The sequence below is a fragment of the Rhizophagus irregularis genome, chromosome 31 (genome assembly GCF_026210795.1).
Source record: "Rhizophagus irregularis chromosome 31, complete sequence".
NCBI lineage: Eukaryota > Fungi > Glomeromycota > Glomeromycetes > Glomerales > Glomeraceae > Rhizophagus > Rhizophagus irregularis.
This window is the reverse complement of record NC_089459.1, coordinates 1028405-1141439: the sequence shown is the minus strand read 5'-3', so window position 1 is coordinate 1141439 and position 113035 is coordinate 1028405. Positions and strand designations below refer to the sequence as shown.

The following is a 113035-nucleotide window of genomic DNA, read 5'->3' as shown; positions in this document are numbered from 1 at the left end:
TACTAATAAAAAACCTGCATTATGAATCAGATCACTGCATTATTTTTTTTATATATTCTACATAATATAAAGAATATTTGTGCAAATTCTTAAGTTTCGCACTCACATATTCATCTTCGCACTTCAATTTTTGTCTGATGATCGGCAATAATTAGTGAATTACCATATACAAATAATATTTTTATGATATTATTAAAAATTGTCTAATAATTACATAATTAAAGTCATATGATAATTTAGTGTTTTTACTTAGATTTCCATTATTTTTTTGCCACATAATTTGAAAAATATTTGTGATTTTGCAATAAGTTTTTAAAATCTGGAATTAGTGATCAGCAAATGATCGGTAATGTGATATGAGCATGTCCGCTATGCTCACGAGTACATCATCGAAACTCAGCATACAAAAAAACATACAGTTGAATGTTCAATTAAATATGTAGAAGCAAAACCTTTATTTAGAATTCGCTTTGGAACAAATTTTTCAAGAGAAGTATATTCTTTAGAAACCTCAACAGATGCTGCTTGCAAATACTACCAAGTATATTTGTTTTTAGTATGGCTAATTTTCTCTTACCATAATACTAAATGCTTAAATAATTAATTAAATAATCAGGAATTAATGAAAGATTAAAATACTACAAATAAAGGGAAAATATCAGGTCCTTTACTTTTTGGCCTTAAGTTACTTAGTATTGAAAAAGAGCGTAAAACAAGACCTTTAAAAATCAATTCTAGGATTCGTCCATTTAGTGAACTTAGCTATTCTACAAAACGCCGTAAAATGTTAAGTTTATCACAGCATATTTTGGATATTGTTGAAGCGGAAAAGGAAAACAAATTTCATCCAACTGATCAAATAGAACTTAATCAGATAAAATTTAAAACTTGCAATGGTTTATATGAGATTAACTTTGGACAGCTGGATAAAATGAAAGAAATAAAAAAAATTGAAGCAGTAGTTAAATCTTTGGATAAAGGTTATATTTCGAGAGAAGCATATCGATCTTTAGCACGAATTAAACCAAACATTCCACGTGAAGGTGCAGTATCCGATGCCCGGCAAAGAATAAATTCAGAAATGAAGAAAGTGATTCCTTTAACTCTTGTTAATTTATCACAACCAACTGTTTTTGATCCAATTACAGAAGAGCCAGATATCACTGATAATATAATCATTACAAATATACTAGAATCAATTGGAAAAGGAGGGCAGAGACGTGTAACAGATATTTTGAATTATATTGTTCCATCATATGTAAAGCAAGAAATTTTGATTCCTGAAGTTTCAACTTTACACATTCGAATTTCAGGAGATGGAAGGAACGTTGGTCGAAAAGTAAAGCATGTAATGATAGTAATGACATTGTTAAATAATTTGAGTGGATTACAAAAACTGGAAAATTATTACACATTAGTCCTATACCCAGGTGCTGAAACATATGAATCTCTTAAAAATGTTTTAGTTCCTTTAATCTCTGATCTCTGTAATTTAAAAAAAAATGGTTTTAATCAAATAGGTGGTAATCACTGGCCAGTAGAACTGTACTTTAGTTCTGATTGGAAGTTTTTGGCAATCTGTTTAGGGATAAAGGCTGCTAATGCACAGTATTTCTGTCCATGGTGCGATTGTAGAAAAGATGAAATAAATATCAAATCCAAAACAATAAATAAATCAATGGATAATATCAAAAAGAACTATAATCAAACTAACGGTCATGTAAAAGAACCATTATTCCATATGATACCATTAAAAAATTGGGTATGTGATGAGTTGCACGTTTTTTTGCGAATCACAGACAGATTATGGGAGTTGATGCTTTCAGATCTTCAACGTGAAACTAGAGATGAAGAAATCTGGAAAATAAAAATTTTATCAGAAATGCAAAGGCTTAAAATATCATTTTACTTTTGGCGTGAAAAAACCAATAATAACTTATCATATACTTCGTTAATGGGCCCTGATAAATTAAAGATTTTAAAAGAATTTGATCTTTCAGCTGTTTTTCAATCAAAAACACGAGCTGAACAAATTCGTGCATTATGGAACCAGTTTTATAAATTGTATTTATTAATGCAGAATAAAACAACAACAAAAAAAATATTTTGCCATGAATCTCAAGCGTGGTTGGATGCATTCTTAGCCCCTTCCACAGGCCACCCTAACAAGAATAACTTTGTTAGAGGAATGTATCGTACTCAAGATGTTACACCATATATTCACGTATTGGTAAATCATGTAGGAGAATTTCTTGAAATTCATCAGGAATTTGGGTTGGCTGCCTTTTCATGTTCAGCTGTTGAAAAAAAAAACCATATGCAAGTATGTCTTTATTTTCAAAACACATTAAAAGATGGGGGACATGAGAATTCACAAAAATCTGCAATCTTGGAAATGTTAGAACATGAGAATCAGCAGTTATATTTTGCATTAAATGAAACTCCAAACTTTTTTGAAGCTCCCAAAAAATTCAGGCTAGAGTAAAGTTAAACCAATACAATTTTTTTTTAATTTGAAAGAAAAATTATAATAAAGATAATGACGCTATACAAAAAATATACAAAGAAATCTATAACAAAGAAAATCTTAACTAATACATGAAAATTGATCATTGTTGTTGAGACAATATCCCACTATCCCTACCAGTTACCTCTCTAAACTAAATTGCGCGTAGGGATGCCAGTTTCATAGACCCATTTAGAATACCCCAAGTCTGGTTTCCTAATGCCAGTATTCCTACAAGAAAAAAGAAGAAAGAAGCGTTAATACACTTCTTAAACAAAAATAAATCATACTCACTCGCTCTCTCATTAAGTCCAGTTATTAAAGCGGGCATTCTTACAAAAGAAGTAATTACATTTTTAAGAAAAAAAAAGATCCCGCCTATTATAAAACATACTCGCCCATTTCTCAATTAAGTTAATTTCAAGTCCAGTTCGTTAAAGCTGGCATCCCTACAAAAAAGAAAGAAGAAAAAGAAACATTACTATGTTTCTCAAACAAATAAATAATTATACGTACTCTGTTCTCACCTGTTCTTCAATTAGACTAAATTCACAAACCGGTTAAAAGCTGGCGTTCTTACCAAATAAATTTTTTTTTATTAAAAAAAATTTTTTTTTGTTCGGATTGAATTGATTATCCGATCATATCTGGATTTAATATTAATACTACTGTATCACGTCAAAAAAAAAAAATTTTTATCAAATTTTACGTTAATCGTGTGATATGTAAAGTCTGGCTGAAATTACGTTAATTCTGACCGGAATGAAAATTTCGATAAATTGAAATTTTTTTTTAAATTCATATGCACATTGTACCAAGCATTTAATTTTGAATTGTTATTTTTTATTTTATATAATAAAATCAATAGCTATTTATTATGAAATAAATCCGCCAATATGATATAAAGAGTTGCCACATTGAATCAGCATTCTCATGGATGAACGAACAAATAAACAAACAAACAAATAAATTTAAATAACAACAATCTTGGTTCACATAAAATAAATCACGTTAGTAATACAAAACATCAAACAATATAAAATAAATTTAACTTCTCTAAATTTTTCCCAAATTTTATTCACTTTAACTTTAATTTCAAACTTTGATAGCTTTCGCTACGAAGTATTTATTAATATTATACTTTATTAACAAATAATTATTCTGAACTGTGGAATTTGCTTTTAAATTCCCTTCCTATTTATACAAACTTTCTTATACTTTCTATTCTAATATATTTTTTTATTTCTTTCATCTTTTATTTCTTTCTAATATTTTATGTTATGTGCTATCTTTTATATACTATCTTTTATATGCTATCTTTTGTATGCTATCTTATTTTCATCTTTCTTATTTCCTATTTCTGTTACTTTATGTTTTTTCGTCTTTCTAATATTATTTTATGTATTTTATTTTACGTGTTCTTATCTTTCCATTTTATGTGTTATTCTTATAATCCATCTTTTATGTTATCTACTTTATGCTATTTATGCTTTTTTCTATTTGTTATTTTTATATTCTTTCACTCTGTTATCTTTCTAATCTATTATTATATGTTATTTTTCTTCTGTATCTTACTATATATTAATTATAAAGGGCAAAGAAAAGTATCGGTACATATTATATCGTGAAACTATATATAATATCAGTACAATGAGATTTTTTTATTAATTGTAAAATGGAATATAGAAAATTTATCAGTACAGGCAATTATCGGTATATAGGATATCGGTATATAAAGGTCTGACTGTATTCTGTAAAACCAAATCTAATAAGTTCAGAAAAAGAAACTGTTCTGAGGTTAAAAATAAGTTGTTGAGCCTTTATAAAATCCATTTCAAGCTTTTTAATGCCTTAAAAAGCTATTTTATCTTAAAAATATTATAAATATTGCTGTTAGTTTTCTTGAGAAAAAATGGTCCATGTGATCATCAGAAAGAGTTCTCTTTGAAACAAAACCATAAAATTGCAAATTAAATATTTTAATAATAAAAAACATATAAACTGATTTTTTTACTCTGCATTAAAAAGAGTTATTGATTGATTTTCACAATTTTTGTTACTCAAAATTGTTTTGTAATACCAAAAAATCATCTGATTGATGATCACTTAACTAAATAATAAGTTGAACAAAAATTTACATTTGCGAAACTTAAATTATTAAATGTAAAAAAGCTGTAAAAAACCCCATTTCACTAATAAAAAATCCATTTCTCATATATATGGAATTTTTAACATATATTATTAAAAAGTAAGTATATTTTAATAAAATATAAAGTAAAATAAAAATTTATATAGCCTTAGTAGCTATAAATGTTTATAAAAGTATAATAAAAATATCATATAAAAGATGGTATCATAATAGATATTTTCAAACAATAAAAATAATTATTTTATGTCAGAATTTGTATTACCATCTCTAAACGCAAATATATCAAGATTCACTGATTCGTTTTCTATAATTTTAGGCTCGTTGGAAAGCCCTTGTTCTGGACTTTATAGGCGAAAAAAGAGCTCATCGATTGAATTATTAGATCCAGAGATATTTACGTTTAAAGTTGAAGTACGAACTTTTAATATGCTTAAATGCAAATATCTTGGGATCCACTGATCCATCGTTTATAAATTTAGGCTCTTTGGAAAGCCTTTGATCTGGTCTATATGAACGAAAAAAGAGCTTGCCGATTGGATCACTGGATCTGGAGATATTTACGTTTTAAGTTGAGATACAAAATTTTAACATATATAGTAACTTTACTAAAAATGGCCAATTTTTTGAAATATTTTTATAGACCTAGATACAATGGCTTTCAAAACAATTGTGCAATTATTTTGTAAATTTTTAAAATATATCAAGATATATTTAAGGTATTTTTGAGATTAAAATATTAAAATAATATCAAAGTTGATTATATTATAATAATAAAATAATAACAAAAATATTAAAAAATTATTGTGATATTATTTTGAGTTATTTTTATAGACCTAAATACAATATAATTACAAAATAATAACAAAAATATAATAAAAATATTTTGATGTATTAAATGTATTTTTGTAGTATTTTAAAATTATTATAAAATCATTTCAAAAAATTGGCCATTTTTAATAAAGAAGTGCTAAGAATTATATCAATTTAAAAGAAATATTTGCCAAATTATAGTATAATAACATTAAATAAAAATTTTTTAATAGGAATTTCCAATTTACTGTATATTATATAGTATTTTGTATAATAAAAATGTAATAAAATTAATATTTTAATTAAAAGTAGACAAATCAGCCCATATGAATAATATTCTATTTAGTTTTATTTTTAAGCAAATTGTTTAAATTTATTTTAATTGAAAAACTAGTTACTATTAATAATTCCACTTATTGATATCTTTATTACTTTATTTATTTTTGTATATATAATTAAACTTTTTATAGAAATTTTCAGTTTTTTTTTATGAAATATTCTATATACCAATAATTGCTTATATTAATAAATTTTTTATATTCTGTTTTACAATTAATAAAAAATTTTATTGTATTGATATTATATATAATTTCACAATATAATATGTACTTATACTTTTTTTTACCCTTTTATACTGTTATTAATACATAGTAAGATAGGACTCTGGACATTTACAACTGACTTTTTGCCAAAAAGATCCAATTTGCTCTTTTTTTATTTTCCATTTTTTGTGATTATCTTGGTATCTAGTGATCTGATTTATGTGAATTGTTTTTTATTTTGTAAAGCTCGATGAGAGCTACAAAACAAAAAAAAGTTCATACAAATTGGACACTGGATGCCAAGATAATTGCAAAAAACTGATTTTTTTTGTGAAATTTAGGTTAATCTGCAAAAAAGTTGCCACTGAGTTGTATATGTAATGTCCGAGATCCTAGTAAAATGTACTGATACTTTAGGTTATACTAGTATTAATTCAGGTTAATATTATAAATTTGTAATATTATCTATAATCATTTTTGCATATGATCCTATCTTATAATATATTTTTTTTACATATATTTAAATTTAAAAATTATATACTAAATATCTTTTTTTTTTATTTTTTTTTTATTTTAATTTGATGGTTTATATACGCTTACATTAAAATTAGTTAACAACAATGAAAACTATTTTCTAAACTAGCTATACCCACCGACCCATAAGGATGCAACCATCAAATTTTTCTAAGAATCCATATTACCATTATATTAACATTAAAAACAAACAAAAACAAAAGCCAAACCCCTTCATAATCCCTACGAAGTCCTCATATAGAGGAGGCGCAAAATGGAATGAAAGTTCACAGCGGTAGGAGATGTACTTCCTAATGCTACGGTATTTCACTAAATCCAAGCGGATACACCAGATCCAGCCAATAACATTGTAAGCAATCTAATATTAGTACTTTTGATGGATCAGCTACTGATCAACTTGATTAGTAAAAATTAAAAACTAAAATCCACCAATCCCATCAGCCCTCCTAAATAGACCGATCTACATAAATCCAAAAAAGTTAAGTAACACCAAACCTTCAGCCCAGATGATCAACACTGGTTAAATGAAGAAATTTCGGTATAGTAAGTGCCAGTCAAATATTAGGAAAAATCGGTAATTGATATTCATCTGGCGGACCTTAATAAGAATTAATAAGTATCGGTATATGTGATACTACATTGGATATCATCTGTAATATCCTGATATGCATAGCAAAGATTCGGGCAAATTTCAATAACCATATCGATCATCTGATATACTAGATAATCGTAGAACAATCAGCAATTCTAATTTAAGTAGTTTTATCTGTTCATTTTTAAATAATTTCTCACTAAATAAATTTTTAAAGTTTTTACTTATTATTTGATAATTTTCGCTAAAAATTTTTTAGTCTCGCATACTATTAAAAAAATTTCATATGAATGTAAATTTCACATAAATATAATAAATAAACTGATAATTTGTAATATAATTTTGAAATATTAGCGAGAAACAAAGAAAATTAAATGTGGTATTTTCTATTTATTGGAATAATAGCTGTATAATTTTTTGGATTTCTTTGTCCAACTTTAAAATTTCCTGAAACAAACTGACATAATATATTATGTATGGGAATGATGCAATCTCGTCCCATTTCAAAAAATTCGTCTTTCCATAACTTAATATTACAGGAATCGACATTATCATCTATTGTAAAATAAAATCTTGTCTTCCGATTTTCGGATGGCTTGTACCATCTTATAAAAGCTAAATAATGCATTTTTAGGCTCTCCTTTAGGTCAATATTATGCTTAAAAAAAAATTGAATTTGGCCAATATATGTATCAGTAGTATCATCACTTAAAATAAAGCGTGCCAAAATCTTTGCTGATTTAGCATGTCTGGAAGATAATGTTGATCCAAATATTTCCGTTCCAATTCTCAATCGGCTAAATCGGCTGACTTGCGGTAAAACAGGAATAGAACCTTCCAGAGCATTATGAATATTTGATAATGCCGTAAAGTTTTGACCATAGGTGTTACAATAAAATTCTGTTAATAAAAGTAACACATTTTTTGGTAAAGACACATTCTCATTCAATAGTCCTAAAAAGGAGCCTGGAAAAGCTTCAAATCCAAAAGCTGCACCTTCTTCTATTGTTGTTGATAATAAGCGGAATGCTTTATAATCTTCGTCAGTATATTTATCATAAATAGAAAGACTTCTGACAAAATCTCTAAGTTTTAATATTTCAAGACTTTCTTGAAGACGTAGATCTTGATCAGCATGGGATGTTAATTTATCTAAAAGAGCATTATATTGAACAATTTTCATAAGTTCTTGTTCAATGTTTCTATGGCTATTATGGAACAATCCTAAACAATTAAATTTGTTAGAGTCAGGAGTGGAAAATTCGAACAATGATCATCTCACAAAATTACCTAATAAACCGTTCATACGCTCCGTTGAGAAACACCAAAAGACGTACAAGAGTCTATAGTCCAATGAACATTCACATAGATGTAAACACAAGTGTAAATTAGGAAAAATCTTTTTAGGCCCATATTCTCTTTCTATTTCCTTTACCAATGCTAATAAGTGCGTATGAGCTTCTTTAAGGCCATTTATCGATACTATTCTACATACCAATATATTACATACGCGCACAAAGTTGGCCAGAATTCTTTGGTCAGTCTCTTTTAGAAGATCCCAAGTAATAGGCGTGGCATATATTAGCATGAACGTTTTCCATTAATTGGCGAAAACCCCAGAAAAACCATCGTCTATTGATATTTTACCTGGAATTCTACTAATGTCTGCTGGTACTTAGATTTTGTTAGCTCTCATCAGGAAATTTTATAGCGCGAAAAATTGCGTAAGTTTACGATTTTGTAAGTTTACAAAAGTTTATGGCATAATATTTCGAAAAATTTCAAAATATTACGTAAGTTTACAATTTCGTAAGATTTATGTGATATTACGGTTAAAATATTACATAAGTTTTCAATATCGTAAGATTTACGCAATATTACGGTCAAAATATTCTGCAAATTTACGAAACTGTAAACCTGTGTAATATTACGGTTGAAATATTTTGAAAATTTACGAAACTGTAAACCTGCGTAATATTACGGTTGAAATATTTCAAAAATTTACAAAACTGTAAACCTGCGTAATATTACGGTTAAAATATTTCGAAAATTTACGAAACTGTAAACCTGCGTAATATTACGGTTGAAATATTTCGAAAATTTACAAAACTGTAAACCTGCGTAATATTACGGTTAAAATATTTCGAAAATTTACGAAACTGTAAACCTGCGTAATATTACGGTTGAAATATTTCGAAAATTTACGAGATTGTAAACTGCATATGCAGTAGAACGTATACAAGGGGCATGTGATACTATTGAATAATCAAAAATAATATAAACACCTTTTCTTTTATATAAACACCTTTTTTTTTAAGTTTGGGAAAGCAAATTTATTTTTATTTACGAATTTTTTATTATTTACAATTTTTATGTTAAAAATTAAAGTAAATTCTAATTTTTATTATAACTTAATAAAAAAAATACACATTTGATACTTGTTCGCTACTATTTTATAAAATAGTACCCAGGCTGTACGGCGTGGACGTCAGTATCAGTCACAGCCCAAAAAAATGTGAGTCTCCAGCCGATATTTGGTACGGACTGGGCCTAGCTACTCACTTAATAAATAATAAAAAAATAAAAATAATTATCTTCTTCTACGATACGTAGGTAAGTTTCTCCTTGCCTACGATCATCACGCGTGTAAAATTGATCAAATTTATCAAATTTAAAATATGAACGTAAATATTAATTATAAATTTTATTATAGTATAATTACCCGGCCTCTCCCAAAATCTCATTCTAAATTCACGATAATATCTTACGCCGGTACGCGTCCACAGCCGCCGCCCAGGGTTACCATTACGATAAAGGACATAGTTCTAAATATCAAAATCAGTTTGAATATTCAGTAAATACATTTAATTTATATGAATGTAATTTTATTTATTTACTTACATGGTAATCCCTGACGAGGTTCCTCCACTTTTGGCTGCACTGTTGCCCAGAAACCCTCGTTCGAAATATTCTATTTATTCTGATTCAATTAAATGGATTGGTTAATTTGAATTTAAATTCTTTCTTAAAGAAATTATAGATATTAGTCATATGAACCTATTGGCAACAGAGTCCCAAAAATCTTGGCGGCTTCTACCATTAATATTGTGGTAGGCGCGGTTTCTGTCTCGGCGTATGTCAACAAGTTCGTCCATCATAGCCCAGTTCCAATGAACGTTATAGTGGAAACGACGACGTGTGTGGCGAGGCATTATTAGATTAGATTTGATTTTTATAATTTGATTTTGGGATGAGTAAAAATTTGAAAGAAAGTCGTAAAATGTCACTTTAAATAAAATTTGAACAATACCTCTTTGGTTTGATTTTATTTCTCGTTTCAATTAAAATTTAATTTATTAGACTTTTCATCATTAAACATATTAATTAAATCTCATGCGGATATGGATTATCTAAATATAAATATCATGATTCTAAATATAAATATAAATCACTTAATTTATTTTAATTTTTTTTTAAAAAAAAATCTTAGTTTGATTTCAATTAAAAATAATTAAAAATCATGTACATGTTTTGGTTATTTAAATATAAATATCAATATATTATATTTAAAAATAAACCAATTTATTATTAGCACATTCTATTGAATTTTAAAAAAATCAATTTTTTTTTTTAAAAAAAAAATCATCAATATATCATATTTAAAAATAAAACAATTATATTCTGATTAAATATTTTGCGAAAATCATAAAAAAAAATCTTGTACGTCGTACATGCAATTACTAAATATCATCCCCTTGTGATAAATAAAAAATTACGCAACACAAATTCAACACAAACTCAACACAAATTTAACAAATTTAACGAAATTTGGCCAAAATTAATAATTTTTTACCAGAATTATCAACACAAATTGAACACAAATTGAACACAAATTTCAGTCACGATTTATTTATGTCTACACCCGTGTTGTTAATAATTAAATAAATAAATCTGCATTTTATTTATGATATGGGAAACGTGACCATAAATTCTTTAAGGATATAATTTTATTAAAATAAATCAAAACTCCTATATCAAGTGACTAAAAAATATATTTATTTACAAAATATTCATTTTGTTTATCAAATCAGGGTACTATGTGAACGACACCATGTATAGACTCTATAGCTACAAAGTTATATAATTCTATCAATTTTAAGTGAGGACATCTATATAAATATGGGTTCCTTTTAGATTTAAAATCGTACCATTGAATTAATGCGAGATTTAGCGGTGGGTCTGTTAATACTTCTGCTAACAATAAGGCCTATAAATAATAAATATTTATTAATACTTTATAATAAATTATTACATAAATTGGAAAAATACCTGTCCATAACAAAGTCCTTTGTCTGATATATAATCATTTGATTCTTCAGAATCCATTGAAATAGCTATGTCGCTAAACCATACTTTATTATGATACCTGTTTGTGGCACGCATTATGGCACCATTTTCCAGCGTTACCGATCCGTATATGTTTATTCGGGTTTCACCAATAATTGTGAACCCATCAAGTAAATCTAGATATGAATCCAGACAACTTATAAATCTAGCAAAACCGGTCTGCATTTTATTGTCTACGGAATTTTTTTTTTCATTAAAAAATGTATTTACATCTTGTAAAGAGAAATCAAAGAATCTTGCAGAAAATTTACAAGTGCGAGGTGTTTTTGCCGGATTCACTGAATGTTGAGACATTCTAATAGATATTGCTTGACGTTTTATCTATTAATTTAATTTCCATCTTAAGTTATATAATAAATATATACAATAAATAAATTTCCAAATACTTACAGTTCGTAAAAGCTGAGGTTCGACATCTTTTTTATTGCTAATTCGGTAGGGTATTTTAACGAAATATTTGTGGAGACTTACGTAAGTTTCTGTGGTATAGCCATTTATTGCGCCATAAGATCGTATTGAGTCAATAATGTGATAAACCCATGAATGCAATTTAGGCAACTTCAAATTGGAAGGAGAAACAAATTTAAAAGCCTTCGACAAACATCCGCGCCCATCTATGTATTGCATCCTAAAATTTAAATGTTAATTTAATTTATTTAATTTAAATTTTCGATTTTACTAAAATTTTAATACATACATTAAATTTCTCCAAGTCACTTTCACTAAATTCTTCATATCTACTTAAAATATACATTTCATTCCAATATTCGTACAATTTCACAAGATCATCATTATTTACAAAATTATCTACTTCATTATTATTTTCATCATATAAATTATCAATAACAAATATCATGACTTTCATCAAACTTCGATATTCATTAGCAGTTAATCTTGCAATTGACTGCAGTCCATTGGAAAAAATTTTAATGGCGGGAAAACGTGGAATTGCTGCTAGACGGCGATCAACTAATTTATTACCATTAACATGTTGCAATTTTAAGATATCGCACGTGAAGATAATTTGATAACGAAATAAACCCAAATCTAAATGATGCATTCTGTCAGGAACAGTAGCCAAGTAGATATTTATATTCCTTGATAATATAAATATTTATAATTAATATATATATATGTTATTATAATTATTTCTACTTTTGCATACTTACGGCAAATCCCAAAAAAAATTAGGTACAGATTCTATGCAAACAGATTTTTGTGTATCATTTTCAAAATATTTACGCATTTCATCATGAGTTCTTAGTATTACATCATTAACCGATAAGTTTATATTTGCAAGATTGTCCCTTTTAATTAAACAGGAGTGACATGGAAGGCTTGAATTGGAGGATTTATAAACTAAACAAAAACTTGCGGCTTCTGGCCAATCTGCAATAATAGTTGAAACTCTAGGATAAAACCAGGTATTTTCATTATTTATAAAAAGGTCTATACCATCTTTTAATAAAATAATTGGTTCTAGTAAATGACGTAAAGATTTATGAAAGGTATCACGAACCAGATCTTTATTTGCAGCTTCTAAAATTGGTAAATATCCCAAAAGTTGCTTTGCATCCTGTTTATTACGACGCCATATTGGGATATTGCCTAATGAAATATATATTGGATGCAATTGACTTTTTCCTAATGTATCTGTAGTTGTTGCATCAGAATATAAAATAATTGATAATAATTTGGAACCAGTAGGTAAGGATTCTTGCGTAGTTTTCCACCATTTTCCAGTGTTTTGTTCACTGTAAATACTTTCTACATTATACTATAAAATAATATAAATAAATTAAAATAAATATTATTTAAATTATTGAATTAACTAATATTTTCATAGTTTTCGTAAGATAGCGCAAAATTTTGTGTTATGTCAGGAACAGTTAAGATATTTTTGATGCACTGTATTAAGTTTTGATAATAAAGAAAATAATCTTTATCCTTATGTTTTGTTATAAGAACTTTACTAAATTCTAAATTAGAAAACTGCATATTATTCATAAATGTCGTCCCTGTTCAATATTTTTTGGTAACGGTGATTCTGTAAAATTTGAATGTTTATTAAAAAAACGTATTATTTCATTACCACCTTTATTGTTTATTTTATATTTCGTTACTAATAACATTAGATCTTTATAAGCATCATTAGGAAATTCTGTGCAAGTTTTGGTATTGAGATTTTTGGGTTCTTCAAAAATTTCAGGCTCTTCAGATGAATCTAATATATTTTCAAAGTTACTATCTTCAAGGCTCATCTCTGATATTGCACTTCCAATACTGTCAAATGACATATTTTGTACATTATTATCATCATCCACCTAAAATTATAAACCAAAATGAGTTAGTATAATTTGAGCTTTTTCTTTAAAAAGAATAATCTGGAATAACATAATTATTGAGCTTTTTCTTTAAAAAAGAATAATCTGGAATAACATAATTACCTTAACTTTATCATTTTCATATTCACTACTTAGATTACTTCTTGTATCCATTTCACTGCTATATTTTTCACTATCATTATTATCATCATCATCTTCTACTTCTACTTCTACATTTTTTAAGCATTTTTGGGCGTGTTGAGTATATGCAAAGCGTTAACTGAATATTCGCATACAAAGGGGGCATTTGAAACTCATGTTACTAAATTAACACGTCAAATTTGATGAAAAGTATCAATTCACTATTTAATTTATATGAGATTATGTGTGCTAATAAAATTATATTGCAAATTCATTGTAAAAATTTAATGAATTAATTGAATGGATTACAATTGATTGAGTTATTTGAATAGACACGACTACGCAAATTTACGCATTAATGAATGGAACTGGCTGTAAGAATCTGGTGGCTAATATCGCAGAATCATTCGCAATTTTACGCATTATAGCAAAATTTAAAATATGCGAAACACTCAGCATTTTGCTGTCGGGAATTTGCCAAGTTCGTGGGTTGGCAAATCTAAAAATAAATGTAACAAGTCTATGATGTACCATATAAATATTGTTTATTATTTTATTTACTATTTCAATTTGCCGGCAACCTGCCAAGTGAATCTGACAGCAAAAGTGCTGAGTGTTTCGCATATTTTGAATTTGCTGTAACGGGCTGTAAGAATTCGGATGGCTTATTCAATCGGCTAATCATCTGATAATCAGCCGCAAATTTATTGGCTTAACACGGCAAATCACTTTTACAATAATGGACGGATGATCGGCCACAAATTTATGCGATAATCAGGTTATAAGCGCTCAAGATCACTATCAATCTGATCAGCCAAATGAGTTGACTGGCTGCAACTTTTTTCTGCATAAAAGCCCCAAGCATGTGTAACATGTTTTTTTTTTATAAATTGGATTTGATTAATATTTCGATTGTCTTATGTCTTTTACGAGAGTTTTTTTTTAAAGTTCTCTTATGAAAGTGTTACAATATTTTTTCGTAATATCACGATGCAAAATTTTTGCATTAGTACATTCATTTTTCGTAATATTTCGCATTAGTTCATCCATTTTTTGCAATATTTCGCAAGTTTTTTTTTTTTTTAGTATAGAATGGCGGAAATTACCTTATGACAGCTTGCCTCCTTTTTCTGAATTTCTGATTCATGTATTTCCCCCTTTTTCCTCATCCTTTTCGAATTTTCTAGTTCACCTTTTTCTCATATATTTCCTCTTTTTTCTCATATATTTCCTCCTTTTTCTCATATTTTCGTTTCAAATTTATTATCATAATGGCTACAAAGCGTGGCGAGAAATGAAGAATTGATGATAATGAAAGATTTTCAAAACGTAGTACTGAGGGTAGCGAAGCTGAGAAGCGAGTGAGAATATCCGATGATAGCGTTGATGGTATATATGACATGATATGTATCATATTCTTTATAAAAAAAATTATATAATATATAGTTAAATTATATTTTATTGTTAAAGTTAATAAAAAAACAATAGAAAAACTATTAAGAACCAATTCGCAGATAATTTCTAAGCTTGAAATTCTTATCACCGGACAAAAAAATCTCGAAACCCGTCTCTCGAGTAGAAAAAAGCTCAACGATAATAACAAAAATAATAATAATACAATAGATCCGGAGTATGTAAAGGTAATAAAGATGAATATTATTTAATGTAAACCTGAAATGCTAACCTCGTTTGATTAGGAGCTCGTTAAGAAGGTGTCGAAAATTTTATTTGAAAATTTTATTTATCCTTCGCAAGACGAGTACAAACTCGCTATCGAAAAATATTTAAAAGACGAAAATCCGGAATTTATGCGCCAGTTCAAAAAAAATCAATGGATTATTTTTTTCGAAAAAAAAATTGCCCCGACTGTAAGTTAAAGCAATTATGAATTTTATTAAATTTCATACTAACATTTTTTTTTAATAGTTAGTACAACAACATAGAAGCATACGAGGGACGTTCACGTCTAGAGTTAAAGACGTTATGTATTCTGTTTTCAAAGTGACTGGGCATAAATTACCGTCTATTAACACTCAGGCTAGTCCGTCAAAGATTCAGAAATGGAAGAGTAAGGCGGAGGTGAAAAGATATTACAACAACCTATTTAAAAAGGTTAAAGATGGGCAACCTACGACATATATGTCGCTGATAATTGATAAGTTGCGAAAAGAAAATAAAAATCCCTCAAAAACACAAATAGCGTATGCGATTAGCATATGTGAAACGTACTTAAATCCTAATAATCAAAACATTCAAATGAGCGAAAGTATAATGAAGTCGAAGATAATCAACAACTTAGTAAGTTTTTAATTTACAATTTGCAAAATGTGAATTATTTGAATTACAGTTTATTTATTTATTTATTGATTTTTAGCAAAAGTTGGAAAATAGGGATAAATTTACACATTCGGACGATGATTCTCATGATGGTAATGATGTAGATGATGGTGGTGATAGAGCAGCTGACGATAGAGCAGGTGCGGCTGATGATGGGGTGCTGATGATCTACGAGGGGGCGGTAGCAACGAGGTGCGCTAACGAGATGCGCTCGAACGATGGGGACGGCTAACGATGGTGCGGCCAATGATGGCATAGCTGACGATGATATACTTTCTATTGACTCTTATAACACGGAGGAGGAAGGTCGGTATGTAAATAGTTTATTAGAGAATTATGGGTTGCATAGGAAATAAATATTATTTTTTATATATATCACACGTAATAGCATTTTTTTTACCATAATTAATATAGTTTTAATAAATAAAATGGTTATTAATTCTTAACAACACGGGTGTGACATAAATAAATCGTGGCTGAAATTTGTGTTCAATTTGTGTTCAATTTGTGTTGATAATTCTGGTAAAAATTTGTTAATTTTGGCCAAATTTCGTTAAATTTGTTAAATTTGTGTTGAATTTGTGTTGATAATTTTTAATTTATCACGAGGGGATAATATTTAGTAATTGTGCATATACAATTTCTGTGATTTTTTAAAATGCGGATTTCCGTAATTTTACGATATCATATTTTCTGGCCAATCAAATTAGGCTGATCCTTGCATGTGATTTAATCATTTAATCATTTAATCATGCACGCGTTTTTGTCTTATTTATTTTTGTTTCTTATTTCTTTATTCTTTTGTTCAATATTTTTAATTTTTTTGTCTTTTCTTTCTATTATTTCTTTAATTATATACAATATATTTACATATATTTCATAATTTATTGCTTTGCAGGTATAGAAATATTTGTTTATTAATACTAATTATTTTAATATTAACGCGTTTTTTTTTTACCTCTTTGTTACTTTATGTCGTAATACTAACAATACTATCTACGTTTCCTTTATTTCTTTTTACTTGTACTTTAATACTAACGATAATATCCATGTTTCTTTTACTCCTTTTACTGTTTCTTTAACTCTTTTTACCTTAATACTAACAATAATAACAATATTTCTTTTATCTTTATATCTAATACTATCGTTACTATAGCTGTTTCTCTTCTTTTTACGTCTAATAATATTGTTACTCTACTCTTTCTTTTTTTTACTTTTATGTATTCTGTATATATTAATAAATACTTGTAATTTTTTATGATTATATCTAATAAAACATACATTATATAAACTTATAGTACAGAAAATGAAGTATTATTTATCGAAATATTTTGAAATATTACGAAATATTAAGTTGTGTAAAATCACAGAATATTACGAATCGTCAAATTATGGAACATTACGCATCATAGAATTTCGAAATATTTTAAAAAGTTGCGAAGTATTACGCAGTAAAATTACGGAATATTACAAATCGTAAAATTACGAAGCCTTGCATACAGTAATATTTCGAAATATTTTAAAAAGTTACAAAATATTACGCTTACGCAAACTTGCGGCGGGTCTGAAAACTTACGAAATATTATGTAAAATTACGAAATATTGCGAACCGCAAAATTACTGAATATTACAAATCGTAAAATTACGAAGCTTTGCATATCATAATATTTCGAAATATTTTAAAAAGTTACAAAATATTACGCTTACACAAACTTGCGTGGTCTAAGCTTACGAAATATTATGATGTGTAAACTTGCGCAACTTTTCGCACTATATAATTTCCTGATGCTGTTTTGCATCAATAAGAGGTCTTATGACAACAACTTTCCTTCTTTAATCCATAATCTTGTCACGATCCATCTAGCAATGCCGAGGAAAAGGTAATGCATTAGATCTATGACAAGGAAACGTACAGGATTAAAGTAAAGTAAACGATGCATTTCAGACCACCGTACCAAGGTTTCTGATACATGGGCCCAACGTTGCTCTTCTGTTTTGCAATTTTTCCAGGCAATAGCATTTTTTTAAATTTCTTTAACATCTCTTTCTATAAACCAGCTATCCATATCAGAAAATCCTCCAAAATTCGGCTGGTTTCCATCATAATTTGCCTGTTTAAGACACCGGTGACATGCAACCCTTGCAGAAATATATCCACAAAGTTTTCTTGCTGCAGGTATATTACATGAACAACATATGACAGCTCCTTTAACAATTTTTCCGTTAGGATATTCAAATGTTTCCAATTCTATACCCTGCCATAATTCAATTAATTGATCAACTAAAGGAGCTAGATAATGGTTTAGTTGATGCAGTTTTGGTTTGGTTGGACCTGGTATCATTGCTAAAGTCAATATATTTGCCAGTTTGAATCTTTCGTCTTGAGATAGATTGCAAATAATGGCATAGATTGCTCCCGTACTGAACTGCGAATTTTCAAAGGGTTGGAACTAATCCATACTAAGCATTATTCCAAGGTGAGTGTCTGATGAATTTGGCCGAAAAAATTGTGACCCATTTTCATCGTTAAAAGATTTCCACACTTTACCATCGTATACATCAGCAAGTATTTCTGGATCTGATGGACGATTAACTCATTTCCTGCAAGATTCTTCAAACCCTTTTCGTTTGAATAGAATGCTTAATTGATGCTTCAAGCTAATTGTAGGAAATATCAGAGCCGGTTTTTTGATTACACCATCTTTTGTATAGACGTTCTTATATAAAGTTGCGCCACAAGGATTTCTTTTATTGCTTATTGGGTGGTCAGAAAAATCTTGGTATGTACATTCTGTAAATTTAGGCGCAACAGCAGGTTTACTGCTTGAAATGTCATCGATGTTGTATAATTTACAACATTTATTACAGGCTGCATATTTTATTATATGAACACAAAATCCAAGTTTTTTTCGCACCATATAAAGAGAAGTGGGAAATCTAGAATACAAATTTTCATTTATATTCACAAGAATATAATGAAAAAATTTGAAGAGGAAATCTGTAGCTACGTTGGATAATTGGAATCTCTCTTGATATTTTAAAATCCAAATTACAATCCATGAATATTGATCATCTGATTCTTTTTCATAACGTATAGATTTACCTCAGTCTATTTCTATCTCTAGTGTGCTAAAATCAACTTGACAATCTTCATCTGACTCGCTTGTTATATCTTCATCTACGACACTACTATCTTCAAGTTCTCTTCTTTCATCTTCTGACACATTGTCATCATCAGAAAGTAATTCGTTTATTACTTCCAGAGTTGTAAATGTAGACATCCTATTATTTTTTTGAACTCCTAGTATGGATGCTCTTTTTACTAAAAACTGATAACTCTCTTTTTGCAGATTTTCTTCGTGATCTTCTTCGTTATTAATATTCATAACGATTTTTGGAAAAGATATCAAGTTAATAGGTGAATGATTATCATTAGGTGTTTCTGTCAGATTAGTATATCCTCTTTGAGGTATAATTCTATTTGTAAAGTGAGAATCATGCTTTTTTTTCATTCTAGGATCTATTAATTTTCCTTTACATTCCTGACAGTGATATGGTATATGTTTGCGGGTTCGAGGAGGATGAACATAGGGAGCTTTTTGAACGCTTTGATTATTTCTAGTTTTATCATATGGCATTTTGAATTCTTTACCAAAGATAATTTTATTGTCCAGAGCAAAGCGAAAGACTATATATGTCTACGCACTATAATGATCTATGGAAATAACGTGTAAATTTTCAATCACGTGAGTTTCTCTGTCTAGGAATTCCAAGGCGTTATGCTGCTAATTAGTAGAATATCACTACATCTTTATTTATTATACCTCGCTCTGGACTTACAATGGTTCCCGTTTCCTAGTTTTATTTTAATTGTTTAATATTTACTATGCTTATTGTAATAATCAACATTTAATTATTAAAGTTTATTGTAGTTTATTTTATTATCTTAGTTAGTTTTACACGTTTAATTATTAACTATAGTTATTGTAGTTTAAGTTAGTTTGAAAGTTTATTTAGCTGATCATGATTTTTAGTTAGAAAGTTTATTTATACAATATATATAAATAAGCCTATTTAGGATCATCTTATCAAATTTTTAAAACAAATACAAGTAAAAGATTTTTTTTTTGGTTTGGTGCGGTTTGTTTTATATTTATTCAGTTATTCTTGAAAAGTCCTATTTATAGATAAAGAGTAACTTCGTTGCAAGAAGAAAAAGGTAGAAGTCGAACTCCATACCATCGCCAGGAAGAAGGCACTTCATTGTCTCAGAATAATACTTCGTTAAAAAGAAGCGAAATTCAACCTCAAAACTTTCGTCAGGAAGATACTCACTTTCGGAGGATAGATACTTCAAACCCTCATCAGCAAGATACTTCATACTATACTTCACTAAGAAGAAGTGGAGCGTCAAATAGAGATAGAAGTCTATCTCCATATTCTCTTCAAGAAGTTTCTTTATCTAATAGGAATAAAAGCTGTTCTCCATTTTCTCATCATGAAGATTCTTTGTTGAATATAAGGGAAATGAAAGAAAAGAAAGGAATGTTGATGAAGAAAGTTATGGAAAAAATCATAGAAGAAATGAGAGTAGAGAAAGAAATTGTGAAGGTAAAAAAAAAATTAATAGAAAAACTACATCTCAACTACTAACAATTTTATATCAGAGATTGCAGAATTACGTATGGAAATGTCAGAATTAACAAGAGAAGTAGAAGAACTTCGTTCTGAAAAAGAAGCTTCTCATCAGTTTGATGGTTGGAGAAACCAAACAAGGACACAATATTCCTTGTCTCCCGATCCATCGTCAGCCAGATATCCAAACGTCAGAAAACATTTGGAGCTAATGAATCATGAATATAAAAAGGCTTTCTGGGTATGTTTAAATTGTATCTTTTTGTCTTTTATTCTATTTGGCGACGTTCATATAGTGTTTTTGCGTATTGGTGATTTGAATCTTTATGTCGCTTTTTCATAAGCAAATTTTGAGTTCAAATTATTTGTTATATTAATTTTATTAATTTATTTATTTAAATTTTATCCTCTTAGAATGGATAACAGTTTAAATATACTGATATAGAGTTAAAAAAGGTTCTGCAAAATCTTTATCGGCATCAAAGAGATGCATATATTACCTCGTTAGATCCATTAAAATCAAAGATGAATAAACAAAGAACGGGAATAAACAGTAGGAGAAAAGATGTAAATTGTATTTTATTATAGATTTATAACATTTATTTATTAATTTAAACACGCTAAAATACTAATACACAATATTTTTATAATAATTTATTACAAAAAGAAAAAAGAGAAATGGCAAAGCGGATTTCAGCACATGGTAAATATTAAGGACCAGAAACTCGTAGATTTGCAACCTTTAGTACCATGGGACGACTGGGTTGAAGGCTTAGAGGCAATTATTGATAACTCGGGATATCATTTGGACGAAATTTCTGAATCGAATACTGAGAAAGTACAAGAGGAAAAAAATAGAAATATTCACCCGCCCGTTACGTAACGAAAATACAAATCACATACTTCATGTATATGATAAGCGGTGGAGATCTAGTATAGTAAGTTAAATATTAAGAAATAATTTTACATTCTATTTATTAAATTTTATCTATAGATTCAAAACGTTTTACGATATGCTGATATGATAAAGGAAAGTATTCAGAATATAAAAATTGGAAGGAAGAGGTGGTATGACGATCAATTATATATAGAGAATGATTTCAAGTCACCTCGTAATGCACCAGCGTGGGCAATTTCATCTTCCTATCATTCTGGATAAATTTTATTTTCAATATTATTCTCGGTAAAGTACACAGAAAATGAGTTGATTTTATTGATTGAAAATCGTGCAATATTTCCAATTAATTTAATAACCATTAGATAATGCGATATTTAATATTAAAAATCAATGAATTATTTTATCAAAGATAACAAAAAATAAATATTATTATTAAATGAATTTTATTTATTAAATTATTTATAATTGTATAAAAAATTATCGAGAAATTATATATTATTAATTATATAAAACGTACTCATATCGGAAGAATAATATAGATTTATCAGGTAATATTCAGGTGTGCTGATATTTTACTATATTTGTTATAAGTTCATCTGATATGCACCTGATATGACTTAACCGAATTTCACATTAAAGATATTCGATCTAAGCCACAAATTGGTTAAGATTCGTATAGACCTATCAGATTTAATTCAATTCAAAATCGATGTTAAACAATAGAATCATCGGGTGTAGAATTACCTGATTTTCCTTTTTCGACGCGCAATATTCCAATACCCCTACCACCTAAAAAAGAAAACTAAGAGCGAAAACGCCGGGAATTCCAAAAAAATGAAAAAACTAAAAAACAAAAAGGAAAGTCATAATCTTAAAACCCCTAAGGAAAACTGAAGAAAAGGGTAATAAATACCAAGCCTCCGTCTACCACTTCAAACCCTCAAACAACAACCACAAAATAAAAGCCGAAAAATCATAAGATCAATCGTCACCTAATCAGGCAGTTTGCTAACTTTTAATCCAGTGATCAGAAAAGAATGAAACATAGCTCATTGGAATCGTCTCAACAAGACGAATCTAATGGTAGTAAAATCGCATTTCTAGAATTAATAGTTAATAAAAAATTAAATAAAATATAAATGATACATTTTTGTTTTTATATTTTACTTAATTTCTCATCAAGTATTAATCCTAGAAATGCGATTTTACTACCATTAGATTCGTCTTATTGAGACGATTCCAATGAGCTATATTTTATTCTTTTCTGATCATTGGATCAAAAGTTAGCAAACTGCCTGATTGGTGACCGATTGGTGCCTGATTTTTCACTTTTCGACTTGTGAACTATTAACAAGAAAAAGCCCACTTTCCAAGTGGCCACCTCTACATCAACTAATACTCCAAATGAAAAACTTTCTCAACACTTCCAAAAGTAAAAAAACCAACAGAAAAACTTCACACTAGTGCAGAGTTCAAAGTCCAGCCGCCCAATGCGTAACTGTTACAACTTTCAGGAACTCGGTAGAAGAAAAGCTTCACAGAAGTAAGATTACTTTTGGTGAAAACTGCTTCATAGTTTTGTAACTTTACCAAAACTTTGAGTTAAAGGCACGTTCGAGTTCTGAAAAGAATGACTATAAGTCTAAATCAAATAATAAAAGCACTTCTACAACCACTCGAGTGCGAAAAACTAAAGTTTTTCCTTCAGCAACTTCTGCTGGAAAAATGGCCAAGTGATCGGCAGGTGAGAAATGTAGTTGATCCCTCATTATATACTAAATATCAGTATGGAAAAAAATGAAAAAATAGTATAAAAATTCCATATTATACTATTATTACAGTCAGCTCATATTATAATGAATTTCGATATGACGAATTATTTAGTATAACAAATTTTCACTGTGATACAGATTTTAACATATAAAAAAAAATCTTATATACTGAATTTTACTAATTAAATGCTGTACAGTCAAAGTTCTCTATAACGAATCCTAATGCCAGACCGTAGATTAAAATTTGTTATAGTAAGAAATTTGCTATACTAAAAGCCATTTATTATAAATATAAAGATCTGTACCTGAACTTTTCTTCATTATAGCAAATTATTCGCTATATAAAAATTCGCTATAGAGAACTTTGACTGTATACCATTTAACGAAGTAAAGTGTATAAACAGTATATACAAAATGACTCACATTATAACGAATTTTATATTATAATGATACACTATTTTATAAAAATTTCAAATTTTAAATGATTACTACTTGTGGCAATAGAATATATGTAAAATTTACAAAAGAAAATATATAGAAAAGGGAACTATTTTAAGTTATATTTCAGTATATGTAATTTTCACTGTGTGATATGAAATCATTTACGTTATATTGTAATATGATATACCGCAATTTACAAAATTTTCTCTTATTATACTAGGTTTTCCTATAATAATAATGAATTTTCTTATAACAAAAGTCAGATCAGCCTGAACAACAAATTCGTTATAACATGAACTGACTGTATTGAGTAATTACTCTATATACCAATACTGTTATTTTAAAAAAATATATTAGTATATCAAATTATTATTATATATACTATCATCAATAAATTATAATGTAAAATAAAATTAAATTTTTGCTAGCATTATTATACAAACTTTAGATAGCTAATATATTAAAATGTTATATAATTTGAATGGAACTTTTATATTAATTTTAGCAAAAAATTTTTTGCAGATTTTGCATTTATATATATAAAAAATATTTTTAATAACTATATACTATGCAGATTTACACACACTTTAAAAGGATAGTGTATACAGAAAATTACCAATTAGCACATTTTCATACTATTAAAATCACATACTGTATAATATTACATACAAAAGTATAATTGCCTTTTTAAAATGGGTATAATATAATATAATTACATAATACATTGTAATGTAGTAAATAGTTTAAAGGTAATGGTTACATGACAAATTTTTTTAATTATATAAATATGATTAATAAAGTAAAATCCAATATATAAATATAATTATGTAAAATAGGATTTTAAACATTTTTTATTTATATTAAATAAAAAAATTACTTTATATTATCCCTTAAACTGTTTTGCAGCCAAATTTGCTTGCAATTTTGTTTTTTAATTAAAGATACTTTTAAATACCTTAAAATATTTTATTATATAAATTAATATTTTTGTAATAAATTCCATAGTATTTTCTAAGTAAAAATCAAAAAAAAGGTCAATTTGATTAATGATTTTTTAAAAGTAAATGATCATCAAATTATAACAATTAGTATCTAAATTTTTTAAATTGAAATATCTTTTTATCCATTAACCCTAGAAATATAAAATTACCACCATTTGATGCGTCTTAATAAGAAGAATCTGATAGAAATAAAATTGTCCTTCTAGGCTTCTACAAATATTATGTGATAGGATAACTTATAAAATCTAAAAATTTATAAATTAATATAACTTTTTATTTATTAATTTTATAGTTATGATTTTATTACCATTAAATGCGCCTTGATAAGAGGAATTTAACAAATATAATTTCATCTTTCTATGATCACTAGATCTTAAGATATTTTAAAAATTCAAATTAATTTTAGTCCCTACAGTTTAAGGGATATTTATATATAGTAATATTAAATTAGAAAATTATTATTATTAAATTCCTTTTATTAACTAAAAACAAATTTAATAGTATAAATTTTAATTACTAACTGAGTGATAAATTAATATAATAAATTTTATTTTTATAATACAATCAAAATTTACTATAAATTTATTTGATGATTGATTAACAGTATATAATATTTTCGGTTAATTAAATTTACTAAAATATATTACAATCAATTACTTGGTAAGGAATTTTATGATAAATAATATTTTAGTAATATACCGCAAATTTCAATCAGTAAAAATTTGAACTAGTTTTTTTATGTTATGGTTATTATTGGAAAGAACTAAACTGATTAAGTTTTGCTCATTACGTGAAAAATATTTACGTCAAAGCTATTACGCCACAATAGTATGGATATAGCAATGTTTCTTAAAAAAAATCAATCGCTTTAAAAACTTCTTGTATTGAATCATAATTTAATTAGATTTATTGTAAAAAAAAAAAAATTTACACAATTCGGTTTAGCAATCTAGTCTATGTCCATTTGATCCTCATCATCACCATTATGACCATCCAAATCTAAATCCATTGTTTCTTTAGAAGTTTCAAATATCTTATCATTTGAATCAACAAAATAATCCTTAAATCCATCGTTTCTTGGATTATATAAAATTAATTCTTTCCCTTCATTTCCATATTCCATGTTATTATTCAAATGCTGTAATTGTGCACGCATATATTTAGTAATTGCTTTTTGGTAAGGAACAGTAAATTTTATATTTGGATATTTTCCATGACCATGTAATAACAAGGATTGAGAGAGTTGAGGTTTTTTCGGAATATCCGCAGTATTTGCTTTATATCCAGTTTTAAGTTCTCTTATTATATCGAAGGGTTTATGAACTCTATGATCAAGTTCTTCTTCCTCTTCTTCCTCTTCTTCAATAAAATTACACATATGTTCTTTAGAAGTTCGAATTCTTTTAGGTGAATGAAGTAAACTATCATTTATCAAGTCTTCTTTATTTTCTTCCATAATTCCAAGGGAATTTGATAATTCGTCTTGATTCTCAACTGAATCTATAGGACGTTTTGGTTTTCTATTTTTTTGTAATTGATCCACGGATGGAATTAATTCTAAATATTCTCCCGTGGATAAATCGATAATTCGAGGAGTATCTGAAAGTAAATTTTGTTCGTCATGATTTAGTTTAGATAAGTCAGGTGAAGATGAATGATTAGTTCCCAAGCGAAAAGAACGGGAAGGAGTCGTACAAGAAGTTGGTTGTTGAAACGATAAAGAATTTAGAGATTCTAATGGTGTAGGTTTAAATTTTTTGTATATATTATCTGCGGACTGTTCTATATCAAAGTCATTTTGATCAAATGGACGTTTCTTAAAATGTTGAAAGCAGGAAGTATTGTAAAACTCATGATAATTTGGTGTTGTAGAAGAAAGCATATTGAAATAATATTTTTTCGATCCTTTTTTCTTTTAAGGAGTAAGTTTATATAAAAGGAAAAAAGCAGAGTATGTGAAAAATAAATGTACACGAGACTTTTACTATTTTTATTAACTTTTTGTAAGAAAATTATTTTTGTTGTTTATTAACTGTATACTTTTAACAGTTAAAGGGAGATAAGTTTGAAGAAAATTTAAAAGGGTTGAAAAATATTAATGGATATGATCAAGAATGTTTTAGAAAAGTGTAGAAATTCTTAGAAATTCTGTAACTCTGTCATACTGTTCAGAGTTGATCAAAAATGATGCAATAATAAAAATATACTTCCATTTTTATTCATATTCAAATAATTCATCCATTTCATTCCAAATTACGTACTTTATAAAATTAGGAAAGTCTATGCTAGGAGAAAGTTCATGAAATTTTTCAATAGCTTTAATAAGAGGAAGATCGAAATTAATTTTAAACCGGGAGTCACTACAAAGTATAATTTATCCGAATAACTGTTAACAAAAAGGAAAAAAAGAGGAAAATCATCGTATTATTACAAACCTAGTAACACAAATTTGTATGATATGACCAGAATGACGCGAACTGAATTTTAACATTGGTTTGTTAGGTTTGTTGCAATTATAAGTTATATCATACGCGACGACATCGACAAGTAAAAGTTCTTTTTTTTTTAAAAAAAAAAAATTTTTTTTTAAAATTATGCAAAGAATATAAATACATACGTTTAGTTAATTACCTAAAGAAGTTAAATTTTTTTCGGAGGGAACATGACGTAGATACGCCTTCAACTGCCAATACCATTTAGTTAGAATTTTATCGGGTTCGTCGGTTTCGTCATTTTCATATACGGTTAACATCTTTTGAATCGTATCTATCATGAATAAAAAGTTTTAGGGGTAGTAAAATATTACTATATAAAAAGTTTAATATATTTACTTACAGGGAGTATTTAGAAATTCTTTATCCAAATTTTGCATATCATTGATCCATACTTCCTCTTCATACTTTTCAATAAAAGGTTTAAATTCATCACTTTTGGTATTTAATAAATTAGTATTATATAATTAATCAAATATTATTATTTCAATATTTCAATATACCTTTTTTGTGTATCATTAAATTCGAATAACAAACGATAAATTTGTTTTGTAAACATCAATTTTTCTGATAGGTTAACTTCGCTCAAATATATCTATTAATATTAAGTATAAAAAATTGATTGAATCTCAAGCTTTATTTAAACGTGATTAAACTATATTCAAATATTCAAATACTTTATGATAATCATTTTCCAGAACTTTTAACGATTTATTATCATCAATTTGAACACTTGATCCAACATCTTCGGATGTCTATTCAAAATACAACAATTTTAATAATTAATAAAAATGTTCATTTAATAAATGGTTTTGTGTTACCTGTAAAAGTTTTTTATGAATACTTTTTTTGATTTTTCTTCTCTCTTTTTGTATCGCTTCGAGAGAATTTTCATAATCCTGTAAAATAGATTCACTTGGTGGGAATTCCATTTGAAAAAGTGAGTGAGAAATAATAATTATACTTTTTTTGTGGTATAAAACTGGATTAATTTGTTATGTGCTACACACACGTGGGTTAATGACAATGATGACATAAGTAGTTTAAATAATAGTAGCTCAAAAAAAAATCAAATTTTTTTTAATTTTTTTTTTCCTCGAACAAATCTTTGTTCTAGGTCATCAATATTGATTATAATTATAATGTCACAAAGCATAGGCTCACAGTGTAACGAACTCAAAAAAGAATACGATGCATGTTTTAATAAGTGGTACTCTGAAAAATTTCTCAAAGGAGATATACGACCAGAATGCGAAGAATTGTTCAAAAAATATAAGGATTGTGTTATGGTAAAAATTTAAAATAATTATCAAGATATTTAATTTTAAAATTTTGTTTAACTTTCAAAATAATATTTTTTAGGTTGCTGTAAAACAAAAGCAAATTGACAAATTATTGGTCGAAGCACGTAAGGATGATCCATTCACATCTTCCTCCTCAGAAAATAAAGGAAAAAGTTAAATTTTATTATTAAAATTTATTATATATCTTTTTTTTTTAAAAGAAAAACATTTAAGAAAAAATATTATTGTAAATTTAATAATAAATTATTAATTATAATAATTAGGAGCAGGAAATGAGAAGCTTTGATTTGGTTCGATTTTTCCGCTCATTAAATATCCAACGTAAGGCATCAAATCCCAATATATTGAATAATTTGCTTTTACTTCACTTTTAAATTATAAAAAAAAAAAAGAGTAGTAGATAAATAAATGTAATTTAGTAAAGAAACTTTTTCTCAATTAATTAATTATATTTACCCAAATTTAGGTGTGATGTCTACAAATTCATTTTCATTTCTCACTTTATCTTCTTTAATATGGGCGTCTTCTTTTGACTGAATAATTGAATCCCATAAAACTACTTGATTCAATTCCTATAATATAATATTTTTATTAGAATAAAAAATACAATAATTTAAAAAATATTAATAAAACAAACTTACATGTGATTTAGTCTCATATTCGGCGACGACAGCAACAAATAATTGTTTGGTGTTCCAATTGAAGAGTGAAGTTAAGTCTTAAAGTAAATAAATATATAAAATTTACATCGATGCTAAAAAAAATTTAATAATTACTACACATATATATAATAGAAATAATTTTATTTGTAAATTTTACCGGCATCAATATTCATTTCTATGAATGCGAACTCGGTTTCTTTATTATCATAGTTATATAACCATATGTTAAGTTCCTTAACATCAACTTTTCCTATAGGATTAGAAGCTATATAAAGTGAACTTATCGCTATCGCCAACAAAAGGCCAAAATGTACTGTCATTGCAAATGCGAATATCGCATTTGCGCGTTGAGCGAGATTATACATAACTGAATAACTTTTTTGAATTTTTAAAAATAAAATAAAAATATAAAAAAAAAACCAAAAAAAAAATATATATATATATATATGTTAATGATGTTAAAGTAGCACAACAAAGATCAATGTGTTACAAGATGATTGGTCAATAACATAATTTATTAAATTTTGGTAAGATAACCTAAAATCTGAATTTCTGACCAACATTATCAAACATTATTATTAAATTACTAAAAATACTTATCTAAATAATTCTTCGTGATTTTTTATATAAATAAAATTTATATAATTTTGAGCTTTTAAAAATCCTTCTTTAGTCACACAATCAGCCCACTCTATATCCAATTTTTTAAGACTATTCCCAAGATAACGCGTAATAACATCTAAATGTTGATCTGATATACATTGACAATAAGGAATTCTTAGTATTTCTAAAGGAGATTTTAATAACGCGAGAAACATCTCAAATGATTCAGCAGTAAAAGAACATGGCATATTAATTTCAAAACATTGTAAAGTTGTTGGTAATGAACGTCCAAATTCAAATGAACGATAATTGATCGGAGTCTCATCAAACCATCGACTACCAATTGATAAACTTCTAAGCTTTGTGAAAGCTTTAATAAATGTTGAAATGTAAGTCAATTCATTAGAATAAAATGGCATATTAAGAGAGATCATATTTGAACAATACTTTGCCAAAGCAGAATTAATCTTTTGTAAACTCCCAAAATTACGATGATATACATGACGAGTAATATAAAATTCTTGTAAGTTAGAATTCGCATTTCGAATTAATGAAATCAGAACATCATCATTAAATTTAAAATCTGTTTCAATTATATGTAATTTTCTTAATTGAGGAAGTAAAGCACTACTTAAAGGTTGTTTTTTTGATTCCTTTGGAAAATAACATCCATCAAAAATTAAGACTTGTAAATTTTTACAACATTCTAATAAATTTGAAGTATCACCTTCAAAATTCAAATTATAAAATTCGACCTCTATTAAAGTATCACCCAAAGATGAAATAATAATTTTTGGACAAACTTGATAATTTCCTATAAGTTTAATATGTTGAAGAATATCTTGAGATTTTATTAACTTTGCAATATTATGAATTTCATTATCTTCATTAAAATTATAAGATTTATAAATTATCCAATCAGTAAAATCTATTGAAAGATTTTTAATACTTGTAAACTTATTAGGCCAATCATCAAATTTAGATTGAATAAGTATAGAATCTCCAATTTTATCAGTAGAAAATAATCTTATTGGTCGAGAATTTAACACAAGATATACAGATTCAAGAGTTGGACAACATCTTGTGATGAATCTAAGAAGTACATAAAGAAGCATATCTTGAGTTCCTTCTTCAATTGTTTGTTGATTCACTTTAATCCACCTTGGTATAGATTTTTGAAGTCTTTCTAGATTAAAATGACGTAAAAATTTTACATAATTAAAAGTAGGAGGTAATAATAATTTTGGTAATTTAATCCCATTTGATATTAATAGATTTCTATCCTTTTCATTAAGACATGAAATATATGTCCGTATTAATTTTTCTGATGGAGTTGTACCAATGAAAAAAAAAGGTTGTCGCCATAAAAAAGGGGCAGTATTTTCACACCAAAGACGATTGACGAGAATGCAAGAATGCAAAGACGTTTTATCTTCCTGCAAAAAGCGAAATATTTCCTCAAAACAATCAACAGGTAATATTGGTGCCATATTTTTTCTTTTAAAAAAAAGAATTAGAAGTAAAATATTTTTTAACAAAGGTGGAATAATCAATAGATCTTATAAGCGCTTTTATATTCTATTTAATGACGTTACACGAACCGATTCTACACGTGACTTTTTTTAACGCGTGATCACGTGAAATTAATCATTGTACGTTTCATATGATTATATTACAAAAGGTGGGATCGTATTGGAGGTTATTTCAAATATGGAGGTCATTTCAAATATGAAGGTTATTTCAAATATGGAGGTTATTTTTAATATGGAGGTTATAATGATCCAGTATTTTATATATTTAGAGTTATATGCAATATTGTATATTGAATATAAATTATATCGGTATATCGAATATGAAATTACAGTGAAATTCGATATACCCAAACCTTGATATAACGGAACATTTTGATATATCGGAATTGGAGTCTGGAACGGATTATCAATAATCTATAATTAATTTACCCTCGATATGACGGGATTTCTCGATATAACGGATTTTTGACAAATTTTACTAATGGAACGGATGGTTCCACTATATCGAATTTTACTGTGTATATCGTTAATAATCTTTAGTAAATTATGCGTATCTTTAACATTTATATAAAAAAAAATTGTCAAACAATTGAAAAAAAAAAGAAAATTGTGAGTGATAAAAGAAATCTGAAATGGGTTAAGTGAAAAAAGATTTTTTTTTTTTTAAAAAAAAAAATTAGTAATTAATAATATATGTGGCAGAAACCAGTTTTTTAATATACGAATAAAACCACATTTCTGGAATAAAATGATAGATGATTTGAACGCGTAAAATCTCCGAACGCCCGGTTTGAGTCACCATGAAGGCGTTGATCACTTTATTATTGAACAATATTTAATCTCTTATCATTTTGTTGTTAAGGTTTGTTTATTATTTTTTTGTTACAAATTCATGATTTTGAAAAAAAAACTACGTATTATTTTATTTATTTATTTTTTTAGTGGAAAAATTTTTGAATAAACAAATAAAAAAATTGCAAACTAATGGTGCGTTAATCAAGCCATTGGGCATAGATCATTTATAAGATTAGTACAAGTTGTATTACACCCCTAATAATTCAGATCCAAAGATCAAATAAGAAAAAAAGTTTAAACAGATTAATTTTAAAATAAACCAAAAAGGCTTATAAAAATGAATGATCGATTCTATGAAAAACTTTTAGAAAAAAATAATTTTCTTTCGAATTTTTTTTTTTAAAAAAAAATAAAATGAAAGGTGAAAGCACAATTCCAAGTCATTATGTTGTTTTAGAAAATGTATTTGGTCTCATAGGAACGGCTTTTTGGTCATTTCAATTGGTTCCACAAGGTAAAATGAATAATAATCAATTTCTTCTTATCGATACTTTGGTTCAAATTTTAAACCTTCTTTTTGGATTCATTTAATCATGTGATTCAGCATATAAAAATTGGCGGGGAAAATCCACCAAGGGTAAGTTTAATAATAATTATCACCAAAAATTAAGTCATAAATCATACTTACCAAAATTTTATAGGCCTTTCTCAAGCAATGTTCCTCTTATGGGTAATTATTTTATTTATACAAAAAATTGTGCATACATTTGAATTCTCACGGTAATTATTAAATATCTCCTAATTTAGACGACTTCTAGTATTTTTTTTGGAATTTACGCAATAGTTCTGGATTTATCAATTCCTTTATTGATTCAACCACAAATCTTTGGTATAATTGCTTTATTCATTTATGTACAATGTTTTTATTATTGTCCGTCTATGTTCGAAGGTAGTAAAATAAAAAGTGGTGTTTTATTCGTAATATTGACTATATTACTTACTGGAATTGAGGTTGGAAGTGTTTATGGAATTAGAGTAAGTAAAAAAATCATTATAATATCCTTTAATTTTTTAAATCTAATTTATCTAATATTTTATTATTACGTATAGTACGCGAATATGAGAAACGTTAATTGGCCTGAAATGGTCAGCGGGATTATACCAGCAGTCTTATTAGTTATTGGTCTCGTACCGCAGTTTATAAAAATATATCGTAAGAATATTCTTTTTTTTTAATATTACTTTTTTTATTAATTTACTTTTATTAATCATAATAATAAATATATAGAGTTAAAACGTGTAATTGGTATTTCAATGATATTTATGGCATTTGATATGTTAGGAGCCTTTTTTTCTGTTCTAAGTTTGGGTAAGTTTTATTCTTCTATAAAAACTCTATATTATCTTTCACTTTACTGTAAATAGTGTAAACTCATTAAATCTATTAAATCTCCGTTAGTTTTCAGACCACCACCTTTTGATACATTAGCATCATTTACTTACATATCAGTATTTACATTAGATGGTTTAATAGTATTCTTGTATTACTTTTTAAATTGGTATCATTCAAGAAAACAATCTACCATAAATAATAATAATAATGAAGAAAATGATTTATCGATAATTGTTGTGGACGATGTGAAACGAAATGATGCCATTCAACAAGTATCCGAAATTAACAATCATTGAATTCTTTTATTCTGAATGTAAAATTCTAAAGAGAAAAACAAAAAAGATTCCGAAATTCTTTTATTCCTTAAAAAAAAAAATCCAGTCTAATAACTCGATTGGCGTTTATTTGTGTAAAAAAAATTAATAAAATTTAAAAAATGTGTTGGTAATAAATTACGTAATATTTTGTAATATTTGAAACATAGGATTGTTATTCATTATCCAATCAAATCCGATTTTCTAAAAATTTAATAAAAATCTAAAAAAAAATTTCTAAAAAAAAAAATAATAAAATGTCAAGTAAAAAATCAACTCCAACTCAAGCGTTTTTGTACGAAAATAAAAAATCTTTAAATCCAATTACAGAAGAACAACAATATGTACATGACGTATATGAAAAAATAGCTCAACATTTTAGTAGTACCAGATATAAACCATGGCCTGTTGTTGAAGAATTTTTTAAAGAATTAGAAATTGGAAGTATTGGAATTGATGTTGGATGTGGTAATGGAAAATATTTAGATGTTAATCGAAATATTTATATAATCGGTGCTGATAGAAGTTCAAATCTAATTGAGATAAGTGCTTCAAGGGGATTTGAAAGTCTAATATGTGACGCATTAAAATTACCTTATCGGAATGAATGCTTTGTATCCTTTAAACAAAAAAGTTATTGTTATAATCGAATTAGGACTAATGCTATTATTATATAAATAAATATTTTTTAATATTTAACGTTTTTAATTGCATTAGTCCTAATGTTCGAACCGAAAGACTATATTATATTCTCATTTATTTCATTAACTTGATAAAATCTTTTTTTAAGGATTTCGTTACTTCAATAGCTGTAATTCATCATTTTACAACTCCAGAAAGAAGAATTACAGCAATAAAGGTTTGATTCCTATAATTCGTGTAATTCTTTTGTAATTCTTTTTTGTAATTCTTGTAGTTTATACATTTTACTCTCAATATAGGAATTATTTCGAATTGCAAAACCAGGATCAAAAGTGTTAATATACGTTTGGGCCATGGAACAAACTGAATCACGTAGAAAATTTGATGAAAATTATCAAGATGTATTTGTTCCTTGGGTTATTCCTGCTGATAAAAATGAAAAACGAGAAGAAATTGTATATAAAAGATATTATCATTTATTTAAAAAAGGTGAATTAGATGAACTTGTCTTAAATACGGGTTTAGCAAAAATAATTAGATCAGATTATAATAAGGATAATTGGTATGTTATAGCAATAAAAAAATAAAAAAAAGGATTTTTATTAAATAATGTTGGGTTCATTTTTTAATACAATATTTGGGTCCATCATAACTTTTCTCATAAATCCGTCGTACCAATCTTGAAAAATTTTCGTTGATATATATGAATTTCCTATACCAATCTTTTGTGAATCAAAAGGGATTATTGAAGTAGCAAAAGATGTAACATAATTATAAAGATTTTTAAGAATATTAGCAGAAATCTGAGCAGTTTGATCTGGAATTGACGCATTAGTATGTTGTGGTAAGGATGAAATTTGTTGCTCAACTACATTAATTGGTTCAATTGAAATTCCCAACGTGGCAGTTATTGTAGAAATATTTGCTCCAAATTGAACGGAATTACTTGTTAATAATCTTGTACTAAATGCATTCGATCCACTTATTGATGGAATAGTTGATCCACGAAGACGAAAAATTGCGCTCGGTTTTTCATTTGAAACCCTAAAAAAAATATATATATATTTTTTTCTTTTAACTAACAACATCTTTTCATTGATTATTGAAAAATAACTTACATGCCCAATAATTTCCAACCATTTTCATTTCCTGGCCATAAAAAATGAACAGTTGCTGCATAACCTGGATCAAAAGGAATAGTTCCAAGTAAAAAAACCACAATATGATTTATTGTTGCTGCATCGGGAAGTTCAAAAGTATATTTATTTACGTCAACTTGTTGAAGATTAGTTTGAATCTATAAAAAAAAAACCTCGTTGAAATTTTTTATCTGTTTAAAGAAGAATAATTTTAAATTTACCAGTCTTCCGGCTACGATACAACCAAACATTTCAAAAGAAAATAATAAAATTTCTTTTCTATAAATTTTATTTATTAAGAAGATGGTCGAAAAAAAAAAATACTAGCTACATTTAGTTTCATCTATGTTTGACATTGACATCACTTTCATCACAACCATTACACATCTAGTGATAATTAATCATATATTAATAGGCGTGCGAAATAGTTTCAAGTTAGATTAACTATAAAGTTCGAAATTAAAGTCGCGCTATGCGCGTTTTAGCAAGTTATTACGTATTGTTAGATATAATCAATTTAAAAATTTCTCATGTTATTTAATAAACTCTCTTCTTTCTCTCTTTTAAAAAAAAAAATTTATCCCAAGTTTTTTTATAAAAGATGATTTTGCCTCGTCATTTATTAACGAATCCTATCATTAAAAGAAGGTGGTATACACCACTTGGAAGGTAAACACTATCTTTTCAATAATATTAATTCTACAGTCAGAACTCGATATAATGACGAATTTCATGATAAAGCGAATTTTAATATTTATGAACATATAAAAATTGATGTATCAAACTTATAAATTTTGATCGTTATATCAAGTTCTGACTTCTGACTGTAAATAAAATTAATAACTAAACATTGAAAAATTTATTTTTTTTATTTCAGTCATGTTGCTGATAATGATCCTTTCGTTATTGCCCGTGAAAAGGAAAGACTTCTCCAAGGTAAATAAAGAAAGAAACCCAAAATTTTGAATAATGGTATTATACATCAACACTGATTTTGTCCTCTTTTTTCCATGTTAGGAAAAGTCAAACATTTTCTAAAATCTGCACCGGGTTGGAGCGAATTGTTGGCATCGGATAGTGAAGCTGTGGTAAATATTTTAACTTGACTTTTAAAAAGTTTCCATATTTTAAAAAATTTTCCATATTCAATTTATTAAAAAAAATGATCACAATATCTTACTTTTCAAAGGTTAAAGCCGAACGAGAGCCAGATCCATTATCTATAAAAGATCTTCAAAATGAATCAATTAAAACTTTATCTATGTCTTATGATGATATCGAAATTATTGACCATATTAAACAAGAAGTTAAGATTAAAACCGAAGAGGAAATTATTGCTAAACCTCGAGATAAATCTTAAGAAAGAAAGAATTGTATCATAATTTATAAATAGTAACAACATTTTTTATTTTATTCAAATGTTTCTATAACTATAAATTATTATTATATAATTCTTATTCTCCGTCTATTTTTTTTTTTTTAATAATGTTAAAGAGATCTGCCTAATTGTGATACGTATTCCAGGATTTTTTTTTTCATTTTCTTTCACTATTGTAAAATGTAAATCTCTGATTTACAAAATATTTATATGTATGTATGTATGTATTATATTAAGAAATAAAGGCTAAAAAAAAAATCTATTGATATTTTGAATTTTTAATTCAATGTCACGTGAATTCTTTTTTGGATTTTGTCAAATTGCAAATATTTATAGGAAAAACAAATCACAAAAATCACAAAAAGAGATGATTTATGCAAGATAGTGTTATAATCTTTTTTGTTTACACGAGTATTATCAGATATGATGTAAATGCTGGTCAACAAGTCAGAAAAAATCGGAAAAAAAAATGCATTTAAATATTTTAAATATGCATACATCAACCCAAATAGGCTTTTAAATAAAAAAAATATTATTGTGTGATAATTGAGAGAAGGGATTACAAAAAACTTGCATTGGAGCATGAAATGGAAGTTAAATTTTGTTTTGAATAATAATGCACATCAATAAATGTACTGTAAATTATGAAAAATTTCAAATTAGACAAATAAAATGAATGAAAGGTCAGTGAATGAGGTGAGACGAAATATATTCTTGGAATACAAGGAAAATGAAAAATTTATATGTAGTATGTATATATATGATAAACATATATGTATTATATATTTATATAAATATATTATTTTTTTTATTATTATTATTATTATTAATTTGAATTTTATTATTATTATTATTATTATTTTGTTCACCAAAATAAAAAAAAAAAAAAAACGTATTGAATTTGACTGGATTTTTTTTATGAGCTATATAAAGGAAGAACCCAGCCTAATTTCCTTATTATCACAGGTACCAGACTTTTATGGGTATTAATTTTAATTTTTTTTTTTTTAAAAAAAAAATATTTTTACATTTGTTTTTTTTTAAAAAAAAAACAACCCAAATTTAAATTTTTATCGCCCAATTTTTAATCGTAACAAAAAAGCAGATAATCTTGAAACAATTAAATTTACATGAATGAGTTCAAAAAAGAAAAGAATATAAATTATTTAATATAAATTTATGTTTAAGATTGGTTCTTTTAAAGGAAATGGCGCAGTGCATGATGTCATTTTATCGGCATTTTGAAAAAAAAACTTCTTTTATTCCATTTCATCCGATTAATTTTTTTTTGAGATTAGTCTGCAAGTAATTCCTTCCAATCATTAAATGGAAAGGAACAAATGATTGGTTAAGGAAGGTCATCTGATCATAAATATTTTGACGCAAACTGGAACGGGAACAGATATAATTGTTTTGTCGATCAAACATCAAAAATTTTTTTTGTTTATATTAAGTAGTTTGTTTGTTCAAAGCCATAGTAACTTATATAAATTCGTAATGATTTCTGTTTTGATAAAGAAATTAAAGAAATAAATTTTGGCCTACCAGAAAATCCAACTATAATATGCAGAAAAAAGAAAAAAAAAAATATCAGTCTGACGTTATTTAATTCACGATCTGCATAAATTTTCAATAATTTGAAATCTCAAAGTTTAATTTAGGGACATTTTTGTTTATCAGAATATCTTTTTTCTGCAAGATGAAGTCATGCAAGGTTTTATTCTAAATGACATCACACTTTACACAGGACCTCTAGGATCGAATTATGTAATAACCATTTTAAGCCTCTTGTGACTATTAAAAAAAAAAAAAATTAATTAATGTAAATATTTTTCAAAAAACCGTGCGCAATAAAAAATCAAATTTTTTATTTGTTAAAAAGGAAGGTCAAATTTTTTAAATTATGAGATAAATAAAGTTAAAAGTCAATATGACATAGTACAAAAATAATACAAAATAGCATAAAACAGTATAAATTTGATATAAATTTAGTGAATTTAAATTTTAATCCCCGTTTCAGGAATTTATCAGTATTCCAGGTATGCACAAATTATGGTAAACAAGTAAATTTTCCATTAACCATTTATAATTTGTGAAATTATTGATCTTTTAAAGTTAATCTTTCGCTTTTGGGTTACGTGTATGTGATAATTAGAAGAATGATCCACGTGCATAGTTAATAATAGAAACAATAACGTAATGTTGATTTACTACATAAGTGTGACATTACAAAATGAACTAAGGACTTGTGTTATATATATTATGTATATATATATATATATATATTTGGAGTTATCCAAAAAAAAAACTTTTAAATATCCTTAAATTTTTAACTTCAAGACTTTTTTGAGGTTGCAATCATTTTACTTTAAGCTTATAATAACCTTCCCTCTCTACGATTGTGAGTTGTAAACTTATCATGATCCATATTCCTTACTTTTTTGATAGTAATAATAATATTACTGCTGTAAATCGTTCTATGAATGTATGTGATTTTTTTTAAAAAAAGTTTTGTATTTATTTATTTATTTATTTATTAATTAAAATTTTATTTTCTTTAAAAATTCTTTGCTTTTTTTTAAAAAAAAAAAATAACAGCACAATACGAATATGCAGGTGAATTATTTTGAACTTAACTTTTTTATCTATCAGTTGATTAGGATATATTCTGATTTAAAAAACATCATTCAATTAGTTATTAATTAGTATTTATTAATTAATTAATTAATTAATTATAAACTTATTTCTTATTTCTTTTTATTTTTTCCTTTTATTTTTTTATATATATTAAAAGACAACAACATTTTCGAACGATATGGTAAGAAACTTTTTTTTTTCTTTGTAATTCCTAATCTAAACCTCTTAAGGATTTTTATTATATAAGAATGCATGATAACATCATCTTATCATTCTTATCAATTAGTTATATCAATCCAATTCTGGTCCTTTAATTGGCTCTCATTATAACATGCAAGTGAACCAACAAAATCAGCAGAATAATGTAGGACCGAATACTTACACTATGGTATTTTTTTAAGAAAAAATAAATAATTTTTTTTTTTTAGAAATAATATTTTTAACTAATTTTTCTTATAATAGCTTAACCAAGCAACTACTCATGATGTCAGTCAAAACAATTTGCAGGTATCCACGTTTTACACTTCAAAACTTTGCTTACATTCATGTATGACAAAAATAAAATACCTCCTTCTTGGTGGTCCTTTTTTTTTACTTTTTCATTCATTTTTGTTACATTTTTGCTACATTTTTGCTTTATATGTTTACCTGTATTAATTCAAGTTTAAAATAAATAAATATTTATATGTATATGTCCTAACATTTTTTTTTTTTCTCACGCCAACTTTTCAGCCCCATAACGATGAGAGAAATGCATCATATCATCGTCAATTAGCTCAGAACCAGGCTATGGCACTCGCTCAGTTATCTGTTCCAAAGGAACCGGAACAAAAATATTCTATTCAACACATGCCTTATGACGATCTTTCTAATAATATTAATTACGCGATTGAACATGTATTTATTTAGTTATTTTATTTTATTTTTTTCTTAATATACTGATTACGTGTATATAACTACGTAATCTTGCATATCCATTATAAATCACTAAAAATAATATTTTTCCTAATTTAGGATTTCGTATCATCATCCGATTTACATCAACAACCCCAAAACATTTCCTCTTCATCAACCCAATCAGCCGTTTCCAATTTGGTAAATCAAAAACCACCAGTTTATACCAAATGGACAGAACAAGAAGATGAGTTGCTGCGGTCTGCTGTACGTATGTATGGCCCTCATAAGTGGTCTTTGATCGCAACTCATGTACCAAATAGAACTCCTATGCAATGTTCTGCTAGATGGGTTGGTGCATTAAATCCCTCTATTCTTAAAGGTCGATGGACTTCTCAGGAAGATAACGCTCTTAAAGAAGCTGTTAGTCATTATATCAATTCAGTTGATTCTCAAGGAAATCCACAACCGATTCCATGGAATAAAGTTTCAAAAAGGATTCCTCAAAGAACCGGTGCTCAATGTCAAGCCCGTTGGACTGAGGCTTTGGATCCTCGTATAAGAAAAGGAAAATGGTCACCTAGTGAAGATGAAATTTTGAAAGAAGGTGTTAGAATGTTTGGACGTTGTTGGATTCGTATCGCAGAAATGATTGATGGAAGAACTCAGGTAATTAATTATTTTTTAATTAATTAATTTTAAAAATAAAATCGATTTTTTTTTTTAAAAAAAATATATATATATATATATTTCTATTTTTATAGAGACAATGCCGTACTCGCTGGCTACAAATAAAAAATAAACAGTCGAGAATTAAAAATGATGAGTCAGGAATTACTACGATTAACTCAGTAAATAATTCAAATGATGATAATAATGGAACAATGCTTATATTGACACCACCTCATACAACTCCATCGACTCCTTCACAAAGAATTAAAAATGTATCATCTAACTCACCAGAAGTTATGCAAGGGATGCAAGGAGTGATCCTACGTTCTTCACAGCAAATGATTAACACCGATAACTCTGCTTTTGCCACATTAACATCACCGGTATCGAATAGTGGAAAAAGTCCAACAATTTCCGATTCTGAAACTCCTATTTCAAGTCCTGAATTCCATTCAAATTACGCCATACCCCTGGTTGATACGAATTCTTATAATTTTAACAATTGCAATTTATATGGTGCATATCAATCTCCATATATCGAAGATTACCACAACCAAGTCGCATATATTTTTTAAATTCGATTCGTTTTTTTTTAAAAAAAAAGTGAAAGGAATAAATTATTTATTTATTTATTTATTATATACATATAGAACAAATTAATATAAAAGGGAATTATGAAAAAAGGGAAACGAGTTACGAATAATTATTTATGAACTATTTTTTTTTTTTTTAGAAATATGATGATATGACTTATAAGATAGTATGTCACATAGTTCGTGACATTTATGTTAAACATAATTGTTTGAAACATAAGAGGGGATCGATAATTTGAAGTGAATTGAATTCACTTAATTTTATTTTATACATATATATGTACATTATGTACATTATACATATTTTTTTTTTTAAGCTTAATTATTAATCTTAGGTTTCTTAGTAGTGGTTTTTTTTTTAACAAAAATTATGTAATTTACAAAACTTAAGCTCATTTATATTAAAATTTTTTATGAGATCTATTTCGTTCTTTCTTAATAAAGGTATCGAAAAAAATAAACAATAAATATTATCTTTTAATATCGTGTGATTTTCAAAAGTAAGCCTTAATTCTCATTGGGGAAGAATGTTAACAAGATAAAATAAATTTTCTTTTGTTTTCACCGGTCGAGACCCTTGATACCATCGTGACCGGGTGGCATTGTCATACCTAGAGGAATTTCTGTGGCGGTAAAAGTAATTAGTAATTAATTATATATAACATATATAGTAATTGTTTGTCCTACTTGAAATGTAAAAAATCATACGATAATTTATTTACCAGACAATGAATAAGAAAAAAGATAAAGTTCCGATATTTTTTACTTATTTACTTATTTAGGATTGACTTTTCTCATTCATTTAAAACTGATGAATTAATTTTGAATTAACATAAATAAAAAAAATTTTTTTTTTAAAGTTAAAGTTAGAACAATGAATGTGATATAATAAAAATCAGGTTTATTAAAAAACATATCATATTGTTTATATGTTTACTTCCTAATAAGAATAAATTATCTTTAGAATTTATGCGAAATATTGAAATATTAGCGCGTTTTAAAGTTTGTATCACATCTTTTAAAAATCTTTTTTTTTATTTTTTTTTTTAAAGGAATTCATCTTAAATTTATAGATTTTTTTTATAATTATTTATATTATCATATGAAAACAATTGATATTGATTTAAGTTTAAACTGTAATGTCTTTAAATCCTTTCTTCCTTCTTCCTTTTAATTGATGCATGCAATTTATTGAACACCAATTTTTTCTTTAACTTTTTAAAGATCGTATTACAAATTCAGGTATTAGACTGGTTTGTTTATTGTTTAAATGATGAAGTACATATTTTTTTTTTTCAGTTTAACTATATTTAATTTTTATTTATGACGTATCGCGTGGGAATTTTGAACCTCATTTCTCATGCGTTGATTGGATGTCATAGAAAAATAAATTTCGTATTAACTTTATAAGCTAAGAAATCTACCCATTATACACAAAACGCGAAATTGGACAAATTAGCGCGTTCTAAATAACGGAGACGTTTGTTACACGAATTGATTACGTAACACGCCTTAACTATAGACGCGAGGCTAAAACACTGTGTAACTCCCGAAAAATGAAATTATTTAATTATTTGTATCCTAGACTTAATAATTCTAGATCGCAAAAAAATGTTTTTAGAACCGCATCTTATTCATGTTTCATGTGTTAATACACATGTAGATAAAAATTTCCCGATCTATATAGGAAATTAAAATCAAGAATTTCATCAATAAATGCTCCTTTTAGGTATTGACTTTTTTTTCTTTTTTTTTTTTTACCATACATAATTATACATATTTTATATATAATATATATACATATATAATAAATAAAAATACTTATAAAAATAAAGTACATATATATATATTTTTTTTTCGGAAAAAACCGGAAATTTTGTGCACAGCTTATTTAATATTTATTTATTTGTAATTTAAATTAAATAATTTCTGTACATCCTGTCAGTTACCAAGGGTCCTAAGGGTCCTTTTCATCTTATGTTTATTTATTTATTTTATCGAGATGAAAAAAAATTCGATAAAATTTCATTATGTATGTTTGTAAAACTTAGATTTTTGAAAAAAAAAATACACGATATCGGATCTTAAGTTTTTTAACTAAAAAAAAAAAAAACAAAATACAATCAATTAATGGTAAAAGTTTGAACTATAGTTAAAGAAAAAAAAAACCAGAATGAAATATGCCGACTTCACTAATTAAGCCGTCATTGAGGTATCATCACAAATAAATACATGTGTGAAATCATAAAAATGGAATTTTAAAATTTTAAATATATCTTTTTATATCAAATATTCAATATTTTAAACCAATGGGAATTTAACCTATATGATATTGCGGAGTTATGGAGTTACTCCGACAATGTTTTTTTTAAAAAGAGATCATGGTTATTAAATGTTTTGTAAATTAAATTTCTTTCAGTCTCACAAACTTATCCCCTGCGTGAATAATTTTATCGCGCGAGTTTCTTTTAAAAAAAAAAAAGTTAATTAAAATAATTAAGGGGAAATATAAACAAATTTGGTTAAAGTTAAAAGATAAGATTTCGTACAAATAATAAATATTTTTTTTTTCTTGCTACACAACCGATTTAAATGATTTGATTGGTTGATTTTTTTTGATATTTGATTATTTAAAATTATTTTAAATTATTTAAAGAAATTTTCTAAAAAGTTTCTATGAATTTCTTTTTCATATATTTGAAGTTTGAAAATTATTCGCATTTTGTTGATTATCCAATTGAGATGATATGTTTCGTACTTGATGATGAATTGACGTTAAGGCAGAAGATTAAATGTCTTGAAATTAATCATTCTATGTGTAAAATCTAAGTGTAAAATCTAGGAGCACTAAATAAAATAACCGGTCAGTTAGATACAGTAAATCACCTTCAATTATACTTGTGACCGAAACCTTTTCATGTGAGTTTCGGCCAATTTTTCAAATTTAATTTAAGCAAACTCTGGATTTGCCAAAGCTATAAAATAGTTTCTCCAGAATTTCGGCCAAATTTTAGTATATTATTACATTAGATATTGTAGTCCTCAGGAGTTTCGGCCACATGTATACGGCTCCGATTATTCTTATACCTTCAATTATTCTTTTATGAAAAAAAAATAAAAAAAAAATATTATAATCCATTTTTTAAAACTTTCATCTTTTAAATAACAGTATTTTTATGGTAATCTCATTCAAAGAACTATAAGTATTGGATGTAACATGCTCTTTTCTTAAAATGATTCAAAGAGATAAGAGATTCAGCCCGGACTTGAGTTTTATATGTTCTGCAGCCTCTAATTCAAAGTGATTCTCAGCTTGTCTACCTGTTTTATATATAAATAAACTCTCGGTTAGATATGTGATGATTATGTACTAAAATGCAGCTAAGTTGGCGGGATCTGCTTTATTTCAACATATAATTTTTATTTCTTTTTTCCGATATTAAATATTGAATAACAATTTTAGTTACTGTATTTATTTTTCTAAGTAGTATTTTCTCTTTTCTTTCCTAAAAGTAGCAGTTTCTTGATAACATTAAGTTTAAAATACTAATTTTAAATTTAAATATTTTACGTTGAATAAACTATTTTCAAATTGTATTTTTTTTATTATATTTAGAATTCCATTTCAAAAATTTTTAATTAATATTAAAATATTACACTGGAAATTATCATAGTTCATTACATATAAATTTATAAAAGGAAATTTTTTTAGATTATGAAACCCCATTTTTTTTATAAATTAATGTACTTATGATGCTAGTTATTAGAAAAACCTATTGTTTGAATAGGATTTAAAAAAAGAATATGAATTTTTGACTAAACAAATTTAATTATTTATTTTATATAGTATAATATTTTAAAAAATAAATGTATTATATAACATGTAAGCAAATTTGATTATTTTATCATAATTATATAAGATTACCAGAAATAGAACTATTATTAAACTTGTTATTTAATATTATGGTGTATATTGAATAATTGTTATAATGTACCACTACTTAGCATAATAACAGCCAATTATCCCATCGGTATTATGTATACACCGATGGATTTTTTTGTAAATTATTCTACTGGTATAAAAAAAGTATAAAAAAGTATAAAATCCATCGGTGTATATGCCATACACAATGAGACAACTAATGAATACTCCATATACACCGATACTCCCCTCCCTTTGGGAACCCCTAAGGCATTGGTGAATATTTCAGTTATTCATTGATACCTATGGAATAACAAGTACTTATTCAATACTTATCTTTATATTGAATACTCTGTACCTAATAATTTTATAATATTTTTTAATTAATATTTTAATATTACTTTAATTTAAATTAATATAAATATACTTATAAAAAATGTAACTGCTATTTCTGAATAACTATAAAAGGAATTAACTATAAACTTTATATATAAATATAAAAATTTTATAAAATTTCTTATATAATACATTAGCTAATATTCTATATTAATTTGAATTATTTCAAAATAAGAATTATAATTTTAAGGTATTGCTAAACATTACCTGAATGATCATTACCTTTAACAGTATTAAAATGGCATTTTAGGTAGATTTACATTTATATTCTTAATTTTATTTAAGTTCCATTCTAATGACAATAAAGGCAATAATTGTCTAAATAATATTTAGTAATTTTCATAATTTTATATTAAAATCAATAAAATAAATCTTTTAATATATAAATTAGTAAAATTATAATCTTTTAAAATTATTAAATATTTTTATTTATTAAATTTCAAAATAAAAGTTTATATTTTAATTTTATAATAAAATAAAAAAAATAATGAATGAAATTATTTACAAAACATTTTTAATATAATTTTTTTAATTTTATTTAAGCAATTTATTAATAAATGAAAAATATTCTTTTATATAATACAACTTTTTTTCTTTTATTTTAACCTTATTTTTGTATATTTAAATAAAATTCTGGACTTATAAGCAGTTTAGTGAAAATGCTGACTGAAAGTATATTGATTACTAAATGAAAAATATAATGAAAATAGCAAAATAATAACATAATATACAAAAATATATTAATCTAGTTTAAGTAATTTAAAAACAATATAATATAAAAAAAGCAACAAATAAACTTTTTATCAATAAACAGTTCATTAATTTTTTATACAATAATAACATATTCCAATAAATCTATGCTTTTTTTGATATTAGATAACATTATTAAGAAATATAAAATAAAGAACAACTTAAATCAACCTTCAGATAAAGCAAAAGATATAAAAACAAGAAAAGCAGATTGAGTACAAAAGTCAATTCCTTTGGTAAAGAAATCAATGGATACCTTTATAAAGAAATACATATGTGAGGATTGGATCCCAATAAAGAAGAAGTTTGATAAGGTTACATTATACATAAGCAAAAAATTATTGGAGTAAGATTCTTTTTTTTAAAAAAAAAAAAAAATAATGATAATAATTTTACTTTTTATTTATAATTTTATTTTATTTTACTTTTATTTCTCTTTTTAGTTTAATTTTGGTTTATAGTATGGTATTTTAGTTTAATTATTTTGGTTTACTTTTATTTACTATTTAATTTTGTTCTTAATTTATTAGTGATATAATAGTTAATGTTTGATCAGACTGGCCAGGAGCTGGAAGTATCATTTACAGAATAGTTGTGATTATTATGTAGTCCAAATATATTCTAATAAAATGATACATGATTCAACATTTAAAAAAAAAAAAAAATTAAAAAATATAAAAAGGTTTCACTATATGAATATTTATATAAGTAATACTTAAAAATGACCTTTAATAAAAGGAATCAAGAAGCAAGACTTAAGGAAGAAAATACCAGCACATCAACATATTACATATGAACGAACTCTAACTCAACAAATAGAAGGTGATACTTATGACTTAAAGGAAAGGAAAATTCTTAAACATAGTGAACAATGGTCAATTGCTCTTGGAAAAACTAGACAATATATAGACCAACTTATCAGAGAAGGAAATAGGGTGATTTGAAAGGTATATAATAATACTAAGATGTACAAATACAAATATAATTTTTCTTTTTGTTTAGAGGGTAGTGAAAGCACATACTGAAGCCATATAATAATAATGATCCTATATAATCTGATAGCTACTATGGGAGGATATAGGTGAATTTTATATTGGTGATGGTAGGGCACAGGAGCAATCTATAGGATGGGGAACTGGTTCAGCGAATGGATTAGTTATATATTTAGCGGACACTTCTGTACTTTCATATAACTAATAAACCTCATGAATTGCACTACCTTACAAAAAAAAAAAAAGACCTTTAATAACTTAGGAAACTTACACATATTACGTAATTATTATAGAGGAGAAGGGGTAGTTAAAATTTTACATTACACTTATTTAAATCATATGATTTATAAATATTATAATTTGATTGGTTATGAAATCTAACAAGGGGGGGGGGTAAGGTTTATAATAAAATGAATATTACGTGATATGTGTAACTCCCCTTATTAGATTACAAATTTTTCTCATTTTCACTCTTAATGATTATTATTATAAGTATTTACTTTTTTTTGCCAACTTTTCTGATTTAAATATGAGTATACAGAACCCCACTTACTATTAAAATAAATTACTAATGAAATAATTTTAATTTTATATAAACTTTACCTTAAAATTTTCTTAAATTCTATTGGTTAATTAACTAAAAAGAAAAAAAATTATACAATGTAATTTTTTTTATAGTAGAATCTTTAAAGAGTTTTATATATAAATTTTACTTTAAACTATAAGATGATTTATCTTAATAATCGGTAAAATCCTGAATATACTTTATACTAAAAAAGAATTTACAAACCATTTTTAAATTCAAATATATATTTTTTTATTATTAAATATATTTCTAGATATTTTTCATAACTTTTTGGCAATATAATAATAACTAATAAATTTAAAAAATCTTTTATTTTAAGTATAACTATAAAATAGTAAATTAATTTTAGAATTTTTATAGCTTTTTAAATATAATATATAATCAAATATTTACTTAATATTGTAAAACTAATTAATAGTAATTTATTTTTAAACAACTTGATTTCACCTTCTATACATTAAAAAAGAAGAAAAATTATAACAAATAATACATTATATAAATTGATTTTTTTTAACATTTATAATTTTTTTTTATTATAAAATTTCTTTTTACTTTATTTTATTTTTTTGTATTATTTTATTTTTCATTATTAAATTTTTAAAAATAAAGCATTAGTATTTATAATATTAAATAGTATAAATTGTATTTATTATATTACAATAAATATCTAATAAAAAATATATTATTTAAGATTTATTCACCTATATTTTATTATAATAGAATCAAATCTAACTAAACAATTTAAACTTTAGAAACAATAGATAAAATTCATGAACTAATTAATTTACTTTTTTGTATTTTATTATATATATTATATAGATAGATTTATAATTTGAATATGAATTTCAAATCTAGAAATTGAAATATAAAATTAGATTGTGAACAATTAAAAAATATATTAATAATTTAATATTTTTTAATTTACAAGATAAAATTTTAAAAACATTATAATGTAATAGTTTTATAATAACTTTATATATAAATAGGGTATTATATATTAAGATAAACCATTTTAAATAAATTTTACTTATTAAATATAATTTATCATTTATCACCAAGGTAAAGTTTTATATAAAAGTTAAAATTTTCTACAATGACATTTATTAGTAGTAGTCTAATAGTAAACAGAATTCTGATCTAAAAAATATATAGAATTATTAATTAAAGTCTAACTTATATTCTAGCAAATTATCAATTAATATTATAAGCAAGTTAAAAATCAAATCTAAATACTTTAAATCTAAATATTATTAGTCATTATTTATTAATAATAATCTAACTATATTTTTGTAAAAACAATAACTATCAAAATCTTAAAAACTACTATTTATAAATACAATTTTTTAATGTAATGCAATTTTTAAGAGAATATCTACTTTATCTTAAATGATTTTTTACAACTATAATATATATTAGATCTCATTAGATATATTGATCTAAGAGTGATTACAGTTACAGGTTTATATGTTTTTATATAGCTTAAACTTACATATCTTTCAGATTCCTTCAAATATAGCTACTAACAGCACTTATACCATTCAGTAAAGTAATTAACCAATCTGAATAAATTATGCTAATCTAGATTAAATCTTTAATTCAATATTATAAGTGATAGTATATACAATAAAATTTATATTAAAATTATAACTATTAAAATTAAACTCATAATCATATTATATAAAAAGTATTACATCTAATTACTATATTAAAATGTTTAACTTTTTACTAGTAATTTAAAATAAATTAATTTTTTTTAAAAAATGTAAAAATTAGTTTTTGCAATTTTTTAGTATTTAATAATTTGATTAAATAAACTTTTTTTTTTAATTTGTAATTAATATTAAACTTTATAAATAAAAAAAGTTTATCTAAATCAGATCATTAAATGTTGAGATAATTGCAAAAAATGAAAAATAAAAAAAGAGCAAATTGAATTAATTTAGCAAAAAAGTCAATTATATTTAAAATCCTATTAAATTAGTTTTATTTTATTTTTTAATTTTACAATATATTTGGTAATTTATTAAAGTAAAAAAAAAGTAAAATACATAAATAAAACTACCAATATATACTATTCTAATATTATTAATTACCAAATTACTTGTTATATTCAATTGTACTCTATATATACAATAAGTTTTGTTTAGAAGATAGAATTTTTTGTAACAGTCCATTTTAGCATAAATGCTATTTTTTCTACTCAAAATTATTATAGTATTAATATATTATGCTATAGCAATATAGTTAACTTCTTTTATAGTTATTTTTATTATAGTTACATTTGTTATACCAATTAGATATTCAAAATATTTTATTATTAGATATATTTTATATAATCACAATATATTTATAGTTACTATCATACTTATTTTAAAAATTTATAATTGCTTAATAATCATAAAAGGATATAACACAGCTTATTAGAATTGTCTCATTAAGACAAATTAAATGGTAGTAGTTTCATTTTTTTATAATTATAAGCTGATAAGCTATTTAATAAATATTAAAAATTGGTATTTTAATATTTCTTGATTTATATTTACTATACTGCCAAATATTTTATTTAACTATTCAATATTTAGTAATTATAAAATGATAGTTAATAACTTTTTAGAATTGTCTAATCAAGACGAATCAAATGTTGCTAAAATCATCTTATAGATCATGAGTTATCTAATAATTTATAATAAAATTTTAGTAAATCTTATGATTTCTTATGATCTATTAGGCATAAATATCATGATGATAGGGCAGCATGCTAAAATGTTTCAAACATTACTTACCTGATTAATTAACATAACTACTTAACAGTATACATATAAGATTTTATAGTAAATAATATTAGAATAGTTACATAATTTTTTACTTATTATATAATTACTAGCATTATCCCAATAAATTTGTAAATGTACTGCAACTAGCAAAAAAAAAATTTTAATTTATAAAGTAATTTTATTAACATTAATACATATAAATCAAATAGGTTAAGCATTTCATGGAATAAATGGAAGAAAGAAACTATTTAAGATATTTTAAGTACAATAAAAAATACTTGATTTAAAAATTATATAATATTTATAGATATTTTATAAGATATATAGTCAAAATTGGCCTAATTCTACTAGAATTAAAATTTTTAAACTATAATTGTATTCAGATTTTTTGATGTAATATATTGAGCAATATAGTATAAATATATAGTAAGATGAATTATCATAATTAGAAAAATAAAATATATATATTTTGTATTTTGTAAGAACTACTATTTTCATGGTTTTGTTTTTTTATTGATATATTTAATATTAAAAATATTAACTAGAACTGCTTTTTTGAGTTAAATTATATACATTTACTCTATAGTACAACCAATAATTAAACCAAAATGTATTTATTATAAGTAAATATTTTAAAAAATATCAATATGTGTAATAAATATTAAAAGAAAAAAATCTACTTTCATTTATGAATTGTAAATAAGCAGTTATATTGAGAGAAAAAAAAAATGTTTATTAATATTTGCTATTTCAATAATTGGTTAAATTTATTTAGGATAATTACATCACACTAATACTTGCAGTCGAGCAGTACAACTTAAACAGGCAGATCATCTTTTTAATTTTATGTGGAATCTGCTATTTATATTACAATGTGAGTATTAATGCCAGACATATTTTGCATGCAGGGTTTAATACTAATGCTTGGTTTTTATACTACATATGATTATTGTAAATAAATATCTGATATACATTAATTAGCTATTCGATGTTATCTACCTCTGGCTGCTGTTGTTGATTTATAATTAAATTATCATACCATTGGGTAATCTCATTTTGATGATTATTTTTTTCAATTTCAAATATTGTCTGGTTTTTTTTTGTAAAAAAAAAATCAATATAAATTATTTAAAAAAATTTCATTAAAAACATAATATAACGTACCTCAGCATAATCTTCAATATTAAATTTAAATGGTTCTAGTCCAAAATTAAATTTAACTTTTTCACCTCTAGTTCTTAATCCGACTGTGGGATAATAATCATTACCTGGTAGATTTTGAAAAGCAACACCTAACAAAAAAAGATATTTCAAATGAGAATTTAAAGATTTTAATATTTTTTTTAAAAAAAAATGTTTATCTCATGAATAGAATGGCTACCCAAATTTTTTCCATTTTTAGTATAAAAAGCTTTTTTACTAAAAAAATTAATCGCACAACCAATTGTATCACCAGTAGTAAACAGAGGACCATATGGAGCTCCTGTACCGGTAGATTCAAATTTATTTCCATCATCTCCATGATATCCAAAAGATTTTGATTCCCATCCTATATAAGGAGAAAAGAGATTTAATAAAAAATTAACCACAAAAGAATAGCCCTAAAAAATATAAACCTGGTAATCGGTCTAATGGAACTTCTTTTTCGCAAAATCCGACCCCGATCAATCTTATTAAAACAAAATTGATTTATTAAATTAAATCAGAATCAAAATTACAATAAAAAAAGATCTTACCCATCTCTTCCTTTACTAATAATTTCAACTTCGAAATAAAATATTCCAACTTTATCAGGAATAGGATAATTCGATCTTACAATACCTGAGTCAGCATCTCTCGCCCCCAATCCTTCTCAGAATAATGTGTTTTTTTTAAAAAAGCTGTAATAATTAAGAAATAGAAAATTAAATATATTTACCATTATAATGTACAATTAATCCATCATCATCAACAACAGTAACATTAGTAGAACAATCCTTTTTGTTCATTCTATTTGGCAAAATAAAAGGTAAAGTATCATGTTTATTACATAATGTTAAAGGACTATTTTTTAGATAAGAAGGTAAATTTTGTTCTCCTCCCATTATTACTTAAAACAGAATCGTTATTTTTTCGGAGAGAAAAATTTGTAAAAAAGTTGTTAGGAGATAAAATTACCCATATTTATTCAATCAAAAAATGGAAATGATCCGTTGTTACATTAACCGCAGTAAATAGACTTTGCGACACACGACTTAACTTTTATTCAGAGCGAACAAATTGCAAAAAGTATTCGTTTGTTCAAATTATAATAATCGCTGCGGCAAATAATTATATAAACAATATTTTTCCGATGGATAAAACAAGTATATATTATTATATTTTAAAACTTTTTAATTGAGCATATATTTAATGATACTATACCGTGAAGTATATAATGCAATAATCACTCGTAAATAAGTATTTCAACCCGTAACAGTTAGTCGATAGAATTTTTAAATGATCGGATGATGAAGGCTGGGTCGGATCATTCCTTGATTTTAAATACGGTATGTAGCGAGAATAGCATGTTAACAGATGACAAATTATCCGCACTACGGCAAAAATAATTCCAGGGGCATCGGTGATATAATTCCGGACATGTTTTATTAATTACATGACGTAATTTTCATGCAATAATATATTAGTTGAAACAAACAGCAATAATAAGGGTTTTAGGTAAGAATTATCTTAATCAAATTTTTTGAATACATTTTCTTTCACAATTTCATTAATGCAATACACGAGTTAATATTTAAATAATAGTATACATTTCGATCCAGTTAATTATAAGTGTTGTACTTATTTGGGTTAAAGGAATATGATACAAACTAAATAAAACTTTTACGCGTAGATTTTTTAAGCATTAAAGTTAGATACGCAATTCAGTTAGAAATTAAATTGGATTAATTACTAATTAATGCTAAACTAAAAAAAAATAAAAAAAAGTTGTTTTTATAGACAAAAAGCGTATTACGCCAAGTCAATAATAAATCACGTGAGTATGCATCATTTGATAGTCATTTAGTAAGCATTTCTGATCGTCATAATATATATAAAAGTTGGCCGTTTTGTTCAAAATTTTTTTTTTTGAAATTTTTTTTTCCTCGTAAAAAATAAAAAAAAAAACCATGAAAAAATATTTACCAATAGAAATACTACAAAAAATATTTTGTTCGCAATTAGATATATTAACATTATATAATTGTTTATTAGTAAATAGATTATGGTGTAAAACTGTAGTACCCTTATTATGGCAAAACCCATTCTCACATTTTGATAAAAATAAAATACAAAGGTGGAAATACAAAAGTTCTTTAATAAATACTTACGTTACGTGTTTAGATTCAAATGTGAAAAATTACTTAAAAAATTCGGACATAATTTTACCAGAAGAAATTAACAAAAGATCTACATTTAATTATGAAACTTTCTTACAAAGTTTGGATTATACATTATTATTTCAATCGACAGGAAATTGGATTGGTGAAGTAGAAAATTGTACTTTACGTAAATTGACATTAAGACATTATCTTTTGGTTGAAGAATTATGTAAATTATTCTTTTCTTCTTCACGGAATTTAAAAGAACTTATTTATGATAAACCACATTCTTTGCCTCACGTACAAGAGTTAAGATATATTCCTTTAAAATATTTAGGAGCGGAACAATTCATGTCAAAATTAGTTTCATTTAAAGTATATGATTTAATTCCAAATGAAATAATAATCAGTTTATCACAAATATCCCATCACTTATCGGAGATACAAATTGAAACGACAGGAGATAATGATGATGTATTAGCATCTTTAATCAGCGTACAAAAAAGTTTAAAAAAGTTAGTAATTTGTAGTGAAGATAATTTACCAAAGTTATCCGATGTTTTAAGAAAAAATTTATCATTATCTTTAACACATGTAGAAATTAATTGGGAATTTTGCGTACCTTTTGATATATTTTGTAATTGTTCTGATACTTTGGAATATTTTTCTGTTCAACAATATTATTCAGGGTCAATATCTCGAAGTACTTTTCATCAATTTTCTAATACTCAATTCAAAAAATTACATACTTTAAAAATTATTACCCCAAAATTATATTTAGATCAAATTTCCACTCTCATAAAGAATACAAAAGATACTTTAAAATATATTCATTTAGATTATGAAAAAATTTCTATTGAATCATCAGTAGAATTAATTAATTCCATATCAACATGTTCTCAATTAAATACTTTGGAGATTTTTGTACCGGATGATTCGATATCTTGTATAGTGAATTTATTATCTTCTTGTACGAAATTACAAAGAATTTCTTTTTTAACTGGTGATTCGCTTAATGATTTGGATACTTATACTGTAGATATTAGTGATATATTACCTAAAATTGGTAAAATATTACCAAATAATTTAAGTACATTTTATTTGAGTCATAATTGGATCACAACCGCAAATTCTTTAAGAGATTTCTTGAAAGAATGTGAGAAAAACTTTAAAAAAAGAGGTGAAAAGAAATTGGATTTTAGAATAATAAAAGAATTATCAGCTGAACATATTGACGTTATTGAAGAATTTGGTAAACGTGGTATACTGGATTTAGAGGATACAGCTCTTGGTAAAAATTTACAATTTTATCGTCAACAATTTGAATGGAAACTAGCACGTAACATTATTGTCAACAAGTAAGTGTGGAATAGTCTTTCCGTAAGTTTAACTTATTTAATAATATTCTTTCTTTTATTTTAGACGGAAAGCACATCTCAATAATTTTTCGGAATTAATTTAAAAAAAAAAAGAAAAGAAAAAAAAGAAAAAAAGAACAAAAAGAACAACAAACATTTGTCTGCAGGGGTATGCAATCCCTGGTCATGAGATGATTTTGCTCAAAACAAAAAACATTTTTAAAAATAATTTATTTATTTATTTATTTATCTATTTATTATTATACGAAATATATTGTATAAATATACATATATTTTAATAAAAGGTTAGGTGACTTGAGCCGTTGAACGTATATATGGATATATATTGTTTAATGAATTATTGTCTTTTTCGGCATCATTAAAAAAGAAACCACTAACTAACATTCGATCAGGGATGATTACCCGATATAGAACGGTATTATGATCCAGAACTTCAAAAGGGTTATCTTAACAGAAGATTTGATTGGATGTTACGGGATGTCTAAAGATCAGCACATGTGCAAATCACTGATTCGTAATTTATGCATATTATTTCACCTGACACTGCTAATATTTCATGCCATTCGTTTAAAATTATAATTTCGATTTCGTACCACACGAGTTTTTGCCTTTTTCTTAAAACTTATTTACTCAAAAAATGAATGAACAAGGTTATCACTGCAAAGTGTTATTACAAATGTAACAATTACTTATAATGGAACAATAATATAAAGATCAAACGTTGTTCGATACAATCATATTGGTACGATTTTCGATGATAGGACGTATATTATGGGTTAAACTATTAAGTTTTGCAATTTTGATCTTACGTTATTTTTTGCTAAATTTGGGATATAATATTTTGTCGAATGTCATTTTAGAATCGTGAATTAGTATGCATAAAATAAGATGATTTTGAAATTGTGGGATAAAGAATCGTGCAAGCAAAATTCGGTAATTACAAAATAATTTAAGAATTTTGATTCTAAAAAAAATTCATGTAAATTAACGGTTATTTAATTTAATTTTTTTTTTTTGTACCAGGAAATAGGAATAATAAAAAATGTTTATCATCATTTTTAACATGAAGATATAAAACAAACAGTATAAAGTAATATTAAGTGTCGAACTACATAAAGGATAGTGGCACGGAATTTGAGCAAACTCACTTTACAAGTACATTGCAGCATACATGGATAAAGTTATTTTGAATTTATATATATAATATCTATAATAAAAACAGCTATATTTCGAAATCACGAGTAAGCCTACAATAGTGAATTCATAAGTATTAAACTGATCAGTTATTAGTTTATTTAAATTAAATTACCAAATTTTAAATCACTAAAATACTGACGAATTATAAAAATAATGATTCTTTTTAATTATTATATATTATATAAGAAAAAAAAAATGGTGCAACCCATTTTTGTAATAAAAATAATATTTTTTATTTTAAAGAAAATAAATATATGCAATATCAGTTAGTGAAATGTTACAAAATAGATAGGGAGATTTTTGTAGTAATATAAATTATTGTCTTAAACAATACAGTATATATCTAAAATTCCAAAGTTAAGTACAAATGATAATCTTTAAATTGTAATTCTGGCCAAAATTTTCTTAACTCTGGACAAATTCATAATGTCGGTCCAAATTTTGTTAAAATCTGATTCTTAAAATTAAAAACCTTGCTTTATTTATTTCAATTTGATTAAAAAAGGTTGTTATATATATTTATTTTAATATAGATTTATAAATAATTTTTTTATTATATTTTTATATTAAGTGACGATTCATTACTTAACAAGAGAAAATGATCAGTAAAAATAGAATGCCATGTTCTTCCAAAGTAAAGTCCATGAATAAAAAACTAATACTTTGGCAACTTTGGAAATATAAAAATGAAGATTTTGCCTATCATTTCGAGTTATTTTCAAATAAAATAAAAAATAAAATTTGTGTAATAGAAATCGTCAAAATTACTGCATTACGGTAAATCACATAACTTTTATATATAGTTTGCATCATGGTAAAAAATGAGATAGATAACTAAGCGAAGAATCACATTTAAAACTTTGTTTATAGATGCAATTTGACAAAATAAACAACTTTTGTTAATGTTAAAAAGTTGATTATTAAACTAGATTTTTTGCTATTTTTAAATTTTTATTTAGCAAAATCAGTAAGTTTTTGGTTTATTAAAAAATTAGAATTATTCATTGTGTTTTATAATTATAAATTTAATTTAATTTAAAAATATAGTTATATGTCTGTTAATTAAATGGAAAATATGTATAATCTGTTATAATAAAAAGTTCACAAATTTGATGTGCAGTTTTTATATAAAATTTCAAAATGCAGCAAATTTGACGATCTCTGTCGCACAAATTTTATTTTTATTTTATCCTGAAAATTGCATAAAATGATATGCAAAAACCTACATTTTTATATTCCTAAAGTTGTAAAGTATTAGTTTTTTACTCATGGACTTTACTTTAGAAACACGGCTAAGATTACTTGCTGAAACCTAGGGGTTTAGGCAAGATGGCGTTTTTGCCAAAAAGCGAAATTCTGCCAAAACTATATTAAAGTTATATTAAAAAACTGGTGAAACTTTGGAGAAAGGCAAAACTGCTGAAACTTATTATAAATGCCAAAACTGCTAAAACTCTGCCGAAACTATAATAAATCTATAGTAAAATTTTGATGAAACTAATCGTAGGATTTTGAAGAGGTTTAGACAAGCAACCTTAAACACGGCATTCCATTTTTGCTGATTGTGTATACCCGTTGACTAATGGACCATCTTTTAAAGTAATTAAAGTAATTATGTAAATATTTGCAATTTATTAAAAAAATATATTTTTTAAAATTTATCAAAGATTTAGCATAAAAGGTTTAAGTTAAATAATGAAAAAACTATTATATTTATAAATAATATTATATATTAAAAGATTTAGTATTTTAATTAAACAATTTATAAATAATAAAAATCTGGTTAAATAATTCCCTTTTTTTAAATTTAATAAAATTACATTTAAAATTAAATATTTAATAGTTAAAAAAGACATTTTTTTTTATTATAAAAATTAATTTTTTGCAAATTATATAAAAATTATTTAATTAACTACTTTTTTTAATTTAAGAATATTCATTAAATTTCTTTTATCTTTATATATAGTTTCTGAAAATAATAATAACAGGTAAGAAATTGCAAATAATAAAATAAATAAAAAACTAAATAGTAATTGAAATTACTTTAAATTTTATGAATTTGTTAAATTTTACTAATTTGCTTCTTAAATTAAATAATTTAGGTTAAATCTTCCTTCTAAAATTTATATTTTATATCATTTCAAAAAAAAAAATTGATTGTATTATTATTTATTTCACTTTATATAAATTTTATTTATTTAGATATTATAAAGTATAATGACTAAGTTTTTTTATATTTTTGATAATATTTCTTGTTTTTAATTGTGACTTTTTTTTTTTTGAAAATTTGGGTAAAATTATATAATCATATAAAATTTATTAGTAGATTAAATTACTTAGATTTAGAGCTTTTGTTTGAAATTAGAATATTTAAAGATTTGTTTATTTATATAAATTATGTAAAATTAGATATTTAAATATGATTATGTAATATTTAAATATATTATATAATTCGAATATACTATGTAGATTTGAATATGTTATGTAGATTTGAATGTAAATTGATTAAGAAATTTATTATAAATAATTGTGATACAATTTTTATATCTAACATCTTTTTTATTTTAATTTTTAATTAATTTATTTAAATATTTCTGTTAAATTATTAATTTATTTTTTTAAAGAATGATAAATATATTATATAAAAGATTCAAGATTTACAGTGGTCGAAAAAAGTTTTTAGAAAAATTTATATAACAAAAAAATTCAAATTTTTCCTGAAATATACAACCAATTAATAAAATATTTTACGTGATAATATTACCACCATTTGTTTACATAATCTTTATATATAGACGTCACTATCAATTTTTATCTCCAAACAATAGCGCCTAATGTTATTTTTGAGCAAAACTGCACCACTATAACTTTATTATGGAATGCTGGCGTTTATAATGCCAAGACTTTACATGAAATGACTTCTATTCCACTCTCTACAATATATGACTATTTAAAAAAACTCAAAAATGGCATTTCTTTGGACCCTTTACTCTGATCTGGAAGACTAAAAAAGTTAACTCCTAATAAACGATGTTATTTAGTTAATTTGTTTCAAGAAACAAATACTTTAATAATATATACTGAACTCACAGATACTTTAAATACCTATAATCTTAACCTAAATGTTAATGCAAGAACAGTTTTTAATAAGCTCAATAACCTCAAATATCGCTGTACAATTCCAAAAACTGTACCACTCCTTACTAACATTTATAAGCAACGCCATATGAAATAAAAAATAAAACATAAAAAGCAAAATTGGAAGCAGATTGTTTTTTCTGATGAAACTACTTTCCAAATGTTTCAAAATACCCAAAAAGTGTTTTACAAAGTTAGTACACAACTTCCACAAAAACCTATGGTCAAACATCCATACAAAGTCCATACTTAATGTGCTTTTTCAGTAAAAGGATCAATTGGACTTTATCTTTTTACAGGTATTATGGATGGTGCCTTTTACTGTGAAATTTTAACTGAAAATCTTTTTGATAATGCTAATACTATTATGGGAAGACGCTGGATTTTTATGCAAGATAATGATCCTAAGCATAAAGCTACAAAAATGATAAATCTTCTTAAGTAAAAATGTTCAAAACTATTGGATTGGTCCTCTAATAGTCCAAATTTAAATTCAATCGAAAATTTGTGGTCTATTTTAAAAAATAAGGTGGAGAAAAAGGTTAATAAATTAATTATTAAAAAAAATGGGGTCACCATAAATCAATTTTTTGATATAATTTAAAGGGAATGAAAGGGAATTGAAGAGAAGACCTACCTTAATTTAATAAAAAATGTGCTGGCAAGATTGGAGCAAGTAATTAAGTGTAATGGTAATAAGATATCATATTAAATAAGCATAGACAAATTTTTCGTCATATCTCAAACTGTATTCCAGTTAAATTTCATGTAATTTGAGTCATTCATTATTTTTTAATTAATAAAAATGTAATTTCAGGAACTTTTTTTGACCACTGTAAATATCATGTGAAATCTAAATCATATTCAAATTTATATTTAAAATTTTTGAATATTTAAATCTTATTATAACTTTCAAATAAAAGTTCTACTTAGATTAAATCACTTTAAGTTAAAATTAATCTTATATTATAAATATTATGTATATAAAATTTCAGTTATTTATTTCATCTTCTTATCTTATAATTACTTTTTTAATATTTAAAATACTTATAATTTGCATTTTATATATTATTTATAGTTAACTTTAATTTTCAATTTATTGAAAGAAAATTTATGAGATATATTTACTGATAAGGGCAGTGACATTTATTACGTAATATCTATTTACTATAAGCCCATACTTCCCCACCCCCATGTAATATGAAAAATCTTACGTTACACTTATATGTTATATGACCTTTAAATACCCCCCACCCCTAAAATATTACGTAATAAATGTCACTGCCCTAAGTATAAGGTAAGATGCAAATTATTAAATAAATTTAATTCATGTAATTTTTCTTCTAAATAAGAAGTATTACTTCTTTTGCTATAATACTATCTTTATCATTTACTGCAATTTTTACAATTATGTTGAAGAGATTTAGTTACATCTTTTAAGATTCTACCACCAATTACTTTATAATTAGAAAGAACAAATCCAGATATAACAAATTCAAATAATACTTTAGTTTTTTTATTCTTTACAAAAGAAAAAGAAAGACCATTAGATATTGTTATTCTAATAAATAGTTGTTTAAATCTAGATATATTATTTATTGATATTTAACAATAATAATATGATGTTAATGATAGTTATTAATTAAATTAAACTTGATACTGTTGATGTAAAAAGTCACCTTAGTTTTGCTAAATTTTGAATAGATTTATCTATACATGCCACCCAAATTATTTTGGACTGCCATAATTATAAGTAAAATCCCAAATTCAATTATGGCATCCCAAATTATTTTGGCACTTTACATAGTAAATTATATATAAACTGAATGAATTATGACATCCCAAATTATAATTATGGCATCCCAAAATAATTTGGGCAGCATGTATAGATTTATCATCATCATTAACTTCTATAATATCATTAACTTTGTTTTTAAATATTGGCAATTTAAGAATTTCCTTTACTTTTTTTTTAGAAAAGGGTTTTCTTAAAATTTTTACATTTAGCAAAGTATGCACAATATAAATTTACTTTATTTGATATATAATTTAGTTTTTTTTAACCTTTTATCACAATTATTAATACAACCATTGTATACTACTATTGTATTTTTACTAAGTGTAAAGTATAGACTAGTGTTGCGATTTGTTAATCCATCAATTCATCAATCTGTGGATTTATCTGATTTGAAATTCATCTGGATCATCTATGAATTCGTTTTTTGCTCATCCAGATCAATCTGTCATCCGTTATCTTTATGTTTTAACGGATTGGATCTGAATCATCCAGATTGTACATATAACTTTCTCATCCAGATTAAATCCAGATTTTCATCTGGATCATCTGTTTATTTTTGGACTGGATTGAATAGATGACGGATTCATCTGGATCGTAATACTAGTATAGACTAAAAATTATGTGATTTTGAAAGTATTATTATTTGGGTTGATGTTAAGCAAAAATGTTTTTGATTAGTTAATTTACAAAAAAAGATTATTAATTAGAATTTTATTGGTTAATCAAATAAAAGATTACATTAATTGTGACATTACTAAAATAATTTATAGTTATGATAGTTTAGAAATTGAAACCATTCAAAAAAACTTTAACCAGTTAAAAACTGATTAATCAGAATGTTTAACCAGATAATAATCAGTTAAAGATAAATTTTACATTTAACATGTTTATAAGTTTTATTTTGCCTATTTGAATATTTGATAAATTTATCACAATTTTACTTTTAAAATTATGCATTATTTATGATAAAAACACATTTCTAATTTTATTCATAAATATTTAATAAATTGTAAATACATAATTTATATAAATAATGTAAATATAAATACTAGCAAAAATGATAAAATTGAAATAATAAAAACGATTAGTTGTTCTTAACCTATTTTCTTTAAAAAGGCTATAGATAGTAATATTTCAAATATTAAGTATGATATTTATTGTCCGGAGCGTAGCGAAGGACTATTTATTGTACGGAACTAGATAAATTTGTAGTACCGGTTTAACCCATGTAATTTTTCCTTCCTTCCACCTACGTCATCACCACAATTTCCTTTTTGAAACATAATGCCCCTGCTTATTTCCCTTTATACTTTTTATTTTTAGTAACATTGTATGCAATGTCCTTGATTACTTGATAAAGCAAAATGTATCATGTTCATTATATATAAAAAAAAAGACCCTGTATTTGAAAAAATTTTGTCGCGTCACATTACTCCGCGTATCACATCTGATAAGATCAATAATCAAACAAATAAGTCACATGAAAAAAAAGTACTTTCCTATTTCCTTCGTCTTACCCTTCCCCTTACTTCTCTCACTTTTTCTGGTATTTAGTTTCTTTGAGCGTGATATTTCAGGTTTTCATTTTTTTTTTCTTTAATTTTTTTATCTTGATGACCGGTTTTAACATTTTTTTCTTTTTTAGGCATTGTTTCTTAGCCCTTTGGATACATAGAAACTTGGTGAGAACATCTGCAAATGTATTTTTTCGAATTTATTTATTCTAACAAAGCATTGTTAACATTCAAATTTTCTCTTTTTTTAGATGGTTGATGTTTAAAACAAAATACTGAAAGTTACCAGCAGCGCCAAGGAAAAATGGTTTTTTATGAATAAATTTTGGTGTAAACTTGGCCCTTTCAGACTTTTTTTTTTTATTTTTTTTTAATGAAATGTTACTAATAGTTCTTTTCTTTTTTTCTTTTGTAGGTGATTCTTTGAGTCTCTTGGACGTATATTTTAGTAAGTGAAGTATTCTTTTTACTTAAATCAATTCTTTTAGCGAAATATTTGCTAATATTTCATCTTCACTTTTTTTAGAGTCATCTGGACGCGTTAGATTTAGGTAAGATATTTTTTTTACTTTGTTATTTGTTTTAACAAAATAACAAAACTTTTACTAGTAACATTTCGTTTTATTACTTTTTTTTAGACAGTTTCTTCAAATATCTATGAACATGAATTTTGGTAAGGTTGGAAATCTGGTTCTCCCTAGATGCATTACGGTATGTGTTTAAATATTTTTTCTTTATCTTTTTTTTTTATTTTTAACAAAATGTAACGTCTGCTAATATTTTGTTTGTTTCTTTAGTTGCAGATTTTAGGCAGCTTTTGGGTGACGAAATGACTTATTGCTCCGGACTTACAACGGTATTAGTGCTAGCAACTTAAATACTTTGAATTTCTTTTAATAAAAAAAAGATTGTTGTCTTGATAACTCAGATTGAGATTCTTATATGTCTCTATAGTCAATAACATCTATGTTATATAAAAAATAAAAAAAAAAAATTTTGTAAAAATTAAGCAATAAAAAAGTTTCAATCAGTTTATTTTTTAGCTAGCTATTAGGGCACTATTAGATATTATCTAATATCACTTTAATATAATAGCTTACCTTCCTCTCCTAGGTAAGATATGTTATATATAATTTCTTATATAGTATTGTATATTTGTATGTAACCTAAGATCTTTATTTACCCTAAAATATTAGATAATATCTGATAACACCCTTAGCCAATATAGGAATATTGGAGATTCTGAATTAAAAAATCATCTGATATAATAATCTTTATATTTAACCAGTTAAATTAACCAATTAACCATTTTTTAGATTATTCTAACTGGTTAACTACTTTAACTGGTTAATTAACTGGTTAACCTTAACTGGTTCTAATCCTTATAATAGTTAGGGGAGTTACACATATCACGTAATATTCATTTTCTTATAAACCTTACCCCCCCCCCCCCCCTCGTTAGATTTCATAACCAATCAAATTATAATATTTATAAATCATATGATTTAAATAAGTGTAACGTAAAATTTTAACTACCCCCCTCCCCCCCTATAATAATTACATAATATGTGTAAGCTCCCTTACGTTATTTGATTATTTTTAATATAACTGTAATGATCAATGACTATAGGCTATATATATAGTAACTTATATTATTTAAAAAAAATAAAATGACCTGATCATTTTCCATCACTGAAATATTAAGATAGTTATTAAATAAGTTCATATTTCTTTTATGATCAACAGCAATATATATATTAGGCCATTTTTCTTTAAAAATATAGTTTAGAAAATAAAAAAATAAAAACTAATTCTAGAAATAAAACAAAAGTTTTTAACTAAATAACTTAAAGTATGAAATTAAAAAACAAAAGTTTTTTATAAAAAAAAAATCAAAAAATAAAATTTTAATATTATGAAATTTATGGATATAAACTGTAATAGAAAGAATTTTTTTTAATAATAATTTATTAGTATTACAACTAGTAAAATTTTATATAAATTAATTATATTTTTTTCATATAAATATTAAAAAAGTAATAGATACCATATTTTATATTAATTTCTAATAACAGATTAGAATTAAAATTAAAATTACTGTATTTTGCAATATATAAGTATTTTTTTTTTACATTTAATGCTGGTCAAGTTTCTTATAATTTTAGCTAAAATTATCATAATTCTGGTTAGGAATACTTATTTCAAAGAGTATTTACTAATTATAAAATATGGTATATTTTTTATTTATTAGTTTAATAAATACCTACTATAAAATTGTTATATAATTGTTTTGACAACTTTTTTACTATATGCAAATTAATTGCAATAATTTAGCTTTTCAGCAAAATATTTTATATTAATTTATGTATAGGCTAATATAACAAATATCCTCATTTTATCATAATTTTAACAATTATATATTTATTTATAAATTTTGTGTAATAATATATGCTTAAATTATACAAATAAACTTAACCTTTTTTAAATTTAAATTTATATTTAATAAATATAAATTAATATAAATTTGAGATAAATTTAAATTTAAGCAAAAAAATAATTAGTAGTGTATATTTATTAAATTTTATGCATTTATTAAAGTGCCCTGCCTAAATTAGTTTTGAATTTAGCTAAATGTCTAAACTTCAGTTTTACCAATTTTTTTATATTATTTTGATATTTAATATGATTTACTATAGGTATTATCTTTCATTAAGTTTCGCTAATTTTTTATTAATATTTTAATATAGTTTCATTAAGTTTAACTCTTTCAACATTTTAACAGTTTGCTAAATTACCTAGTTTTGCCTAGCAACCTTTACAGGTTGAAAAGTGAAAAGTCAGGCATCAATCATTCAATCAGTCACCAATCGGTCACCAATCAGGTAGCTGATTGGTGACTGATTGATAACTGATTAGCATTTTCGCTAAATATCATCACCAATCAGGCAGTTTGCCAGTAATCAGAAAAGGATGAAATAGTTTATTGGAATCGTCTTAATAAGACGAATCTAATGGTAGTAAAATCACATTTTTAGGATTAATATTTGATGAGAAATTAAGTAAAATATAAAAATAAAAATGTATTATTTATATTTTATTTAATTTTTTATTAACTATTAATCCTAAAAATATGATTTTATTCCTATTAGATTTGTCTTGTTGAAATGATTCCAATAAGCTATATTTCATCCTTTTCTGATGATCACTAGATCAAAAGTTAGTAAACTGCTTGATTGGTAACGATATTTGGTGAAAATGCTAATTAGTTACCAATCGGTCACCAATCAGCTACTGTATCTAATTGGTGACCAATTGGTGACTGATTGATGCCTGATTTTTCACTTTTCAACCTGTGCTTAGCATTTATAACATTAATTTAATTTTGTAACTTAAGCTTTGTGATATTTATTTAATTTTATGGTATTAAATAATTAAATTTTGTAGTATTGAATCATTTAAAGTTTATGATAGAGTTTAGATTTATGTATCCATACAGATTATGGATTATAGATATTTATTTTGTTATTTTAAATAGTATCTATAGATAAATAATTTTATATGGATAGTATATAGATAATCCTTATATTTACAGATAATCTTATAAAACAATTTTTAAAATTATATATAAATTTTATTAATAAACTTAAAAGCCAATGCTTTATTTATTTAAAAAAAGTTGTACATATAAAAAATACCTTTCTTTAAAAATCAGAATTATTGTAATATCCTGATTTAGTTTAAAAGTTTAGATTTTAGAAACAAAATTTTAGATATTAAAATATTAATAAGATGAGAAAATGCAAAAAATATTGGTAATTATTTAATTTATTAATATATAAAATTTGATGTTTTTTTTTTAAATAATTTATATTATCTAAAATTATTATTTGTATTATTCATATTATCTGTATAATCTGAGTTATTTATAAATAATATGGATAACTTAGATATATAGATTATCCATTCAATTTTTTTAAAATTATCTGTATCTAAAATTTTGAACTTGATTTTTATATAAATTACAGATATTGAATTTTTATCATAGATACATATCCATAAATAAATAGATACATAGATTCAAATTCTAGTTCATGATATTTATTTATTAAATTTATAATATTATTTACTAAATTCTTTATTGATAAAACTTCTGTATTATAAGTTATATTATTGCATTATTTTTATTATAAATTATATATAATATAAGAAGTAATTTTGCAAAGTTTTAAGTTTTTGCTATAAATATTCAGCTTTTGCCATTAATTTTAAGTTGATGATTCCAAATAATCATATATAAATAATCTATAATATAAAAATTAAAAAATCATGCAAATCATCATATAATTTAAAGCTATATAATCCTAACTTGGATTCCATTTTGTTTAGTTATTTATTTTGTCATATTTTTTTCAAAAATTAGTTTTTTAATAAAATATAAATATATGATCAATAAATAATTGGTAAGGTGATATAAGGAATTAAAGATATCTGCTATGCTGTATAAGTCATAGTCTATAGATATCTGATTTATAAATGCTAATAAAGTGTTAAAATATTTTTTTTAGTTTAAATTTATGAATTTTTCTAACCATCACTGGAGGTGATGATCACTGGTGACTGAAATTACAACGATCGACCAGCATTAAAAAAATATAGTGCCGGTAAAAATTGATAATTCCGGCCAATGGTGATAATCACCCCGGTGATTTGAAGTAAAAATCTAAATTTATATTGTTTTTAATTTAAATATTTTAGTTTTCTTCTTTACCCCTCTTTTTTTTATTCATCTTTTTTTTTATTTATTTTTACAACTTTAATGACTTATAAACTAATATATTATATTTGTAAAAGAAATCAATTTTTATAAAAAAAAATTTTTCTCAATTTTGTAAATTATATAATTATTATATAATACAATATGTCAATATAAGCCAATCAGAATTCATAATATGTCATTAATATTTCATTATAAATTATATTAGGTAATATAGCAATAAGATTTATACCATTTTTTATATATATTACTATAATTTAATGATATCTGCCTAAATTTTTTTTACCAAAAATTTCAGTTTCATCACTAACTAGTTTCAGTTTTATTATTGATTAAACTATATAATAATAATTTTTAATTTTGATTTTAATTATATAAAATTATAATTTTATTATAAAAATATGTAAAATTATATTATATATAATATATAAATTTGCAACCTATTACATACAACACTGTTTCTTAAATCTTAATATTACAGTTGTAGTTTATACGAACAAAATTGAGGATATCAATTACAAGTATATTCCATTTTTACGATAGCAAGGTTCCTATTATAGAGGTTTCGCACTGTGGTAAATTACATGATGTTGAATAGAAATTGTGTATGCAATAGGATTTTATGGAATATATGGAGATCAGAATCATTATGTAATTTTGAAATAGCTATTGCAGAAAAAGATTTATTTATGAAAAGGTACGATATGTGTGAAAACTTTTTTATATAAGAATAGAAAGAGAAGACCTAATATAATTCATTTATCAATTAATTTCCGAAACTGTGGTGTTCCGAGTGTGGATCGGCACCAACTAACAAGTTTTGCACTATCTTCTTTTTCTTGATTGATATAACTGTAAATCTTTCGTATTTCATGTTTATATTTTTCCTTTAATTTTTAATAAATATTGTTTGTTAGTTTTAAAAATAAATTAAACCAGGAAAAAAAAATTATGCATACCGCGAACATAAACAAACTATCAATACAATCAATAAACTGCCCACAAGTTCGAAAGGACCTAGGAAGCTCAGCTTGTCCAACCTCAAACATGATATAAATCCCCGGAGCAGTCAGAACCATCATGTAGCCTGTCCATGCTGTTACTAACATATTATATAAATATTATACATACTGAATAAACACAATTTAGCATATAGTAATTTGGCAGACACTTACCAATTGTTTGCCATCCAAAGATTACACAACATCTTCCCGTTTTCTTAATAATATCGTCTAGTGCATCTTTCATAAAGACACCTATTCTTATGAGATCGAGGGTATTTTTTCTAATATTGTTGTTCTTTCCTTCACCAGTAATTTCGCCATACATCACCTCAAACACAGATTTATTGTTATTTGTAATATTGCCAACCATATCCGGTTGTTTTGCACGTGACGGATCTAAATTAGCAAGCTTACGGGCTTTAGCGCTCATGCTTGCAGTATTCGGCCATATAGTTGGATGAAACGTGGAATCATGAAAGAACGAACGTAAAACAGGGCTGATAATGTTGACCGTCAAAGTTCCTTCACTAAGAAGGTCATCTAACGGCTTGATAGGAATGTTTTTTGTTCTAAAACAAAATAAGAAGCATTACAAAAGTACAGTAAACGGTTAAGAAAAAATATCATGATTTAAACTTACAGTTGTAGAAAAATAAATTGTATTATATCAAACATATTCTGATCCGTGGTACTAGGAAAAGTTTTTGTAAACGATTCTCTTACAGCCTTTTCTGCTTTTTCTAACCCAAGATCCTCATCAATCGCGATCTAACATAGTAAATCCAGTAAAAAATTTATGATGAACGGTAAAGCATTGCATTAATACAAATATACAATACCTCTACATACTCCCGAAATATAGACTTTACAGTTGACGTAACCTTGGCTTTCATCATGTGTATATCACACATGTTTTTCCGCAAACTTGTCAGAGTATTCCTGGAGAATTTTTTGACTTGTAACTCTGAAAATTTATCGGATTGTAGTAATAGAATATTGGACAAACTCCTAATGTTTTCAATAAATATTTGTTAGTGGCTGATAATCTACATAAAGAGACGAGTTTCCAAGTTCAAGCTTACAAAATTTCGTGATAATTTGTCACAATTGACAAACCCGATGTTTGTCCTATTCGTGATGCTTCAGACTGATACGAAGTTAATAATGTGGAAATATTTTTCCCTTGAAACATATACTGTTAAGGTGAATACAATTTATTAGTGAAGATCAATTGATAGAAAAGAAAAAGAAAACTTACAGGAGTATCATCAACGTTAGCCTCAGGTATATACGAATCATTCAACAAAAGTTTCTCTTGAATAAAATTTTCGTCATCTATATACTGATCAAATTCAATATTTTTCGTTCCTGGTTCGTCATTACCGTCAGCCTTTAGATTTCGTTAAAAACCCGCAGAGAATTAGATGCGATGTGATTTCATAGTTCTCATATCCCGAACCCGAATACCTGCAAAGTGCACAGTACAGACTAAATGTATATGTACATACCGGAATTAAAACTTCATTGGGTGATTTGGGTCTATTTACAACAGAAGTAACTGTTGGGGCCACGTTTGATGGGGTCGTAGGTGCGTCTAGTTTTTGTTTTGTATGTTTTCTGTGGTGTTCAAAGGTATCTTTCAGAAGTTCAGCAGATGTCGTGACCTAAAAGGGCAAACAAAAACGATCAGTAAAGCAATGTTTCCTTTCGGATATTGAAAGCATATGCAAGAGAAACCTACAGAACTAGTATGCACTTCGTCCTCAGCATGCTTGCGCTTCTTTTCGTTAATAGTAAACGCGTCACCCATTTTTCTTTTGGTGATCACATCAAATAGCTTTTTGCTAACCAAAGAATCAGGAAGACGTCTTATGGTAGTGAGGTTTTCATACCAGAGTCGCGTTGCTTGCTCAAAGTCTAAGATGTCTGTGTTCTGAATGAAGTGCTTGTGAGACCAAACACTAAGGGGAAAGGTCTTGAAGTAAAGGGATACGTTAGAATCTAAAGGAGCGCGATAGTCGTAAGCGTTCATAACATCATACTGATCAAAGTATCAAAGCACTTATCAAACCCCAGACGTGTTGTTTATTATGAAATTAATAACCTAGATATAGTAAATGATAAATGGCTCACGGCTGACCGCATCAGCAGCCAATTATCTAAGGGTGCAAATTTATGATAAATCCGATCTGGTCTTGAATAGTGATTATAATAGAGGTTTCTCCAAACCGTGCAGATATTGGGTTTGGCCAACCCTCCTGCGCAATGCAGGCTGCATCATGCTGTGGTTCAAAGTGTCAATCACCGGCCTAAACACCCGTTCTTGCTTGCACACTCTGATTCACGGCAGTGACACTTAGGTATGTATATAAACTCTCAGCTGTGATTCAAAGTGTCAATCTCCGGTCTAAACACCCGTTCTTGCTTGCACACTCTGGCTTACGGCTTACACGGTAAGTGCCCATGCTGAATACAGAACTGGTCACCCTTTCATCTTAAGATGAGCAGCATTTTGCGTGATAAGGAATGTCAATCACCGGCCTAAACCCTCGTTCTTGCTTGCACATTCTGACGCAGTTATGGCCTACGTGAGGTTTTGACTTCACTAAAGGATTTTTTCCGGTCTAACTGTCCATGCAGTGGCAATCTTTACTTTTTCTACAACATTGCTTTAATGATTTCATGATTTTTATTGTTACAAGAAATTTTTGTTTTTCCGATTCAAATGCGTTACATATACGAGAATTATATGACATGCTTTCAAGGGAGGGAGTACGCGGATCCTAGGCCATATTATTCTTTACTCTCATTTCTGAAAAATTTCTATAGCTAATTTGTTTCTATCACTAATATTTCTAACTACAAGATTCTCCCATCTCCTTCTATAAACATCAGAATTTCGAAATAAATTATCAGTTTCAAACTAAAGTAATTGTATAAATTGAAAAATCTTGTTTATTTTTAATAAGATAGTTAGTTATAGGGTATTATAAGTAAATAAATATAATCTAGATGTAAAATATTTTAATTTAAGAAATATATGCATCTAACAAAGATTTTATGATTCATGATGCTGGTTGTTTGGTACTTTTCTTACTATTAAAAGGGTAGCTCAGAATAAAATTATTTTAAACGTATTGGTTAAAGAATTTCTACAAAATATTTTTAACAATCATTCATATTATGAGAAATTTTTGTAATTTGCGAACTAAATTATATATTAGAAATGATTATAAAATAAATTCTTAAAAATCTAATAATTAATTTTTCTAAAAAAATAAATTTCATAATAAATTAAAATTATTTATATTTTCTTGGCACCGAGTAAATTATTCTTTTTCTTTTGTTCCCTTAATTCGGCCATTCTCTGTGTTTTTAAAATAAAGTTTTAAAAAAAGGTTCATTGGGATTATTATTTATAAAGAGATAGTAAAATATAAATTTAATTTACCTGTTTTCTTTCTTCTCTTTTTCTATTAAGTTCAGCCATCTTTTCTTCTTTTGATAATACATTAGAAGTAATTGTAGTCTGCTGTATGGAATTCGATGATTTACTTGACGAGGTGGATGATGGTTTTGAACCATTCCAATTATCATCCCATCCATTACCACTATCCCAGCCTGAATCGTCTAAATCCCATCCATCTGTTGGATGGGCTATTAAGATAAATTTATATGATATAGTTCTCTATATATGAAACAATTAATAATACAAAGTATATTAAACTCACATTTTGTTCCACCTAACTTCATTGAAGTTGATGCAGCATTAATACTAAATTTATTTCCAATGCTGGTAGAAGTTCGTAAAGATGAAGATTGTAATCCTATAAATAAAAGAATATAAATAAATAAATCATATATGGTTGAGTAATTACAATAAATTATTTATTACCCTCATCGTTATTGATTTTTTTGGTCGAATTTTCCACAGTAATCAAATCATCTTCATTCTCCCACCCGTCTGAAATTTCGAATCCATTTTGATCTAAAGCATTTTTAGTACTTAAATTTGATGATAAGTAACCACTTCCCATCTTTTCTTTTGTTGGTGTAGATGGTGTATTCACGGGTGTAGGTGGATTAATTGATGATTGTGCAGTTATTTCACCTTCGACTCCAGATCCAGCAATCTTTTCAAAACAAAAATAGATGACATTTTTTGCAAAAAAAAGAATGATTCTTCAAAATGATTAAATTACCTTCTTTGTTATAGATGTAACCGCCCATCCTGCCCAACTTTCTGCAACACTAGCTGCAGCTCCGGCGACATTACTTGCAACACCTAACGATGATGAATTTTCAGTAGAATTTGGATCTGGTATTGCGGTATCGGGCTATAAATATCAAATATTTATTTATAAATATATGAAATCTTTTAATGTAATTGCAAAAATATCCCAATCATTCACCATTGATTCGACCAACTTTTCTAATCGTTTAATAAATGTATCAGCGGTTTTGAAAGCTTGTATTCGAACAGATCTGATTAATATATTAAATATTCAAGTAAGTAAATCAAAAATAACATAATGACCGAAGATTATAATAATAATTTACTTTTCTTTATCTATCATTACTAATGATACACAAGGTAATATCTTGGTTGCACATTCAGTAGCATCGTAATAATCTGAAGTCGCTGTAAATTAAAATTAGAGTTAAATTAAATTTAAAATAAGTGCAATCAAACAAAGAAGATTGAAAATTTACCGGAAAAAGCCATTAACCCTGCAACTCTAGCATGTGGAAATGGGTCTCTCAATGATCTAGAAAAAGCAGACGCAAGCACTCTTTTCTTCGTCTAAATTGTATTAAATCAAAACATCTTAACATTTATTAATCTTTTGTTTTATAAAGTAATATAATTAATTACACTATCATTTAAATGTTTGCTTATTTTTCCAAGACAAATTGTAGTATTTGTCCTTATTCCGGGTTCATCATCCATCTGCAACTTGGCAATATATTTCAATAATTCATTATTTAGAGTACGATCAGATAGCTATATATTTGAATATATAACATTAGCAAAGGAACATACAAATTCTCGTTAACATGATTAAATTTTTACATACTTTCGGAGCAAGTAAAAGTATGGATTTGACAGTATTTTCTCTTATAATAGGAGCGGTGTCTGTAAATCCGGTTACCTATAAAAGTAAAAAAATTTATTTTATTTATTTATTTATTTATTTTTCAGAAAGAATACTTATATAGACTATATCGTACTTACCACATGTTGAAATATTTGATCATTAACAATCTTATCACTCAATTTATCAATAAAAGATCCCAAATTTTCTAACAAGCTCAACCTAATAGTTCTATCAGGTACAGCAAATGTTTTTACAATTGCCGCCACTATTATTTGTTCATATTCTGTACTACTAAGGGAATTGCCTATTTTTATTATAGGTGGTAATACCTTTGCGCCTCCTATACATATATGTGTATATTTATTTGTTTCTGATCAATTAAGAATTTATATGATGATAAACTAATTTCTAATTTTTTTTCAATAATTACCTGACCCATACTCTAAAGCATTAATAAGTTCCGGTAATATTTTGTATTTACAGATCTCCTCTGGAAAATTGCCAATGCAGTTATTAAGTTTTCTATTAAAATAATAATAGTAATTAATTAGATTATTATTTTTAAGATGAAACCATATTTCAATAAAATCACAGGCATACTTAAAAAAAATTTCTTTCTCTTTAGCTTCTTTTATATTCATATTCTCTAAAAACAAATTAACTTGAACTAAATCATTTTGGAAAAATCCACCAGGTTTCAGCCCATCTTCAATGAAAGAAGATGCACTAAGTCTTAATTTAGGATTAGTAGAAACTAACTGTCTATATTGGTCGCATATAGCCTAAAATAAAATAAAATAATTAATTAAATTTTATTGAAAAAAAGGCAAATAAACTATAACTATAACCAAAAATCATCTTTAAACCTGCGGAATCGACTCAACATTATCTAGTTGTTTAGCTGATGTAAATTCACCATTATAAACTTCATATATCAAAGTTCCATAATTCCATGAATCTGTTACCCAAACTTCTTGACTGAATTATTATTAAAAAAATGTTAATTGATATAATCATTTAAAGAAGAACGTAAGAACTTGAAATATAAGTCTTACTCTTTCAATACATTCCATGAATTCTTTGAAACTTCTGGTGATGCATATTTAGCTGATTCGACAACTAAACCACCATATGTCTAATAAAGAAAAATAAAATAAAATAAATCAATGAGTAACATATATAACCATAATTATAAATAAATCACTCACGTAAATCACTGGATTTTCTTCCTTAATAGAACTCAAAAGTTCAAATCCGGCTAATTTCCATTCACCAGCTTTATTTGTAAATATTGATGAAATGCGAACATTACCGTGAATTATTGAACAATCATTATTCAAAAATTTCAACGCACTCTACGAAATAATGGATTCAGAATAAAAAAAAAAAATTTTAATTCGCTAATTCCAAATAGTATCAATTGCTTACCCCAACTTTATATAATCCCCATAATTTTAAATTATTATCTTCGTGTAATTTTAATTGATCCTTTAAAGGTGAAACGTACTCTGTTACGATATAAATATAAGTTTCTGTCTTTAAAAAGATTAAAGATAAATGATTTAATATAATTCAAATTGTCTGTTTAATAACTTTAAATATTAAATTCTTACCTCTACACCATCGAGATATTTCAATAAATCTGGATGTCGTATTGTGCGAAATTTTTTGAATGCATTTTTTGCTAAGGGTAATCTATCTCTCTGTTTATTACAGTCAAAGGTGAAAACGGATACAGAAGTTCCATCTTCCTAAATTCGATAAAATGAAATTTTTAATTATTTTAATTACGCGCTTATATAATTATATTCACACATATAAAGACATATTCGGGATTTACCTTTTTAGTTCCATTATGTAAAGACCATATTGAAGCACCTTCAAACGAATCAACTTTTTCTCCAATATTATAAGGGAAAGAAGGTATATCTTTGCCTAGTACAACTCTTGAAATAGATTTTAAATAATCCATATCGATTGTAGAAAAAAAAAGTATTAAGAAGTTTATAACAAAATCAAAGTGATACAAGTCTTAAATATGCATATAATCGGTAATTACGCCATACATTATATGAATTTATGAATTAGATATGTAGTATATATTTTCTAAGTAAGTCTTTTTTAACTTAAATAAAAAAGCCTTTAAGTAGAGGGCAAAAAAACCGAAGACGCATAAAAATTTAGTAGAAAGAATAAGGAAGGAACGATAAATTTTAATCGAAGTAATTTTCACATGATCTAAAATTTAACGAGCAGTCGCCCGCAACTGTTATTTCACGTGATGATTAATAATCTACCTAAACCGGTTCATAATTGCACATTTTTGGATGTAATTATAAAAAATGTAGTTACCCAAAAACGTGCAAACCGATCACCAAAAAATTAATATAAAGGAGCATTTAAAACAAAAAATTCTTTTTTTATCGATTTTTTTTTTAAACAGATAATGCACTTTTTATAGCGCATTATAATTGATGTATAATAAATAATAAGTAAAAAAAAGTTCTCTATTATCCCAAATTATCAATTAAAATTTTTGTTGCGTTAAAATTTTCACAATTTACCTAATTTAACCTACAACTTTTATAAACATGTTTTTATCAAGAATAGTTGGTCATGCAATTGAAATTATAGCACCACATATTAAATCTAAAGAAGAAGAATTACAAGAAGAATGGAAATCTATAAAAAAATATTTTAATAGTATTTCCACAACAAAGTCCAAAGGTAACTAATTATATGCTATATCGTATGTACATATACGTATAGATTTTTAATATAAAAATGCATGCTAATTCATTTAATTGATTTTTATTATAGAGCAAAGTAAATTTGTTGATATAAACTCAACAAAAATACCAGGAAATTTAGAAAATATTATTAGATTTATTAAAGAAGAAGAAATACGAATTAGAATTAACCATAGTTCAATTTCAAGTTATTATATACCATTTGACGAAAATAAAGTTCAAAGAAAATGTATCGAATTTATATTAGATAACAATGTATTAAAAGATTTAATTGGATACGCTAATAATGATGTAAGTGGGATGTATCTTTTTTTTGTTTTTTTTTTTTATTAAATAACTTTATTTTTAAAAATAAATAGATACCAAAAGGAATGCTGGTTCAAGTATTGAAATTTTTTATGCATTTCACGCAAAATATTCCACCGAAATTATTATTTGCACCAGAAGTATATTTATATATACAAAGATTAATACTATTATCATATGAGTTAGATGTGGAAGACAATTATTACCTTAAACAAGGATTAGTTAAATTAATTCACGTTGTTTGTAGACAAATGACGAATCAACCAAAATTGATTGATTTTTATTTTGAAAGGTCTAAAGGCGTAAGTAATAGTATCCTCTTATGTATAGAAAACTAAGGAAAATTATTTACTAATATTATTTTAATTTCGATATAAATATTTTAGACTGATTTTCCAATATTTTCAATGTTATTAGATTATATAAATATAATGGGACAAACAGGTAAAGTATCAAGAGAAGCGTTATATTTAATAATGAATATGTTGAAAGATGATATAGATTTTCTCAATTATTTAATCAAAGAATCTAAATTTTTCGAAACATTGGTTCGTATTAAAATAATTAATTCCTTAAACTCTTTTAAAACAAATTTCCAAACTAATTTACTTTTACATAGGAGAAGAGACTACAGATAGCATTTGCAACATTACCAAATAACAACACATTAATGATAAGTGAATCAAATGGAAATTATAATAATGGTGACGATGATTGTGATACGAATTCATCTTCAACGATAAGATTTAATAAAAAACGTACGCCATCTGAAGTGTTACAATATATAAATAAACCTGAAATTGCAGTCGAAGAATTTTTTGAATTTTGGCAATTTATCAATAAGGTTGCGGAAATTAATAACCCAGTAAGTTTATTATTTTCTTATCGTTTAAGTTACTATTTATTTTATTTAAATTTTTTTTTTTTATTAATAGATATTGATGTTACAATTTTTAGATAGGTTAATAAATGGATTTATAAAATGTTCAGTTATACCAGCATTATTAAGTCCATTAGATGAACAAGCAACCGCAGCAACAACTTATGTAAATGAATTAATCAAGTACATTAAAGTTCATCAAATACTTGATTCTGTATTCAACATTTTATTAGGAGATTCATTGGAACCTGAGTGTGTTCCTCAGAATATCCCTCAGAATATCCCTCAGAATGTTTCTCAAGAAAAATCGGGAGAAGGAACGATAACAAAAGTTGCTTCTATAAGAGAAATTCTTATAGGGAGATGTAGTAATGCAGAAGATAGATTAAGCTTATCTACGTTAAGATTATTTGATAGTATCTTGGAAACATTTAATCAATTTGCATTGTACAATTTAGTATTGAGAAATCTCACTCACATGAATCATACCTTTTTTAGTAATACTACTTCTTCTAGTAGCAGTATTTCTGCAACGACAAATAATACGATAATGGGTAATAAAAACCCTAGAGTATTACTGAGAAAATTATTATCATTAATGCCGCTGGATGATAATAAAGTAGGATCGGATATTTCAGTGGTAGTAGAATCGACTGATAAAGCAAATGACAATGGATTTGGTTATGAAGATTATTTTTTAGATGCACAAAGACGAGTACAAATAGTTGCTTTAGCATGTAGTCATTGGACTAACCCTTATCCTTTACCTAATATTAGCACTACCACTACTAATTCGTTTAGCAATTTTACTGGTAAAGAAAACAATGACATTTATAATACCGAAAATAACATTAATAATGATATTCATGTATTTTATGAAGGAACATTTATTAGTATGATATTTGAACAATTAGAAAACTTTCTTCAAGTTTCATTAGAAAGAAATTTAGTGTTGACTAGTATAATAAGTAAATTAGCATGTATACTAGACGAAAAAATTGATTTGTTATTATATGCTAACTTCGATTTTGATAACAAGAATTCCTCATCAACTGATAATGTTAACACTCGTAAAAGTTTAATTAGTGTATTAGAGAAGATAGCAAGTGAAGCAAAAATTGGTGCTTCAAAAGTACCAAATTTTCCAACTCGTATACAATTGGTTAAACGTAGGGGCATGAGTAGATCGTCTTACGGTTCAAGGAATTCTTCTGATATTAATAATCATAGTCCCTTATCACCTCGTTTAATCGATCCAAGTTCACCTGATTTACCCGTTTCTCCTTCAATGTATAAGGATACGCATATTAACCCTTTTGCAAAATTTACTAATTTCGTTAATGCGTTTATTATATTACAAGAATTTTGTAAAGAATTGGCAGCTATTATATTTGTTAAATATATGGATTTAGATCAAGGTGTTATGATTGTTGAAGAGGAGGAGGAATCACAAGGAGGTCATAACAATAATGTTTGTAGTAATGGCAATATTTCTACCGACAATATGACCGAAAAGGATATTATAATAATGAGAAATATGGAAAAATTCGCTAGATTAATTGCTTTAATTGAAAGACAGCAAGAAAGAAATTCTTCAAAAGATGGTAATGAGCATCGTGGCAGAAAAAGAAGTAATACGATTGGTGATGTGAATGAAGGTACCAATATTGATAACAATGCTCCCATTATTAGACAATGGAGCCTAAGAGAAAGGAGAGAGAGAAGAATGACTTATAGTACCACTTCTCCAAGTACATTAACTACTCCATTAAAAATTATTACTGATGTCAATAGTAGTAATACTACTTCTCCAACTTCTCCAACCGTTGGCTTGATTAGAAAAGGCTCTTTATCTAGAATGAAAGGTTTGACTAAAAAAAGTTCTTTAGAAAAATAAGATTAACTGTATTATTTATAAATAAGTAAGGTTTTTTTTTATTAAACAATTCACTGTGTAAATTCAATAATAAATCACAACTTTGCAATGCTGCTGAGCTTTTTGATATTTTAATTTTATTACGTTTTTCGTTTAAATGCATTTGATATATATTATTATTATAAATTTAAGGTATCGTTAAATATTAGTTATTTGATAGGGGGTTAGAATATCACCGAACTGCGAAGCAGTTCGGAAGATATTTTAACACCCCTATCAAATAACTGTGTTATTCTGCAGCCGCCAATGATCATCTTATAAATACAATAAACTATTGATTAAACAACGTCAAAAATATCAATAATAATTATGCAATGGTAGTTTATTTATAGCTTAATAAAAAAATATCAGCATGATAAAAAAAGCATGATCCTATTTGGCTGTAGAATAACTAATAATAATAATTGTAAGTCGTAAATATAATCGAAGAATTTAAAATGAAATCGCAAATAAATACTCGTCTAATAAATCCAACATCACTCAAAAAAAGGATTAAAATTTCAAATTTAGCAAGAAAATCAAGAGAATCGGGATTACATTCTCTTGTCAATTCCATATGAATTCAAATTTGAATTGGAGGAATTAATTAAACGGAGTCAAATTTTTATAAGAACGTATTTTCAAAGTAAATCTGCATTTTATTTCTTCAATCAAATCAAGCATTCCATTCTTTGCTTAAAATAAAGAATTTTAAAATTACAATTACACTTAAAGACTTTATTTTGAAAATTTATAAAATTACTTTTTTTTTTTTCTGGTTTTCTAAATTACTATCAATAATAATATTTTTGGTGTAAAATTAAAGTTCTCGGCTGATTGTGAATCAGCCAATCAATATCAAAACTGTTATACGAATTAAAATGGCATCAGATATCTTGCATTAATAAATTCATTTTCCAAGTACATGAAATAGATTTAAATAGATTTTTTTTTTCTATAGATTTCTTTTTCTTATAATACCCGAGTAGTTGCATTGGAAGATCGGCATTTTCCAATACTTTCATTGGAAACATCATTGTTCATATGGAAATTTAAAATCGACGGTTTATCCAAAAGTAGAAAGTATACAAAGTTAATACATAATGCTTGCACGAAAACCAAGTACACCAGGTAAACAATGCAACGACACATTAAAGTTTGATTGTGTTCATTGGTGTGCGTGCAACATTCTTTACATTGCGAAAAAAGATATAACATGCGATACCACCACACATCCTTTTTTTTCTCTATTCATCTTCCTTGTCATTCATATGATTCCTATTCATTTACCTTACACTCTTTAGAATTAAATGAAAATGATTTCACTGCGTTCCCTAATCCTTCTCTCATTTCTAAACTTATTATTATCATCCATTACATTCGCTCTAGTATGTCCCTTTACAATACAATCTTTGGATTCGGGTTCACAAGAAGAACATCTGGTTTTTCTTAAAACTTCAATATTGTCCATTCAATCCGTCGTATCGGACCATAAGGAAATGCTTATAAAATGTTTAGGACGTCGTGTGGAAAAGTCTAGCCCCGGACAAGGAATATTTAGTAGTAGCAGTAATAATAATAAACCTGATAAAAATCTTATCACAGACCATTCCACTGATGGAAAATTTTCAATTTACAGTGGATTTTTTGATAAGAAGTTTGTCGATACATTATCAAAAAGAAGTGATGTTAATTTTGTTGAAAAAGTTATTAAAATAAAGGCCAATTATGCTGTTAATAATACTGTTATCATTGAAGAGGATCAATTAAAAAAAAGAGCAGCTACTAGCACACCTACTCAAAATGGTTTGCCTTACGTAAGTAATTGTAATATACAAGGAGAGTTAAAGTTTAATTTCTATTCTAATAAAATTAAATTGAATACTAGAACCTTGATCGAATCGACCAAAAAGATTTTCCATTGGATGGAAAATACAATTACCCAACTAGTGCTGGTTCCGGAGTAAACGTTTACGTAGTTGACACGTGAGTACGTTAAATAATTTGTTCAACGTGCAACAACTTTCTTTAATTTTTTATTTATTTTTTAGAGGAATTGATATTAAAAATGCTGAATTTGAGGGAAGAGCAAGTTTTGGAGGTAGCTTTTGCGCTGGTTGTTCATCAACCGATGATAATGGGTAAGTGAGAAAAAAAATTAAATAAATCAAATCAATCGATTCTAAAAAATTTTATTTCTTTTATACATATCAATATTCGATATAGCCACGGAACCAACGTTGCTGGTATTGTAAGTAACATTTATAAAAAATTTCTAAATTTTTTTTCATATTCACATTCATTGAACTCTTTTCTATTGGTAGATTGGGGGTAAGAAATATGGAGTTGCCAATAAAGCAACTCTCATTGCAATTAAGGTATTAGATCAAAGTGGGCAAGGTTCTTCAACAACAGTGGTGGCAGGATTGTCTTACGTAATCCTCCAACACTCAAAAAGTTCAAATAAAAAAACGGTGGTCAAGTAAATATTTTAATTTCATTTAAAATGGTTAATCTTAACAAAATATTAATAAAATTTTTAAATTAATTTCATAGTTTGTCACTTGGAGGAGCATATTCTCAGGCAATTAATCAAATGATAAGCCTTTGTAGTAATGCTGGTATTCACGTAGTGGTATCAGCAGGTGACGATTCAAGTAATGCATGCAATGTATCGCCAGCATCAGCACCACAAGCAATTACTGTTGGTGCCACGGAAAAATCTACAAATAAAATTACAAACTTAACTAATACCGGATCCTGCGTAAAAATTTTTGCTCCAGGAGTGGATATTGTTGCAGCGGGTGCTTTACTAACTAATTCATTATCCAAGGCTTCAGGAACCAGCCAAGCTTGCCCACACGTTGCTGGTACTGTCGCTTTAATCATTAGCAAAAAGGGCAACATGAACCCATCATTAATGATAAATGAATTAATAACATTATCTACCAAAAATATTTTAACAAACCTACAAAATGCTACGCCTAATAGATTTTTACGTATACCCAGTCCATAAATTATATAATTAGACTTATAAATAGAAACATTTGCATTTGTTAAATATTATTTTCTTGACAAAATAGTCAAATTTCGCTCCTTTATAGTATTATTATTATTAATATTTGTAAATTAGAACATACATTTATTGTTCGGTCGATTAGGAATATGCGGGATTTTAATGACTATGAAATATCCATCAGAACATTAATTCCTATTGGTCACCGCAAGTATTCCTAATGACCGTACTGTAACTCAGTTATAATGGAGGATATCGGTCGAAGACCGATATCTCTATTCAATAACTATTTAATATCAATTGTAAATTTATTTAATGATCACTGTGATGATAAATTTTTACATTTTCTTCGTAATTTATGAAGAAAATAATTTATCTAAATTGTACGCAAAAAATCTCAGATATACATACTTAGATACATATTATACTTTTGTTAATAAACATTATAAATTACAATGTATATTCCTATTTTACAATTAATAACCGAATAATAACATATGACTACTGTAATTATAAAATAAAAAAGAATTAAATAATAAATTAAATAATAAATTAGTAGAATTATAAATATATATATATATATATTAGAACAATTATTATTTTATTGTAGCCTATTGTAACTCTTGTTCAGATCTATATTAAAAGAATGAAAAGTTAAAAAAGAATTATTGTCAGTAATAATTAATATAATATATGTATATTTACTTGCCATCTAATGTAAAGTCGTATGTTTGAGTAGCATATCTAGAATCTAAATAAAATTTTGATAATATTTGTTAAAAAATATAATAATATTTAATAAATTTATCATTATTAAATATACCTTCACTTCCTGATACTAAAATTAAATAATATAGAGAATTAGAATTAAAGTTCAACCGTAATAATTTTTTAATATATATATATACAAACTTACCAATTTCATCTTAATAACAAAAAGAAAAGAGAATAATTAACAATCAAATAATGTGAAATAAACATTCATTCAATTAAATTAAAAATATACTTACCGTCATCTTCCGGTAGTGTTATAGATCTACGATTTTCTAAAAAATTCATATTATAAGCAACATGAACATTAATATAAAATAACTAAACGAATAATAAAACAAATTATTTTAGTATTCATACTTTTTTTTAATTTGCCTAAATAATAATAATAATAAAAGTAATTTAATAATTATAAACATAAATCTTAAATAGGCGCAATTTTTTATTTATGAGACTTACCAGCTATTTGATATTTACGAAGTTTATAAGCTCGTTTTTCATTATATTCGGGATTCTTCTTAGATCTCGGTTTTCTTAATTTGTTGTCGTCACATTGTTTTATTATTTTCTCTTCTATTGTAATTGTATTAATATCAAAAGAGCTATTAATAGGTTTTGATTCATAATATTCTATTTGATTGGTCAATTCTATAGAAAATTCTTTGGTAATTTTTTTTTCTTCTATTTCGGGTTGATCATCATCTAGATTAATAGAATAAATTAATTAATATGTATCAAAATCATAGCTAAAATCTTAAATACTTACCTTGTAATTCAGTAGATAAAGATAATTTTCCAAGAGAATAATTATACGCTTGAGTTATATAACCTACTAAAAAGAAATCAATTTTAATATTACTAATTGTAAATTTATTTAATAATAAACTCTCATATCATATACCTGACTCAGTACTATTCTCATTTGAATTATTTATAATGTCAGATTGATGTTCTCGTATTGGTGAGTATATATTGTTATCAAACATTTTACATGATTCCATCATTTTTTCAAATATTTTTGGCAAAAGGGTAGCATCAGGTCTTTGTGATGGATCAGGGTCCCAACATTGTTTCATAATATCAACATAAAATTCGGGTGTTCCTTCAACAATATCAGGCCTCATTCCATCAAGAATTGCGAGTGCAAGTTCTACGTCATGAAACCAATCCGAAAATGGTGGTTTCTTTGAAGTTAATTCCCACATGATCATGCTTATACTATATACTTCTGATTGTTTTGTATATGATTTACGTCTTAGAACTTCAGGAGCGATATAGGGTAAAACTCCTTGAAGAATATTTGGAACTTTTTAATGTATTGTATACATAAATGTGTTAGTTATTTAATTAGATTAATATATATATTGATAAGTATTACAGCATTACATGATACATTTACCTATTTCCGAATCACTAGATTGACAAAGTCCAAAATCATTTATTAAAACTCTATGTTCTTCATCTACTAAAATATTTTTACAATGAATATCTTTATGAAATAAATTCATTTGATGAAGAAAATTTAAAGCTTTTGAAACTTTAATAAGAATATTTGCTTTGTCGGTCCAATTTAAGCTTGAAAAAAATTTACGAATATAATTTCGTAAATCTCCATATTTCGCACATTGTATGACCATAGCATATTCATCCTCTTCAGGTGCTTTCGTTATTCCATAAAATGGTATAATGTTTTGACCACGACATTTATGATGAATTTTAAGCTAAATGATTGAATTAACCAAATTTAATTATATAATTAATATAAATCTATTATTAACATATTTTACCTCTTTTAGAGAATCACTAATTCTAATAACTTTTAGGACGACATTAAGCGATGACATTGAAGCCAAAGACTTGTTTAATAACCAATTTCCAAAATAAATCTTTGAATTTCCACCACTTGTTAAATATTTTATATTCTCAAAATTTGAATACGGTATCCATTCAATAAAATCATCACAGAATTTTGAATTTAATTGAGTTTTTTTAATAAATTCATCTAAATTGATATTTCCACTTGTCTCATTATCAATTGATGAAAGAAATTGTTTCCTACAAAAGTTATTTGGAAAACTTATCACTTTTTTATTACATTGTGTACAAATTTTAAACTTTGATTCTTCTGTTGGGTTCATTTTAATTATCTTTAAATAAAAAGGGATTAATAAATTCAATGGAGGAAAAAAAAAATAAAAAAATATTTTAGTGTTTATGTATTTTGTATTACAGGTTTTATAAATGAAAATAAAATGATCTACAAAAAATGACATACAACGCAGTCTGCGCGCCACGGACCGTTTTTTCCGATTGTTAACTAGCCATTCACATGTATATTATTCCCAGATTTACATTTCAAAGAACATCGTTAATGTCATGATAAGTCGGAATTATTACCGGGCAGGCATTACTTTTTTCATGCTTTATTTCTCCCTTGAAACCCACTATTTCCAATATCTTTTATTACATCCATTTTTACCCTTCTTTCACTTTATAATAAAAATTATAACAAAGGACAAAGAATACCACATAAAATATAAAAAAAAACTCGCAAACAAAACAAGAACAAAGCAATTAGTAATAACTATGTCATATATTCATATATAACTAAGGAATAGTTTCTGGAGCACAAAAAGTAACTAAATGAACCCCCGCATCGACTGTGAAACTTTTGTGAAACCTTTACGCAGAGATAAATACGACTAAAATACTCCCCTATTTAAAAAAATTGAGGAATATTTTGTATGGAATAATGGAACATGCCGCAATTGGCCGGAATTAAGCGAATTAAAATTTTTTAACCGCATGTCATATCCGGGTACATTATAATTTCGTTCATACGCAGTTAACCGCAATCATCCGCTAATTTTCTAATAACTTTAAAAAGTATTATTAATATTGATTAAATGCTTAAATTTGAAATAATTGGCGTTGTTGACTAAATAATACCATTTTTAATCTGAAGAATACAGTACATAAAAAAATAAATATATATTAGCATATAATCATTAATTAACATAAAAAAATTCTTAAATATACTAAAAACCTACGAAATTTTATTGTTTTATAGAATTGATGTATTCCTACAAAGTACCGGTATATTAATTTCATTGTGATTTAAGTTATTAGTTATTAAGTAAACTAAATTAAACCACCACAAGAAATAATTCAACTTTACATTGTCTTCACATGCATTGATTTCTCAACAATCGTAGTGCTTTTAATTCTCTATTTGGAAGAATACCTCATCTAACATTTGTTCGTAGATCATCTTTACTTGTCGCATAAAACTACATTGCCATATTACTGTACGATATCAGATATAGAATGTCAAGTTTATAATTCTGGCTCGAGTTAATTTTATTAATATCCTTTTCTTTAGCGTAATCATTCCCTAAAAACTTAAACGTAATTACAAGAAAATAAAATAAGTGTGTACGATTGTACATTACTGCATTGTGTATTTTTTGTTTTTTTAACATATCAATAATTGAATATTTAAATTTAAAATGGTTCATATTTTTACAGTACTGTACATTACAATTAATTATAAAATTCATATCATTTTTGCAGAATTTGTAATATTTATTTGTGAATTATCTTGTAGGAAAATTATAAATTTCTCTTTTTCTAATTTTAAGTTTTACTTATGTAGATTTTTAGTTACAGTAACGTATACATAATTTTTAAATAGTGCATTTATAGTAATTATAAAACATACAAGCTTGGGACCGGACTAAAGGGTGCATTTGTCAAAGGTAAATATAATATATATGTATATAACTGATATATATGTATAACACTTGTTAACAAGAGAAACGATAAAATTATTCTCTTACCATCATGCCTTAAAGGTGTAAGTCCAAGTGTTGTTTATAACTATAGTATAGTAAAAACGTACACTCTCATACCAGTTTGCCAAAAATCTTGAGAAAGTTTTACTTATTAGTTATACTGTACATAGATATAGTAAATTAATAACGTTAGTCCTGCCAAAAATTTATGTTGCCTATCTTCTGTGATCCTAGAACGAAAAAAAAATAAGTATTGGCTTGTCGGAATTGCAGATCTTTAGAACGTCCCCTTCATTTTTTTTTAGGTATGATCCTATTATGTGTCAATACGACAAAGTTTTACCGTGTTCTCGGCATATTATCGACAAATTTGAGCAAGTCTAATTACACATGCAATTAATATTAAATCTTGCATGCATTTAATAAATATTATTAATTAAGTTTATTTTGCAAAATTTAGATTTACTGATGGCATGATAATAAAAGTTACTAGGTGACACTGACGCTGCTTATTGTGTTCCAGGCTCTACATACATACATGCATATTATTTTAATTCCATTTGGAAATTAATTAATTTAGCTATATTATTTGTTTCGAGCAGTTGGATGATTTTTTGAGTAACATAGTAGACAAGGAGATTTAGATTGAAAGATAAATTTTTTTTCTAAACTCGAATATTCTTTCGGAAACAATAACATTTGGATATCGTTTAATTATTAAAATAGAGCGAATAAGTAATACGAGACAAATTTTGTTTTCGTCACACAAAAAATAAGATTTTTCAAAATATAATCATTTATGCGTATAAAAATATATGCTACGTAAAGACTGGACAATAGCAATGTAGCAAGATTTAGTTCTATTTACCAAAAAGTAAAAATGCCAATAAATTATAGGATGCAGCAACTAAATAAAAAGGTATTGTTTTGCTAATCTAATCCATTGTATTACATTATTTATTTATTACAAAATCGCAATCGCGTAACAGATAATAAATATATAATAAAAGAAAATATTCGACATCAAATTTTCATCTATTCCATTTCATATCCCTTCTTACCAACTCCTCTCCTTTCGCCAATCCTTTATTCCTTCACTTTGATTTCACATTCATTTAAAAATAATGTTGTCACGTTTCTTAATTTTACTTTCATTCACTATCCTTCCAGTAATTTTGTCATTGCCATTCATCACATCGGCTGCACAATGTCCACGTTCAACTACTGTGCAATCTTCCAATCCACAGGAAGAATTTTTGATTTTCCTTAAAACTCCAGAATTTTCTTCTCAATCCATTGTATCAGTTTTAGATGTTCATCTTGATATGCTTACAAAGTGCTTAGGACGCCGTGTAGAAAAGTTTAAATCTGGAAAAGGAATATTTAGCAGCAATAATAATAAAGTACTACCTGATAAATCTCTTATCACAGATTATTCAATTGGCGGAGTCTTTGCAGTTTATAGTGGATTTTTTGATAATAATTTCGTTAAAAATAATTTAGCAAAAAGAGGAGATGTTAAATTTACTGAAAAGGTTATTAATATAAAGGCCAATTATGCTTTTAATTATACTATTATTTTTGAAGGTAGTAACTTAGAAAAAAGAACTATTCAAACCGGTGCACCTTTTGTAAGTATACAGTATTGTAATTATACATATGGGAAAGAAAGAGACTAAATTCAATATCTAAATTTTTATTGGTAGAATCTTGATCGTATCGATCAAAAAACTTTTCCATTAGATGGAAAATACAATTATCCAACTAATGCTGGTTCTGGAGTAAACGTTTATGTAGTTGACACGTGAGTATGTCCAACGAATTGGCTTTCTTTTAATATCATTATTTATTTATTTGTTTATTTTAGAGGAATCGATATTAAAAATGTTGAATTCGAAGGAAGAGCAAGCTTTGGAGGTAGCTTTTGCTCTGGTTGTTCATCAACCGATGATCATGGGTAAAGTAAAATAATGAAATTATTTTTATTTTTATTTTTTATTTTTTTTTACCGATCTTAAGAAAAAATCTTTTTTTTTCTTTTCCCAAAATATTAGCCATGGGACTAATGTTGCTGGAATAGTAAGTACAAGTACATAGTAATTGTAGTAATCGAGAAATCATTGAGATTTGAGACTTAAATTGCATTCATGCTTATTTAGTCTGATTTTTTCTCTTTCTTTCAATAGGTTGGTGGCAAGAAATATGGGGTTGCAAAAAAAACAAAGCTCATTGCAATTAAAGTATTGGACCATAATGGGCAAGGTTCTTCAATAACAGTAGTAGCAGGATTGTCTTATGTAATTCTCCAACATATGAAAAGTTCAAATAAAAACACAGTCATTAAGTAAAGCTTCCCTTTTTTTTAACTTCACATAAAAAACTAATCTTAATACTAATAGTAATTTAAATTAATTTCATAGTTTATCGTTTGGAGGAGCATTTTCTCAAGCAATTAACCAAATGGTAAGCTTTTGCTCCAATGTTGGTATTCATGTAGTAGTATCAGCGGGTGATGGATCAGGTGATGCATGTAAAATGTCACCAGCATCAGCACCGCAAGCAATTACTGTTGGAGCTACGGAAAAATCTACAGATGATATTACAAGTTTCACTAACACTGGATCTTGTGTACAAATTTTTGCCCCAGGAAAAGATATTATTGCAGCAGGTGCTCATCTATATAATTCATTATCTATGGCTTCAGGAACCAGCCAAGCTTGCCCACACGTTGCTGGTACTGTCGCTTTAATCATTAATAAAAAGGGCAACATGAGCCCATCATCTATGATTAATGAATTAATAACATTATCTACTAAAAATATTTTAAAAGATACGAAGAAAGCTAAACCTAATAGATTTTTACGTATACCTAGTCCATAATTATGAAAATTAGATAATTAAAATTTACAAAGTCGTATAAAGACTACTTAATAAATATGACTGTATAAACCATGTAAAAAGTTTATATTATTACGTCCATGAATGTAATAATAATTAATATTCACAGAATTATTATAATACAACTACCATATCGTTGACCTACTAAGTACTCTAGTCCTCACCTGAATCATCAGCCTCTCTCGTCCTCTATTATAAATAACAAGTTGCTTAAGGAGCGTCCTTAGATGACTTCTTATGTCATGGCATTTTGATGAAGTTGGAAATGCTATTTATTTAACAATAACGATTTTTAAAAATGATGATTTTTAAATAAGTAAAATACCGATTTTTTAAAAATGATTTAAAAAATCATTAGTAATAAAAAAGAAAATAGAAACCCACGGGATAAACTGGGATTCATAAACATAACCGGATTATATTAAATTTTGATTACCGTATTATTGAATGAAACTACATTAGTTATTAATAATCACTCAGAAAATGATAAACATAGTCACTTTATTTTTCATCTTTGAAAACTGAAAAGGTGAGATTTTCTTTTGTAAACGTCTAACGTGCTGATGTGACTATCCTTCTTCTTGATATTTCTCTTATAAAACCCTTGAACTGTAGTCTTAATTTTCACTAAGTGCGTGAATTTCCATTGCTATGTGAAGGCACATCTCTCCAATGTAAAACTTCTTTTGTTTTTGATTTATTGAAAAAGTTGCTTGAATTGGGCCCAGATAGATGGGCTAATATCTACGGATGTTATTAGATTTGAGCCTGTGATAAAATATTTTAGTAAGATATAGTAAATAGCATTGATTTATCAATAGACTTTTTTTTTTTCACCAGAAGAACAAGAGCTTAACACATAATTGAAGTTTCAGATTGGTTGGCGACACTAAACTCATCAGATTCTACTGGCTGAATTCTTTGTATAATTGTGTAATATTAAATCAATTCCTTCCCTTTAGAGAGTTTCTATAGCATTAACTAAGCCAAAATCATTATGGTAGGCTTCTTCAATAGTATTAAATCTCTATTGATCAATGTTAAAATAGTCATCCATCATCACGTGTCTCAATTTTTCAATTTCTGCGGTATAGATTCTGCAATAATTATAATAGAAGTCCACACCCAAAGTATTAATGAAAATCCAAGGAAATATACATATATATTTAAATATACATTTTTATCATATACAGTAACTTTATATTGTATTAAAATATCCTTTTTATCATGTAACTTCAATACTATTTTTTTTTATTAGCATTGTATATAGTAGCATAACTACTAGATTAATATAAAATGGATCTATAAGTCTAACATAAAGCAAATTTTGATATAAATGAATTTTTTTATAGAAAATTTGCTATTTTTAGTATTTCTCAAATCATCTCATAAAATAATTTACATATAATATTTTAAAATTTATATAATATAATATCATACCATTTAACGAAATTTAGCTTAGAATTAAGGAACTTGACTAACATTAACCATATAACAAGCAATGATAAAAGATACTTAAAGGCCAATAAAGAGAGGTGTACTAAAAATCAAAAATAATACACTTAAAGATCGTAAGTAAAATATTTAAAGATCAAAAGAATAAGATCAAAGAGCAATACACCTATAGATTAAAAATGCGATATAACAAAGGCCAAGAACATGATACATAAAATCAAAAGCAATTACACATCTAAAGAGCACACAGTCTAAAGCCAGGTAATTTCAAAGGGAAGCTTGAAATGAATAGAAAAAAAATTTTTTATATTAAATAAAAAAATTTAAACCTGCTATTTGATAGAATATTACTTTGTAATTATAATAACAGAGAGTTTTTTCCAATTGGATAATTTGATCAAGAGATCTATTATTTTTAAGATTATCTAATTTTATATGTACGGCATATTAAAATCAAAGAATTTGGCCATCGTAAATTAGGCCGGAATTAAGCTATGATGATAATTCCGGCCAGATTTTTTAATATATAAATGTGAAGATTATATCACATAATCTTTAACCCATATCCCAAAATCTTTTTCGCTTAATCTTTAAACTGCAACCCGAATATACCCTCAAAAAAGAGAAATGTACAACTTAAACTTGCTCGAGATATAAAAAAGCAGAAGTGCTTGTTAGTTGAACAAACTGAACAGGATATTTCATTAGAGGATAGTGAAAATAGTAAAGATAATAAAGAAAATGAACAGTTAACGGATAGTGAATCAGAGGATATTGTATCATTTGTATAGAATGATGAGGAGTTTGAAGATGAACTTAACAAACTCTCTCCAACAGCTTTTGAAACAATATTAACTGCTGCTAAAAAACCTAATGTTTTTCACGCAGTTTGGCCTATTTCTTATACTGGAAATTCGTTAAGAATGCAACGCCGAAAAAGAGCAGAATACAAGATTGCTGCGCAAGACACAAAACTGGTAACCTTTTTTTTTAAAAAAGATAAAGTTCTGAAAATTTTAGAGCCTAATGATAACGATTCTGAAAATCAAATTGCAGATTTAGATTTTGAATCAATTTTATCAAATTTAAAAGCTCTTTTTAATGATAAAACTCTTTCAATTCAAAGCAGAAATCGGTTACAGCTCATTTTTCAATTTATTAATTTACGTAAAATGGGATATAAAACAATGAATGCAAGTCGAATTGTTGCTAAAAGTATTGGAAAAGGGAAATATCAAGTAGAGTTAATTGTTTGGACAAAGAATTTTTTGAAAAATAAAACAATTCCAACATCCGAGCATGGTAAATATCAAAAAATTAAAAGCCTTTTATAGGATGAAGATGTGAATAAAATGATTTTAAAATATCTGTGGAGTAAAGGATGTGAAGTAACAATTAAAGACTTCAAAATTTATGTGGAAGAAACTGTTTTTCCAGCAATTGGAATTGAATAAAAAAAACTATCAGTGAAAATACTGCGCGTATTTGGCTTAATAAACTTGGCTGGTTTTTCCAAATTGGTAAAAAAAATATTTATTATGATGAACATGAATATCCAAATGTTATTGCTTATCGAGAAAATTTTTTATTGGAAATGGAAGCACTTGAAAAATTAATGCCAAAACTGATGGATGAAGATATTACAGTAATTATTAAACCACAATTAAATCCTAATAAAAAAAAGCATATTTTGGTAATGCATGATGAATCTGTATTTTATGCAAATGATGGGAAAAAAACATATTGGGGCCCTAAAGATCATGCTCCTTTAAATAAAAAGGGAAATGGATTAAGTCTTCATATCAGTGACTTTTTAACTGAGATTGATAGTCATTTAAAATTTGAAGATGAAGAAACATGTGTTATAATGAAACCTGGGAATAACCGTAATGGATGGTAGACAAACGAAGATTTAGTTAAACATGGATGTTACATTAATTTATTTTATTCTTTTTTTTGAAAATTTAGCATATTTTATTATTTTTAATGGACAATATTATTTTATATGCAATAGATAGTGGAAAAAGCAATTCCTATTTTTGAGCAAAAATATCCTGATTCTATAGGTGTATTTGCATTTGATAATGCTACAAGTCATGCTGCCTATGCGCCTAATGCTTTAATTGCACATCATATGAATCTTAATCCGGGTGGTAAAAAAAAGTTTAAAGATGGATTCAAATCTGATGGGGAAATTCAATCAATGCATCTTTCAGATGGGCGTCCAAAAGGTATTAAATTAGTGTTAGAAGAGAGAGGATTATGGAAAAAAGGGTTAAAAAGAATTTGTTCCGAATGCAAAATTCATTTACCCACAAAAAATGATTGCTGTGCTGTTAGAATTCTCTCTCTTCAACTTGACTTTGCCGCACAAAAACCCTTAATTCAAGAAATTATTGAAGATCGAGGTCATAAGGTTATTTTTTACCCAAAATTCCATTGTGGATTAAATTTTATTGAACAATTTTGGGGTGCAGCAAAACAATTTATGCGAAATAATTGTGATTATACTTTTAAAGGATTGGAGAAAATGGTTCCTGATGCTTTAAATTCAGTACCACTAATACAAATTCGAAAATATGCTAGGCGGAGTTGGAGATTTATGGATGCATATAAGAAAGGATTGAAGGGAATAGAAGCTTTATATGCAGTTAAAAAATATAAATCTCACAGACGTATTCCAAATAATGTAATTAACGTATAAATAACAATATTAATAAATTTATAATATGTAAGTCACATGATTTGTATATCAAATCACGTGATATCTATATGGTTGAAAATTTGGCCACTTTTTTGCATATTACCTGGCTTTAGATTGTGCGCACTATATCTAAAGATAATATACTGTACTGTATAGTATAGTACATACCTAAAAATAATTATACACAAATTGAGGGCACGATCGTAACTTAACTGAAAGAAACTTCTCTTCTTTTTCTTGATTTTTATGTTTTTGGCTTGAAGCAACATAATAAACGGATGATTTTTAATGAAAAATTAGCCAGTTGAAATTTCACCACAGTTATTCCATTTCAAAACTAACCCGTTTCAGTTTTTATGGCTGAAGCAGTTAAGAAATATGGCATACACACCGGCATACCTTGCGTCTTGAATAGTTCAGAGAAGCCAAAATCTATAAAATAAAAAAAAGAGTTAGTATACGCCTTCATAAAAGTCATTAAAAGAAAGAAAAGAGAAACTTACCTTTAGTGCCATCCAAGAAGCTGTTGTCTAAGTTTACGAGAAATAAAATTTTTTTTTAAAAAATAACGATGACGTGAATGTGACACATGTCATAAATAATTTTGAAATATTTAAAATATTAAGGTGATTTAAATCACTTAATCCGGGTGATGTTAAAATTAGTCTTAATATTCTCTCAAAGTATATACGACATTAAAATTTTATATGAAATTATATACTTACTGTCTTAATTTGGCGGTATTCTATTTTTACATACTGTATGCCTTTGCTTAAAATATCCGTTTTTTTATGACCTTTCCACCAAAAACACGAATTAATATACTTCATGACTTTTTGTCCGGGGCGCTAGAGAAGGACATTCTACTGTACTGCATTAATTTTCCTTCCTTCCATCTGCTGACGTCCCTCACATATTAGCCTTTGCTTTTTCCTTTTTTTGTAACACTGATGATTTTGTATTTTATTTAGTGTTACATAGCGTCATATTATGCTATTTTTCGTGATTTTTTTTGATGATGTAATAAAAACAGATACCGAACGACGGACTTTAACAGTTTCCGTTTTCCTAATATTATAATTATCCGAGGCCAAATTCCGCAGTGAAAGTAGAATTAACTTCAGAAATACATGTGGAGAGTTCATAAATATTGACTTTTGTGGTAAATTTCTGTTGATTCCGAAATAATTGCATCACGTGAAAAAGATTTGGCTTCAAATACGAGAAGTCAGGTTTATTCAACGCTTTTAACTGTTAATTTTGCGCAAAGGAGATTAGATAGAAGAAATGATCCATTATACAGTCTCCCTTAACATAGCAAAGTTGCCATCTTGTACCCCAAATTCTCTGTAATCTTACAGAAAGATTATAATTGGTAGATTCGGTATAACGAGAAGGATTGGTATAACGAGATAACGAGGGTTAATCACGTGTTCAGTAAAATTCGGAATTGAGACATTATAGCATTAGGCATTAACTATTTTATTATTCATCATAAATAATGCAAAATTGGAATAAAGAGTCTACAGTGTTCATCATAGGATCAAGATCAGTAAAACAGTAAATGACAAATATCCAAGTTAGAAGATATATTGGGTTACATACTGCTAATTCCTATTCATGCTTTATACAAGTTGATTAGTGGAAATAAAACCTTATCCCCAAAATGGTATATTAAATTATACATGTAATTTTTGCGATTTTAAATGAACTAACGATAAAAATTTATGATTTGTAGAACGGATTTACTGTAGCGATAGTAATCATTTTCCTGACTTAAGCATGATCCGCAAAATGTAAATTAGGAAAGGCATTTTTTAATAGTTCAAGGTTGACGTAATAAGAAATTTGTGCCAAAACTTTCCGAAAAGTTTATGGCGAGCCAAGTAAATATTTTTCTTGTCCAAATTATTAATAGAACATAACATATTAATATAAACCAATATTTATTGTACAAATTGTCAAGATAAAAGATTGGATTTCTTTTGTCGAATGGCAAAACAAACTAGAGAACAATTGCGTGGTCTTTAAATATTTAATTTAATACTGTATAAATGATGTAATAAAATTCAACTGCCAAAATGTTACTCTTAATTTTGTAAGCACTAATTATCTGCTAAAAAGATGACAATTTCAAGCCAATCATCTCAAACTGGTTGTACTTAAAAAAAAGTTCGCTAGTTTCGGCTTTATTCAGTATCATAATCTTTTTTTTTTTTTGAAAGTCAAGAGAAATACTGTATTTATTTATTTATTTGAAATTTTAAAAAGTCGATTACGGAACCTTGACACATGTTCCACAATCCACAGCATTTTCGTATTATAAGTTTTACTTGAAATAGAGTTAAAATAAGAAATTCTATGTTCGTTTTAAGAATTACATTCTTGTCATTTTCTAAGTTACATAAATAATAATAAAAAATAAAATAAAAAAAAAGTATAATATATTATTCTTATATGTCAAAACAATTAACTAAATTATCTATTTTTTTATATTCACGGACTAGGAACACGTAAAAATATATTGGGGGTAGCATTTTTTAAAATATTCTTAGTAGATGATGTTATCAACTCATTAACCATAGATGATGGGCTCATGTTGCCTTTTTTACTAATAATTAAAGCGACAGTACCAGCAACGTGTGGGCAAGCTTGACTTGTTCCCGAAGCTTGAGATAAGGAATCAGCTAAAAAAGCACCTGCTGCAATAATATCTCTTCCTGGAGCAAAAATTTTTACACAAGATCCAGTATTAGTGAAACTTGTAATATTATTTGAAGATTTTTCCGTTGCTCCGACAGTAATTGCTTGTGGAGCTGATGCTGGTGATGCTTTACATGCATCACCTGATCCGTCACCTGCTGATACTACTACATGAATACCAGCATTGGAACATTGGCTTACCATCGTATTGATTGCTTGAGAAAACGCTCCTGCAAGCGACAAGCTATAAATTAATTAATTTGGTTAGATTTTTTTTTTTAATTAATAAAACTATATATAAAGAGTAAAGATTTACTTGATTATCGTGTTCTTATTTGAACTTTTTTTGTGTTGGTCGATTACGAACGACAACCCAGCTGTGACCGTTAATGATGACCCTTGGCCATCTTGATTTAATACTTTAACTGCAATAAGATTCGTCTTCTTAGAGACGCCAAACTTCTTACCACCAATCTACCAGAAGTAAGTTCAATTAATATGACGAATGGGACTAAAAATTTAAACTTCAATGATGTTACTTACAATGCCAGCAACGTTAGTTCCGTGTCTAAATGTAAAAATAAGAAAAAGATTTTTAAAATTCAAAAAAAAAAAAAAAGATGAATTAGCTTTATTTTATTTATATATATATTTATTACTTACCCATTATCATCAGTTGATGTGCAATTAGTGCAAAAACTTCCTCCAAAACTTGCTCGACCCTCAAATTCAACATTTTTAAGATCAATTCCCCTAAAAAAAGAAAGAAAAAAAAAAGTGATAAAACCAATATTTTTAAAGTCATTGCATTGGACAAATTATTCATGTACTCACGTATCAACCACGTATATGTTTACTCCAGAACCAGCATTAGTTGGGAAATTATAATTCCCATCCAATGGAAAATCTTTTTGATCGATGCGATCAAGATTCTATTTAATATATAGAACTTTTATGAGATATTGATTAATATTTTTCATATATAAAATTATAAAATTATACTTACGAAAGGAGCATTACTTTGAACAGTTCTCTTTTCTAATAAATTAATGAGGTTAACAGCATAAGTAGCTTTTACAGCAATAGGATCTTCAATAAAATCAATATCATCTCTTTTTGATAATGTATTTTTAACAAAATCTTTATCAAAAATTCCAGTATAAGCTGCAAAGCTTCCATCAACAGAAAAGTCGGTGATAATAGTTTTATCATGTTTTTTAACTTTGCCAAATATCCCATCACCAGATTTGGACTTCTTTATAGCTTTTTTAAGACACTTTTCGAGAAAATCAAAATGACCCGGTTTATTATCTGAATTTTTAAGAAAAACCAAATATTCAATATCAGAATCAGCAGGTTGTGGAATTATATCAGGACATTTTACAGCGGATGTAATGGACGATGATAAAAGTATGGAAAAGAAAAAGAATAAGGAGAAAATTAAGAAACGGGATGACATGATTCTTAATTTATTTAAATGAATGTGAAAATTAAAGGGAATTAAGAAATTAGGGTATTAGTTTGGACGGATTAGCAAAAGGAGTGAAGCTAATAAAGGAAGGGCATAAATTGATAAAGATGAAAAAAACGCGATATTAAATATATTTTTTTTTTCTATTTTTATATGTTATACACGATTACTTGCTTCTATCATTAAACAATGTCCAAACGTTGTGTAAATTTATTGCATCCCATATTTTACCGCTTACGGTATAATGTATTAAATTAATTAAAATTATTTACAATTAGCAACCTAAAATCAGCATACAGCCCAGGGACCCTATTAATAATAATAATAATCAGGAAAAACAATATTTGTTTTTTGTACGATCAAAATAAATATGCCTCGTGCTACCTTTTTCGGTAAATGTATATACTATATTTGGTTTATTTCGTATTTTTATATCAATTACCAAAAAAATAAAAAAAATATATTTAATAAATAATTAATATAAAAAAATGTGGTTTTTGACCGATATCTCCCCATCCAATAAAAGTAGGTAACAAAAAATGTAAAAATGTTGAAACATTTTCATAATATTTTGATTAAATATTAAAAAATTAAATGATATCAAATATTATTTCCAATTAGTTATCTTTTATTCTAACTAATGATTAGGATTCTTAATTGACAAATTATCAGTCAACGATAAATAAATTTCATAAAAAGTTTAAATATTGGACAAGAAGTTAACTTTAAAATTAAGTCAGCCATTATGTATGTAATAATATAATTTTGAAGATCACATGTCGAATTTATAATTGTTTACAGCCACACAACTTTAAATTTAGACAGCATATCTATTTGCATGAATCTTTTAATCGACCACTAGATCTTTTAACCGACCACTTCCAAATTTTCTTCGATATTCCAAATAACGAAAAAAAAAATGATACTATGAAAATTTACGAAGTTATACTAAGATTAATCGTTTTCAAAATAATTCCAAATAATAGTTTATATATGGACATTAATTAATACGCACTCTTTTTTAAATAAATAGAAAGCTGGTTAGCTGCCGCAGGTTTTCTTGCATTTGTTTGTTGCGTGACAAGCAATAATTTAGGTTGACTATTGATGCACCAATAGAATTGTTTATTTGCAGGTTAAACCGAAAACACAATCGATCAAAGATAATATGTACATTTTACAGCTGCTTATTAAGAAAAACAATTGTTGTGTGTCTATTTACTGTATTCAATTTAAGTAATTTGACGACTTTATTAAACCAAACATGGAAAAATTATAATGCACCTGAGGAGTTGTTTCAAACACGTTAAATGGACAGTGTATTGAATTATGTATTAATTAATTTTGTTTGTTCAAATAATATCATTTGCTTAATATTCTGAATTAGTAATATTAATTGTATTGAAACTACAATTCATAAACTTGAAGCTAAGAATGTAAAAATAAGACTAATATAGAAGAATATACAAAGAAGTTAAAATCTAAGAAAAATCGCATATTCCAGACTAATTTTAATCCGTAACCGGATGGTCGTATACCCAGATTGATCCAAAATCCGGATAGTAAAAATAAAAAAAAATATTTCATTTAAATGATTTTTGATTTCGTATAATTTTATGTTTGTCTTCATTTTTATGTTTTTTTTTTAAGTGCAAGTCCCAAAAACTTTACCAGCCGAAATTAAAAATTGATTTTTTTTACAATAAAATGCCATGAATTTATTTAAATAAGTATCACGAATTTGATTTAAGGTACGTCACTCTATTTTATTAATTAAAAAATGTAAACGATACAAGATCATTGATACAAACATACAAAAAGAAATAAAAAAGAGTAATTGTCTCCCCTATCTACCGTAGAAACCACCTAGACAGCTTACCAGTTTTTGCTATTTATTAAGACTGATCTACAAAAGAATTTTCATAACACCAGCTGATAAAAAACTCGAGGTCGTTAATCGCTCGCCTGGAATCTTTCTTATTAAGGTATGGTATGACAGAAATTGCTATTCCAGAAGGATACGAAAAATTAAAGAATTCGTTGATCAAGCATCCAAAAGTTTCGATCTCTTATAATTAATCAATAACCCTATAATACATGCTCAAATTTCAGATAAATATCGTAAAATCGGGCATCCCGAACTTTTGTATTATAACCAGTGGTAACAAATCTTTATACTTTTGCAATGGTACGTCGGTACTGATACATACAGTATTGCATAATGAATAAAAAAAGCCTACACAAATTGAAGTTTAGTAATTTATTTAGCAGTAATTTTTTATCCATGATAATAAAATCATCATTTTTTCAACAAATCCTTCCGGTCCAAACAATGATATTGCTAATGTTGGTTCTCTACGATATTGTGTCATTATTCCCAATCCTATACCAGAAAGAAATACGGCAATATTACAAATAAGAAACTCTTTATTAAATCCCCTTTTCACAAAATTAAGCCAATACAGTCGCCGGAGATTGAACGGAATACGTTATACGATATGAATCATTTCACTTTTGTCATTAGCAATAATAAGACAGATGGCAACAAAAAGAACAGTTGCAAGAAAATTAACTATTTAATTGAAAAACCAAGAATACAAAGAAGCTATACAGTTATTTAAGTAAAAAAGCTTGGCGAATCTAAAAAGAAACATAATATACTCCTTTTTTACGATCGTTTCAATATAACCCTTCTTTTCTGCATCATCAAAATGTCTTGTCATGGCGAAACAATCTGTCGTACAGCAATCAAAAAAAAACTTTAGATGATTCGCTCGAAGAAAAATATGTAAAACCATGGGCAAGCAAAATCAGCCATAGGTAGGGATCGGAAAAGATTCGATTAAAATCGAAACTATCGAAAATCGATAAGAATCGATTTTAAATCGAATCTCGAATAAAAATCGAATCTACTTATTGTGGCGCAGCTTCGTTAATTTGACCGTAAATTATTATTTGTTCATAATAGTTAATTTTGGCCAAATTCATAATTCCGCCCGCGAATCACGTGACGGAACACAAACTTCCTAAAAAGGAAATTTTATCTCCCAATAAAATTCAAGTTGCTATCGCACAAGGTTGTACAAATTTCCAAAAAAGGAAATTTTTCGTCGATCACTGTAATTTTTGTAATCACGTGATATGTGTTTAAACAAACCTATTATAAATAGTATAAAAAAAAATCGGTATTTGCGAAACGATTAATCGCGATTAATCGATTTTAGAATCGATTCTAATAATGGGAATCGATTCCAATCCCTAGCCATAGGTATCTGCCAGAATTTAGTACGATATAAAGCGCTTGTGGTGTGAGTAACTATTTATTAGTTTTGCAAACCTCCCGATTACAAAGCAATTAATTCCTTCTCGCATGGTACATCTTCCATCCTTAAAGGATGAACATAAGTAGAAGTGAAAGGCATTTGAAACCATGATTATGTTTATGGTATTTTTGCGGAGGTTTTATGCTAGTGTAGTTTTGTTATAGGATTGAATAGAAGTGTAGATGAAATTATGATCAAAGAAAAAGTTTGAAAAGGCCAAAGGACGAATTCATGTTTTATTATTGCTCAGAATCCGGGTACCAAACAAGTAACTTTATATAAAGGTATCCAGAGAGCTAGAAAACTATAGGTTAATTGAAAAAATAAATCAAGTATATCAAAATGTATAGTGTGAGTGCTATTTCAGAATTATCTGATTATTCTGATAGTCAAATTCAAACTATTATTGATTATTTCTCAACAGATGACTAGGATACTCTACTATCAATTCTTCTAATCCAAAAAACATTTTCTCAAGGAATGATCAGAATAGCGTCTCAAGTCTAGAGGTTGGAACCGGATTTAAAAATAAATCCGGTTTTATTTATAATCTATTCGATCCAGATTTATTATATCCGATATTCGGAATATCGAATATGATCAACATTGTGTGGGCGTATGTGTTGTTCAACACAAAAAATGTTGGGAAACGCTGGCTTGTTAAGCCATGACCCCATGACCTCAAAAGGTCACTAAAGTCGCGGATCAATCGCGTCAGTTCACATATATCACATGATTTTAGCAACGTGATTATGTAGACTTTTGGACGAATATTCGCTCAAAAAATTTTTTGATTTTCAAGTTTCGGTTGGCGACTTGGAAGAAATGAAAATTGAGTACGCACGGTATAACAATGACCTAACTACTATCAGCAAATTTTCAGCAATATTATCGGTACCTGCGGACCGTCGTGTTTGGAGTGGGAACGAGCTACGCTCAATGGACTTTTGGAGTGCATTAGATTGGAGAGAATGAGAAAGTGAAGTACTTTGCAACTCCCGAACCGTCTTTTTCACTTGCGTATTAACTCTACCTTCATGTAATTTATTCTCCATATTGACGTTTTATCTTCCGGTTTGAATATTCCAGAAACATTTTATTATAATCGATTTTTTACTATCCTAAGAGTGATAAAACAAGAAGTTTTAAGTATCCTCTCTAACAGACTTCGTTTGATAATTTGCGTACAAACAAGAATAGGAGACATCACGAATACGCAAGCATATCATTCAATGACGAATATCCTTACGCGAGCACCATAAGTAGACCAAAACTTTCACTCTTTTCCATACACAGGCGTACTGGATCAACGACCACGAAGAGATTTCTCGAGGGCAACGAAAGAACAGAAAAACGTGTAAGGTGATGACTTTTATTGGATTTTATTGTTGCTATGATTTTAAGATTGGCCACTAACAAAATTCAAACTGGTTACTCTTGCAAAATGAACAGAATAGTAATGATGATGATATCGAAGAACATTCTTTTTTTGTATCGAATGAAAGATCGTCCAGTGATGAAAAGGATCCCCATCTAAATCAGCTCTGACATGTATAGTAGTACTTCTAAAAATGAGCAAATTCTCATATTACACAATCAATAATGACAGAGGATCTTGATGTTAAAAAAAGGAGAATTCTATTTTCAGGAACTATGGTATGATATCTTTGTCTTTATAATTCATTACTGCCTATCACTGACCATCACTTAACAGAACTTTTCCTGCATCACAGGTTTCAGAGAACTTGAGTATCGAGAAACTTCTTAAAAGTAAAAGTAGTATTGCAAGGTACCGAATTATATTCCTACCAGAGTGTAATATCTGTGATCCAATTAAGCGCCTGTATACCGATCAGGAATGAATGAAAATGGAATTAGACTGGTAAAAATTTATTACATTTTATTTATTTTTCGATTAATTTTACTGACAATGAATGTTGTTTTCTAGAAAGAAGAGAAAGTAGCGATTTCTCTTCCCCTATTTGAGGATAATCTGCAAACACTTTTGGATAAGTTTGGCGAGTCACTTTATTTTTGTTTTGCTGTCCTGTACATATAGTTTCCAACTAGAGATGAGGAGAATGTTTATCGGAGAAACCAACTAGGTCTAAATCAAATGCTGATGGTTGGTATCACGATGCTATATTTACCATGAAAATTGGTTCAAGTAGCACTTGGAGTTGTTGTTGGAAATGTATTCAAACAAAGATCGAGAGAAAATACTTAAAGGTAAATTGAAAGTAAAAGTTAAGAGCCCTTTTTAATCTTCGGAAACTACTCCCTGAAAAAAAACCAGGTCTTGAAGACTTAGAAACTTTCGGATTACTTAACATTTATTGATCCGAAGTCATAACACTTGTATATAGAAGGAACTTTTTTATATATTCTATGCATGAAATATATCTCGTTGACCAATTTAGTGGATTTACAGTTCCTGACACTCCATTACAGCTAAAGAATTTATCCGATATCGTTCGTATTTAAGGTAACGAATCTTATTCACTGACATTTTTAACACACTCTTATTATATATATCTAGCATCGTGTTATGAAACTTCAGCACGCGGAAATCCTTATATAAATCCAAAAAGAGTTTTAAACGTGGTGATACTCGACACACAAACGATTTTTTACAGTTTATGCATCACCACAGAAAAAATCTAAAATAATACTTTTAAAGTAGATTAGATTAATTTGCAAAAAGATAACTATATAACAGACTGTGAAAAGTGATGATGTGATTTTTTAAATATAATGCATGTGAACATGTAATTAGGGCATTCGACTATATAAATCTGTTCTGGAATCACTACTTTTTTTCTGGCACCTGATCGTAGTTAATAAAATTATAAGTCTATTTCTACCATTTCCATTAGTTCCATCTCAATATCTACGCATTCTTTTTATTGTCATTTAAAAATAGTTTCTTCTTCTTGTAATGACAACCCATTTCTATTATTGAAGTTTTATTTGATAAGTCATTTGCTTTATTATAAAACCCATATTAATAATATAAAATTACATTAATAAAATTAGCTTTATATGGTGCAAGTAAACTATACTCAACAATAAAATTGTAGTACTAAAAAATCTTATAAAATTTTAAAAAATAAATTTTAAAGAAAATAAACTGGTAGTTTTATTCTTCAAGACAAGTACTATCAAATTACCGGTCAGATATTTGAAAAAAGATCTGTATAAAAAGTTATAGGCGTTTAAAACTAACCAATTTTTATATGATCGGCCTAAATTTGAAACAAATTGAATCACACGTGCCCTATCTTATTGGTCAAAAATTTTTATAATTCAGGCCGAAATTATGATATTTCAATGCTTGCCCGAATTATCACATTCATTTGATGAGAAAATTCCTTTAACAATGAGAAAACCTTCTGATTTATGAGAAAATCATCACACGTTTACTGATGCCATGTAAAACAAAATGACAACAACAAGTTAGTAAGATACATGTAATTTAAATATGAAGAGTTTCAATGAATAAATTTTTCGTTTTGACATAACAGATAAAATATTATGTACGAAACAGTGTAACATATAAAAATTCTCGTTTTTTATTGGACAAGGTCTGATCACGTGATATGAAAACTTGCGCCAGAAAATTGAAACATCATCACGTGATTGTTGAGTATAGTTTACTTGCACCATAGCAGCAGTACAAGGATCTTTATTAAATTTTTTTGTTGTACTTTTATTATAATCAATTTTTTCGATAGTTCAAATACATATGCATAATTCATTGCCCAAAGGATATTTCTTGATCAATTTTGTTCTTTAACGTTGTTAAGTTATATCAATAAGACTTTCAAATATGTTGGTATCTGATTCATCCGTACGTTAGTCAACGAATCGTTTATTAACCACTTGTAGGTAAGCTACTACACGTATCCCTCTTTCTCTTGCCATCTTGATAATTTGTTTCAGAATCTTCGTGAAGATTCGAGGACTTGTCATCAAGCCAAAGGGTAGACATGTGAAACAATAACGTTTTGCTTGCGAAATAACATTGTTGTGATATACAGTATTTTAATTCGTATATAAAAAAATTAGCGTCTGTAAAGTTTTTAAAAAAAGGAAATGTTTACTGGTCCTTATAGATTTACAAGATGTTTACGTATCATAGATCTATTTACAAATTATGAAAATTATGACATCCACTAAGTCACAAACCCAATTTTCAATATTAAGATTATATTTATTTCTCTTTTAGCCAATTTTTTTCCATTCAAACTAAAATGATTTTCTCCAATCTAAGAATTTGCGTCCAGTAAGTTGTTGAAATTTAGATAAAATTTGTTTTTAGTTAAAAGTTTATTATACTTTATTAATTTTATTCTTATCTTAATACTAGTTATGTAACTAATCATTAATTAATTCTTTTATTTCACAATAGATATATTTATAACGGAAACATCTGTTTAGAAGATTATGAAAAATTCGAGATAATTGATCTCTGTTTCGTTTTCGTAGCTACAAAACTTAATTTCAAAGAAGTTATCAATTACTTAAAGGAAATAGTCTTTTTACAAATTATGAAAATGTGGAATAATTAATATTTGACATATAGTATGTTGGACAATTGTATTGTTTGATGTAAAAAAATATTTTGGGAATCTTGCTTTTTCTTTGTTATATATTTTTTTTTCTTGGTAAAATTGATATCGGCAATGTTGAAGGAAGAGCGGTACAAATGTTTCATCAACAAATGTGAATAATTTTGAATTTATATTTTTTTTAAAAAAATAACTTAAAGCTTCGTACTTTCCATATTTCAACTATAAGGACATTACTATTGGTTCCTCCTCAACAACGACGTTGTCTCGTTGATTATTAGATTCGTGTCATATCTACTGAGTTATCTGAGGCCCTGACACTGAATTATAGTTAACTTGTTTGCATGTTAACATGTTCTATTCCTGTAAATTCTAATTGATTAAATTTGTTAGAATTTGATAAAATTATTATAAGTAAAGTTAACCTGCGAGAAATGAGTTTAAATTGTGTCGTTTCAGTTATGTACAAGTTATGTGCCAACTTTCCGGCTTTACTTCTTGCATATTTAAAAATATTTTGGTCGATTGATTATCAAGAATACTTGTAGTTTTCTTTTTCGGTCAAATATTGCAAGAATCCTAAAGCTTCAGTTTGTATAATTCCTTGACTCTAATAATTCATATTAAAAGGAAGGCCCTATAGTAGACCTTATAGACAAACAGAAAAACTTCTGAATAGTGCTTTACACGTTCTACTTGCCTCTAATATTTCAAATTTTTAGTCGAAGGCAAGAAACAATCGCACATAAATTTTTAGAAGGATAAGATATACTGGTATTGAATCAAATGACAAAAAAATAAAAATGATTTTGACCCTAAAAAAATTTTTAAGCCACAATTATTATCACCGAGAACGTGAGTTCGAGTCTTAATTTTATTTTGTTTATTTATTTATTTTTAGAAAAAATGGAAAGAATGGGAATTTAGGGATTATAAATGAGGTACTAGAAATGACTATTACTTTTCACAGATCCCACTGTGATATCACTAAAATCAAACAAGATTTTTTATTCGTTTGTATTTTATTCAATAAAAAAAATTATTATTACATGATTTGGTGATGTCACCTATTATAAAAGCACTCGTAATAAAATTTCGTTATAGTTTCTAACACTAAATTATTGTTGGTCTCAAAATGATACAATCTATCTGATTTATATAACAAACGGGATTACTGTATATCTATAATTGACATTGTCAAAAACTTGATTTATAGGTAATTTATGGAGTAAGTAATTTATGGTAATTTATGGAATCGGTGTATGTATAGGTGGTTTATGTATAGGTTTATGGAGTAGGTACTCGTAAAAATACATTAGGTGTTTTATTAAGAATACCTTTGGTCGCCAATGATATCAATGAATTTTTCATTGTTGATGGGCTGCTATTCCCATTTTTGCTAATGATCAAAGCTACAGCACCAGCAGCATGTGGACATGATTGACTTGTTCCTGACGCTTGGGATAGAAAAGTATTTTGACCTGCACCTGCTGCAATAATATCTCTTCCCGGAGCATAAAGTGTTACACAATCTCCAGTATTGGAGAAGCTTGTAACGGTATTTGAAGTTTTTTCTGTAGCTCCAACAGTAATTGCTTGTGGGACTGTTGATGGAGAAAAGTTGCATGCATTTTGTCCTAGGTCACCTGCTGATGCAACCACATGAATACCAGCATTAATACAATCGGTTACTATTTGATTGATTGCTTGAGAAAATGGAGCACTAAGCGACAAACTAAAAGAAAGAAAATTTGATAAATAAATTATTTTTAATGGGATATTAAAATAAAAAAAAGACTTACTTCACAATCGTATTTTTGTTGGAGCCATTCTTATGTTTTGTTATAACATAAGATAATCCAGCTACTAATGTTGAAGAAGTACCTTGCCCATTTTGGTTTAATACTTTAACTGCAATCAATTTTGTTTTTTTCGCCACTCCAAATTTTTTGCCGCCGATCTACCAATTTTTAAGTTTAAAATGAGTAATGAATAATAGATATGACGAAAAAATTAATTTTTTTAATAATAAATATTTACTTACCACACCGGCAACGTTGGTTCCGTGCCCATGATCATCGGTTGAAGAACAATTGCCACAAAAGGTACCCCCATGAATTGCTCTTCCTTCAAATTCAACATTACTGACGAAAATTCCACTAAGAAATAAAACAGAAAAAAATTTTAGTTAAAGGTTCCACAAAACAAAAAATATATATATATATAGTAAAAACTGCGGCGTAAAGATTAATCTACTCACGTGTCAACTACATAAACGTTTGATTCAGAACCAGCATCATTTGGGTAAGAATAACTTCCATCTAGGGGAAAATTCTTTTGATCTATACGATCAAGATTCTGTCATCAAAATGATTTAAATAATTTTATTAGTTGGTATTATAAATTCGGAACCAAAAGTACTTTCCTATTTAATATACTCTTATACTTACATAAGGTGCGCTGGTTTGGGTAGTCCTTTTTTCTAAATTAAGATTATAAATAGGAATGGCGGAATCAGCTTTTACAGGACAGATTTTTTCAACAAATTTAACATCATTTCTTTTTTTTAAAACGTTTTCGACAAAATCGGGATTAAAAAATCCGGTATACAATCTAAAACCAGATCCAGCAAAGGAAAGATCTGTTATAACATTTAGATCAATTGGTCCATCACCGAATAATCCTTCTCCAGGTATAAGTTCTTGAACCGTACGTCCTAAACACGTTATCAATAATAGCAAATGGTCTACTAAATCAACTACGATGTCTAGAAGACCTGGAGGCTTAAGGTAAACAATGTATTGTTCTAGGTCTGTATCTACCTCATCTTTTGGTATATTAGGACAAAGAAAAGCGGATGTTAATAAAAGTGTAGAAAGAATTAGTAACAGAAAAATTAGGGGTCGTGGTAAGATCATTTTTAATTAATTTCCAAAGGTTTTTTTTAGAATAAATGAGGTGTAAAAGAAGGAATTGACATTAATTTCTACTACTAAAGGAAGAAATGTTAATGAATTTGGAAATTAATTAAAGTAAAAAGGGAATGGAAAGGAATGGATTATTATTATGAGATGGAAAGAGATTAAAAGAAAAGAAAGTGAAAAGTGAATATAAAACGGAAATAATAAAAGATACGTATTATATTTAAATGAAAACCAATAAACAAACACACTTTTCATCGTGTTCGCATTTTCGTTTATGTTTATTTTAATTTACGTCATTATTTTAATTTACGTCATCGTGTAATTGTTGTACTATATTAAATGTGAATGACACTCGCACATTTTTGTTGCATATCCAATTTTGGGAATTATAAGTTTAAAACTCTCGGTAGCGGGTTGGTGTTAAATTTATTTTTCTCTCATAGAACAGATTTATTATTTTTTTTTTTTGGTGTTCGAAATATTTATTACACATAATAATTAGATGGAATTTATCAGAAGTTCAGAACCATTGAAAATTTACTAAATTGTTAAGCGGCTCTTTTTTTTTTATTTACTCTTTTCAAATTAGGAAAAGTGTGTTTAATTTATTAAAGATCTACAAAAACGTGCACCAATGTACCAATATAATTTACGTTACACATGTACTATATTGTAAATATTTCGATTTTTTAGTGAATGTTAGATCTAATGGTTTAATTGCAACATATGTCAGTAATTCAATTGAATATTAATATTTATTATTTATTATTAATATTTTTTACTTAAAAAAAAATAATATTAATTGTAATACAAGGTCTTGACCTGAGATTGGAAAAAAATTGGGAAGTTGGAACTTTATTTTTTTTTTTCTCAAAAAAAAAACAAAAAAATTATTTTGCGCCGAATTTCTTTCTTAAAGAAAAAAAAATGAAAAAAAAGAATGTTCACCTTAGAATAATCTTTAATCTAAACTATTGACAAAATTTGATACCATAAAAGATAATTTGAAATAAAAAAATTGGTAATCAATTTCGTAAAAATTTTACACAACGTTAATAAAGTTTGTAAATGGAAATTTTAAATTATGATCATTGAAAAATGCAATATGTCGTTAGAAGTCGGCAACAAATGTTAGATGTAGAGGTTTACCGACTTGCAATTAATGCGTAATATGACAACAAAGCTTAAAAGGTTATGAATCGAATTAATATTTCGAATATTTATTTTTAACCATTCACGAATCATGGACTTGACCGATCGATTCCCAATCTTTCAATCTTTCATAAGTGAATATTTAATTATTTAATTATGTTAGCCCTTCTGTTTTCCCTTATAAAAAATAATTTTATCCGAATAATCATATTTTGTACATAAATCTGCAAAATAAAAGAAATTAAAGCGAATAATTTTCATGATACGAAAATTATGAATTTTCGGAAAAAATCATGGAATATAAAAAGCCCGGATAAATGTACTTTTTGTATTACTTTGTGTAATAAAACTGTACTTTCATAATATTATTCCTTATCAATGAATATGAACAACAAATATTAATTATATTAAAAGATTTTCAAAAAGAACCTTGTTTTTTTTTTAAATTAAAACAAATGATAAATTATAATTTAATTTTGTAAAAAAAAGCTTATATGATTCTTTCTTCGATAATTACTTTTTAGAATTTTTTTTGTTTTTACAAATTAAATTTAAATTTTTTTACGTATCTTTAAGCGTTGTCCTTGACTTTTACCTTTTATTGACCTTATACATAATAATTTATTTAAAAATCCGTGAATTCATCAAAATTTTTACCATTAATAAAATTTCCCGGAAATCTAGTAATATGATTTATCCAAACAAAATTTCCGGAATCAAAAAATTTTCCGGGTTTTACACGGTAAATCCGGCAAATTTCATGCATGTAATATATTACTAATATATTAATTGATTCAATGAACGCCTAAAATGGTTACGTTATATATTAATATATTTTGTGAACCCATGAGATACTAAATTTAGAATTTCACAATTAAATTAAGCGTATTTTTTCAGATGACGTACGTCTACTTTGTTAAGGTGAAAGTTTTAATTTATATCATGGAACTTCTAACAAGATTACTCCGATTTTAGTCAATATTATTTTCTCATCTTTAATTAACTCTTTGATTTTGTTTTCAAGGTAAAAAAATGAAATTAATATGTTTCTCGATAAATTGATTTTTTAATTAGGATAATTGTACTTTTCGTCATTTTGTATTATATGAAATCGGAAGATTAAGATTTAAAGTAAAGGTATAAGGATTGAACACTGAACTTCGATCAAAAAAAAACTTACGAATGATATTAAAGAATAGTGTAAACTTTCGCATGGAATTTGAATTCTATGCAGTATGACGATTTAGTCGAATTACGTCCTAATATGCACTTTTGATGATACGCATGTTTATTATAGTTTATTATTATTTTGAATGCATAATTGTTAACTTCTATTGGGTTTTATTTATTATTATAAAATTTTTAAATGTAATGTAACTAAATGATGAATTTAGTTTTAAGTATTAGAGCGCGGATTAGAATAAGATTTGAAGGTTAAATAATAATTTTGTAAACATATAGTATAGTTTAGTCCATTATAATATCATAACATTATATAGGTATCATATTTATGTTATTTTGACCTTATTCTCGCTCTCAATCTCCTTTCCTTTTTTTTTACGAGACGACGCATTTTCGTCAATAGAATTTCTTTATAAT

The 113035-nt window shown here is 26.4% G+C and overlaps 30 protein-coding genes across 33 annotated transcripts; 17 read left to right on the top strand and 13 right to left on the bottom strand.

Annotated features, from left to right (window-relative positions):
• Window positions 1-784: 784 nt before the first annotated feature.
• OCT59_022352 (uncharacterized protein) lies at window positions 785-2485 on the top strand (the record flags this gene model as incomplete). Its single annotated transcript, XM_025312091.2, has 1 exon — window positions 785-2485. One exon carries the CDS (start codon window positions 785-787, stop codon window positions 2483-2485), a length of 1701 nt encoding a protein of 566 aa, XP_025165342.2.
• Window positions 2486-7232: 4747 nt separating this feature from the next.
• OCT59_022351 (uncharacterized protein) lies at window positions 7233-8439 on the bottom strand (the record flags this gene model as incomplete). The annotated part of the gene is made up of 3 exons (XM_066144752.1): window positions 7233-7332; window positions 7736-8357; window positions 8424-8439. 3 exons carry the CDS (start codon window positions 8437-8439, stop codon window positions 7233-7235), a joined length of 738 nt encoding a protein of 245 aa, XP_066006183.1.
• Window positions 8440-15988: 7549 nt separating this feature from the next.
• OCT59_022350 (uncharacterized protein) lies at window positions 15989-16574 on the top strand (the record flags this gene model as incomplete). Its single annotated transcript, XM_025327877.2, has 2 exons — window positions 15989-16303; window positions 16380-16574. The coding sequence occupies 2 exons, from the start codon at window positions 15989-15991 to the stop codon at window positions 16572-16574; spliced, it is 510 nt and encodes a 169-aa protein (XP_025169151.2).
• Window positions 16575-19446: 2872 nt separating this feature from the next.
• OCT59_022349 (uncharacterized protein) lies at window positions 19447-19980 on the bottom strand (the record flags this gene model as incomplete). The annotated part of the gene is made up of 1 exon (XM_025311697.1): window positions 19447-19980. The coding sequence occupies one exon, from the start codon at window positions 19978-19980 to the stop codon at window positions 19447-19449; it is 534 nt and encodes a 177-aa protein (XP_025169150.1).
• A 72-nt stretch (window positions 19981-20052) lies between these two features.
• OCT59_022348 (uncharacterized protein) lies at window positions 20053-22136 on the top strand (the record flags this gene model as incomplete). The annotated part of the gene is made up of 6 exons (XM_066144751.1): window positions 20053-20072; window positions 20536-20953; window positions 21012-21218; window positions 21404-21544; window positions 21645-21815; window positions 21972-22136. The coding sequence occupies 6 exons, from the start codon at window positions 20053-20055 to the stop codon at window positions 22134-22136; spliced, it is 1122 nt and encodes a 373-aa protein (XP_066006182.1).
• A 3902-nt stretch (window positions 22137-26038) lies between these two features.
• On the bottom strand, window positions 26039-26971 carry OCT59_022347 (uncharacterized protein; the record flags this gene model as incomplete). The annotated part of the gene is made up of 1 exon (XM_025321357.2): window positions 26039-26971. One exon carries the CDS (start codon window positions 26969-26971, stop codon window positions 26039-26041), a length of 933 nt encoding a protein of 310 aa, XP_025169148.1.
• A 333-nt stretch (window positions 26972-27304) lies between these two features.
• Window positions 27305-28513, bottom strand: OCT59_022346 (uncharacterized protein; the record flags this gene model as incomplete). Its single annotated transcript, XM_025321356.2, has 7 exons — window positions 27305-27449; window positions 27525-27645; window positions 27721-27855; window positions 27925-28016; window positions 28085-28176; window positions 28259-28336; window positions 28403-28513. 7 exons carry the CDS (start codon window positions 28511-28513, stop codon window positions 27305-27307), a joined length of 774 nt encoding a protein of 257 aa, XP_025169147.1.
• A 155-nt stretch (window positions 28514-28668) lies between these two features.
• On the top strand, window positions 28669-29544 carry OCT59_022345 (uncharacterized protein). Of its 2 annotated transcripts, XM_066144750.1 has the most exons (4): window positions 28669-28870; window positions 28944-29037; window positions 29149-29206; window positions 29352-29502. In XM_066144750.1, the coding sequence occupies exons 1-3, from the start codon at window positions 28724-28726 to the stop codon at window positions 29169-29171; spliced, it is 264 nt and encodes an 87-aa protein (XP_066006181.1). In that variant the 5' UTR covers window positions 28669-28723; the 3' UTR covers window positions 29172-29206; window positions 29352-29502. The 2 variants fall into 2 exon arrangements, with proteins under 2 accessions (XP_066006181.1, XP_025169146.1); XM_025327876.2 differs by having other exon boundaries at window positions 28944-29544.
• OCT59_022344 (uncharacterized protein) lies at window positions 28994-29956 on the bottom strand. Its single transcript, XM_025321355.2, has 4 exons — window positions 29705-29956; window positions 29527-29603; window positions 29342-29457; window positions 28994-29252 (listed from the first exon to the last, which is right to left on the bottom strand). Exons 1-4 carry the CDS (start codon window positions 29910-29912, stop codon window positions 29132-29134), a joined length of 522 nt encoding a protein of 173 aa, XP_025169145.1. The 5' UTR covers window positions 29913-29956; the 3' UTR covers window positions 28994-29131.
• Window positions 29957-30143: 187 nt separating this feature from the next.
• On the bottom strand, window positions 30144-31640 carry OCT59_022343 (uncharacterized protein; the record flags this gene model as incomplete). The annotated part of the gene is made up of 1 exon (XM_066144748.1): window positions 30144-31640. One exon carries the CDS (start codon window positions 31638-31640, stop codon window positions 30144-30146), a length of 1497 nt encoding a protein of 498 aa, XP_066006180.1.
• Window positions 31641-32891: 1251 nt separating this feature from the next.
• Window positions 32892-34166, top strand: OCT59_022342 (uncharacterized protein; the record flags this gene model as incomplete). The annotated part of the gene is made up of 7 exons (XM_025321353.2): window positions 32892-32991; window positions 33082-33114; window positions 33179-33207; window positions 33285-33512; window positions 33588-33690; window positions 33766-33846; window positions 33937-34166. The coding sequence occupies 7 exons, from the start codon at window positions 32892-32894 to the stop codon at window positions 34164-34166; spliced, it is 804 nt and encodes a 267-aa protein (XP_025169143.1).
• A 264-nt stretch (window positions 34167-34430) lies between these two features.
• On the top strand, window positions 34431-35413 carry OCT59_022341 (uncharacterized protein; the record flags this gene model as incomplete). The annotated part of the gene is made up of 3 exons (XM_025321352.2): window positions 34431-34798; window positions 34975-35043; window positions 35126-35413. Exons 1-3 carry the CDS (start codon window positions 34442-34444, stop codon window positions 35411-35413), a joined length of 714 nt encoding a protein of 237 aa, XP_025169142.1. The 5' UTR covers window positions 34431-34441.
• Window positions 35394-36274, bottom strand: OCT59_022340 (uncharacterized protein). The gene is made up of 3 exons (XM_025321351.2): window positions 36187-36274; window positions 35945-36123; window positions 35394-35870 (listed from the first exon to the last, which is right to left on the bottom strand). Exons 1-3 carry the CDS (start codon window positions 36214-36216, stop codon window positions 35429-35431), a joined length of 651 nt encoding a protein of 216 aa, XP_025169141.1. The 5' UTR covers window positions 36217-36274; the 3' UTR covers window positions 35394-35428.
• Window positions 36275-36566: 292 nt separating this feature from the next.
• Window positions 36567-37325, top strand: OCT59_022339 (uncharacterized protein; the record flags this gene model as incomplete). Its single annotated transcript, XM_025321350.2, has 4 exons — window positions 36567-36634; window positions 36843-36901; window positions 36983-37053; window positions 37155-37325. 4 exons carry the CDS (start codon window positions 36567-36569, stop codon window positions 37323-37325), a joined length of 369 nt encoding a protein of 122 aa, XP_025169140.1.
• A 2628-nt stretch (window positions 37326-39953) lies between these two features.
• On the top strand, window positions 39954-42612 carry OCT59_022338 (uncharacterized protein; the record flags this gene model as incomplete). The annotated part of the gene is made up of 7 exons (XM_066144747.1): window positions 39954-39959; window positions 40138-40161; window positions 40267-40368; window positions 40443-40487; window positions 40713-40877; window positions 40995-41543; window positions 41639-42612. The coding sequence occupies 7 exons, from the start codon at window positions 39954-39956 to the stop codon at window positions 42119-42121; spliced, it is 1374 nt and encodes a 457-aa protein (XP_066006179.1). The 3' UTR covers window positions 42122-42612.
• Window positions 42613-47455: 4843 nt separating this feature from the next.
• OCT59_022337 (uncharacterized protein) lies at window positions 47456-48404 on the top strand (the record flags this gene model as incomplete). Its single annotated transcript, XM_066144746.1, has 4 exons — window positions 47456-47553; window positions 47651-47667; window positions 47946-48142; window positions 48270-48404. The coding sequence occupies 4 exons, from the start codon at window positions 47456-47458 to the stop codon at window positions 48402-48404; spliced, it is 447 nt and encodes a 148-aa protein (XP_066006178.1).
• Window positions 48405-52304: 3900 nt separating this feature from the next.
• On the bottom strand, window positions 52305-54008 carry OCT59_022336. Of its 2 annotated transcripts, XM_066144745.1 has the most exons (8): window positions 53963-54008; window positions 53717-53856; window positions 53478-53548; window positions 53296-53407; window positions 53176-53228; window positions 52941-53108; window positions 52724-52851; window positions 52305-52648 (listed from the first exon to the last, which is right to left on the bottom strand). In XM_066144745.1, exons 3-8 carry the CDS (start codon window positions 53545-53547, stop codon window positions 52541-52543), a joined length of 639 nt encoding a protein of 212 aa, XP_066006177.1. In that variant the 5' UTR covers window position 53548; window positions 53717-53856; window positions 53963-54008; the 3' UTR covers window positions 52305-52540. The 2 variants fall into 2 exon arrangements, with proteins under 2 accessions (XP_066006177.1, XP_025169138.1); XM_025321348.2 differs by lacking the exons at window positions 53717-53856; window positions 53963-54008 and having other exon boundaries at window positions 52306-52648; window positions 53478-53689.
• A 661-nt stretch (window positions 54009-54669) lies between these two features.
• OCT59_022335 (uncharacterized protein) lies at window positions 54670-56586 on the top strand. Its single transcript, XM_066144744.1, has 2 exons — window positions 54670-56258; window positions 56323-56586. The coding sequence occupies exons 1-2, from the start codon at window positions 54709-54711 to the stop codon at window positions 56360-56362; spliced, it is 1590 nt and encodes a 529-aa protein (XP_066006176.1). The 5' UTR covers window positions 54670-54708; the 3' UTR covers window positions 56363-56586.
• Window positions 56587-69060: 12474 nt separating this feature from the next.
• On the bottom strand, window positions 69061-71759 carry OCT59_022334 (uncharacterized protein). The gene is made up of 9 exons (XM_066144742.1): window positions 71446-71759; window positions 71213-71368; window positions 70963-71094; window positions 70787-70899; window positions 70544-70712; window positions 70345-70472; window positions 69876-70273; window positions 69660-69802; window positions 69061-69587 (listed from the first exon to the last, which is right to left on the bottom strand). Exons 1-9 carry the CDS (start codon window positions 71734-71736, stop codon window positions 69456-69458), a joined length of 1662 nt encoding a protein of 553 aa, XP_066006175.1. The 5' UTR covers window positions 71737-71759; the 3' UTR covers window positions 69061-69455.
• Window positions 71760-71915: 156 nt separating this feature from the next.
• OCT59_022333 (uncharacterized protein) lies at window positions 71916-76775 on the bottom strand (the record flags this gene model as incomplete). Its single annotated transcript, XM_025309549.2, has 18 exons — window positions 71916-73071; window positions 73156-73531; window positions 73600-73837; window positions 73907-74041; window positions 74117-74189; window positions 74265-74346; window positions 74418-74508; window positions 74581-74709; window positions 74783-74857; window positions 74941-75143; window positions 75234-75325; window positions 75404-75585; window positions 75670-75781; window positions 75859-75938; window positions 76012-76158; window positions 76232-76339; window positions 76417-76554; window positions 76644-76775. The coding sequence occupies 17 exons, from the start codon at window positions 76773-76775 to the stop codon at window positions 73365-73367; spliced, it is 2184 nt and encodes a 727-aa protein (XP_025169135.2). The 3' UTR covers window positions 71916-73071; window positions 73156-73364.
• Window positions 76776-77394: 619 nt separating this feature from the next.
• On the top strand, window positions 77395-80748 carry OCT59_022332 (uncharacterized protein; the record flags this gene model as incomplete). The annotated part of the gene is made up of 6 exons (XM_025321345.2): window positions 77395-77530; window positions 77624-77844; window positions 77913-78161; window positions 78246-78407; window positions 78479-78724; window positions 78795-80748. 6 exons carry the CDS (start codon window positions 77395-77397, stop codon window positions 80634-80636), a joined length of 2856 nt encoding a protein of 951 aa, XP_025169134.1. The 3' UTR covers window positions 80637-80748.
• A 1222-nt stretch (window positions 80749-81970) lies between these two features.
• Window positions 81971-84151, top strand: OCT59_022331 (uncharacterized protein; the record flags this gene model as incomplete). The annotated part of the gene is made up of 6 exons (XM_025309551.2): window positions 81971-82471; window positions 82543-82640; window positions 82706-82795; window positions 82881-82905; window positions 82979-83136; window positions 83211-84151. 6 exons carry the CDS (start codon window positions 81971-81973, stop codon window positions 83668-83670), a joined length of 1332 nt encoding a protein of 443 aa, XP_025169133.2. The 3' UTR covers window positions 83671-84151.
• A 120-nt stretch (window positions 84152-84271) lies between these two features.
• Window positions 84272-86579, bottom strand: OCT59_022330 (uncharacterized protein; the record flags this gene model as incomplete). Its single annotated transcript, XM_066144741.1, has 11 exons — window positions 84272-84303; window positions 84380-84421; window positions 84494-84508; window positions 84587-84595; window positions 84681-84716; window positions 84802-84816; window positions 84901-85143; window positions 85208-85273; window positions 85343-85747; window positions 85841-86162; window positions 86229-86579. The coding sequence occupies 11 exons, from the start codon at window positions 86577-86579 to the stop codon at window positions 84272-84274; spliced, it is 1536 nt and encodes a 511-aa protein (XP_066006174.1).
• Window positions 86580-89359: 2780 nt separating this feature from the next.
• Window positions 89360-91115, top strand: OCT59_022329 (uncharacterized protein; the record flags this gene model as incomplete). The annotated part of the gene is made up of 6 exons (XM_025333826.2): window positions 89360-89866; window positions 89942-90039; window positions 90103-90192; window positions 90290-90314; window positions 90422-90579; window positions 90656-91115. 6 exons carry the CDS (start codon window positions 89360-89362, stop codon window positions 91113-91115), a joined length of 1338 nt encoding a protein of 445 aa, XP_025169131.1.
• A 2396-nt stretch (window positions 91116-93511) lies between these two features.
• On the top strand, window positions 93512-94042 carry OCT59_022328 (uncharacterized protein; the record flags this gene model as incomplete). The annotated part of the gene is made up of 2 exons (XM_025311695.2): window positions 93512-93890; window positions 93969-94042. The coding sequence occupies 2 exons, from the start codon at window positions 93512-93514 to the stop codon at window positions 94040-94042; spliced, it is 453 nt and encodes a 150-aa protein (XP_025169130.2).
• A 140-nt stretch (window positions 94043-94182) lies between these two features.
• On the top strand, window positions 94183-95292 carry OCT59_022327 (uncharacterized protein; the record flags this gene model as incomplete). Its single annotated transcript, XM_066144740.1, has 2 exons — window positions 94183-94474; window positions 94607-95292. The coding sequence occupies 2 exons, from the start codon at window positions 94183-94185 to the stop codon at window positions 95290-95292; spliced, it is 978 nt and encodes a 325-aa protein (XP_066006173.1).
• Window positions 95293-97508: 2216 nt separating this feature from the next.
• On the bottom strand, window positions 97509-99454 carry OCT59_022326 (uncharacterized protein; the record flags this gene model as incomplete). The annotated part of the gene is made up of 6 exons (XM_025309552.2): window positions 97509-98239; window positions 98312-98469; window positions 98539-98563; window positions 98659-98748; window positions 98830-98927; window positions 99002-99454. 6 exons carry the CDS (start codon window positions 99452-99454, stop codon window positions 97789-97791), a joined length of 1275 nt encoding a protein of 424 aa, XP_025169129.2. The 3' UTR covers window positions 97509-97788.
• Window positions 99455-103614: 4160 nt separating this feature from the next.
• On the top strand, window positions 103615-104337 carry OCT59_022325 (uncharacterized protein; the record flags this gene model as incomplete). The annotated part of the gene is made up of 4 exons (XM_066144739.1): window positions 103615-103634; window positions 103775-103828; window positions 103990-104146; window positions 104242-104337. 4 exons carry the CDS (start codon window positions 103615-103617, stop codon window positions 104335-104337), a joined length of 327 nt encoding a protein of 108 aa, XP_066006172.1.
• Window positions 104338-104391: 54 nt separating this feature from the next.
• On the top strand, window positions 104392-105370 carry OCT59_022324 (uncharacterized protein; the record flags this gene model as incomplete). Of its 2 annotated transcripts, none has more annotated exons than XM_066144737.1 (6): window positions 104392-104445; window positions 104523-104559; window positions 104628-104671; window positions 104738-104838; window positions 104895-105018; window positions 105329-105370. In XM_066144737.1, the coding sequence occupies 6 exons, from the start codon at window positions 104392-104394 to the stop codon at window positions 105368-105370; spliced, it is 402 nt and encodes a 133-aa protein (XP_066006170.1). The 2 variants fall into 2 exon arrangements, with proteins under 2 accessions (XP_066006170.1, XP_066006171.1); XM_066144738.1 differs by lacking the exon at window positions 105329-105370 and adding an exon at window positions 105156-105185.
• A 3277-nt stretch (window positions 105371-108647) lies between these two features.
• OCT59_022323 (uncharacterized protein) lies at window positions 108648-110278 on the bottom strand (the record flags this gene model as incomplete). Its single annotated transcript, XM_025331222.2, has 5 exons — window positions 108648-109095; window positions 109163-109320; window positions 109405-109519; window positions 109621-109718; window positions 109811-110278. The coding sequence occupies 5 exons, from the start codon at window positions 110276-110278 to the stop codon at window positions 108648-108650; spliced, it is 1287 nt and encodes a 428-aa protein (XP_025169128.1).
• Window positions 110279-113035: the final 2757 nt, after the last annotated feature.

Excerpts from the sequence above, each read along its gene's own strand:
- OCT59_022335 (XM_066144744.1), top strand. The coding sequence starts at position 54,709 with ATGAAAAAATATTTACCAATAGAAATACTACAAAAAATATTTTGTTCG. Across the intron at positions 56,259-56,322 it reads CGTAACATTATTGTCAACAA|ACGGAAAGCACATCTCAATA; the intron begins GTAAGTGTGGAA and ends CTTTTATTTTAG.
- OCT59_022345 (XM_066144750.1), top strand. The coding sequence starts at position 28,724 with ATGTCACAAAGCATAGGCTCACAGTGTAACGAACTCAAAAAAGAATAC. Across the intron at positions 28,871-28,943 it reads AATATAAGGATTGTGTTATG|GTTGCTGTAAAACAAAAGCA; the intron begins GTAAAAATTTAA and ends AATATTTTTTAG. Across the intron at positions 29,038-29,148 it reads CTCAGAAAATAAAGGAAAAA|GAGCAGGAAATGAGAAGCTT; the intron begins GTTAAATTTTAT and ends TATAATAATTAG.
- OCT59_022334 (XM_066144742.1), bottom strand. The coding sequence starts at position 71,736 with ATGAACGCTTACGACTATCGCGCTCCTTTAGATTCTAACGTATCCCTT. Across the intron at positions 70,713-70,786 it reads ACAAATTATCACGAAATTTT|GAGTTTGTCCAATATTCTAT; the intron begins GTAAGCTTGAAC and ends TGAAAACATTAG. Across the intron at positions 70,274-70,344 it reads CAATTTATTTTTCTACAACT|AACAAAAAACATTCCTATCA; the intron begins GTAAGTTTAAAT and ends ATTTTGTTTTAG.
- OCT59_022340 (XM_025321351.2), bottom strand. The coding sequence starts at position 36,216 with ATGTTTGGTTGTATCGTAGCCGGAAGACTG. Across the intron at positions 36,124-36,186 it reads GTATCGTAGCCGGAAGACTG|ATTCAAACTAATCTTCAACA; the intron begins GTAAATTTAAAA and ends TTTTTTTTATAG. Across the intron at positions 35,871-35,944 it reads GGTTGGAAATTATTGGGCAT|GGTTTCAAATGAAAAACCGA; the intron begins GTAAGTTATTTT and ends TATTTTTTTTAG.
- OCT59_022344 (XM_025321355.2), bottom strand. The coding sequence starts at position 29,912 with ATGTATAATCTCGCTCAACGCGCAAATGCGATATTCGCATTTGCAATG. Across the intron at positions 29,458-29,526 it reads AATATGAGACTAAATCACAT|GAATTGAATCAAGTAGTTTT; the intron begins GTAAGTTTGTTT and ends ATTATATTATAG. Across the intron at positions 29,253-29,341 it reads GACATCACACCTAAATTTGG|TGAAGTAAAAGCAAATTATT; the intron begins GTAAATATAATT and ends ATAATTTAAAAG.
- OCT59_022336 (XM_025321348.2), bottom strand. The coding sequence starts at position 53,643 with ATGGGAGGAGAACAAAATTTACCTTCTTATCTAAAAAATAGTCCTTTA. Across the intron at positions 53,229-53,295 it reads ATTAGTAAAGGAAGAGATGG|ATTGATCGGGGTCGGATTTT; the intron begins GTAAGATCTTTT and ends TGTTTTAATAAG. Across the intron at positions 52,649-52,723 it reads ATATTGAAGATTATGCTGAG|ACAATATTTGAAATTGAAAA; the intron begins GTACGTTATATT and ends AAAAAAAACCAG.